General features: G+C 37.3%; 1 long non-coding RNA gene across 1 annotated transcript; it reads left to right on the top strand.

Moving 5' to 3' along the window:
* Nucleotides 1–56,755: 56,755 nt before the first annotated feature.
* LOC125405430 (uncharacterized) lies at nucleotides 56,756–104,128 on the top strand. Its single transcript, XR_014999623.2, has 6 exons — nucleotides 56,756–57,425; nucleotides 81,226–81,339; nucleotides 98,951–99,051; nucleotides 101,443–101,502; nucleotides 102,281–102,363; nucleotides 103,459–104,128. It is a non-coding gene; the product is annotated as an uncharacterized LOC125405430 (long non-coding RNA).
* The last annotated feature ends 40,051 nt before the right edge of the window (nucleotides 104,129–144,179 follow it).

A 144,179-nucleotide genomic window follows, 5' to 3' on the forward strand; every position in this document is an offset into this window, starting at 1 on the left:
TTTAACATGATTATGTCATCCAGAGCTGATGAGTCATCTGTGTCTCCCTCCTTCCTGTGTGTTGTCAAAAGAAACAGAGCAATTGACAGGGGAAAACAGAATAAAATTTAATTTACCCTGGTTTTGTTTCTAGTTAACAACCTACATAACTGTCAAAATGTGACAAGTTGAGCAAGCAAGCAGCTGATTTTGCCTCAAATCTACCTAGATACATGGAGAACTTCCTTCCTGTCTGGAGATTTTTGATTCTGAATCTGGGCTGCCCATGTATCTGTCTTCTGATTTTTTGATCGTTTTTTTTCCCTGTTAATATGTGTGGATTTTATGCAAAGTATAATTAAATGTTACACATAATACGATATAATGAATTATATGCAAATACAATATACAACTAAAACCAAATTCTGAAGTCAAGATATCTTTAAAACATATACGCTGGTTTAGATTAGCACCACATACTATGAAATGTCCCTCTGTACTTAACTCATTTACAATCTGGTGTGGGAGTTCCTTCTGTTTGTGTGCTGCTTTCATTGGCAATGAAGAAACTCTCAAGATCCAGGTTTGGGTCTCATCAGGTTTGTGTTGCCATTAAGTAAGGTGTAACACTCTGCTCATAAGCCCCAGTTAAATGCTCTGTAGCCATACCACCAAAAAGAATCATAGTTAATCCTGCAACTAGCATGAACCATGGAGCATTGTTAACAGGGTTCCAAAGTTTTTGATGCTACCACTGAGTCAAAAAGCCTTCTCTGAAAAAAAAATCATGCTTGTGCTTGCTACTAGCAAACAGACTACCCGAGAAAATGCTACTATCAAAACGTCACACGTAAATCATTCCTTTGTTCTAGCATTCCCTTTTAAGTGTTCTCAGGTTTTATGTGGATATAGCTGACCATGCTGCTAGTTAATTTTATGGCTGCCCTGACTTGATATAATAACTAAGAAACTAAATTATTTGCAGTACTGTTTGGACAATTGCTTACCTTACATGTGTTGTATCCTAAACCTAAATCACAAATCTGTTCGTCACTACACAAATAACTGGCAAAGTTTCGTCAGATGGCAGTGGAGCCATCTGCCTCTACAGTAGCTACATAGCTTCTCTTCAGAATCTGTCTACTCTCTCTATCATTCTTTCAGCCTGGCTTTACTCTGTAAAGGCTTTGGTTGAAGCCATTTTCTTAACTAGCCAATGGCAATAAAACCACCTCACAGAATACATCACCTCTTACATCACGGGAGCATATTAAAAAGAAAAAAAAAGTTTAGAAAGTAACTCGAACAAAAACTAAACTAATGCAATTACAAACCAACAATAGTGTAAGCACAATGACATCAGAAATTATAATGCTGACACAGATGGGAAACCCTCTCAAATTGCCACACATGGCATAAAAGACTTGAACAAAAATTTTATGCTAAAACAGAAATAATCTTCTTTTACTGTACAATATTTTTGATAGACTTCAATTTCAAAATGACAAGCTAAAATGGTTACATATAATCAACCCATATTTATACAGTTTGTGATAGATTTGCATTCATTTGCACTTGCACAAAAATATAAAACAGCTTTACTAATTATTGCATTTATTTGACATTTTCTAAGCAGATATTTTATTGAAAGTAGCAGGAAGAATTGTGAAGTAATATAAATACTGCACTTACACATGAAATTAAAAACTATATAAAGAAATTGTACCCATTAATAAATAAATTATATAAATACATAAATATATATATCAGCAACCCCATATTTATGTATATATATAATTTTCATACATATACTCATATAAATATATGAACGGAACTGAAAAAATAGCAGTAACATTGGTGAGATATTATGAAAAGTTATCCCTTGTACTATGAAAGTATAGGAGAATATATTAACAAAGGTAGCAATACGTTGTTTTAAGATTTGCTTCTTGGACAAGGACATTCCAATAACTCCAAACTCTATTGAAAAGAGCATTTAAAAATATATTTGCTCCTCCCAATATGAGGCAGAGCATCCATTTTTGATGTTCTTACTGCTTATGTCCTCATAGAACAGAAATCTCTCCATTGCTATTAGAAGCCTCACAAGGATTGAATACACGAGATATGACTGAAGTTGAACCTTCATGATAGTGGCTTAAATTAGCAGGAATAAAATTTCTCACTCTAATGTTCAACATGGCAGAAAAGTGAGGACCATGAAAAATCTTCAGATTTTTTTTAATATTTTGATGTTTTATTAATTTCTTTTTCTTTCTCAAAATTTATTAAAATAAAAAAATCTCCATTTCCTCCCCTCCTCCCAACCCCCTGCCACTCCCCCCACTCCCTCCCCTCCTCCCTCTCCATCCCCAAGAGCAGTCAGGGTCTCCTGCCCTGTGGGTAGTTCAAGCTCCTCCCCCCGCCCTCCAGGTCCAGGAAGGTGAGCATCCAAACAGACTGGATCCCAAAAATCCAATATATGCAGAGGAAACAAGTCCCAGTGTCATTGTCAATGGCTTTTCAGAAAGATTCCGGCCAGCCACATTCAGAGAATCCGGCCTCATTCAGAGAATCTGGGTGGATCACTTGCTCGCTCAGTCCCAGTCAACTGGCCTTGGTGAACTCTCATTAGATCAGTCCCCTTGTATCAGTGGGTGATCGCACCCCACGTGATCCTGATTTCCTTTTTCATGTTCTTCCTCCTTCTGCTCCTTATTTGGACCTTGGGGGACTCAGACCTGTGCTCCAATGTGGGTCTCCATCTGTATCGCCATCCCTCATTGGATGAGGGTTCCCTATTATCTTCCCTTCCTTGCTCACATTCTCTTTCCTTCTGCTTCTTGTTTGGACCTAGGGAGTTAAGTCCAGTGTTCCAATGTTGGTCTCTGTTTCCATCTCCATCCATCGCCAAATGAAGGATCTATGGTGATAAGCAAAATATTCATCAGTATGGTTATGGGCCAAGGCCGGTTCAGGCACCCTCTCCTCTGTCCAGAGAACAATCTGGGGATCTCTCCTTGGACCTGGGATCCCATATATAATCAAGTCTCCTGTAAACCCTATAATGACTCCCTTAGTTGAAATATATTCTTCCCTGATCCCATATTCATCCTTCCTCCCTCCCCCCATCCCAGGCCACCTAGCTTTACCCATTCCTCCCCTACTCCCTTCTCTCTAACCCTCTCCCCATCCAACAACCCTCCCCTTCCAATGCACCTGAGGTTACCTGGGACTCTTGACTATTTCCTACCTCCTGGCGGATAGCTAAATAATCTTCCACAGGTTCATCTTCTTATTTAGCTTCTCTAGGATCACGAATAATAGGCTCAGAGACCTTTAATTATGATTAGAATTCACTTATGAGTGAATACATACCATGTTCCTCTTTTTGGGTCTGGCTTACCTGACTCAGTAAAGCGTTTACTTTTCTTTTCTTTTTTTTATTATTTTTTAATTTTCTTTAATTTTTTTTATTTAATTTTTACTGGGAACCCCTCCAGAATTAAGTCTCTTGCAAACACTAAAATGACTTCCTTAGCTGAGATATAAACCTACCTGCTCCCCCAACCATCCTTCTTCCCTACCCTCTCCCATTCCCCTAAGCATTCCCCAATCCTCCCCCTCTCCCCTCTCCCTGACCATCTTCCCTTACTTCCACCCCCCACCCCTCATGCACCCGAGTTTGCCTGGCAGTCTTGCCTAGTTCCACTATCCAGAAGGATAACTATATGATTTTCTTCAGGTTCACCTTCTTATTTAGCTTCTCTAGGATTACAAATTATAGATTCAAAGACCTTTAACTATGGCTAGAATCCACTTATGAGTGAGGACATACCATATTCCTCTTTTTGGATCTGGGTTACCTCACTCAGTAAAGCGTTTTCTATTTCCATCCATTTGCATGCAAAATTAAAGATGTCATTGTTTTTTACTGCTGAGTAAAACTCTAATGTGTATATGTTCCACACCTTTTTTAACCATTCTTCTATTGAGGGGCACCTAGGTTGTTTCCATGTTCTGGCTATTACAAATAGTGCAGCTATGAACATAGTTGAACAAATGCTTTTGTAGTATGATAGGGCATCTCTTGGGTATATTCCCAAGAGTGGAATTGCTGGGTCCTGAGGGAGGTTGACTCCAAGTTTCCTGAGAAACCGCCACACTGATTTCCACAGTGGCTGCACAAGTTTGCATTCCCACCAACAATGGATGAGTGTTCCCCTCACTCCACATCCTCTCCAGCATAGGCTATCATTGGTGTTTTTGTCTTTAACTATTCTGACAGGTGTAAGATGGTATCTCAAAGTGGTTTTGATTTGCATTTCCCTGATCGCTAAGGAGGTTGAGCATGACCTTAAGTGTCTTCTGACCATTCGAAGTTCATCTGTTGTGAATTCTCTGTTCAGTTCAGTACCCATTTTTTAATTGGGTTAATTAGAGTTTTATTGTCTAGTTTCTTGAGTTCTTTGTATATTTTGGAGATCAGACCTTTCTCTGATGAGAGGTGAAGATCTTCTCCCAGTCAAAAGGCAGCCTTTTTGTCTTACTGACAGGGTCCTTTGCTTTAAAGAAACTTCTCAATTTCAGTAGGTTGCTGTGGGAGTTCCTTCAGCTCCTTCAGCCAATCGCCGCTGAGTTACCAGCCCATTGGGGCGTGGTCTCTCCCTTTAAAAAAAAGCAGCGGCTGTCCTCCACTCTCTCTTTGTCTTCCGGCTCCGTTTCCGGCCCCTGGACTCCTTTCCTGTTCGCGCGGAGGGGCTGTTGTCTGGGACGGTAATCTGTAAGTTTTTTCCCCTTTGAATAAATAACCATTCTATTAATCATAATTCCAAACTGGTGTGGGATTGTCTGTGACTTACGCCTTCATCTGGCGCCCCACGTTTGGTTGTAGAACCCCCCCTTCCCCCCCACTCAACTGCTTGCTACCAGCTCGGCTAGTCACGAGACCTCCCTCAGCTGCGGCCTGTGCCCTGTGTGTGGAGCCAGCAGTTCAGTTAAACCCCACGCCTCCCAAGCTCCACAGGCTCGGGACAGTCTCTGCCTGCCTGGTTTGCTCTTTTCTGAGTTGTTTTTAAATTTCCCTTGTAAGTGCGGTGCTTTAGTGGCGTGAATCAGAACGACTCGGTCACGTGGAGGCATACGCGGCTTCCGGGTTGCTCTTTTCTACCCCTGGATTCTGGGTTTCTGGTTCCGTGTATGGAATTGATTTAATTAAACTTTCTTTCTTGAGCAACTTATATTTCCTAATTTTTAACAAATACTAAGGCAGACACTGAAACAGGACCTGTTTAAGTCACCTTTGCAGTGGTTCTAGTCGCAACTTGGCAACAGCGCCGCCAACTAGACAAGAGGTAATATGGCAGTTTTTGTTTCCAACGCCAATTTTACTGTTTTCTTTATTAATACAATGGATTATGTCATGCAAGGTTTATATGACTATGGGAATATATTAATTTACTTGTTGCTAGGTTTCAGTTTTCTTTTCAATATTTTATCATTAAGAAAGATACGATTTTTACGGACTAATATTGAACAACTAGTTGAAAGGATTAAAATTATTGAAAATCAGGGGTTATCTGAACAAGTGGATACTATGATAGACAAAATTGACTCCATGTCCAAGGGTACTAGGAAGTTACCTGAAAGGGTACAGGCTGTTGAATTTGACGTTCAGATGTTACCACAAAGTTTTGATAAGGTAACAGATAGAATGAACCTCCAGAATGGGAACCAAAAAACTGATACCTTAGTGAAATTACTAGAAACACGGGTAGGTCAGGAGATTCAGGATTTAAGGGATACAATGATAAAAAGATTAGAAATGATTGAAGAAACTATTGGAGCTGGTGAACAGAGTAAGAAGGCACAAGGACAGGATACAATGCCACCGCCAGCTGTTAGAACTGGCTTACCCAGGGTCCTAACAACATACCCTGTAATTTATTCTGACAAAGGGTTAACTTCCAAAGGCTCAAAGGGAGTTAAAGAAGCTAGATGGACACCAATAGCAATGAATGATTTAAAAAATCATTGCTTAAAAAATTAAGCAAGCTGTCGTTAACTTTGGCTTGCACTCTGCATTTGTTAAGGAAATGATAAGGACTTGGGCTTCTAATGTCAGAGCTACCCCCCATGATTTCTCTCAGCTAGTGTCTGCAGTTTTAGATGATGGGCCTTCCTTGATGTTTGGAATTTATTTCAGAGAAGAATCCAAACATATGGAACAGCAAGGAAGAGCAAAAGGTGTGGAGGTTTCCCAAGATCAAATTCTTGGTGTAGGAGCATATGCTGATCCACAGGTCCAAGCTCTTTATGATGAAGAAGTGCTGTCCTTATGTCACAAAGCAGCCTTGAATGCTTTGAATAGAATACAAGATCCAGCAAAAAGGGTCGAATCATATACCAGGGTTAGGCAGGGACAGAGAGAACCCTTTACTGACTTTGTGCAGAGATTAATTAAGGCTCTGGACATAGGGGTAACAGACCCAGAAGCTAGACGAATACTTCTTGAATCTCTAGCTTTTGAAAATGCAAATACTGAATGTAAAAAGATAATTGGGCCTTTAAGATCTAGATCAGCACCAATGGAAGAATGGATACAGCATACAATGAATGTTGAGATGTTTAGCTATAACGATGAATCCTGGGTAGGAGAAGCGATTTCCAAAGCTATGAGGAGACATCAAACTACCAGGTGTTTTAATTGTGGTAAATTAGGACATCTGAAAAGGGATTGCAGGCAAAGAAATCCTAGGAATAATATCTCCTCTGGGAATGACAAAAGTAGGAGATCTCAGCCTTCAGGTATATGCAGAAGATGCGGTAAAGGCCGACATTGGTCCAACGAATGCAGGTCAACAACAGACAGACAAGGCAACCCGATACCATCGGGAAACTCCTTGAGGGGCCTCTCGCAGGCCCCCAAGCCAAAAGTGGCCCAGTCATTCCCAGTTACAGTCGAAAATGTGTCTCACCAAGAAAATTAAAAACTCCAATGTCTGCCGTAAAAAGTAATACTGGTCTAAATGATGAATTACATGTGGAGAATGAGTCAAAAAATTCAGGAGGACAGAGTAAACGTATATTTTGGCAAACGTATATTAACGATCAAAGACCAAAGCTAAGAGTCTGTATAAATGGCATTTTTATTGAAGGCTTATTAGACACAGGTGCGGATGTAAGTATAATTACTCCAGAATCCTGGCATCCGAATTGGCCTCTTCATGAGGTAGATGTTCAGTTCCTGGGAATTGGAACCCTATCTCGTGTAAAACAAAGCACAAGATGGGTGGAATGCATAGGGCCTGAAGGGCAAATAGGAAGATTAAGGCCATATATAGCAAATATTGCAATAAATTTATGGGGCCGTGACCTGCTACAGCAATGGAATACCCAGATTAACATTCCTGTAGTTCCAGGAACTCACAATTCTGGGAAGGATATAATGAGGTATTATGGAAAAAGGTCACCAGCCATTCAGGCTGTACAAGAACACACAGCCAATAGCAAACCTTTAGAGGTACCAACAGCCCTACCTTTAAAATGGCTAACTGAGAAGCCAATATGGATCAAGCAGTGGCCTCTAGCTGAAGATAAGTTACAGGCTTTGGAACAGCTGGTACAAGAGCAACTAGATGCTAACCATATTGAAGAATCAACCAGCCCTTGGAATTCTCCTGTGTTTGTTGTAAAAAAGAAATCTGGTAAATGGAGAATGGTGACAGATCTAAGAGCTGTCAACAAGGTAATTCAGCCTATGGGTCCGCTACAATCTGGAATTCCTTTGCCTTCTCTATTACCAAGAGGATGGCCTCTTATAGTTATTGATTTGAAAGATTGTTTTTTCACTATACCTTTGCAAAAAAAGGATAGAGAAAAATTTGCCTTCACAGTGCCTACTTATAATAATTCTCAGCCTACTAGGAGATATCAATGGACTGTCCTCCCACAGGGGATGCTCAATAGTCCCACATTGTGTCAATATTTTGTTAATAAGCCACTGGAAATAATTCGTAAGCAATTTCCCAAGTCCATAATTTATCATTACATGGATGACATTTTATTATCTGATTCAAATAAAGATATTTTGGAAAGTATGTTTGAAGAAGTAAAGAAAGTTTTGCCTAGGTGGGGATTACAAATTGCCCCTGAAAAGATTCAAAGAGGAGATTCTATTAATTACCTAGGCTACAGAATAGGGTTAGAGAAAATTCGAACACAAAAGGCACAAATTAGGAGAGACCGGTTACGGACTCTTAATGACTTCCAAAGATTGTTAGGAGATATTTCCAGTCTACGACCAGCTGTTGGGATAACACCTGATCTAATAGTTCATTTAAACAAAACCTTAGATGGTGATAAGGATTTGAATAGTCCCAGAAAATTGACAGTTGAAGCAGAAAAGGAACTGACAATGATTGAGGAAAAATTACAGGAGGCACATGTGGATAGGGTCAACCCGAATCTTAGTTCCATCCTAGTCATACTGCCTTCCAGAATTTCTCCTACAGGGATTTTAATGCAGAGGGAAGATATTATTTTAGAGTGGATATTTATACCTCATAAACCAAGTAAAAAATTAAAAACTTATGTAGAAAAGGTTTCAGAATTAATTATAAAAGGTAAACTGAGACTTCGTCAACTAGCAGGTATAGACCCAGCAGAAATTATAGTGCCTTTTACTACAGAGGAAATAAGAAAGTTATGGGAAGATAATGAACCATGGCAAAGAGCTTGTGCTAATTTTTTGGGAGAAATTAGCAGCAACTATCCCAAAAGTGATAGACTTAACCTCATAAAGAGAACTTCTTGGATTCTTCCTAGAATTGTACGTGATGCTCCAATAACTGGAGCTCGGACATTTTATACCGATGCAAATAAATCAGGGAAAGCAGGTTATAAATCAGAAGAATTGAGTAAGGTGGAACAAAGCCCTTATAGTTCTGTCCAGAAGGCAGAATTATATGCCATTCTTATGGTGCTAAGGGATTTTAAAGAACCTCTTAATATAGTTACAGATTCACAATATGCACAAAGAGTTATCTTGCATATTGAAACCGCTGAATTCATACCAGATGACACAGAGTTGACTTCATTGTTTATCGAGGTACAGGACATAATTAGGAATAGGCTTTGTCCAATGTACATAACACACATCCGGTCCCATACCGGTCTGCCTGGGCCTCTAGCACAAGGTAACGCTGAAATTGACCAATTATTGATTGGAAGCGTTCTGCAGGCCTCAGAATTTCATAAAAAACATCATGTCAATAGTAAAGGCTTAAAGAAAGAGTTTTCCATTACATGGCAACAAGCTAAGGACATTATAAAGAGATGTCCTACTTGTTCTTTCTATAATCAAACACCATTGCCTGCAGGGAGTAACCCAAAGGGTACTCAAAGGAATGAAATCTGGCAGATGGATGTGTTCCACTTTATGGAATTTGGTAAATTAAAATATGTACACCACACCATAGACACGTATTCAGGTTTTCAATGGGCAACTGCCCTGAGCTCAGAAAAGGCTGATTCGGTAATCACACATTTATTGGAAGTTATGGCCATCATGGGTATACCTGCACAAATAAAGACAGACAATGGTCCAGCATATGTATCTAAGAAAATGAAACGCTTCTTTGCTTATTATAATATAAAACACGTTACAGGTATACCAAATAATCCTACAGGTCAGGCAGTTATAGAAAGATCAAATCGTACTATAAAGGATATGCTAAACAAACAGAAAGGGATGAAAGATACCCCCAGAAATAGATTGCATAATGCTTTATTAACCTTGAATTTTCTTAATGCTAATGAGAAAGGAACAACAGCAGCAGAGAGGCATTGGATAATGGAAAAAACTTCTGAACTAAACCAACCTGTTTATTTCAAAGACGTGCTGACCTCTCAATGGAAGCCAGGAAATGTGCTACGTTGGGGAAGGGGTTTTGCTCTTGTTTCCACAGGAGAAGAAAAATTGTGGATACCATCAAAATTAATAAAGGTTCGATTTGAAGAGGAGAAACCTCTTGGAAAGGAGAAATGACAGCATCTACAATGATGATAACCATACAGGTGGTAAGAAAAGCATATAGAATGGGGGCAGGGTTCTGTTCTTATCTCCACAGGAAAACACTGATCTTTGAAAAGTTCAAGGGACCCTGGATATTTGAATACTGACAGATGGAAAATAACGGCCCAATAGGGACTATCAAGAAAACTGAATAGGTTCTGTAAGTACCATATACTAAATCATATTTCTAAATTTATAGAGCTGGTTTTAGAGTTGAACTCTGGCTCAGTCCCTCTCTAATTCCAAGCCTGTTGTTTAAAGAAAAACCCAGAGTTTCTGGAGTTTCTGTCTCATGTCAAGAGCCATGATATGGGACAGAAAGAAATATGAGTTTAGAAAACATCTTTACTTTTCTTCATATCTATCATACCTTCATTAAATATATCTATCATGTCTCTCATTGAATATAGGTATTCATGTATATGTCTATATAATTAATGTTTAAGTTTTCCACAATGAACAATGAGTTTTTCCTACAGTGACATTTGAAGTTTCCAGGAAGAAGATGGGGCCCCATAACAACAACTCCACCTGGTTGATATGACGTCATGATACTGATAGCGCTACTACAAGACCTGTTTTGGGTACCAGCTGCACAAGACGGTTCCAACGTGCTGAAATGGTGCACATCTTGTACAACATTCTGGCCAGACCTCCACAAAATACTCAGAGACTATTTGCAATTTTAAAAGACATTGATCTTGAAATTTAACCATCATTTTACTTTCACAGGATCCCCCAGAAAGAACGTCGCCCCCATGACAGCTGGAAGTAATTCTAGAGAACGACGTCCCCTCTCCCAATAAAGTTTGTCCTTGGGTTTAGGGACATCATTTAGGGGTTGGTTATAATTAGTATACGGTTGAGGGTTGGGGGAGGAATTTTATAAGCACAGGAATCTTAAAAAAAAAAAAAAAAAAAGGAGGGATAATTGGATTATGGGATAAATAGATTTGTACTTGTGAGTTATTGCTTTTAGACAAACATATTGGTATCGATTCCTATATATTGATACAAAGTTAAATTATGTTGACTATTTTATGCATGCATGCTTCATGCTTCTACCTCTGTTTAAAACATTTTTATGTATTTGTATATATATATTGTATTGATATATGTATATTTACCATATTGCATTGTACACTTCTACCTCTGATTAAGATACTTATATATTGTTTATGTATTGATATATATTTACCATATTGCAATGTATACTTGCACATTGTTTATATTTGGAGGTCTCATTGTCCTCATTTATTGCACACTTGTTTATTATCTCAGTCTTTAAGTTAGATAGATATTGAGAATTATATAGATCAACAGTCATCTAAGTTTGTCATTTATAATTAGACTAATCAGGTTCTTTAGATATATAGAGATTATATTCAGTATAGATAGATAATCTTCAACCTCTTCAAAGAGCTGTAGAAAATGGCCTTTAATCTAATTCAGAGTTCTATGGTAGGGAGACACAATCACTCCTGGCAACACTGATCTATGCCCGAGAGAATGTTGAGCACCAAAGACACTCCACCTGGAGCCTTTCTTCTTGGCAGAACTGGCCTTTGGGTAAAAAAATGCTCATACCTCAACTACTGACAGAGTTACAGAATATCCGTAAATGGATAAAACAAGACTGTCATATCCTGCCAAGACAGGGTAAGATAGTTTTGAAGTTTCTTGCCTTTGAAAATGGTATGTCAGTTACATCAGGCCTTAGCCAAAGTTGGTTGCTTCAACGCTGCAAATGTGACTTTGGGTGTTTGTCCAGGTAGCCAGTTGTCTCTGCGATTTGGTACATGTTCTGGAAGTTGTTTGATTGCACTTCCTAATTACTCAGATAACATTATTTCCCTTCTCAGATCTTCGATGGGATTGAAGATTATATAAATGTAGTTACTTTCCTTTCATGACTTGGCCAAGTTATTTGTTATACAAGACTTAAGCTAGTTAGAATAGGATATTTGTATTTATTGTATATAATTTCGTAGGTTTGTACTTATTGTATATAATTGCGTAGTAGGCTTAGAACTCTCTTACTTAAACAAAAGGGGGAGATGCTGTGGGAGTTCCTTCAGCTCCTTCAGCCAATCGCCGCTGAGTTACCAGCCCATTGGGGCGTGGTCTCTCCCTTTAAAAAAAAGCAGCGGCTGTCCTCCACTCTCTCTTTGTCTTCCGGCTCCGTTTCCGGCCCCTGGACTCCTTTCCTGTTCGCGCGGAGGGGCTGTTGTCTGGGACGGTAATCTGTAAGTTTTTTCCCCTTTGAATAAATAACCATTCTATTAATCATAATTCCAAACTGGTGTGGGATTGTCTGTGACTTACGCCTTCAGTAGGTCCCATTTATTCATTGTTTCTCTTATTGTCTGTGCTACTGGGGTCCTACTTAGGAAGTGGCCTCCTGTGCCTATATCTTGTAGACTACTTCCCACTTTCTCTTCTATCAGGTTCAAAGTGGGCAGATTAATGTTGATGTCTTTAATCCATTTGGACTTGAGTTTTGTGCATGGTGATAGATATGGATCTACTTTCATTCTTCTACAGATTGACATCCAGTTATGCCAGCACCATTTGTTAAAGATGCTTTCCTTCTTCCATTGTATACCTTTAGCTCCCTTGTTGAAAATTAGGTGTTCATAGGTTTGTGGGTTAGTATCCGGGTCTTCTATTCGATTCCATAGGTCGACTTCTCTATTCTTATGCCAATATCAAGCTGTTTGCAATACTGTAGCTCTGTTATAGAGTTTGAAGTCAGGGATGGTAATGCCTCCAGAAGTTCCTTTATTGTATAAGATTGTTTTGCCTGTCCTGATTCTTTTTGTTTTGCTATATAAACTTGATTATTGTTCTCTCAAGGTCTGTGAAGAAGTTTGATGGGATTTTGATGAGGATTGCATTGAATCTATAGATTGCTTTTGGTAGAATTGCCATTTTTACTATGTTGATACTCCCAATCCAAGAGCAGGGAAGGTCTTTCCATTTTCTGTTATCCTCCTCAATTTCTTTCTTCAAAGACTTAAAGTTCTTGTCAAATAGGTCTTTCACTACCTTGGTTAAAGTTACCCCAAGATATTTTATGCTATTTTGGCTCTCGTGAAATGTGATGTTTCTCTGATTTCCCTCTCTGCTTCTTTATCCTTTGTGTATTGCAGGGCAACCGATTTTTTGGAGTTGATCTTGTATCCTGCCACATTCCTAAAGGTGTTTATCAGCTGTAGGAGTTCTTTGGTAGAGTTTTAGGGATCGCTTATGTACACTATCATATCGTCTGCAAATAACGAAAGTTTAACTTCATCTTTTCCAGTTTGAATCCCCTTGATATCCTTATGTTGTATTATTACTATTGCTAGAACTTCAAGCACTAAATTGTAGAGGCATGGAGAGAGTGGACAGCCCTGTTGTGTTCCTGATTTTAGTGGAATGGCTTTGAGTTTCTCTATACTCAATTTGATGTTAGCTGTCAGCTTGCTAAATATTGCTTTTATGATATTTAGGTATGATCCACGTATCCCCAATCTCTTCAACACCTTTATCATAAAGGGGTGATGAATTCTGTCAAATGCTTTTTCAGCATCCACTGAAATTATCATATGTTTTTTTCTTTCAGTTTATTTATATGATGGATTACATTGATAGATTTGCATGTGTTGAACCAGCCCTGCATCTCTGGGATGAAGCCCACTTGATCATAATGGATAATTTTTCTGATGTGTTCTTGGATTTGGTTTGCAAGTATTTTATTGGGAATATTTTGCATCAATGTTCATGAGTGAGCTAGGTCTGTTATTCTCTTTCTTGGTTGTGTCTTTGTGTGGTTTTGGTATCAGGGTAACTGTAGCTTCATAAAAAGAGTTTGGCAGTGACTCTTGTGTTTCTATATTGTGAAATACATGAAGGAGTGTAGGTATTAGCTCTTCCTGGAAGTTCTGTTCTGGTAGAATTCTGCATTGAAACTATCTGGCTCTGGGCTTTTTTTGGTAGGGAGATTTTTGATAACAGCTTCTAATTCTTCATGACTGACAGGTCTATTTAGATTGTTCACCTGGTCTTGGTTCCATTTTGGTTTATGGTACTTATCTAAAAAAATGTCTACTTCTTTTACATTTTCCAATTTTGTGACATACAGGCTTTTGTAGTAAGATCTAATGATTCGCTGAATTTCCTCGGTGTCTGTGGTTATGTCCCCCTTTTCATTTTTGATCTTATTAATATGCGTGTTCTCTCTCTGCTGTTTGATTAGTTTGGAGAGTAGTTTGTCAATCTTGTTATTATTCTCCAAGAAACAGCTTTTTGCTTCATTGATACTTTGGATTGTTTTCTGTGTTTCTATTTTGTTGATTTCAGCCCTCAGTTTGATTATTTCCAGCCCTCTACTCCTCGTGGGTGAATCAGCTGCCCCAACCACCGAAGCTGCAGGATGTGATATGCCAGCTGGAAAGCCTGCTTGCAGTTGGTGGAAAAGTAGGCCCTGGATCAGCTCAGCAAGAATCCTGGCCACCAAGGGGTGCTGATCCTCCAGCAGAAGATTCATCAGAGGGGGGAACCTGACCCAGTACCAGAAGATCCACTAGAGAACAGTTGAAGGAAGAGATGGGCAGACGCCAAGGCAAGAATTTCTCCAACAATCTGAAAAACAACATGAAAATACCAGATCCCAGCGATCTTTCTACAGAAGGACTTGAAGACCCTGTTCCGGAAGAAGTGGAAAACAGTGTCATTCTGAAAGCAATGGAGTCCCTTAAACAGGGTATGAATAACTCACCTAAAGATCTGGAAGAGAAGTATAACAAAAAGATTAAAGAAATGAGTAAAGGAATGGAAGAGAAATATAACAAAAGGTTTGAAGAAATGAGTAAATCCGTAAACGACACCCTGGGAAACCAAGAAAAAACAATATAAAAGATAGATATTTCTTTCCCTACCATCCCACAGTTTTCTTAAGTACATCAATCTCTGTCTGAAGCCGAGTACCTACTTGGGCTTGCTCTATCCAGAGTTCATGAGAGTCTTTATGCCATTGCTCTACAAAGTGTTTTGTCTGCAAGGACATATGTAAAGCAATACCAGCCACAGAAGCAGAAACAACAAGAGCAGTAAGATTAAGAGTTACAGCTATTACTATACAGAACATGTGCTTAGTTCTTTTCAATATCTTTTTGAAGAATTCTACTATATTATCTAGAGGATTATGCGCCCAAGAATGACCCAAGGTAAAGACAGCCAAATATGTGTATGCTACTGTAATATCATAATTGATTGATTTTGAAGATTAAACTTATCAGAGGTATTAATGCATAAATACAATTGACTATCATAACAATTCCATTTGTAAAATTAATTCTTCCAGCAAAAAATACATGTGGTATTGACACATTAGCAGTAATATTAGTACTTCCAAATAAGGGAAATCTGTAAGTAGAAGCAGATACTACTGTTGCAAAAAATGAGCTATTTAAAAGCTGACCGTGTTTTAAGGCAGCCACAGTCTTCTGAATTGCAGTAGAGGCTGTGAGTAAAACAACGCAATTTTCACCAATTTCTCCATCTCCCAATGCCAGAAGATTGCTTCCAGTTATAGTTTCATTCTCGGCTCAATTCAACCTGGTAGCATTAGGCAAATTATAAGTGGTAATATTCCATTCAGAACAAGTGTTAATAAATTGACCATATGTGCCCCAATGGATCTATTTATTTTGAATTATTATGCTAAATTGGCCCCAACAAGTCTCCCAAATTAATGGCTGATATTTTAAAACACAATACGTAGTATCTGGACATAGAGGATATGATAATTCATAATATTCAATAATATTGGCTCAGGTCTGATTAATGGACCATGTTGAATGTCTTTGAAGACAAATCTGATATCTGCCTATTTTAATACCAGGTTGTAACCAATGATGTAATCCCACTGATAAACAAGGACAATTTTCAAAGCTTATTGGCTTTCTATCATCCTTATAAGGAAAATTATAAGAGGTCCCATCAAAATTATACAGATAAGCCAAGTCATTTCAAGGAGGAGTGACGATACTTATGGTGATATACACTAAAACATCAGTATCTCCCCCAAAGACAGGCTTTATCCTAGGTGTACATGGGACATAAACACAATAACTGACTGCTGATCCCTGAACAGAAGAGACAATTAACAGAGCACATACGGCCAGAGAACAATATTTGGCTGTAACCGGTCTTTCGGACTGCAGGGCAATACTCTGACCATAGGGCATAAGAGATTTCACCTGACCCCAAGTTTGTGATCATGGTGAAGACCAATGTTGTCGAGGTAGCTTCCAAGAACATAATTTTACCATGAACAATACTGGAATGTCTTCTTCAGGACCTATAATTGTTACTCATCCTGCAGAGATACATTACGATACATTCTCCCTTTCTACATTAGCAATGCAGACTTCCATTCATTATCTTTGACATTTTTTCTGCTAGATCAACATTTGAAGTATAAGCAAAATATTTATCTACCCTAGTTAGAATATCCCTTTGGGGAAGATTTGAGAAATTTAATATTAATTAATATAAAGTTGCCCTAATTCTTCCAAATATCTCACATTAATTCCAAACATTTTATTGTTTTAAAACGTATTGGACCTTTAAGTATGATTTGCTTATCAAAATGGTATTTTGTATTGAACATGTAGATGTGTAGCATTAGTATGTAAATATTCACATTCCTCTTGAACAAGGAAAAAGTTACCAGTAATCCCTTAAAGCATTTCCAAATTTTCAAATGTCAGATCTCTAGACATTTTGCATGTGATCAGAGGTTATAACCTATTCAAAATGCATTTTGAATATGGTCTTTAACTACCTTCACTTTTGCCTGAGCTTCTTTGATAAGAAACTGATTTGTCCATTTCCAGACATTTTAAATCTTTTAACATTTTATTTTCTTTTTGTAGTTTATAATAAATGGTCGCCATAGTTTCATCAGCCAATTGCAGCTTTCTACTTTCAGATGGAGTATCTTTTCATACTTTCCTATAATAATTAATATTTCCTGTTTCCTAAACTGTTAGCATAGCTCATTATAACACTCATTGGCACTTTTAAATGCTTGACATTTTAAGAATTTATTTTCTTGCTTCTTCTCCAATTAAAGTTCTTTCAACTGCTTGTTTTAGCAGAGCTAGGAATTCAATATTAGGCTCATTAGATTTCTGGATAACTTTAATCCAAGAACCATAGTTCTCTCCCATGGTGCAAAGATGCTCCAATGCTTCCATGCCTATTTCTCTTTGTTAGTCATATGTTAAAACCGGGGTATAAGCCTGCTGATTAGGGTTGTTACCAGCTCCACTTGCCTGTTAACACAGGAAAAATAATTTTCCTTAGCACAAAATTATTGCTGGATGTATTAATTTGAGCCTTCTCAAATTAAAAACCCATATTTGCCATTGTAAATATTTGGGCTCCTTATTATCCATTTTGTCTATCTTATCTTTTAATATTTTCCTTTCTCTCCCCATATCATTTTCAACTAAATGTCAACTAAAATCATAATGCCTCTAAAATTTATTTATTCTAATTAAAAAAAAGACAGTTATAGGGACATTTCTTGGTCCAAATGCTTAATCCTTTAAGAGCCTCTCTAACTCTCTATCATTTTTCTCTTATATAAACATCTTTTATGTATACAAAAAACCTTAACTTTCAATTTTAATATTTTCCAAGCCCATGCCTTTAATGCATTTCTCATTTCATGTTAAGTAATTGTCCCATGTTCGCTGGTCTGCTTACAGAGTTTTAGAATGCACAGCAGGTTCCTGTGTTTCTCTTCCTCTTAATTATACTTCACTTTATATGTGTGTCTCTGAACAGCTTATTCACTGAATTTACTGTGTTCCAGCCAAACAATGGGCGCCAGTTTACCCTGACCCACCTGTAAGTCAATGCATCCCTAGAGGGGGAAAGAGAATGAGGTGGAAGAAGAGACACAGGAGATGGAGACAAGACAGGATTCTGATGAAGTTTTGTTTATTCAAGGGAAAAATCCAGGTAAATATAGGGTAAGGGAAAGGAGGAAATTCTGCTCGTGTACATGGTTAACTAGGCAACTTACTAGACAATAACTATGGTCTAATGGTCAGGAATAAAATCCCTAACAGCATCATGAAGAAAAGTCAGAATGTTCAGAACATGGGAACAATGGAGCAATAACAACTTGGACAGTTAGTATTTGACAGATCATAGCAGCATGAGAAGCCAAGGACAACAGGATATGCAAAAATGAATCAGGGAACATAAAGTCTCCAACAAAAATTATTGTATTTTATTGTGTAGATAAGATTGTACACATCACTATTCCATACTGAATACACACTGTTGTGATTTTATATGACCAATTTAACACTGACCTTCTTAAAACAAAGGTCTATCAATATTACAATACAGTACAACATGATCCTTTCTTCTTAGCCTCCAATATTTGTCAGTGACTTTTCTGCTAATTGTGTTAATTTTGGAGAGTTTTCCATCTCTTCTGACATTTCAATGAGGGATGTCATTGTGCTAAGCATTTTTCATTGTTTCTTTGCTTTCATTTAATTTTAATAGGCATTTAAGATTTCTAAAATTTTGCTCGTTAATACCTTAACTTTATTTTTTTTCCTGCAAGTTATAGCCAATGTGTCTTGTGGGTCTACGGATAAATATTTAGGATAGAGTTAGAAATTATATTCCTCAGAAAAGTTGCAGAGGAAGTTTATGATTTTGTTATCACTATCTCCCTAACAATATGGAGTAGGCTCGATTGTTGCGTTTGGCAAATTTTTATCTTTGTCAATTATATTTCTACACTTTTAAAAATATAAGAGTAAAAATTTATACATGTCTATGCATATGAAACCAGTAATACCTGCAAAGAGACAAATTTTGACAAATTATATCATTTGAAGTAACTGGAAAATCACACATTTAACCTTGATATGTTGTACTCTTGTTAATTGTGGTTTTAACAGTAATATTTTAGGATGAGTATAAGTAGAATATATAGCTATAATCATGATTTAATTGACTGACTCCCAGATCCTAATAGTGTAAACAGTTTTTTTAAATACTTTATTTTAAGATAAACAGTAAAACTTAATTTTATTTGGTTCTTTGTAGTTTTGTATGGGAGACTTCTGAATGTTGCTCTTATTTGATATATGTGTGGATTATATAAAAACATCAAAGACATTATCATATTGTCCCAGGACATGGAGCATATACAGTGAATGAATGAATCTCTAAGATTTATTTGTGACACATTTCAAGGCTGTGTCCTGCTATTATACTAACACATACAAATAGTAATTGATTTATGTTTATGCATATGTATATTTGTATTACTGAATTATTGTGTAAGTTTGCGTTTGTAATTGTTTCATTCCAAAACTCAGAGACTGTTCTACTGTATTCTGAGGAACATTATGAATTCAAAATATTATCAGAATGCCTTATATATTTTACAGAAATGATGAAAGGGGGAAAATAGATTTTCTCATGTATGCTAGCTTTGAAATGATGCCATGTGCTAGAATAATGCCCCATATCAAAACACACACACACACACACACACACACACACACACACACACACACATATTTCCTTGAAGTCATTTTCAGTGAAAAGCGAGAACAGATATATGGCATGAGGATGAAGTACTGATATTGGTGATTACAGAGAAAATCTAATGAAGGCAATGCAGTGAATTTTATCAAAATTAAAATGTTTAAATAAATATACCTTAAAAGATGTCAAAAGAATTAGAGACTATTACTTTGAAATCAATGTAAAAACATGTATACATATGTGAAAAACTAATACAAGCATGCATACAATTTTGAAATTTGGAAATAATAAATATATTTAGTTCTTTTTAAATTAAAACACTAAATTTTTGCAAAATTATCATGACATTGTTAGATATCATATGCAATTTGTGCATTTCAGAACTGGGTTTTAAAATAACATTCCTATTTAGAAAATATCCTTATTATTTCATAATTTTATGTAAAAATACATACATTTAAGATGTATTACAAATTTTATAATTCATATATTTATTAATTGCATTTGTTGAATCTGACCTGGCCTATTAGAAAATGCCAGCAATAAGCCTTAATGAGCAGGCCAGAATCACAATTAGAACTATAAAGCTAGAAATGAAAGCTTTCCTGTCGATAGCCAATATGTAGGCCTAATAGTAAATAATTGTCACTCATAGTTATCATGGAATGTTGTTTATTTCCCGTCTTACTAAGATGACCCATTTTCTGGAGTAATTAAAATTTATTCTCTTGTCCACCCTCAGTTTGTCTGCTACTGCTATGGAGCAAGAAGCAAATCAGCAGCTATGACTGAGCTCTCCAAGATGACCACAGAAATTGGCTTAAAGCTACAGAAAGTAGGAATACATCCATGGCTCATCTGGATACATAAGTTTATTGCATACCTGTAGGCATTCTCAAAGATAAACTCTGTACTAAGATGACAATTATTTCTGAGATTTACAGAAGTCAAAATTTATAAAGCAAAATACAGGTAAACAGAGGGATCTAGCCTGATTGTGATGTGGGTATCCCCTCTGTATACTGTGATTACCATTATTGAATAAAGAAACTGCTTTTGACCTATAGAAGAGCAGAACTTGTGTAGGAAGGAAAACTAAATTAAATGCTAGGAGAAAGGAGGTAGAGTCAGAGAAAAGTCTTGTCGCCCAGCTGGAGCCACAAGAAAAATTTCCTCATAATCCACAGTCACATGGCAATGCACAGATTAATGGAGGTTGGTTAAATTATATGTAAAAGGTAGTCAATAAGAAGCTAGAGTTAATGGGATGAGCAGTGAATTAAATAATAAAGTTTCTGTGTGATTATTTCAGGTCTGAGAAGCTGATAACCAAAAAGTGGCCTTCTTTACAACAAATTGGTGCCCCTGTGGCCAACTAGAATCCACATAAAATCTGAGAGAGCATGGAAAGGGATTCTAGACACAAAAGAACAGAGTTAATCATGGCTTCTTTTTAGCGTGTCTTTTGTAGGTGGCTTGCAGCAGCTCCTTTAAGAGCAGTTTTCCTGATACAGCAACAGCAGTAAGAAAATCACACCATTTGGAAATACAGGCATCCTGGGCAGTGTTTCTAGAGTGACCTTTGGCTCTATAAAGAGATCAAGCTTTTTTTGTTGCTTTTTTCTTTTAAATCTTTTAGTTTATTTTTTTAATTTCATTTTACATTTCATCCACAGTTCTCTTTTTCCCCTTCCACCCTCATCTCCCCCGCCCCCAGCTCATCCCTATCCACTCCTCAAAAGGGTAAGGGAGAGATCAAGCTTTTAACTGGGTTTTGTAAGCACTGTGTTACAAACTGCTTAATGGCTTGACATAGACTCACTGCATACTTGAAGTTGGGGTAATGTGCACATCTTGTAGAAGAGTAGGGCACCCAGTGAATACTTTTACCTGTCTCAAGTTTATCATTCATAGTTCTTATGTACCTCAATATAAAATTGAGTATGATCCAAGACTTCCTTTCCATGGTACAAACACCATACAAAGTAATTTCATCTACACATCTCCAAACAGGTAGTAACCACTCACTAGATTAAAATACTCTTTTTTTTAGGCACAATGTTCTGTAAGAACACATTAGGTCCAAGCATCCTCGCTTATATACTTGAAGCAGCGAGAGTAGGTCTGAACTCTCTGACATTTAAACAGAATCAGATAAGCAATGTGAACTCATGAATTCCAAGTAATAGGTCAAAATGCTTAATTCCTGAGGTATAGCAAAAATTCAGATATCCCAGCATGCCTAATGGCAGGACTAATGATACCTGATCCATATCAGAGTAAGATCACTGAGAACGAACATTAGATGTCTTTTTAAGGATGTTGACAAAATTGGCTACTAATGTTCCATAGGTGGATTCATACTGAATGACATACAAGTTGCTTAAATGAACTGAGTTGTCATTAAAGAGATAAAAGTGTACAATCTTCTAATGTAATAGTGATTTTGGAAATTGGGCAGTAGTTTTACAAGTGGGATGTGATGGATTTTTTCCAAAATTATTGTATATTAATATAGAAGAAGAAATTTTCAATGGTCCAAAGAGATACCAAAATGAAAATTGAGCAGGGATTATATGAGCAAGGGAGGTTGAAGATCTTGAGAAGCTTTCAGAGACAAAACCAAGGTCTTGGGAAATCGTGAACTCTATATCAACTGCTATGAAGCCTGTATTTCACTGATCTAGACTAAGTGTTTTTAGAAGGTAGATGTGTAGCTTAGTTAATTTAATGGGTTTGGAGGGACAACAGGACTTATTTCTGGTACAAGATCTAATTTTTAGAGATAATTTCATAACTTTGGATGTCTAAATCATCTTGATATGGTAGGGTTTGAACTGCATCAGCTTAATATGCCAAGTTATGTTGCCCCCCCATGGGTGGCCTATCCTTTGGGTGGAATTTGTGAGTATGTATTGTAGGGAGGGAAACATGTGGAATAAGAATCTGTGGGAGAACTTATTATAGAGTGCAAAATGAATGAAAGGTAGATAATAAGAAAGCAATTGCATAAATCCCATCGTATCAGTGATCCATTAATATTATCTCATTTAAATTCATAAGTAACATTTTAAAAAAGACCAGCAGAGACACTGACACATGCATATTTATAAACACACAGCAGTCTAGTCTTTTTTTGTCTGAACTTTCTTTACTAAACAACTGCATTGTTCTTTTATTAGATGAGACAAATGTTAAAATACAATATTTGTTGCATTTGTAGCTGGCTCCTCACCTTTGGGTCCCTCAGAGACTAGCTTCATGGTTGAGGTCTCAAGGAGCCATCATTATCACTGCATCTCTGGGACACTATTGGATCCAACCTTACACTGAGTAGCATGAAGCCTATTGTTAATAAACCTTGTGAAGTATTTGGAATGAGGACAACTTAATGGAGTTTTGCTCTTGGTAGTCACCAGCACCAAGCAGATAAAACAACTCTTAAAGAGCCATTTCACTGTTTCATACTAGCATTGATCTTAGCTGAACAAAGACACTATTCAGAATCCACATTTGATTCAATTTTTTGATTGCTTAGAATCTTTTAGTTATATATTTTACTTTGTCTTATACTAATTAGTTCCCTACATCAAAATATCATTAGTAGGCCGAGTTTTATTTTCCACTAGACAGTTCCTGAGTAACCACAGAGAAAATTATTATTTATTCTCAACATTCAGGAAATAGCTCAGTTTATTACTAACTTACATGTAAATATTAAAATTTATTATATTTCTTATATGTGCTCCGCCATGTGGATTACATCCGCTTTCCACAGCTTCTCATGATACTGATAATTCTCCATTTTGTCCTAACTACTTTTTGTCTGTTTCTTCAGATAAAACTTATCCTACTTAAAAATTATTCAGTCAGAATATTTCTTAAAGCAATGAAAATGACAAGTATTCACACAATATAAAGGAATATTCTGTACCCTGTTCTTGATTAGAATGTACTCACTCCCTACTTGTTACACTTTATTTATATGATGATGTAGAAATAATTTGCCATTTTGCTATGCTTGAGAAATTTTATGATTACATTTATTCATAATCGTGTTGGTATGTATTATTTTATATGTATTTTAGTATAAAATATCTATGTTTATTCCTTACACATTTTACTTACTCAGTAGTGATTTCTTCCTCAATGCTCATGTTTACAAACTGAAAAACAACCACATGAATATGGAATTTAAACCTGCCCAGCTGATGCTTAATATCTTACCACAAACCGGGCTGTGATCTACACCTGCCTTAAAAGATGGAATTAATGAACATGCCCATTTTTTAGTCAAGCTGCCCCTCCCACTCTGTAACATGAAGTAAGCATATAACATATATAATACAATTTCAAAGAGTAAAACCACTGTGACTTTGTTTCCAAGGAGATAAAGAAAACCTAGTAAAAAGAAATATTCCAGTACTCTTAATTTCTGTCTATGACTTGCAATTATTCAAAAGCCAAATCACTATTAAATAACACTAAGTTTAATGTAAACGTAATTTTTTGCTTGTTTATATATGATTTACCTGATACCTTAAAAAAACACATAACTAACACAGGCAATGTCATTATTAATTTATTTTATTTCATTCGAACATATAGCTGCATTTGTATTTTATATTTTTTTTGTTCACACTATATCTAGACTTTGCTAGATAGTCTTCCAGGGAATGGGTTCCCTAAAATCATAACAAACAGGTTGAATCAATCCTGGTCACACTGCCCCTATATCCAAAGTCTGCCCCAATCATACAAATCTCCCTCACATTCAGAGTACCTAATTTGTTAGGTTGCTAGTTCCCTCATTGTCAGGTCAGAGTTTCTAGGCTACCATTATCTCAGGTAAGCTGTTTCAGTGGGTTTTCCCATCATGACCTTGATCTCTTGCATGTATTATTACTACTCCCATTCTTCAACTGGAATTTAGGAAATCAGCCATGTGATCAACTGTGGATCTCTGCATCTGCTTCCATACTTTACTGGATTTAGGTTTTATGGTGATACTTAAGATAGTCATCAATCTGACAACAAGACAAGGGCTGTTCAAATACCCTTTCCACTATTACATAGGGTCTTAGTTGTGGTCATCTTTGTGAATTCCTCCAATTCTAAAATTTAACTATTCCCATAAATGTCTGTCAATGAAAATAACTTTTTCTTTGTTCTCTGTCTCTTTCCATCCCCTACCTTGACAATCCTGTTACTTCCAGTTCTTTCCACTCCATTTCTCTCTTTACCTTTACTATCTGCATTCCCTTTTCACCATACACATATTTTCCAATTTTTTCATTATATTTGTCTTTTTGCTCTTCCCAGGGTTATCATTTTTTTAATTTATGTTTACCTTATTACTTAGATTCTCTGTGGTCTGGGTCTATATTTCCCTTCTCCTATGCTTTATAGTAATTGTTCACCTATGATTTGGTTCAAACCATCCTCATGATTCTGATCTGAGTTACCTCATTTCAGATGGATTTTAATAGATTCATCCACTTGCCTGGAAATTTGTTTTTACCGCTGAGTAGTTCTCCATAGTGTAAATGTACCGACATTTTTTAAAGCTATTTGTGGTCAATGGGCATGGAATTTCTTCCATGTTGTTCTTATTACATTAAACACTTAAGGATTGTAGAGGAAGAACACAGAAATTTGTTCATTTCTGGACAATATTATATACAATTAAGAAAATATAATTTGACATTGGTGTTTACAGAGAAACATATCATATTTGGTGAGTAAGAATAATACAATGATCTTTAGAGTGGTCAACTCTGTGGTCTGTGATTTATACTCATTTTAATTTTTATGCCTTCGTGATTACATTGAAAGCTGAGACAGTCAGGTAGCAGTCTCAGTCAGGAATATGCTCATTTGGAAATTTGTAACCCTGCAATTCATTTTTAGAACACTGATTTTCTAAGGCAGGCATGCTGGTATTACACAATTTCAGGATATTAGAGAAGTGTGGTATCAGAAAGTTTTCTGAGTATTCATAGCCTGTTAGGGTAGAATGGCACATTTCAGTCTCAGGAGGAAACCTATCTCAATTACACAAGTTTAAATAAATATCTGCATCAAAACTCTATTTGATTAATATGTTAGCACTTTTGCCCCAATCAATTTCAAACAACTGGAACTAAATGCATAATTCTTGTAGTATATCCAGTACTCTAAAGCACAATATGCATAGAGGAAAAATGATGAAGCCAAACCCTTATTAGTGCAGCTATTTGTAGTATTGAGCTAATTGACTAAGAAATTTATAAATATTATCAGCATAGCTTGCCATGCGAGGAAATCACATACCAATAGATAGTTTCTAATCAATTGTCTTACAACTTACATATACATATTTTGAATTCATTAAAGAAAGAAAATTTTGTTTAGATTTAATAGTGATGATGACATTTTGAGAGAAATTCTAGTATTTGGAATCTATTGGATGTTTAAAACAAATACTTATAAAATTATACTAAGAGAATATTTTATATATATATTAAATACATATGATAAGAAACACTATGAAAGTTCTTCTTGCAAAGTGGGGGTGAAAATATATATAGGACTTTAAACAGTCAAACATAAATGTTAAGAATATAAATATATTTAAATGTCTTCCCATAAAGGAATTAATTATTACAGTCGGGTCTACTTACAACGGGACATGAAATTAACATTTCTTCCTACAATCCATCCATCTCCTTATACAATATTCTTATGAAATTAGATATATTATGTATTGTAATTTAACTACATGAATCATTGTAATCATGTAATATAATACATATTACATGTATTATATATAACATAATTAATTATAATTCAATCGCATATATAAATACACATAAAAACAGAAAAAAACAGATCACAAAGAATCTGAAGCCAGATGCACTTGACAGCACAAAGTCAGAATAAAAAAACCGAAGATAGAAATGGAGGCTTTCTTGTATACAGCTAGAATCTAGGCAAAAGCAGCTGCATTGTTGCTGTGGCAACCAGTCATAATGAGCCAGGTTTAGCTGTTGTTAACTGGAGACAAATCAAAGGGTAAATTATATTTTATCCTGTGTTCCCTTTTAAATGGCTCTGCTACTTTTTACAATACATAGGGAGGAGGGAGACACAGATGAATCATCAGCTCTGGATGAGATAACCATGGTAAATGTAGTCCTTGGTTTGAGATCTCTTTTCTTATTGGTTCGTAGATGATATAAAAAGGTCTGCACTGAGGAATTTTGCCAGCCAGGCTCCTGGCTAAAATCCAGCTTTTAGCTGGAATTTAGTCAGGAGATTGGCGATAAACAAACTCAGAGATTAAAATCTGTTCCAGAGACCTGCAGGAGACAGAGGCCATAGATACCTAGTAAAAGCAAAAATTTCTGAGATTTTCCCAGACTTCTGGTAAGAGTCACCTGTTCCTGTTCGGGGTGCAGGAATTGTACTTCAGTCTATGAAGACAATGCTTCAGCCTTAATATCAGTGATTTCTTGATTAGTCTTTAATTATGCATTTTCTGTAATCAAATTTTTTTGGGAGTCAATATCTGACAGAAACTGAGAATGTACTGATCTTATGCACCATTTGAGGACTCACTATAATAAATGATACGTTACAGAATAGCTTCAGGCATCTCTGATTATGAAAATTTCAAGTGGCAGATTCCAAAATTAGTGTGTTTAGGGAACATGACACGGTATTTCTGAATGTGACAGCAGTAAGCTGCAATTGGCCGTGAAGAATAATAATCAGCCCTCCACAGGCAGAAATGTTGGATTTCAGGAAGATAGGCAGGATACAGACCTAAGAAGTGGGCTATATGATCGACTCCTGATTACCTCGCAGTGGTTTCCTCTTTGATAATTGGATTCTGTTCTGAGGTAAAATGAATATTTTTCCGGTCATCCACTTTCATATTCATTTTTTTTTCTACCTGACAGTATTGTAAATATTATAGTTTCTGATTTATTATTTCATGTCAGGGCATTAGGATACAAGCCATCAGCTTCTGCCAACAGATCTACTCTTTAGGATATGCTGTCTTTAGATAAGATATCCTTTTCTTCGGGATATAAATTGAATCTACACATGGCATGAAGTATTTTTAATTCCAAGAATAATAGTAAGTATTGTGTATTAATAAAGTATAATTAGAAAAAAACACTAAAAATTTTTAGCTCTTTAAACAAAAATGCACCAGTATTATTGGTATTATTATAAAGCTAATGGTTAACACTCCTGGGCTTATTAACCCACATGCTTACTCTCAACACTACAATGCTGTTGCTTATGAAGACATCGTTTGTCAGAATATTTTATCTTTTCTTATTATGGTCTTACTTCAAATTTTGGAATTTTCCATACCAAGTTATTTTTGCATTCCCCATTTTTTCTTCTTCTAAGTTTTATTGTTCTTTGATTATTTTAAAATCAAGCACTCCAAAACAAAGACACAAATCTCTTCTGAAACTTATGTGGTGATGATGAAAAGCTCTATGCTAAACCCCAGGGTGAAGAAACTCCTATGATGTATGACATTTCTTATGCTGACCTGGTGGACAGTGGCATGTGATGTATAACCAGATGCATGATTCCAGGATGCTTGCTTTTGAAGGGGAGTCAAGTTCTAACAAATAGCAGCTATATCTAAGAAAGAGAGCATTTTGCAAATTGCAATGCAGGCAGTGAAGACTTTGAAATTAGTGAATTATCTGTAGATTGAGGAACATACATCCATATCCAAAGATGTGTGGATAAATTTGGGCAGAAATGCTTTTCACAAACCAAAAATACCTCCAGCCATATTAAGCTAATGAGACCTTAACTAGGTTACAAAGAATAATATTCACACGATATGGGGCAGAACTCTCATGGATGCCAGAACAGTATGACATATCCCTCTACAATAAGGTCAACACCTTCCCCCGTATTTGGTTGTGTTTGGTTATCCACTATGGGGAGCAGGTTACAGAGCAGCAGCCCAACAGCATGGACAGACCGTTCTCCCTTCTACAGGAGTGACACATGCTCCTTCAGTCCCAGTCCACCTGCCCTTGGTGAGTTCTGATTAGATTAGTACCACAGCAAACCTCGCGATCCTGACTTCCTTGCTCATATTCTCCCTCCTCTGCTCTTCATCTGAACCTTGGGAACTCAGTCCAGTGCTCCAATGTGGGTCTCTGTCTCTATCTCCATCCATCACCAGACGAAGGTTCTATGGTGACATGCAAGAAAGATATTCATCAGTGAGTCTGTAGGATAAGGCCAGTTCAGGCAGCCTCTCCTCTACTGCCCACGGACCTAGCTGAGGACATCCCCATGGAGACCTGGAAACTCCTCTTGAACCAAGTCTGTTGCCAACCCTAAAATTGCTCCCTTAAGATATCTGCTTTCCTGTCCCCATATCCTCCCTTCCTCCATCTCAAACATTCCAATCCCCCAAGCTTTACCCAATCCTCCCCTTCTTTCTTCTCATCCCCCATTCTCCCCACGCAATGCCCATCCCCATGCTTCCAACTTAAACAAATGTATAACTATATACAATAAGAACAGACATGAAGTATAAAAATTACAGTTGCCAGAGAAACCGTCTTGAAAAACCAAAAAAATTATATTTATACCCATCATAAACAATATCAAGAAAGAAATGAATTCTAAATATTTCAATAAATATTCTATCCTAAGGAGTCTAAGACTAATATTAGTAATGGCTTGGCCAAGTCAGGAGAGGAATGGAACTATGACTACATAGTATTCAACACCATTGAAAACTTGAGAGGAAAATAATATTATTTTAGGAAACATGAAGGACAAAGAAGCAACTTTCAAATGTGCAATAAATGACAGAAGCAACTGACAATGTAGACAATCACCCAGAGTCTTATTTTCAACACTCGAGCAAATAGCATTTTCTATGACTTAGAGTCACTAACAGATCATTTTAAGAGGCAGGAAAAGTTTTAAATTCACCTTACCCTGTCTTGGCAAATTTTGGCAATCCCTTCTCTTTGATAACAATTGTCCAGTTCAGACATAGTGCATTGTTTCATATTCAAGACATGGGGAGTTCTTTACGCAAAGGCCAGTTTTGCCTAGCTCCAAGTGGATGTCTTCAGTGCCCCACATGCTCTGGGGAATAGACTGGTGCTGTCAAAGAATGAATGTTTGTTTCCCTTATGTTCCCCTTGTTACTTAGCTTGTCTGGGATTGTGGCCTATAGATTTCCTACTCTGCGTTTTATTCGGTATATGCTTGGATACAAACCATCCTCATCATTCTTGTCTGTGTTACCTCACTCAGGATGGAATTTTCTAGTTTCATTGTATGCCTGCAAATTTCAAAGTGTCATTATCTTTACCACTGAGGAGTACCTCATTGGTCAAACATACCCACAATTTTGTATCCAATTATGTTCGATGGGCATGAATTTATCTCCATGCTGTTCTAACTGTACTGTATGCATTGGGATGATAGTGGAACCCAGACATTTGCCAAATTTTTAACAATATCATCTACAATTCAGAAAAGATCATTTAATATTGGTATTTAAAGAACCGTATCAAATTTGGTGAGTACACTGAATACCATGATCTTTAGAGTAGTAAACAATGTAGTCTGTGAGTTACAGTCTTTATCTTATTTTATTGCTTTTATGATTATATTGTAACCTGAGACAATCAGCAACATTCTCATTTGGAAATTGAAAACCTAGAAGACATTTTCACAATACTCATTTTCTTAAGCAAGCATGCTGGTATTATACAATTTCACAATATTAGAGAAGTATAGAAAGAGAAAGTTCTCAGAGTATTCATGCCCAATGTCACATTATAGTCAAAATAGAAATCCAATCTCATATATTCTAGTTCCAATAAACATCTGCATGAAACCAATATTTGATTTATATAAAAGACCATTTGACTCAATGAAATTTCAAAAACTTGAACTAAACACATTGTTTTTTGTAGTTTTTCCAGTGCTCAAATATCCTAGTATGCCTAATGGCAGGAAAAATGTAGCTTAACCTTATTAAAGGGGCTATTTAATGTATTTAAATAATTGAAAAGGAAAGTTACAATTATTTTCAGAGTATCTTGCATGAAATGTGCTATGTAACAATAGAAGGCTTGAAATTGGTGGGCATACAACTTCTTTAAATAAAGTCTCTTTTATTAAAGATTGTATATATATATATATATATATATATTAGTTTTAATAGTGATTATGATGTTTAAAAAGAACCCCAAATGTTTTGAATCTACTTGTTTTTTTTAAACACATAATTATAAATTATTATTTAGAGGATATTTATGTATACTGATTGCATGTAAGAAACAAAGTATGAAGCCTGCATCATGCAAAGGTAATTATGCAAAGAACTGTAAGCCTGAAAACAAGGAAATGCAAATGTTAACAATTTAAATATATTTATTTTTTTCCTGAAATCAATTAAACTGAATTCATTTTTTTATCATTAAGACACTGTGGCTACTATATTACAGATGGGTCTATATGGGAGAAGGTTTCAAAAATACATTTCTTTATATATCCACCCACTTTCTTTTATCGCACTCTAAACAACTTAAATATATTAAGAAAAATAATAATTGCATTTTATTTGTATATAATTTTTAATATCACATTATATGTAACACATTTAATTATAATTTGACTGCATAAAAAAACACAGGTAAAAGCAGAGAAAAAAATTACAAAGAATCAGAAACCAGATACACTTGGCAGCGCAGATTCACAATCAAAAATCTCCAGACAGAAATGGAGGCTTCCTTGTATAAAGGTAGAATCGAGGCAAAAACTACTGCCAGCTTTTTCAACCTGTCACATTTTGAAAATTTCTTTGGCTGTAACTGGAGGCAAAATGAAGGGTAAATTACTTTTTATCCCATGTTCCCAGTCAATTGCTCTGCTTCTTTTCACTATACAAGATAAGGAGGGAGACACAGATGACTCATCAGCTCTGGATGAGATCATCAAGTTAAAGGCAGTCCTGTGCTTTCCGATACTTGGTTTGAGATCTCTCTCCTTATTGGTTCCTACATGTCATAAAAAGGTCTGCACTGAGGGATTTTGCCAGTGGGGCTTTGACTAAAGTCCTGCTAAAAGCTGGACTTTAGTCAAAGCCCTGCTGTAAAGATCACCAGAGATGAAAATGTGCCCCAGAGACCTGCAGGAGACAGAAGCAATAAGAAAAGCAAGCAATTTGTGAGAACAGATATCACTTTCTGTTTGCAGTGCAGGAAATGTGCTGTTGTCTGAAGCCTCTGATTCAGCCGTAAAATCTCCAATTCCTCTGTTAGCTTTAGATTATGTATTTTCTGAAATGATGATTTTCTTAGAAAGTCTATACATGACAACACTGGAATGTACTGATCTTATGCGCCATTAGAGGCCTTTCTAAGATAATTGCTATGTTGGCAAATAGCCTCAGGTACTTGGGAATCTCAAAATTTCAAGTGTATGTTTCCCTAATAAGTGTTTAGGAACTATGACATGGCATTTTTGAATGTGATACCAGTAAGCTGCAATCGGCAGCACAATATCGCAATCAGCCCCCGGCAGGGAGGAATGGAAAATTTCAGGTACACAGGCAGGATACAGACCCAAGAAGTCGAATATGTGATCACGTTTTTCTTACATCATAATGATTTCCCTTTTGATACTGGGATTCTTGTCCTAGGTAACTACATTATGTCCTGCCATCTACTTTCACTTTAATATTTTTCTGTCGGAGCAAACACAGAGATGGGAGGGAGAAATGAGTTAACAGCTCTGATGCGGATCTCCATGGCTACCACAGGCTTTGTTCCTATTGGTGGAATTGAGATCATACTTCTCTTTGTTCGAGGGAAATTTTGAATGCGCACAATCCTTCAGAGGAGTCAGAGGCAAGGAGAGCTAATAATATCGTCAGCCTAGCGGGTCCTTTCTAGTCAGGCTCTGTCTATATGCCAGCTCTCAGCTACAAATATTTAAAACTGAAATCCAAAGTACATTGGCCCAGACACAGCTGACTGCTCTTGACAACTATATGAGAAAAATCCCAGCGTAATTAGCAGTCAGGTACTGGTATATTCTCAGTATTACAGTTCGGAGTCACGTGTTATGGTCTCTGCATCATGTCCTTCCCAGCTTCTAAAATCTCTTCTTCTTTTTAAACTTGTGGCATTATTATCTCTGTCTTGAACACTGTACTATCTGCAAAGAAATAATTCCCTCAAGGTTTTAGTATATGACAGCATCAAGAGGAGTCATGCCCTTCCCTCTTTTCTCCGAGTTTCATTGTGAAAATTGGCATGACATTGCACGGATTTTTCACGAAATCAGAATTATAGAAAATATTATACAGTAACGTATGAAAGCACTACACTACCTGTCACCAAAGACTCTGAATTAGAATAAGGTATACAAGAGGAAACCTACTTCTTATCATCGTATTGATTTTAAGGTTCTGAAAATCTCAAATTGGCTGTTATGATTGACATAGTCTTTGTTTATTTGATTATAAATACTCTTGTACCTGATACTTTCTCACACTTTGCCCATTCTTAATTAGAAAATCAGAAAGCATGAGCATTTTGGAAATCTTGTGTTTATTGATGATGGCAGCGAAGTATTACATACTTTCCTTAAAAATAATTGAAACAATAGATATCTTTGTTATTGTGTGTCATGTTTTAAATTCTTTGAAAAAGTTCAGATCTTATTTTTTACATTCATCTCAGACTCTAAATGTGTATGTCTGCTAATAATGTTGAGAATGGAAAACACTAGTAGTTTGGAATCAAGAGCCTCCCTTTCAATCTGTTACAATATTTCTGCCATCTTTAAAATATACATGTATGAGACTTCCAAATAGGTTTAAAGACATGAAATACCATACAGGCTCTTATTTTCTATAGAAAGAACTTCCCAGCACTTCATTATGTTATTTTCCATCTATTGCAAAGGGAAATCTCTGATGAGGGTCAAATGATGCTCAGATATAAGAACATATCAATATTTCAATAGACTCTGACAGAATAAAATGTGTTATTTTATGTAAATCTGTCATCATTTTAGACTTAGATTCCTAGCCATTAACACTGTTTGAGTTATACCTTTCATCATCTAGTCTGATAACAATATTTACTTAATTTCTTGATTTTTTTTGGCCACTATGAGAAATATTTATCTGAAGATGTTTTACCAATTTCTCTTTTCAGGAAAGTAGCCCATGAGAGTGAAGAATTTTGGTCATGCTAATTTCAGAATTAAACTTCAATTATAGACCAAGTAGGTAATCCCATTTAATTTACTCATAGTAGCAGAATTATTGACATTCTATGATGATGAAAGTATGTAGGAACATTCAACACAGGTGCTTTCCACCATATTGTTAGTTGTAAGCATATTTTTGAAATGGTCTGTGAATATCTAGTTTAGACTTATATTCATGACCTTGGCCACTAATCAAATGAAATAACACACTACTTGAATCTGATTGAGAAAAGCTGATATTCCCTCATAATATAAGTTCAGTTTTACAATCTCTCTCCTAATATACCATTAAGCCTCACAATTACTTTCTTATATTTATATATTTTTATGCATATCGACATGTATGAGATTGACTATGCATAATTATATTTATACATACATATGCATGCATGTGTATACTCTCTTATCATAGTTTAGAATTTCATACATAAATACTCTATATTTTTTCATGCTCAATCTTCTTCTTCCTTTATAAAAAATCTATAGTAAAAGTATCAAATCAATCCTACTACACAATAAAATTATTGTAGTTTATCGTGTAATACAATTGTATACATGAGAATTCCTACTGAGTAGATTCATTTGTGATTTTGTGTAACCAATTTAGCACTAACATTTCCTAATTTAAAGTCCTATTAACATAAATATATAGAAAAAAATGACCCTTTCTCTCTTAGCCTACATTATTTGTTAGGGGTTTCTGCTAAGTGTGTTACTTTTAGAGAGATTTCCACCCTTTCTGACATTTTAATATGGACATTATCACCCTAGGCATTTGTTATTGTTTCTTTGATTTTATTTAATTTTAAATGGCATTTAAGTTTTCTAAAATTTTGCTCTATAATACCTTAACTTTATCTGCTTTAATTTTTTTATTTTTCTATTCAAAAATTTATGCTTCCTCCTCTCCTCCCATTCCCCTCCCATTCTCCCACTCACCATCCTCCCTCCACATTCTTGAATTTCTAAAAAATATAAGAGTAAAAATTTAGACATGTCTATGCATATGAAACCAGTAATACCATCTGAAGAGCTAAATTTTTACAAATTATGACATTTGAATTGGATGAAGAAAACATGCACTTACATTGATATGTTGTAGTCCTGTTAGTTGTTGGTTTGACCTTAACATATTAGGATGATTATAAGTAAATTATACATATATTTATATTTATATTTAATAGATAATCTAAAATAGTCAGGTTTGTAGTCATGTTATTTAGATTTTCTAGATCTATAGAGATACATTTCAGAGGTAGTCTACAAATCTCTTCAAATCTTTCAGAATGAAATGTATAGAGATACATTTCAGAGGTAGTCTACAAATCTCTTCAAATCTTTCAGAAACCTTTCCGAATATGGCATTTAATATGTTTAAATTCAGGACTTTTAATGATAATGGGACAATTATTTTCTTGGCTACTCCAGAAGGAAGATGGACATAGAAGAGATTCCTTATGGACTTGGTTAGCCATTTGGGCAAAAAGCTGCTCTTGCCTGAAGTGCTGAACTAGATATGCAGTACCCATAGAAAAATGACTGCTGAAGTTGACTAAAGGTGAGATGATCCTTCAGGGTTCCTGCTTCATGAAAGAGTCTGCTAGACATTTCCAGTTTACAGAAGAAAGTGACTGAGTTGTCTTTGAAATCTCCTGCTTTGTGAAAAATTCTACTGAATACTATGATCCTTTGGGCTGAAGATGGATAACCCGTTGGTACAAAAGAACTTTAGGTGACTTTTTAGGCAGCAAGATGTCTCTGTCAATTCTAGAGTTTTTGAATTCTAGAAGTTGCTTACAATTAAAGTCCTGTTTACTTAGGTAATATTATATTCTTCTGAAGTCTTTGATGGAGTTGAAGAATTTATAGTTATAGTTTTCCTTACTTATGATAAAAGGTAAAGAAGATATAAATATTGTACTATAATTCTTCCTTCATAACTGTTTTATTATATATAATTTTACTATGTTAAAGTCTTAATTTTTGTTTAAGCAGAAAAGAAGAAAAGGTTTAGGAGGTTATTCTGTTTATGTATTACTTTCATTGCTTAATGAATCCAGAAACTGACTGGCCTTTTGATAGTGTTGAATTTAGGTTGGCAAGGAAAACAGAACTGAATGCTGGGGGGGGGAAAGCAGAGGAGAGACTGTCATGGAACTGCCAGAGTCAGACATACTGAATCTTTCCTGGTAAGCCACTGACATATGGAAATATACAGATTAATAGAAATGGGTTAAACCAAGATGTGAGAAATATGACAATGTTAGGGTAGAGTAACTGGACCAAGCAGTGTTTTAATTAATGCAATTTCTGTGTCCTTATTTTAGGACTAAGCTATCCAGTAGCTGGGATGAACAGGCAGTCTCTCCGGGCAACAACATATTAGAACATATTCATATATTTATTAATTGCTTTTGTGAAATCTTACTTGGCTTATCAAGAATGCCAACAACAATTTTCAATGAGTAGCCTAGAATTGCAATCAGAAAAAAATGAAGCTAGAAATGAAGACTTTCTTGTCAATAACCAAGATGTAATCCAAAGAGTAAATAATAGTCACTCATAGTTATCATGGACTGCTTTTTGTCCTTTCTCTCTAAGAGGACTCATTTTCAGGAGTAAATTAAAATTTATTCTTTTGTTCACTCTCAGTTTTTCTGATACTACTATGGAGGAAAAAATGAATCAGCAGCTATTACTGAGCTCTCCAAGATTACCACAGGAATTGGCTGCACTGTTGGAATTGAGATCACTCTTATAGTTGATTCTTAGTTCATGCTCAATTTGAATGCCCACAATCCTTCAACCCAAGACCAAGAATGCTTATAAAAGAATTAGTAGTACTGGTTCTTATGAGTCAGATTCTATCTTTATTCCAGTTGGTTTTAGGTATAATGAAAACCTCACTGTATACTAATCTAGACAAGGCAGGCAGCTCCTGACATTTACAGGAACATGAAAATTATATGGAAATTAGCAAAATCAGTACTTACATTCACAAAAACTATTCCATCTGTGTTTGACAACATTGGAGTATGTATTCTATTATGCACCCGGTCTTCGTGGCTACAAAGTTTTGTTCCAAAATCAAATTCTACAATAACTTGTATTAGCAAATAAAAAATATCTTTTCAGTTCTTACATCATTTTCTAAGTTAAATATGGTAGCATTTCATATCTCTCAAGGTTTTTAAATGTTACATCTCTTTTATCACATCTTTTTTTAGTTTGAAAGCAAGGAAATATGTAAAACTATAACTATGTAGTCATCAATCATTTCGAAAACCTGAGCAGAAGAATACTTATCTGAGTAAACAGCAAGCACAAAAGAAACAATTTTTAAAACTATGGAATTGAAGGAGAACAAGGACTGCCGGTACAGGCACCGAAGGTTCCTCTGCAACACTGATGCATCTGTCTTTAGCTTACAGGCCCCAAATATCTCACAGACATTTCTGTAAGGCAAAATATTGAGGAACACATCTACTTCATCTTTTCAAATTGGAACAGTCCACTTCTTTTGTTTCCTTCTTTCCAATGTGGAACATATTGTCTGCAGTTGTGGTAGAAACAGTTTTCTTGCCTGGTGACTAACATTGCCACATTGAATACAAACTCCATATTGAGATTCCTTGATGCCCATCGGCTTCGATGTAGTAGATTGATGCTTCCAAGTACAGATTTATATCATTGTCATAAAATGTCTTGAGCTATTAAAATAACTTAAATTCCATATTATTTAGATCTATGATGTGTTTGAAAATTACCTATCTGACAAAATTCATCCCTGAGTTGCATAGAAAACATACCTAACATGAATACATTTGTGATTGCTAGACGTAATTAACTACTACCTATGTTTGTTAGTTTCCTAAAAGCTTGTAATAGCATTTTTGAAGACATAGCACTTTACATTACATTTTCAAAGTGTATATTGAAAAAAATAACCCAAACAAGAATAAAAACCTCTATATAGTATGTTTTAAAAATAACACCGAATTTTTATCCATAAACAAATAGTCATAGCAATGTAGACTACTTTTGAATGTACGTCCTTTTTCATTTAAGCATAGTCTAAACAGCCTAACGTTTTGTCCATTTATTGCTATATCATCTAGCCCAGTATAAATGTTCTTGAAGCAGAGAAGCTAGGCAATGTACCCATACTAATCACTGTGATAGAAATGATGAAATACCTTAGGAATAGCAATAAGAATCAGGAACTGTTGGACAATTCTGTGTGATAAGATACATACATACATACATGTGTACACAGACACACACACACAAACATATATGAAATATATACAACACCTATGTCACTTGGGATTATAGTATTCTGTAACCAGAGATTTAAGAAAGACCTGAATACTTACTGAATATTTATATTTTCATGGAGAATTCATGGTTTTGCTAAGATTTCTTGGAGCAGTGTATTTACACAGTTGGGAGTCTTTTGGAAGATCTAATTGATTTAATATTATTGTACAAAGTTGCTCTTGCATTTTTTGGCTGCCCAGACTTCCAAGATAACCACACAGAAACTGTATTAAATAAATAAGTACTTGGCCTACTAGGTCCAGTTTCAGATTAGCTAGCTCTTACAATTAATTTAACCCTTTCTTTAAATTAATCTGTTTAATACAACGTGGCTGCATCTTACTAGCAAAATTCCATCCAGCAACTTTTTCAGGCAGAGATACATGACTTCTCCACACTTCGCCTTCTTTCTCCCAGCATTCTGTTAAGTTTTCCTGCTCCAGCTATGATTTGCCCTGCTATAGGCCCAAAGCACTTTCTTTATTCATTAACCAAGAAGAGTAACACATACACAGAAGTATTTCACATACCATATTCCCATTTTTGCTTAAATAAAAAGGAAGTCTTTTTCAATAACATAATAAAATTACAGATAACAAAACAGGTATCAAGCAAGAATTACAGTTATAATACTTACTTTTACTTTCCTATTTATTGTAGCTAAGAAAAATTTTAACTATCTATTCTTTAATTCCACCAAATGTTGTAGGAAGCTTTTATTTTATTTCATGGCAGCACGGAAGCTCAGATCCAAAATAATCACAGAAAATCATATTATTTAAATCACTGTTTGGCTCATTAGCTCTAGCTTCTTATTTACTAATACTTACACCTAGATTTAACCCATCTTTATTAATATGTGACTCATGAGGTCGTGGGCTGCCTGAAAAGATTCTGCATGTCTGTCTCCATTTGTGCCTCCATGGCTTCTCTTAAACTACTCTTTCTTTCTCCCAGCATTCAGTTTAGGTTTCCCCTCCTAGATCTGTTCAAATATAACTATAGTATTGGCCCAAAGCAGGTCCTTTCTTAAACTCTTATATTAACAGCATGCAGAAGGGAATACCATATCAATCAAATTCTCCAGAAGGATATAATATTACCTAAGGAAACAGGAGGAAGAGCATTGTAAACAACTTTAAAACTCGAGAATATACAGAGACATCTCATTTCACAGAGAATCACCCTAATATTTTGGAATTATTGGAACATCTATCTTTAGCCTACATGCCCATAGTATCTGGCAGACTTTTCCACAAACAGGAAATTTTAGACAGTTTTTCCTATATTGGCAGCTTAACAGTCACTTTTTTGCAGATCCTGAAGAATGTCCTGGAGACTCTTTCATAAAGCAGAAACCCCAAAGGACGGTCTCACCATTTTAACGCAGTTTTAGCAGTCATTTTTCAATGGGTCCATCAAGTTCATTTAAATAGTTCAGGCAAGAGCAGGTTTTGTTATCCAAAGGGATAACCATTTCCATAAGGAGACTCTTTGGTGCCCATTCTTTTCTTGTAGTAGACTGGTGCTGCCAGGAGCAGATGTGTCTCACTGTCATGAAAAATCCTGTCTTTTAAAAATATTTTAATGTGATATTCTTTAGTCTTTACATGGTTTGAAGAACACCTATCCATCTGAAATACAGATCTGTAAATCTAGAAAATCTAACATGACAAGAAGCTTGACTGTTATAGATTATTATCTATTAACCTACATATTTGGCCAAATATGAATGAGAGATACATAAAATGAATTATAATATAAAAAGTGTCTGTAAACACGAACTTGCACTTGTGAAGAGATAAGAGAATGGACAAGATAACGGAGTGATAAAACTGGATTATTAGAAATCAAGGGTGCTGAGATTTGAATGGAGTCTCAGTCATTTGTTCTAATGCTCTTGTGGACAGACTTAAAGATGCCTGAAAGTTCATAAAAGGCATCCATCATAAAGTACTCTAAAGGAAGACAAGTTTATGCCTTGTGTAGTCAAAGCTCCATTGTAATTTTATACTATGCTGCTGATTTTAGCATGATCAGCCTTGAAATAACCGTGTTCCTTATTGCATTGTATGAAACAACCAAAAGATGAAGAAATAAATTTTGTATAACTAGAAACAATGTAGAAAACAGGTAGGTATACAAAGTTAGAAGACAAGACTCACCCATAGTGTGCATGAAATATCTTAAAGGTAGAGAAATTAAAAGTAAATTCATGACTCATCTGGATACACAGGTTTATGGCATAGCTGTTGGTATTCTCAAGGTTATTCTTTGTACTAATATAACAATTATCTAAGATATAAAAAACCAAACTACATAGAAAACCTTGATGTAAGCTGAGGAATCTAAGCAACTCATGCGTATATAATTGAAGGAAGAGGAGAGCAGCCACATCCAAATCTATCAATTCATGCATTGGTGGTAGAAATAAGGCGTTCCATTGATTAGATCCAAGTGATGGATGTTGTTAGACTCAGGGAAAATTAATTTGAATTTTGCACGTCCTATAAAATGGAACATCGTATTTTCATTTGCCTATAACACTTATATGTCAGTGATATAAATGGTAACAATACACCAGAACTACACATCCTCCAGAAGACCATGCCTACATAAAACTTAGTTTGTAGTTAGCTTTGAATATTCTCACACTTTCTCAGAATAGATGACAATGAAATTCATTTTCTTAATTCTAGAGTTTTGGAAGTTGCACACTATTAAATTTCTGTTAACTTGGGTAATATCATCTCCTTTTGGAGACACTGATGGAGTTGAAGAGTTAATAGTTATAATTATAGTATTCCTTGGTAATAATAAAATATAAAATAGATATAAATATCGTAACTGATATTTTATTAGATAACTGTTTTGTTATATGCAATTATAGTATGTTAAGTTTAAATTTTTCTCTATCAAGAAAGTGATTTGGAAGGTGATATTTTCAGTGAATATCTTTTAATGCCATTTGTTAATAAGGAAGCAGAATCAACGAATGTCTTAGCAGAGTAAAGAAAGCCTGAAAGAGCTATATAGGTAAAGTAGGAGGAGTCACTGAGAAGTTATGAAGCTGTTGCCAGAAACAGATGCCTTTCCTAGAGCCTGCTGAAATTTTCCAGTAAGCCATGACCTCATGGCGGTCTACTAATTAGTAGAGATGTGTTAGTTCAGGATATGAGAGTTAGCTAGCAATACTCTTAAGTTATTGGCCAGATAGTATGTAAATAATATAGTTTCTGATTGGTTATTTCACGTCAGGGCATTAGGATACAAGCCATCAGCTTTTGCCAACAGATCTCCTCCTTAAGATATGCTGTCTTCAAATAAGATATCCTTTTCTTTGGGTTATAAATTGAATCTACACATGACATGAAGTATTTTTAAGTCCAATATTAATGGTAAGTAGTATGTATTAATAAGGTGTAATTAGAAGAAACACTGCAAATTTTAATTCTGTGAACAAATGTGCATGAGTACTATTATTGTAAAATGATGTTTTTTTGGCATAAAAAGTTAAATGTTTAACACTCTAGTGTATATTAATCAGCTTGCTTACCCTCAACATTACAATGCTCTTGTTTTCTCATAAAGGCATCTTTGTTAGAATATTTTATCTTTTTTATGTTATGGTCATACTTCAAATTTTGTAATTTTCTTACCAAGTTATTTTTGTATTCCCTCATTTTCTCTTTCTCTCCATTTTATTGCTGTCTGATTATTTTAAAATCAAGCACTCGAAAACAAGGACACAAAACTCTTCTGAAATGTAAGTGGTGATGACGAAAAGCTCTATGCCCTACCTCAGGGTGAAGAAACTCCTACGACCTTCTGCTCCTCATTTGAACCTTGGGGGGCTCAGTCCGGTGCTCCAATGTGGGTCTCCTTCTGTATCGCCATCCATCGCCAGATGAAGGATCTATGGTGATAAGCAAAATATTCATCAGTATGGTTATGGGCCAAGGCCAGTTCAGGCACCCTCTCCTCTGTCCAGAGAACAATCTGGGGATCTCTCCTTGGACCTGGCATCCCATATATAATCAAGTCTCCTGTAAACCCTAAAATGACTCCCTTAGTTGAAATATATTCTTCCCTGATCCCATATTCATCCTTCCTCCCCCCCATTCCGGTCCTTTGGGGATCCAGTCTGTTTGGATACTCACCTTCCTGGACCTGGAGGGAGGGGGGAGGAACTTGAACTTCCCACAGGGCAGGAAACCCTGACTGCCCTAGGGACAAAGAGGGAGGAGGAGAGGGAGTGGGGGGAGTGGGAGGGGGTTGGGAAGAGAAGCAGAAATGGAAACTTTTATAATTTAATAAAATTACTTTCAAAAAAAATAAAAACTTTTAAAGAAAAAAAGAGAAACTCCTACGATTTTTAACATTTCTTATGCTGATCTTGTTAACACTGGGCATGTGATCTCTAAACAGATGCCTGTTTCCATGATACTGGCTTCTTTAAAGGGAAGCCAAGTTCTAACAAAGAGCAGCTATATCTAAGAAAGAGAGTATTTTACAAATTGCAATGCAGAAGGTGAAGACTTTGAAATTAGTGAATTATATGTAGATTGAGGAACATACATCCATATCCAAAAATGTGTGCATAAATTCGGGCAGAAAATGTTTTTCATAATACATAAATACCTCCAGCCATGTTAATCTAATGAAACCTTAACTATTTTACAAAGAATAATATTATAAGACTGAAATGGATATCTATTGAAAGAAACAATTTTAGTTAAATGATTTCACCCTTAGATGAAGACTGATTTTGAGACCAAAAGGAGAAACTTTCACCTAGTTAAGCTAATAAACAGCAATTTAGTTACAATGAAATCATAACCCTGATAAAGCTCACCATTGCTCAGAATGGTGTCAAAGTCCTTTTGAGAATCACAGAATTCCTGAGGTCTAATAATCACAGGCTATGCCTTACTGACAAGAGTAAGAATCATGCCCACTGTCAATGACACAACAAAGCAGAGTAAAGCAAAGGTTGACAAGTAGGAATTTAAAATTTTTATATATGTCTTTCAATATTTCTTCACAGAGCTAATCATCATTATTATTGGTTCATAAAAAAGTAATTTAATTTAAATTTACAAAACAAAATTGCTTTCTATTTTTCCCTCATTTTTGTATTTTCTGTTTTTTAAGCATCTGGTTTTAATTTGTATTCTTTTATATTTACGACCTGCAAATGACCTTTATATCTATTTATTTGGTCATTCATTCATTTATTCGTTTATGTAAATTTTTTGGCAAACCTGACAGCAGATTCCCCCTCCATCTCTTTATCAACTCCCTCCCTTAGCCCCTTTAATCTGCTCCTCCAGTGTTTTCACATGGTGTGGGGCAAGCCTCTCATGGATGCCAGAATAGCATGACATATCCCTCTACAATAAGGCCAACACCTCACCCTGTTTTTAGTTAGTGTAAGGTTATCCAGCATGAGGAGCAGGTTATAGAGCAGCAGCCCAAGAGCATGGACAAACACTTCTCCCATTGTCAGGGGTGATCAAGTAGATCATTTGCACAAAACCAGTATTTGATTAATATGAAAACATCTGCCCCAATGAAAATTCCAAAACTGGAACTAAATGTATTACTTTTGTAGTTTATCCAATGCTCAAAGTCATAGTATGCCTAATGGCAGGACAAATGAAGCTGAACCCTTATTAAAGAGGTTATTTAATGTATTTAACTAATTGAAAAGGAAAGTTACAATTATATTCAGGGTGGCTTGCCATGAAATGTGCTATGTACTAATAGATGGGTTGAAATTCATGGAGATACAACTTTCTCAAATAAATTTGCTTTTTATTAAATATATATGTATGTGTGTATATATATGTATGTAGATATATATATGTATACACATACACACATATATAGACATATATGTATATACATACATAGATAGCCATATATATGTATATACATACATATATATGTATCAGTTAAAATGGTGAATATGAGAATTCGAGAGAACTGCTAATATTTTGAATCTACTTGTTCTTCAAAATAAATAATTATAAATTATTATTTAGAGAATGTTTGTATATATTGAAACAAAAATATGAAGGCTTCTTCCTGCAAAGATAAATGTTCAAACAACAATAAGACTGAAAACAAGCAAACACAAATGTTAAAATTTCAAATATATATAATTTTTTTCTGAAATCATTTAAACTGAAACCATTTTTTTATCATTAAGACACTGTGGGATACTAAATCACAGGTGGGTCTATATGGGAGAGGGGCTCAAATCTCCATTTCTTTCTACAATCCACCCACTTCTTTGAACAGCACTCCAATCAACTTAAATATATTATGTAATACAATTCAACTACATGAAAAAATATAATTGTAATTTTATTTGTATATAATTTATAATATCATATTATATTTAACACATTTAATTATAATTAGACTGCATAAAAATCCACATGTAAAAACAGAGAACAAAATCATAAAGAATCACAAGCCAGATACACTTGGCAGCATAGATTCACAATCAAAAATCTCCAGACAGGAATGGAGGCTTCTATGTATATAGGTAGATTCATGTATATTGGTAGATTCCATGTATATAGGCAAAGCAGTTGCCAGTTCACTAAACCTATCATACTTTGCCAGTTTTGTCTGTTGTTAACTGGAGGCAAAAAGCAGGGTAAAATACATTTTATCCTGTGTTCCCCTGTCAAATGTCTGGCTTTTTTTCACAATACAAGGTGAGGAGGGAGAACAGATGACTCATCAGCTCAGAATGAGATCATCAATTAGGAGCAGTCCTGTGATTTCCGGTTTTGATTAGAGATCTCTCTTCTTATTGGTTCCTACTGGGCATAAAAAGGTCCACACTGAGGGATGTTGCCAGTGGGGCTTTGACTAAAGTCCTGCTAAAAGCTGGACTTTAGTCAAAGCCTCACTGTAAAAAACACCAGAGAAGAAAATGTGTCCCAGAGACCTGCAGGATACAGAAGCAATAGGAAAAGCAAGGAATTTGTGAGAAGAGTCACCCGTTTCTTTTTTTGCAATGCAGAAAATGTGCTCTAGTCTGAAGCCACTGATTCAGCCCTAATATCTGTGCTTTCTAGGTTAGCTTTAGATTGTATATTTTCTGAAATGATGATTTTCTTAGAAATCTATACATGACGATACTGGAATGTTCTGATCTTTCGTGGCGTAGGAGGTCTCACTAAGATAATTGCTATGTTGGCAAATAGCCTCAGGGACCGGGAAATCTGAAAATTTAAAGAGTAAGATTCCCCAATAAGTGTTTAGGACTCTGGCATGGCATTTCTGAATGTGATACCAGTAAGCTGAAATCGGCAGCACAGTATCACAATCAGCCACCGGCAGGGAGGAATGGAAAATTTCAGGTAGACAGGCAGGATACAGACCCAAGTAGTCGATATTTGATTACCTCCTCATAACGATTTCTCTTTTGAGAGTTGGATTTTGGTCCTAGGTAAACTACATTATTTCCTGCCATCTACTTTCACGTTCATATTTTTCTGTCGCAGCGAACATTGAGATGGCGGGAGAAATGCGTCAGCAGCTCTGACGCAGATCTCCATGGTTACCACAGACTTTGTTCCTATTGGTGGAATTGAGATCATTCTCCTCATTGTTCAGGAAAAATATGACTGCACACTCTCCTTCAGTCAGAGGCAAGGAGAATTAATAATATTGTCAGCATAGCTGGTCCTTCCTAGTCAGGCTCTGGCTCTATGCCAGTTCTCAGCTGCAAATATTTTTAACTGAAATCCGAATGTACTTTGGCCCAGACATGGAAGACTGCTCGTGACAATTACATGAGAAAAATCTCTGAGTAATTAGCAGTCGGGTACTGGTCCATTCCAAGTTTTTTAGTTTGGAGTCACCTATTATGGTTTTTGTGTCATGTCGGTCCCTGCTTCTAAAACCTCTCTTTCTGTTTAAACTTGTGGCACTAATATCTCTTACTTGAACACTGCAGTACCTGCATAGAAATAATTCCCTTAGGTTTTAGTCTATGACAGCCTCAAGGGGAGTCATGCCTTTACCCTTTCTCTGAGTTTCACTTTGAAAATTGGCAAGACATTGCAAGCCATTTTTTTTGGGGGGGGAAACAGAATCATTGAAAATATTATACAGTAACAAATGAAAGCACTCCCTACCTGTCACAAAGACTCTGAATTAGAATAAGGTATACAAGAGGAAACCTACTTTTTATCATCCTATTGCTTTTAAGACTGTGAGAACCACAGTCTCAAATTTGCTGCTTTGATACACATAGTCTTTTTGTATTTACATAACTTTCTCTTGTTCATTGTACTTTCTGACTCTTTGCACATTACTAATTAGTAAATAATGCAGCATGTGCTTTTTGGAAACCCAGTGTTTATTTATGATGGTTGTGATGTATTACATACTTCCCTTGAACATAATTAACACAATAGATATTTTTGTTATTGTGTGTCTTGTTTTATATTTTTGAAAAAGTACTGAAATTATCTTGTCCATTCATCTCAGACTCTAAATGCATATATCTGCTAGTAATGTTGAGATTGGAAAAATGGGTACTTTGGAATCAAGAGCCTCCATTTCAATCTGTTCCCATATTTTGGCATCTTTAAAATATACATGTATGGCTTCCAATTAGGTTTTAAAGATATGAAACACCATAACATAGGACCACACAGGCTCTTATTTTCTATAGAAAGACCTTCCCAGAACATCATTATGTTATTTTCCAATTATGGCAAAGGAAAATCTCTGATGAGGGTCAAGTGATGCTCAGATATATGAGCATATCAATATTTCATTATACTCTGGGAGAACAAAATGTACTATTTTATGTAAGTCTGTCATTATTGTAGACTTAGATTCCTAGCCATTAAAGCTGTTAGACTTATACTTTCCATCATGTAGTCTTATAACAATATTTACTTGATTTCTTGATATTTTGGCCATTATGACAAATATATATCTGAAGAGTTCTTACTATTTTCTCTTTTCAGGCATGTAGCCAATGAGAGTGAAGAATTTTGGTCATACTAATTTCAGGATTAATTGTCAATTATAGCCCAAGTAGGTAATCCCATTTGATTTACTAATAATAGCAGAAGTGTTGATATTCTATGATGATGAAAGTATGTAGGAACAACCAAAACCGGTTCTTTCCACCTTATTGGTTGTTGTAAGCATATTTTTGAAATGGTCTGTGAATCTCTAGTTTTGACTTATAGACATGACTTTGGCCAATAAACAAATGAAATAACACACTATTTGAATCTGAGTGAGAAAAGCTGATACACCCTCATAGTATAAGGAGTTCAGTTTTACAATCTCTCTCCTAATATACTTTAAAGCAACTCAGTTACCTTCCAATATTTATATAAGGTTATGTATATCTACATGTATGGAAATGACTATGCATAATTATATTATAAATACATATGCATGCAAGTGTAAATATTCTTCACATAATTTAGAATTTCATACATGAGTACTCTATGTTATTTCATGTTCATCCTTCCTCTTATAAAACAATGTTTATACTAAAAGTATATAAATAAATCCTACTACATAATAAAATAATTATATTTTATTGTGTAATACAATTGTATACATGATTATTCATACTGAGTAAATACTGTTGTGATTTTGTGTAAACAATTTAGCATTGACCTTTTCTAATTTCAAGACCTTTGAATATGACTATACAGAAAAAAAATAATCCTTTCTTTCTCAGGCTCCAATATTTTTCAGTGGCTTTTCTGCTAAGAGTGTTACTTTTAGAGAGTTCTCTGCCTTTTTTTGACTTTTCAGTAGGGGATATTGTTATGCTAAGCATTTTTCATTATTTCTTTGATTTTATTTAATTTTAATTGGCATATAAGATTTCCAAAATTTTGCTCTTTAATACCTTAACTTTATGTGTTTTTTTTTATTTTTCGATTCAAATTTTTACACTGCCTCACCTCTTCTCAATCCCCTCACTCTTCCCTACTCACACTCCTTCCTCCCCGTCTCTGCTTGAGAGAGGGCAGGAAAGCCTGCCCAGAGGGAAGTCCAAGGCCCTCCCACCTACATCCAGGACTAGGAAGCTGTGCATCCATATAGACTAGGGTCCCAAAAGCCAGAACATACTTGTTTTGAAACAAGTCCCAGTGCCTTTATCAATGGCTTCGTGTTCAACCCTCATTGTTAGCCACAGGGAGTCCGGTTTGATCCCAGGCTCATTCAGTCACAGTCCAGGTGGATTTGGTTAACCTCCATTAGAACAGGCAGCTGCATTTGATCGTGGACCAACCCCTCACGGTCCTGACTTCATTGCTCATCTCTTTACTTCTGCCCTTCAACTGAACCTTGGGAGCTCAGTCCATTGTTCTGATGAGCATCTCTGTTTCTATCTCCAACCCTCCCCAGAGGAAGATTCTACCTTGATATTTGAGATAAACATCAGTGTGATAGTGGGGCAAAGACAGTTCAGGCACCCTCCTCTCTGCTGACCAAGGACCTAGCTGGGGACTTCCCCATGGACACCTGGGATCCCCAATAGAGTCAAGTCTCTTACCAATCCTAAAATGGCTTCCTTAATGTTGTTATCTTCTTCCCTGCTGCTATATCCACCCTTCCTCCATCTTCACCCTCCCACTTCCGCAAGCTCTTTCCAGTCTTTCCCTTCTCCCTTTTCTCTCCACCTCTCCTCTTTCAGACCCCCACCCCCACCCTTACCACCACCCCCAAGCTCCCAACTTTTATCTGTTTTATTTTTTTTTCAAGAATTTATAGCCAATGCTTTTTGTGGGTCTATGGATAATATATTTATGGTAGAGTTAGAAATTATATTCCTTCAGAAAAGTTGCAGATGAAGTTTCTGGTTGTTTTATCACTACCTCGCTAACATTACAAAGTAGGCTCGATCATGGCTTCTTTTTAGCCAGTCTTTTGTAGGTGGCTTTCTGCATATCCTTTAAGAGCAGTTTTCCTGTTACAGCAATAGCAGTAAGAAAAGCACATCATTTTGAAATGCTGGCATCCTGGGCAGTGTTTCTAGAGTGACCTTTGGCTCTATCACATCATGCTGCCCCTCCCACTCTATGATGTGAAGTAAACACAGCAACACAATTTCAAAGAGTAAAATTCCCCTGACTATAAATACTTAAGTGAGATAAAGAAAGTCTGGTAACTGGAAAAATTACATTAGACCCACATCTTACTCTGGACTCTGTTCCTACACAGTATTTTCACAGTATGAAGGAGGTTCTCATGGACACCAGAAAACTTGGCATTAGAGTTTGGCATAACACCAGGCACCTCTCTCTATATTTAGGCAGAGAAGTGCAATCCTGCATGAGGCACAGGTTTCTATGAAACATCCAAAGTCACAGGTAGAAATCATTCTCTCACTGCCAACTGTCCCAAAATTAGACCAAGCCTCACAAATGTCACATATAAGCAGAGGAATTGGTGGATTCCCTGAAGCCACTGTGGTTTTATATGTCACAGAAATTTCTGAAAGTCATCACAAGTTAGTGTCTTTTTCTCTTGATTTCTGATTTCTTAGGCTTAATTTCTTCTGGATAAAACATATATCCCAAATATGCAAAAGACAGATTTTTCCCCTTCACTATGGCAATTACTAACCCTGCAGAGACAGGATTCAGCTGAAGCTGACAATATATTTCAAACAAACTTACTTCACTTATAAGGACAAGCAAGTCATCATCCTTTAATGGATAATATAAACTTGTTGAAATTGATCTCTAATAATTTGTGTAGCCTGAGAAACATATTTCTGGCATAATGTAAATTTTTTGTCATACCCTGAGTCAAGATATTTTAATGATTTCTTCTAATTGGATTTTTGAAATTAACTGATGAAACACTATATGCAAATCTTTCACAATTTTGGGGAACTCAGAGAAAGGTATAAAAAAATTTTTATTTCTAAAACAATATTATAGGTATCTTTTGTTATGGATGACTGAGAAGGCAATGCAAGCATTAATTGTTCTTATAAACTCTTCTTGAATCTTATATCAATCTCCAATTTTCAGATTTTATTGTTAGGGATAACATCTATAAAATATTTTTTTTTGTGAAAAAAATGTCACTGACTGCATGAAAGTTTAATATCTGAAGATACTCAAGAGTAATCAGAAAATATTTACCTTTCTTTCTAAATGGTCTCAAAGCAAACTTATGCTGCCATAGTATTGTCATTGGCTAGCTAATCATCTCCCAAACATCCAGCTTCAGTATCTCCAGTTAATCTGTTTGATTAGTATGTCATCTTGAAACAGTTCATCATGACCGTGATTAAATTTATGTATGTCTTCAGTCTGCTTTCCAGGAGACAGAAGTTTATTCCAGGCATTCTTTCCAGATGAGTTTACAGGGCACATGCTGCTATTTCCAAATTTAATTGAAGATTTCTTTTTCTATGAAGTTTTTCACCAGTAAGCACATAAAAAGAGAAGGGAATTTATTGGGTCAGATTTCTCTCATCTGACAACCAACATTTTTTATGCATGTTTAGTTTTTCCACAACAGATAGTCTCCATTTGAAGGCCAGCTATGTCCATGTTGCATTAAATTCTTTGAGTTGTTCAAATGGGCTCAGGGCACCTAATTTATTATTTGTCCTGCACATATCTTTGCTCTATTGGTAAAAACATTTGTTCTTTATCTCCTCAGCTGGTACCTTCTTTGAAACTAGCTTGCTTGTGAGATACACAACAAATTCTGAGTGTCTGCACTACTCCAGGAGGTCTGTGCCTCATTGCTTGATCTAAACCAGCCCTTGTGTAGGAAGAGGATTGCTTTCCTGATGAGATTTACAGACTTTCCTAATTCTGTGAAAGTGATATTGCTAAATCTCTTAAGGTTTTTAGGTCCTGCTTAATTTTCCACCATTTCATAATTCTCAGTAGAAAATGAAATGCTCCTTCTTCCTCACCTATAGCTCTCTAGGCACAGGCTGATCATAATCAATCTGTACTGTAAATGTTTCCTCATCTAACAGCTCCTGTAGTGCATAGGAGTGTTCTGTACAACTTCTGATCATTGCAAGGGAAACTACTTTTTACTATCATGGTGCGAATCCAAACTCACCCTTATAAGCTGCCACTAATTTTAGAATACTTTGTGCTGACTCCAGGTTATAAAGGTCTTGGATTATCACCTCAATATTTCTGTTTCCAAGATCCTTGGGAAATCAAAGACAGAGCTGCTCTACAAATTCTAAAAATTTCTCTTCTTAAAACTGTTACACATGAGCTGCTCTAGCTTTTAAAATATCTCCAAGTGGATTTGGGGAGCTCAGTCCAGTGTTCCAATGTGGGTCTCTGTCTCTATCTCCATCTGTAGCTGGACGGAGGTTCTCTGGTGATATTCAAGATAAACATCAGTATGACTATTTACATTGCCAGTTTAGGCACCCTCTCCTTCATTGCCGAGAGTTCTAGCTGGGGACATCACCATGGACACCTGGGAACCCATCTGGAGTCAAGTGTCTTGCCAACCCCAAAATGGCTCACTTAGTTAAGATATCTTCTTGCCTGCACCAATATCTGTCGTTCCTACATCTTAAACATCCCACTTTTCCAAGCATTCTCCAACCCTCCATTCTCCCTTCTCTCCCCTTTCTCCATCACCCACTACCATGATCCCAACTTTTGCCTGGCAATCTTGTCTGCTACCTATTTCCAGGAGGATCTATATATGTTTTTCTTTGGGTTTACCTTATTATTTAGCTTCTGTAGGATCATGAACTATTGGCTCAATGTCCTTTGTTTATGGCTAGAATCCACTTATGAGTGAGGATATACAATGTTCATATTTTTGGGTGTGTGTTGTCTCACTCAGGATAGTGCTTTCTTTTTCCAACCATTTGCATGTAAATTTCAATCTGTCCTTGTTTTTACTGCTGAATAATCCTCTATTGTGTAGACGTGCCACATTTTCTTTTTAAATTCTTCCATTGAGTGTATCTAGGTTGTTTCCAGGTTTTGACTATTACAAATAATACTGCTATAAACGTAGTTGAACAAACACTTTTGTTGTATGATTGGGCATCTCGGGTATATTCTCAATAGTGGTATTGCTGGATCCTGAGGTAAGTTGATTACCAAATTTCTGAGAAACTGCCACACTGATTTCCAAAATGTTGTACAAGTTTGCATTCCCATCAGCAATGGTTGAGTGTTCCAGCAAAATCCACATAGGCTATCATTGGAGGTTTTGGTTTCATCCATTCTGACAGGTGTAAAATGGTATCTCAAAGTTGTTTTGATTTGCATTTCTGTTATTGCTAAGGAAGTTGAATATGACCTTAAGTATCTTTTGGCCATTTGAAATTCTGTTGAAAATTCTCTGTTCAGTTCAGTACCACGTTTTTTAATTGGGCTTTTTAGAATGTTTATGTTTAGTTTTCTGAGTTCATTATATATTTTGGAAAACAGACCTTTGTCTGATGTAGGGTTGGTGAAAATTTTCTCCATTCAGTGGGTTGCCTTTTTGTCTTAATTACTCTGTCCTTGCTTTACAGAAGCTTCTCAGTTTGTATTATTTTGTAATATTTTAGATTCTTTGTCAAAAACCAGGTGTTCATAAGTTTGTGGATTAATATCCAGGTTTTTAATTCCAATCCATTGGTAAATGTCTCTGTTTTTACGTCAATACCAAGCTGTATTCATTACTGTAGCTCTATAATAGCATTTGATGTTAGGGATGGTAATGCCACCTGAAGTTCCTTTATTGTATAGGATTATTTTTCCTGTCCTTGGCTTTTCTTTTTCCATATTTATATATTGATGTAGATATAAATTGCCATTTTTGCTATCCATTTTAGAAATTTTATTATTAATTTATTCTTAATTAGTGTTGGTATGTATTATTTTATAAGTATTTTTATTCTAAAATATCTATGTTTATTCATTACATATTTCACTTACTCAGTAGTGATTTTGTCCTCAATGCTCATGTCTAAAATCTGAAGAACAACCACATGAACATGGAATTTAAATCTGTCCACCTGATGCTTAGTATCTTACCAGGGATATGGCTGTGATCTACAAATACATTAAAACATGGAATTAATGATCAGGCACATTTTTTTAGTCAGGCTGTCCCTCCCTTTCTGTGACATTAAATAAGCAAATAATACAATTGCAAAGAGTAAAAACACTATGACTATGTTTCCAAGAAGATAAAGAAAACCTAGTAATGGCAGATATTCCAGTACTCATATTTTTTCTGTCTATGACTTGCAATTATTCAAAACAAGAATCACATGTAAATAACAATAAGATATATGTAAAGACTCTCTTTTGCTTTTTAATGTTTTTTATTGCTTGTTTATATATTATTTACCTGATACCTTAAAAAGACACATCACTAACACAGGTAATTTCCTTAGGGGTTTATTTTATTTCATATGAATATATCATAGTTCCACTTTTTATTTTATCTTGTTTCCGCTAAATCTAGACTTTTCTATGTAGCCTCCCAGAGAATGGGATCCCTAAAGTCAGAACATGCAGGATGAATCAATCCTGGTCCCACTGCCCCTGCACTTCAGTCTTCCCCAGTCATACAACTCTCCCTCTTATTCAGAGTGCTTAGTTTTGTCATATGCTAGTTCCTTCACTGTCAGAACAGAATTAATAGGCTACCATTAGCTCAGATAATCTGTTTCAGTGGGTATTCCCATCAAGACCTTGATTTCTTTGCTTGTATTCTTACTACTTCAGTTATTCTACTGGACTGTAGGTATGCAGCCATGTGATCAACTGTGGATCTCTGCTTCTACTTCCATATTTTACTGGATTTAGGTTTTATGGTGACATTTAAGATAGTCCTCAATCTGACACAAGGCAAGGGATGTTCAAGTACCCTCTCCACTATTGCATCGGGACTTAGTTGTGGTCATCTGAAACATGGTGGCCTGCTTGATGGGGATTGTGTCCTGCCAGGTTCCTGCAATCAAGTTCCAAAGAAAATCAAAGAGTTTTATATTAATCATAAACTGACTGGCCCAATAGCTCAGGCATCATATTAACTCTTATAACTTATATTAACCCATTTTTTTCTTATCTATGTTAGTCACATGGCTCAGTACCTTTTTCAGTAGGGCAGGTCACATCCTGCTTCTTTGGTGTCTGAACAGGACTGGGGAGATATGGGCTCCCTCATTCCCAGAATTTTGTCCTTCTCGACCCACCTCTTCTTCCTGTTTGATTGTCCTGTCTATACTTCCTGCCTGGATACTGTCCAATCAGTGTTTATTTAAAACATAATTGACAGAATTCAGAATTGTCCCACACAAGTCTTCCTTGTGAATTCCTCCTATTCCAGGGTTTAGCTATTCCCATAAATTTCTTTCAATGAATAGAACTTTTTCTTTGCTCTCTTTTGCATTCCATCCCCAAACTTGGCAATCCTGATACTTCCAGTTCTTTCCTCTCCATTTCTTTCTTTGTCCTTACTTTCTGCATTCCATTTCACCGTACCCATATTTTCCCATTTTTTCATCATATTTGTCTTTTCCTCTTCCCAGGGTTATCAATTTTTTTATTAAAGTTCCCCTTAACTTACATTCTCTGTGTTCCTGAGCTATAGTTCCCTATTCTATGCTTTATAGTTGTTGTTCACCAATGATTTGGTACAAACCATCCTCATGATTCTGGTCTGAGTTTTTCACTTCAGATGAATTTTTATAGATTCATTCATTTGCCTGAAAATTTCAAAATGTCTTTGTTTTCACTGCTGAGTAGTTCTTTTTTTAACTAGACACTGAGTAGTTCTTCATAGTGAAAATGTGCTCACATTTTTTTTTATCTATTTTTGGTCAATGGGCATGGATTTTCTTTCATGTTGTTCTTATTACATCAAACACTTAAGGATTATAGAGGAAGAACACAGACATTTGCGCATTTCTGGACATTATTATCTACAATTAAGAAAAGATAATTTAACATTGCTTTTTATACAGGACCATATCAAATTTGGTGAGTAAGAATAATACAATGATCTTTAAAGTGGTCAACTCTGTAGTCGGTGATTTATACTTATTTTAATTTTTAAGCCTTCATGGTTACATTGAATACTGAGAGAGTCAGGTAGCAGTCTCAGACAGGAATATTCTAATTTGGAAATTTGTAAACCTGCAATTCATTTTTATAATACTGATTTTCCAAGCAGGCATGCTGGTATTATTCAATTTCAGGACATTAGAGAAGTGTGGTAACAGGAAGTTATCTGAGTATTCATGGTCAGTTAAGGTAGAATGGCACATTTCAGTCCCAGGAGGAAACCAATCTCAGTTATGCAAGTTTAAATAAATATCTGCATCAAACCACTCTTTTATTAATATGTAAGCACTTTTGCCCTAATCAATATCAAACAACTGGAAATAAATGTATAATTCTTGTAGTATATTCAGTACTCAAAAGCACAATATGCATAGAGGAAGGACAATGAAGCCAAACCCTTATTAGAGAAACTATTTGTAGTATTGAGCTACTGAGAAAGAAATTTAGAATTATTATCAATATAGCTTCCCAGATAGGGAAATCATATACCAATAGATGGTTTCTAATTAATGGTCCTACAACTTTCCTAAATATATTTAATATACATTAAAGATAGAAAAATTTTGTTTAGATTTAATAGTGATTATGAAATCTTGGGAAAAATTCTAGTATTTGGAATCTATTGAATTTTTAAAACAAATACACATAAATTTAATAAGAGAATATTTCATGCAAAATTATATATATTAATTACATATGATAAGAAACACTATGAAAGTTGCCTCTTGCAAAGGTGGGGGTGAATATATATATATATGATGACTGTAATGAGTCAAACATAAATGTTAAGAATATCAATATATTTAAATTTTTTCCACAAATGAATTAACTTGAATTCATTTTTTTATCATTAAGACACAGTGGAATATGTTATTACAGTCAGGTGTATTTTCAATGGGACTTGAAATCAACATTTCTTCCTACAATCCATCCATCTCCTTATACAACACTCTAATGGACATAAATATATTAGGTATTGTAATTTAACTACATGAATCATTGTATTCATACCTTATATTAAAATATAAAACATATTACATGTATTATATAACACATAATTAATGATAATTCTATGGCATAAACAAACACACATAAAAAAATGATCAAAAAGAATCAGAAACAAAGTCACAATAAAAAACCAAAGATACAAATAAAGGCTTTCATGTGTACAGCTAGCATCTAGGCAAAAGCAGCTGCATTGTTGCTGTGGCAACCAGTCATAATGAGCCAGGTTTGTCTGTTGTTAACTGGAGGCAAATCAAAGGAAAAATTCATTTTATCCTGGGTTCCCCTTTAAATGGCTCTGCTTCATTTAACTATGCATAGGAAGGAGGGAGACACAGATGACACATCAGCTCTGAATGAGATCACCATGTAAAATGCAGTTCTGTGCTTTCCATTCCTTCCTTTGAGAGCTCTCTTCTTATTGGTTCCTAGAAGACATAAAAAGGTCTGTACTGAGGGATTTTGCCAGCCAGGCTCCTGACTAAAGTCCAGTTAAGCTGGACTTTAGTCAGGAGATTGGCTATAAACAAATTCAGAGAACAAAATCTGTTCTAGAGACCTACAGGAGACAGAAGCAATAGATACCTCGTAAAAACAAAGAATTTCTGAGATTCTCCCTGCTTCTGATAAGAGCCACCTGTTCCTGTTGCAGTGCAGGGATTGTGCTTCAATGTACGAAGCCACTGCTTCAGCCTTAATATCTGTGATTTCTTGATTAGCCTTTGACTATGCATTTTCTGGAATCAAACTTTATTTTGGGATTCAATACCTGACAGAAACTGGGAATGTACCGATCATATGCACCATTGGAGGACCCACTATGATAATTGCTATGTTACAGAATAGCTTCAAGCATCTCAGATTCTGAAAATCTCAAGAGACAGAGTCCACAATCAGTGTGTTTAGGGAAGATGCCACGGCATTTCTTAATGTGATACCTGTAAGGGGCAATTGGCAGCGAAGAATAATAATCAGCGATTCGCAGGAAGAAATGTTGGATTTCAGGAAGATAGGCAGGATACAGACCCAAGAAGTTGGCTATCTAACCATCTCCTGATTACCGTGCAGTGGTTTCCCGTCTGATGATTGGATTCTGGTCTGAGGTAAACTGCATTTTTTCCCTCTTATCCACTTTCTCTTTCACTTTTTCTACCTGAGAGTATTGTAATAGTTCTGCTTATTCATTGCCAGCTAGGCTAGAATGGCACATTACAATTAAAGGAGAAATCTAATCTCAGATATTCTAGCTCCAATAAACATCTGCATGAAACCAGTGTTTGATTAATATAAAAAAAAACACTTCCCCAATGAAATTTCAAAAACTGGAAATAAATGCCTTATTCTTGTCGTTTATCCAGTGCTCAGAAATCCTAGTAAGCCTAATGGCAGGACAAATGACACTGAATTCTTATTAAATTGGCTATTTAACGTATTTAACTACTTGAAAAGTTACAGTTATTTTCAGAGTGGCTTGCCATGAAATATGCTATGTTAAAATAGATGACTTGAAATTGGTGGACATCAAACTTCCTTAAATAAATTCTCTTGTTAAAGATTTATATATATATATATGTATGTATATGTGTGTGTATTTCAGTTTTAATAGTGTCTATGAGATTTAGAGAGAACTTTTAGTATTTTAATCTACTTGTTTTTTTAAATAAATAATTATGAATTATTATTTAGACAATATTTATGTATATCGATTGCATGAAAGGAACCAAAATATGAAGGCAGCCTCATGCAAAGGCAAATGTGGAAATAACTATAAGCATTAAAACAAGCACATACAAAGGTTAACAATTTAAAAATATTTAATTTTTTCCTGAAATCAATTAAACTAAATACATTTCTTTCTCATTAAGACATTATGGGCTACCATACGACAGTTGGGTCTATATGGGAGAGGGTTTCAAATATACATTTCATTCTACAATCCACTCACTTCCTTGTACAGCACCCTAATCCACTTAAATATATTATGTATTATAATTAAACTACATGAAAAATTATACTTGCAGTTCTTATTTGTATAAAATTTAAAATATCTTATTATATGTAACAAATTTAATTATAATTTGACTGCATAAAAAAACACACGTAAAAACAGACAAAAATCATAAAGAATCAGAAGTCAGATAAACTTGGCAGCACAGATTCACAACCAAAAATCTCCAGACAGGAATGGAGGCTTTCGTGTATGTAGGTAGATTCGACGCAAAAGCAGCTGCCAGCTCGCTCAACCTGTCACATTTTGCCAAGTTTTGTCTGCTGTTCACTGTAAGCAAACTGTAGGGTAAATTACATTTCATCCTGGGTTCCCCTGTCAATTGCTCGGCTTCTTTTCACAATACACGCTAAGGACGGAGGCACACAGGACTCATCAGTTCTGGATGAGATCATCAAGTTAAATGTAGTCCTGTGCTTTCTGGTCCTTGATTAGAGATCTCTCTTCTTATTGGTTCTTACAATGCATAAAAAGGTCTTCACTGAGAGATTTTCCCAGTGGGGCTTTGACTAAAGTCCTGCTAAAAACTGGACTTTAGTCAAGGCCTCGCTGTAAAGAACACCAGAGATGAAAATGTGCCCCAGAGACCTGCAGGATACAGAAGTAATAGGAAAAGCAAGGACTTTGTGAGAAGAGTCACCCGTTTCTGTTTGCAGTGCAGGAAATGTACTCTAATCTGAAGCCACTGATTCAGCCGTAAAATCTGCGATTCCTAGGTTATCTTTGGATTATGAATTTTCTGAAATGATGATTTTCTTAGTAAGTCTATACATGACAATACTGGAATGTACTGATCTTATGCGCCATTGGAGGCCTCAGTAAGATAATTGCTATGTTGGCAAATAGCCTGCGGCACCTGGGAACCTGAAAATTTAAAGTATAAGCTTCCCCAATAAGTGTTTAGGAACTACGACATGGCATTTCTGAATGTGATCCCAGTAAGCTGCAATTGCAGCACAGTATAACAATCAGCCACCCGCAGGGAGGAATGTAAAACTTCAGGTAGACAGGCAGGATACAGACCCAAGAAGTCCGATATGTTCACCTCCTATTTTTCTTCACAATATTTCCCTTTTGATATTTGGATTCTGGTCCTTGGTAAACTACATTATTTCCTGCCATCTACTTTCACTTTCATATTTTTCTGTCACAGCAAACAATGAGAAGGGAGGTAGAAATGAGTCAGCAGCTCTGATGCGGATCTCCATGGTTACCACAGGCTTTGTTCCTATTGGTGGAATTCAGATCATTCTTCTCATTGTTTGGGGAAAATTTGAATTCACACAGTACTTCAGTCAGAGGCAAGGAAAGCTAATAATATCGTCAGCATAGAGGATCATTCCTAGTTAGGCTCTGGCTATATGCCTGCTCTCAGCTGCAAATATTTATAACTGAAATCTGAATGTACATTGGCCCAGACATAGCAGACTGCTCTTGACAACTATTTGAGGATTACATCAGAGTAATTAGCAGTCAGGTAGTAGTCCATTCTCAGTATCACAGCTCAGTGTCACCTGGTATGGTCTGTGCATCCTGCCCATCTCTGCTTCTGAAACTTCTCCTTCTCTTTAAACCTTTGGCACTATTATCTCTGTCTTGGACACTGGTATCTGCAAAGAAATAATACCCTTAATGTTTTAGTATATGGCAGTGTCAAGGGGAGTCATACTCTTTCCTCTTTTTTCTGAGTTTCATTGTGAAAACTGATATGACATTGCATTTTTTCATGAAAAGAGAATCATTGAACATATTATACAGTAACATATGAAAGCACTATGCTACCTGTCACCAAAGACTCTGAATAGAATAAGATATACAAGAGGAATCCTACTTCTTTTCATCCTATTGCTTTTAAGGTTCCCACAGTCACAAATTTGCTGTTTTGATTGACATAGTCTTTCTGTATTTGCTTATAAATACTCTTGTGCATGATTCCAATGTTTATTGATGATGGCAACGAGGTATTACATACTTCCCTTGAAAATAATTAACACAATAGATATTCTTGTTATTGTGTGTCTTGTTTTATATGCTTTAAAAAAGTGCTGAACTTATCTTTTATGTTCATCACAGACTCTAAGTGTGTATGTCTGCTAGTAATTTTGAGACTGGGAAACATTGGTACTTTGGAATCTAAAGCCTCCATTTCAATCTGTTACAATATTTCCGCCATCTTTAAAATATATGTGTAACAGACTTCCAGGTAAATTTTAAAGACTTGAAACACCATAACACAGGACCATGCAGGCTCTTAATTTTTATAGAAAAAACTTCCCTGCACATCATCATGTTGTTGTCCAACTAGGGACAAAGTAAAATCTCTGATGAGGCTCAAATGATGCTAAGATATATGAGCATATCATTATTTCAGTAGAGTCTGGTAGAAAAACATTTCTTATTTTAATGTAAGTCTGTCATCATCGTAGACGTAGATTCCTAGCCATTAAGGCTGTTCGAGTTGTACCTTTCATCATATAGTCTTAATCACAATATTTACTTGATTTCTTAATATTTTCACCATTATGACAAATATATATATATATATATGAAGACTTCTTACTCTTTTTGTTTTCAAGCATATAGCTAATGAGAATGCAGAATTTTGATCATGCTTATTTCAGTATTAATCTTCAATTATAGCCCAGTAGGTAATCCCATTTAATTTACTAATAATATTGGAAGTATTGACATTCTATGATGATAAAAGTATCATCATTCAAAACATTCAAAACAGGTTCTTTCCACCATTCTGGCAGTTGAAATTGTCTGTGAATCTCTAGTTTTGATTTATAGTCATGACTTTGGCCAATAAACAAATGTAATAACACATCTACTTGAATCTGAGTGAGAAAATCTGATAACCCGCATACTATAAGAAGTTCAGTTTTACAATCTCTCTCCTAATATACTATGAAGCACCTTAATTACTTTCTAATATTTATGTAATTTTATGTATATCTACATGTATGAAATTGATTATACATAATTATAGTTATACACACATATGCATGCAAGTGTATACTTTCTTCACACAATTTAGAATTTCCTACACGGGTACTCTATGTTATTTCATGCTCATTCTTCCTCCTTTAAAATGATGTTTATATTAAAATTATAAAAATAAATCCTACCACTAAACAAAATAATTATATTTTATTCTTTGATACAATTACATACATGGTTATTCCTACTGAGTAAATACTGTTGTGATTTTGTGTAACCAATTTAGCATTGATCTTTTCTAATTTAAAGGCCTATCAATATAACTACACAGAAAAAAATGATCCTTTTATTCTTAGGCTCCAATATTTTTCAGTGGCTTTTTTTCTAAGAGTGTTACTTTTAGAGACTTTTCTACATGTTTTGACTTTTCAGTAGGGGATTTAATTTTTATATATTTATTTTTATTAATTTATAAAAAATTTCCACTTCCTCCCCTCCTCCCAATACCCTCCCACTCCCCCCACTCCCTCTCCAGTCCTAAGAGCAGTCAGGGTTTCCTGCCCTGTGGGAAGTTCAAGTTCCTCCCCTCTCCTTCTGGGCCTAGGAAGGTGATCATCCAAACAGACTAGGATCCCAAAAAGCCAGTACATGGAGACGAAACAAGACCCAGTGCCAATACCAATGGCTTCTCAGACAGCCCCCATGTCAGTCACATTCAGGGAATCTAGTTTGAGTATCAGTCTAGCTGGCCTTGGTGAACTCTCATTAGATCACTCCCCTTGTGTCAATGCGAGGACGTACCCCTCAAGGTCCTGACTTCCTTGTTCATGTTCTCCCTCCTTCTGCTCCTCATTTGGACCTTGGGGGCTCAGTCCAGTGCTCCAATGTGGGTCTCTGTCTTAATCTCCATCCATCAACGGGTGAAGGTTCCCTCAGATCCTGACTTCCTTGCTCACATTCTCCCTCCTTCTGCTTCTCATTTGGAACTAGAGAGTTAAGTCCAGTGTTCCAATGTGGGTCTCTGTCTCTATCTCCATCCATCGCCAGATGAAGGTTCTATGGTGATGTGCAAATTATTCATCAGTATGGTTATAGGCCAAGGCCAGTTCAGACACCCTCTCCTCTGCTGCCCAGGAAAAAATCTGGGGACCTCTCCTTGGACCTGTGGACCCCTTCAGAATCAAGTCTCTTGCAAACACTAAAATGGCTCCCTTAGTTGAGATGTATACTTCCCTACTCCCATATCCATCCTTCCTCCCTCCCTCCATCCTATTCCACCAAGCTATCCCCAATCCCCCCATTCTCTCTTCTCTCTAACCATCTACCCTTACTTCCAGCCCCCAAACTCCATGCAACAAAGTCTTGCCTGGCAATCTTGTACACTTCCAATATCCAGGAGGATAACTATATGATTTTCTTCAGGTTCACCTTCTTATTTAGCTTCCCTAGGATCACGAATGATAGGCTCAAAGACCTTTAATTATGGCTAGAATCCACTTATGGGTGAGTACATACCATATTCCTCTTTTTGGGTCTGGGTATCCTCACTCACTAAAGCGTTTTCTATTTCCATCCATTTGCATGCATAAGTCAAGATGTCATTGTTTTTTTACCATTGAGTAAAACTCTAATGTGTATAAGTACAACACCTTTAAACATGTTTCTATTGAGGGGCACCTAGGTTGTTTCCATGTTCTGGCTATTACAAATAGTGCTGCTATGATCATAGTTGAAAAAATGCTTTTGTAGTATGATAGGGCATCTCTTGGGTATATTCCCAAGAGTGGAATTGCTGGGTCCTGAGAGAGGTTGACTCCCAGTTTACTGAGAAACTGCCACACTGATTTCCACAGTGGCTGCACAAGTTTGCATTCCCACCAACAATGGATGAGTGTTCCCCTCGCTCCACATCCTCTCCAGCATAGGCTATCATTGGTGTTTTTGAGTTTAGCTATTCTGACAGGTGTTAGATTGTATCTCAAAGTTGTTTTGATTTGCATTTTCCTGATCTCTAAGGAGGTTTAGAATGACCTTAAGTGTCTTTTGGCCATTCAAAGTTCTTCTGATGAGAATTCACTCTTCGGTTCAGTACCCCATTTTTTATAGGGTTAATTAGAGTTTTAGTATCTAGTTTCTTTTTTTTAAGGTTATACATTTATTTTATTTTTTTCCAAAGTTTATTAAATTATGAAAGTTTCCATTTTCGCCTCTCCTCCCAACACCCTCCCACTCCCCTCCTCCTCCCCCCTCTCCATCCCTAAGAGCAGTCAGGGCTTCCAGTCCTGTGGGAAGTTCAAGATCCTCCCCCCTCCCTCCAGGTCCAGGAAGGTGATTATCCAAACAGACTGGATCCCATAAATCCAGTATATGTAGAGGAAACAAGTCCCAGTGTCGTTGTCAATGGCCTTTCAGAAAGACTCCGGGCCAGTCACATTCAGAGAATACGGCCACATTCAGAAAATCTGGTTGGATCACAAGCTCGTTCAGTCCCAGTCCAACTGGCCTTGGTGAACTCTCATTAGATCAGTCCCCTTGTATCAGTGGGTGATCGCACCCCTCGCGGTCCTGAGTTTTTTTTTTTACATGTTCTTCCTTCTTCTGCTCCTCATTTGGACCATGGGGGGCTCAGTCCGGTGCTCCTATGTGGGTTTCCGTCTGTATTGCCATCCATCGTCAGATGAGGGATCTATGGTGATAAGCAAAATCTTCATCAGTATGATTATAGGCCAAGGCCGGTTCTGGCACCCTCTCCTCTGTCCAGAGAACAATCTGGGGATCTATCCTTGGATCTGGGATCACATTTATAATCAAGTCTCTTGTAAACCCTAAAATGACTCTCTTAGTTGAGATATATTCCTCCCTGATCCCATATCCATTCTTCCTCCCTCCCCCCATCTCAGTCCCCTGAGTTTTCCCCGTTCCTCCCCTTTTCCCTTCTCTCTAACCCTCTCCCATTCCAACAACCCTCCCACCCACCCCCCATGCACCCGAGGTTACCTCGGACTCTTGTCTATTTCCAATCTCCACGAAGATAAGTACATGATTTTCTTCAGGTTCAGCTTCTTATTTAGCTTCTCGAGGATCTCGAATAATAGGCTCAAAGACCTTTAATTATGGCTAGAATCCACTTATGAGTGAATACATACCATATTCCTCTTTTTGGGTCTGGCTTACCTCACTCAGTAAAGCGTTTTCTATGTCCATCCATTTGCATGCAAAATTCAAGATGTCATTGTTTTTTACCGCTGAGTAAAACTCTAGTGTATATATGTTCCACACCTTTTTTAACCATTCTTCTATTGAGAGGCACCTAGGTTGTTTCCAGGTTCTGTCTATTACAAATAGTGCTGCTATGAACATAGTTGAAAAAATGTGTTTGTGGTATGATAGGGCATCTCTTGGGTATATTCCCAAGAGTGGAATTGCTGGATCTAGAGGGAGATTAACTCCCAGTTTCCTGAGAAACCGCCACACTGTTTTCCACAGTGGCTGCACAATTTTGCATTCCCACCAACAATGGATGAGAGTTCCCCTCTCTCCACATCCTCTCCAGCATAGGCTATCCTTGGTGTTTTTGATTTTAGCTAATCTGACTGGTGTAAAATGGTATCTCATAGTTGTCTTGATTTGCATTTCCATGATCCCTAAGGATGTTGAGCATGACCTTAAGTGTCTTTTGGCCATTCGAAGTTCTTCTGTTGAGAATTCTCTGTTCAGATCAGCACCCCATTTTTTAATTGGGTTAATTAGAGTTTTATTGTCTAGTTTCTTGAGTTCTTTGTATATTTTGGACATCAGGCCTTTATCTGATGAGGGGTTGGTGAAGATCTTCTCCCAGTCAGAAGGTAGCCTTTTTGTCTTACTGATGGTATCCTTTGCTTTACAGAAGCTTCTCAGTTTCAGGAGGTCCCATTTATTCATTGATTCTCTTATTGTCTATGCTACTGGGGTTCTACTTAGGAAGTGGCCTCCTGTGCCTATATCTTGTAGACTATTTCCCACTTTCTCTTCTTTCTGGTTCAAAGTGGTCCAATTAATGTTGAGGTCTTTAACCCATTTGGACTTGATTATTGTGCATGGTGATATATATGGATCTACATTCATTATTCTACAGGTTGACATTCAGTTATGCCAGCACCATTTGTTAAAGATGCTTTCCTTCTTCCATTGCATACCTTTAGCCCCCTTGTCAAAAATCAATTGTTCATAGGTTTGCGGGTTAATACCTGAGTCTTCTGTTCGATTCCATAGGTCGACTTCTCTGTTCTTATGCCAGTACCAAGCTGTTTTCAATCCTGTAGCTGTGTAATAGAGTTGGAAGTCAAGGATGGTTATACCTCCAAAAGTTCCTTTATTATATAAGATTGTTTTGACTATCCTGGGTTTTTTGTTTTTCCATATAAATTTGAATATTGTTCTCTCAAGGTCTGCGAAGAAGTTTGATGGGATTTTGATGGGGATTGCATTGAATCTATAGATTGCTTTTGGTAGAATTGCCATTTTTACTATGTTGATCCTCACAATCCAAGATCTAGGGAGATCTTTCCATTTTCTGGTATCCTCCTCTATTTCTTTCTTCAAACAGCTAAAGTTCTTGTCAAATAGGTCTTTCACTTCCTTGGTTAGAGTTATCCCAATATATCTTATTCTATTTGTGGATATCATGAAAGGTGAAGTTTCTCTGATTTCCCTCCCTGCTTCTTTATCCTTTGTGTAAAGGAGGGCAACTGATTTTTTGGAGTTGATCTTGTATCCTGCCACATTACTAAAGGTGTTTATCAGCTGTAGGAGTTCTTTGGTAGAGTTTTTGGGGTCGCTTATGTATACTATCATATCGTCTGCAAATAACGAGCGTTTAATTTCTTCTTTTCCAATATGAATTTCCTTGATCGCATTATGTTTCATATTGCTATTACTAGAACTTCTAGCACTATATTGACGAGGTATGGAGAGAGTGGACAGCCTTGTCTTGTTCCTGATTTCAATGGAATGGCTAGGAGTTTCTCTCCGTTCAGTTTGATGTTAGCTGTTGGCCTTCTGTATATTGCTTTTATTATATTTAGGTATGATCCTTGTATCCCCAGTCTCTCCAACACCTTTATCATAAACGGGTGTTGAATTTTGTCAAATGCTTTTTCAGCATCTAGTGAGATGATCATATGGTTTTTTTCTTTCAGTTTATTTATATGATGGATTACATTGATAGATTTGCGTATGTTGAACCAGCCCTGCATCTCTGGAATGAAGCCGACTTGATCATAATGGATAATTTTTCTAATGTGTTCTTGGATTCGGTTTGCCAGTATTTTATTTAGAATTTTTGCGTCGACGTTCATGAGTGAGATTGGCCTGTAATTCTCTTTCTTGGTTGTGTCTTTGTGTGGTTTTGGTATTAGGGTAACTGTAGCTTCATAAAAGGAGTTAGGCAATGACTCTTCTGTTTCTATATTGTGGAATACGTTAAGGAGTATAGGTATTAGCTCTTCCTGGAAGTTCTGGTAGAATTCTGCATTGAAACCATCTGGTCCTGGGCTTTTTTTGGTAGGGAGATTTTTGATAACAGCTTCTAATTCTTCGTGACTAACAGGTCTATTTAGATTGTTCACCTGGTCTTGGTTCAACTTCGGTATATGGTACTTATCTAAAAAAATGTCCATTTCTTTTACATTTTCCAACTTTTTGGCATATAAACTTTCATAGTAAGATCTAATGATTCTCTGAATTTCCTCTGTGTCTGTGGTTATGTCCCCCTTTTCATTTCTGATCTTATTAATTTGCATGTTCTCTCTCTGCCATTTGATTAATTTAAATAAGGGTTTGTCAATCTTGTTGATTTTCTCCAAGAACCAGCTTTTCGATTCATTGATTCTTTGGATTGTTTTCTGTGTTTCTATTTTGTTGATTTCAGCCCTCAGTTTGATTATTTTCAGTCTTCTAGACCTCCTGGGTGAATCAGTTTCTTTTTATTCTAGAGTTTTCGAATGTGCTGTTAAGTCTCCAATGTGTGCTTTCTCCACTTTCTTTAATTGGGCACTTAGTGCTATGAACTTTCCTCTTACACTGCTTTCATAGTGTCCCATAGGTTTGAGTATGTTGTGTCTTTGTTTTCATTAAATTCAAGGAAGAGTTTAGTTTCTTTCTTTATTTCTTTCTTGACCCAGGGGTGATTTACTAGTTGACTGTTCAGCTTCCATGAGTTTGTTGGCTTCCTGGGGGAAGCATTGTTGTTGAATTCTAATTTTAATCCATGGTGATCTGACAAGACACAGGTAGTTACTAATATTTTTTTTGTATCTGTGGAAGTTTGCTTTGTTACCCAGTATGTGGTCAATTTCCGAGAAGGTTCCATGAGCTGCAGAGAAAAAGGTATATTCTTTCCTATTTGGGTGGAGTGTTCTATAGATGTCTGTTAAGTCCATTTGATTCAATACCTCCAATAAATCTCTCAATTCTCTGTTTGGTTTCTGTCTGATTGACCTGTCCATTGGTGAGAGAGGAGTGTTGAAGTCTACTACTATTAGTGTGTGTGGTTTGATGACTGCCTTGAGTTCTAGAAGAGTTTCTTTTACATATGTAGGTGCCTTTATATTAGGAGCATGGATATTCAGGATTGAGACTTCCTCCTCATGAATTGCTCCAGTTATGTGTATGAAATGTCCATCTCCATTTCTTCTGATTGATTTTAGTTTGAAGTCGATTTTGTTAGATATTAGAATGGCCACACCCGCTTGTTTCTTAGGTCCATTTGCTTGGAAAACCTTTTCTCAACCCTTTACTCTGAGTAGTTGTCTGTCTTTGTGGTTGAGATGTTTTTCTTGTAAGCAGCAGAATGTTGGATTCTGTTTTCGTATCCAATCTCTAAGTCTGTGCCTCTTTATAGGTGAATTGAGTCCATTGATATTAAGTGATATTAATGACCAGTGGTTGTTGACTCCGGTCATTTTTTTTTTGGTAGTAGAGTGTATGTGTTTTTATTCTTTGATTTGTGCTTGTGAATGGTCGCTAGATGTTCGAGTTATTGTAGGCCGTGTTGGGAATGTTGGATTCGTTATACAGTAATTTCTTCCCTACAACAGAATATCATTAGGCAGAATTTTGTGTCCTAACAAACAGTTTCTGAATAACTGCAAGGAAAAGTATTATTTTTTCTAAGTACTCAGCATATATGGCAGGTTTGTTACCAACTAACTTGAATATTTTATATTAATTATATTTCTTATATGTGCTCTGACATGTGGATTGGTGCCTTTTCTAAGTATAAAAAGTTCATCTTCTTCCCACACCTTCTCATGATACTGAGACTCTTCCATTTTCCCCAACTACTTCTTTGTCTGGTTCTTTAGACTACATTTGTCTTGGTGAGACACAATCTAGTCAGGATCTTTCTTAAATCAATCAAAATGACGTATAATCCCAAAATATAAAGGAATATTACATAACCTGTTTTTGAATAGTTAATACACACTCCCTTTTAATGCATTTTATTCATATGCTGATGGAGACATAAATTGCCATCCTTGCTATCTACTTGAGAAATTTTATGATTAAATTTACTCAAAATAATGTTGGCATACAGTATTTTATTTATGTGTTAAGTCTGAAATATAAATTTTTCCTTTCATATTTCACTTAGTCCATAATGATTACATTCTGGATGCTCATGTCTAGAAACTGAAGAACAAACACATAATCATGGATGTTTAACCTGCTCAGCTGATGCTGAATATTTTACCCCAAGTTGGGCTGTGGTGTACAAGTGCCTTAAACTATGGGATTAATGACCAGGCCCATTTTCATAGTCAGGCTTCCCATCCCATTGTGTGACATGAAGTAAGCATATAAAACAATCTTAAGGAATAAAAACACTGTGACTTTAATTGTTTCCAAAAAGATAAAGAAAACCCAGTAAGGGAAAATATTCCAGTAGTACACACTGTTTTCTATCTATGACTTGCAATTATTCAAAAGAAAATCACACATAAATAACACCAATTTTCATGTAATTGCTCTCTTTTGCTTTTTTAATGTATTTTTATTGCTTGATACATATGGTTTACCAGGTACATTAAAAAGACACATCAGTAAAACAGGCAATTTTACTAGGTATTAGTTTTATTTCATATTAGTATTTCATAGTCCTATTTTTAATTTTATTTTTATTTTGTTCCCAACATATCCAGACTTTGCCAGGTAGTTTTCCAGAGAATGTGTTCCCTAAAATCATAACACAAGATGGATAAGTCCAGGTCTCAGTGCCCCAGACCCTTCAGTCTGCTCCATCCATAGAGTCTCTCCAACATTCAGAGCACTTAGTTTGGTACTATGCTGGTTCCCTCACTGTCAGGCCAGAGGTGTTAGGCTTCCATTAGCCCATGTAAACTGATTCAGTGGGTATTCCAATTATGACCTTAATCCCTTTGCATGGATTCTCATGCACCCCATTCTTCAACTGGTCTTTGGAAGCACAGTGCGATGATAGCCTGTGAATCTCTGCATCTGCTTCCATCAGTTGCTGGATGCAGGTTCTATGATGACTTTTAAGATAGTCATCAATCCGACAACAAGGCAACAACTGTTCAAGCACTCCCTCCACTAATGCATAGGGTCTTAGTTGGGGTCATTCTTGGGAATTCCTGGGAATTCCTTCTATTCCATCTTTGGCTATTCCCATAATGTTTCTGTCAATGACTAAATCTTTTCCCTAGCTCTCTCTTTCCATCCCCCATCTCAACAATCCTGTTCCTTCATGCTTTTTCCTCTCCTCTTCTTTGTCCTTGGTTTCTGTATTCCCTTTCACTGCACCCACATTTTCTCATTTTTCTCATTATATTTGTAATTTTCCCCTTCCCATGGTTATCAATTTTTCCCCTTAATGTTCTCCTTATTACTTAACTTCTCTCTGGTTCTGAGCTGGAGGCTCCCTATTCTATGCTTTACTATTGTTCTTCACCTATGATTAGATACAAACCATTTTCATCATTCTGGTCTGAGTTACGTCACTTAGAATAAAATTTTATAGATTCTCATTTGCTTGCAAATTGTAAGATGTCTTTTTTTTTAACCACTGAGTAGGTCTCCATTGTTTAAATATGCCCGCATTTTTTTATCCTTTTTTTTTTCCGTCAGTGGGCATGGATTTTCTTCCATGCTGCTCTTATTACATGCTTAAGGATTATAGAAGAAGAACCCAGACATTTGCCCACTTGTTGACATTATTATATACCCTTTGGTAAAGATAATTTAACATTGGTGTTTAAAGAAAACCTTATCATATCATATTTGGTGAGTAAGTAGAATACAGTGATCTTTAGAGTAGTTAACTGTATGGTCTGCTATTTATACTCATTATCCTAATTTTTTGCCTTTATGGTTACATTGAAATCTGAGACAGTCAGGTAGCAGTCTCAGTCAGGAATATGTTCATTTGAAAATTTACAAACCTGGAAGTCATTTTTAGAATACTTATTTGTAAAGCAGGCATGTTGGTATTGTACAATTCCAGTACATTAGAGAAGTGTGGTAACAGGAATTGAGATTTTTCTCCTCATTGTCTCAAACTCCAGGAACAATTTAAAAACACATCCTTCTGCTGACTGAGGCAAGGAGAGCTAATAACACTTTCAGCATAGCAGGTCCTTATGAGTCATGCTCTGGATACATTCCATTTCTAAGCTGCCCATCCCTTTAACCAAAATTCGATAGAATAGCACTAATTAACAGTCAATGTAGATATATCACATATTAGTCATTAAGCATGTGTCAGTGTCACCAGAGATGGTTACATTGAATGTCACAAATATGGGTGCTGGATGTGTGAGGGAATGTGGTGTGAGAAGAAATATAGACATTACCTGGGTCACGTGAAACCATAGTATAAAATAACCAGATGTTTAAGAAAGACTCAAATACTTTCTTGGTCTTGATACTGGCATAGAAAATTCATAGCTTTCCGACAATTTCTTAGAACAGTGTATTTATACAGTTGGGAATTTTGGGGATGAGCTAATTGAGTAATTGTAATGCAAAAATGGTCTATAATGTGGATATGCTATGTTGAAGAGATAAGAGAAAGACTAGAAAAGGAAGCAGTGAAACTGAGTTACTAGAAAACAATGGTGACAAGATTTGAATGGAACCTTAGTGATTGCAGATAAATTTTTGAAAGAAAGACAGCATTTGTGTGGATGCATTTGTGGCAGGATTTAAAGACTACTAGAAAGTTCATGGAAGGTATCCATCATAAAACAATCTTGGGTGTTATACCATGGGTGACCTTTGTGTCACATCACTGAGTAATTTCCCATCTAGTTTCAGAAGTAACATTTCTGGTGAGTTTCCACTGATGCACAAATACATAGGTATGAGAATATATGATTAGAAATAATTTTATTTCTATATGATTTTAACAGGAAGAAAATTATTTTCTGTATAGTTTTATAATCATTTTAGTCTCAGTTTCTAGTCCATTAAAGACATGTGGGGTATTCTTCAAAAACATGCTCTTATCATAATCCTCATAGTTATTTCATTTCACCCATGATTATTGGGCCAATTTTATACTAAATAAATCTGCAGATTATTCATGATTCTCACTTTTGTGCCATGTTGCACATGAGAGTGAGAAATTTTATTCCTGCTAATTTAAGCCACTATCATGCAGATTCAACTTCAGTTATATCTCATGTATTCAATTCTTGTGAGGCTTCTAAGAGCAATAGAGAGATTTCTGTTCTATTGGAACAAATGGTAGGAATATCCAAAATGTATGCTTTGCCTCATATTGGGAGGAGCAAATATATTTTTAAATGCTCTTTTCTCTAGAATTTGGAGTTATGGGAATGTCCTTGTCCAAGAAGCAAATCTGATAACAATGTATTACTACCTTTGTTAAAATATTCTCCTATTATTTCATAGTACAAGGGTTTACTTTTCATAATATCTCACCAACTTTACTGTGATTCTTTTCAGTTCCTTTCATATATTTATATAAGTTTATGTATGAAAAATTATATATATATATATATGGGTTTCCTCATATATATATATATGTGTGTGTGTGTGTGTGTGTATGTATATAATTTATTTATCAATTGGTACAATTACTTTATATAGTTTATGATTTCATGTGTAAGTGCAGTATTTATATTACTTCATAATTTTTTCTGCTATTTTCAATAAATTGTCTGCGTTAGAAAATGTCAAAGTAAATACAATAATTAGTAAAGCTATTTGACATTTTTGTGCAAGTGTAAATGTATACGTATCTATCACGAACTGCATAAAAATGGGGTGATTATATGTAACCATTTTAGCTTATAATTCTGAAATTTAAAATTGTCAAAAATATTGTACAGTAAAAGCAGATTTTTTTTTTGCTTTCGCATGAAATTTTTGTTCAAGTCTTTTATCCCATGTGTGGCAATTTGTGAGGGTTTCCCATCTGTGTCAGCATTACAATATCTGATGTCATTGTGCTTACACTATTATTGATGTTTAATTGCATTTGTTTAGTTCTTTTCTTAGGGTTCTTATTTTCTAAACTTATTTTTTTTCTTTTTAATATTCTCTCCTGATGTAAGAGGTGATGTATGCTGTGACTTGGTTTTATTGCCATTGGATAATTAAGAAGATGGCTTCAACCAAAGCCTTTAGAGAGTAAAGCCAGGCTGAAAAAATGATAGAGAGAGTAGACAGATTTTGGAGAAGCTATGTAGCTACTGCTACAGTCAGATGCCTCCACTGTCACCTGACGGAACTTTAACAGTAATTTATGTAGTAGCGAACAGATTTGTGAAGATTGGTAGGTTGAGGATACAACACATGTAAGGTATGCAATTGTCCGAACAGTACTACAAATAATTTAGCTTCTTAGTTATAATTTCAAGTCAGGGCTGCCATGAAATTAACTAGCAGCATGGTCAGCTATATTCACATATAACCTAAGAACGCTTAAAATGGAATGCTAGACATAAAGGAAAGATTTTTGCATGGCTTTTTGATAGTTGCATTTTCTTGGGTAGTCTGTTTTCTAGTAGCAAGCAGAGGCATGTTTTTTTTTTTTTTCAGAGAAGGCTTTCTGACACAGTGGTAGCAGTAAAAACTTTAAGACGCTGTTAAGAAAGCTCCCTGACTCATGCTAGTTGCAGGATTAATTATGATTCTTTCTGGAGGTCTGGCTACAGAGCATTTAACTGGGGCTTAAAAGCAGAGTGTTACACCTTACTTAATGGCAACGCAAACCTGATGAAACCCAAGCCTGGATCTGGGTCTGAGAGAAAGGCTCTCAGAGGCAGTAAACATGCCTTCACCATGATGGACTGAGTGGGACTGACAGGCAATATGACAGAGATAGTCCTATCCATGCCTACATAGCATATAAAAAAGCTTCTGGTCAGAAAACAGTTAAGCTATAAAAAGAAACACCTGCTTGAAAATAAATAAAACAAAGTCTTTAAATAGACAGAGTATAGATAGTAATAGATTAAATGAGTAAAGAAAAATAAGTCATATAAAGATGGAAAATACACAAGGAGTCTGAATTATGTATATTATTGTGTCTTCTTTCAATTTTGACTGTTGTTGCATTGAGTATGGGCCATTTTTTACATCCCGGCCAGCCATCTAGCTTTCACGTGAAATAATCATACAAAACCTGTTTTCATTTAAACACTGCCTGGCCCATTAGCTATAACTTCTTATTGGTAGTGCTTGCATATTAATTTAATCCATTTCTATTATATCTGTGTATCGCCACGTGTCTGTGGCTTACCAGCAAGATTCAAACCAGCATTGTCTCAGGCAAGTGATCCATGGCATCTCTCACTCTTTCTCTTTTCCCAGCATTCAGTTCTGTCTGCTCCCTGCCTACCTAAGTTCTGTCCTACCAACTAGGTCAAGGGAGTTTCTTCATTACCAATGAAGCAGCACAGAAACTGAAGGCACTCCCACACCAGATTGTAAATGACTTAAGTACAGAGGCACATTATATAGTATGTGGTGCTAATATAAACCAGCATATATGTTTTTTTAATTTATAAAACTTTATTAATTTATAAAAGTTTCCGTTTCCGCCCTTCCTCCAAAAACCCTCCCACTCCCCCCACTTCCTCTCCTCCTCCCTCTTCATCCCTAAGAGCAGTCCCTCTTCATCCCTAAGAGCAGTCAGGGTTTCCTACCCTGTGGGAAGTTCAAGTTCCTCCCCTGTCCCTCCAGGTCCAGGAAGGTGAGCATTCAAATAGACTGGATCCCAAAAATCCAGTATATGCAGAGGAAACAAGTCCCAGTGTCATTGACAATAGCTTTTCAGAAAGACCCCGTGCCAGCCACATTCAGAGAATCTGTCCACATTCAGAGAATCTGGTTGGATCACGTGCTCGTTCAGTCCCAGTCCAACTGGCCTTGGTGAACTCTCATTAGATCAGTCCCCTTGTATCAGTGAGTGAATTCACTCCTCATGGTCCTACCTTTCTTGTTCATGTTCTCCCTCCTTGTGCTTCTCCTTTAGACCTTAGAGGCTCAGTCCAGTGCTCCACTGTGGGTCTGTTTCTCAATCTCCATCCATCAACGGGTGAAGATTCCCTCTGATCTTGCCTTCTTTGCTCATGTTCTCTTTCCTTCTGCTTCAATACATACCATATTCCTCTCTTTGGGTCTGGGTTACCTCACTCAGTAAAGCGTTTTCTATGTCCATCCATTTGCATGCAAAATTCAAGATGTAATTGCTTTTTACCGCTGAGTAAAACTGTAATGGATATATGTTCCACACCTTTTTTAACCATTCTTCTATTGAGGGGCACCTAGGTTGTTTCCAGGTTCTAGCTATTACAAATAGTGCTGCTATGAACATAGTTGAACAAATGCTTTTGTGGTATGATAGGGCATGTCTTGGGTATATTTCCAAGAGTGGAATTGCTGGGTCCTGAGGGAGGTTGACTCCCAGTTTACTGAGAAACCACCACACTGATTTCCACAGTGGCAGCACAATTTTGCATTCCCACCAACAATGGATGAGAGTTCCCCTCTCTCCACATCCTCTCCAGCATAGGCTATCATTGGTGTTTTTGACTTTAGCTAATCTGACTGGTGCAAAATGGTATCTCATAGTTGTTTTGATTTGCATTTCCATGATCGTTAAGAATGTTGAGCATGACCTTAAGTGTCTTTTGGCCATTCAGTGTTCTTCTGTTGAGAATTCTCTGTTCAGATCAGCACCCCATTTCTTAATTGTGTTAACTAGAGTTTTATTGTCTAGTTTCTTGAGTTATTTGTATATTTTGGAGATCAGACCTTTGTCTGATGAGGGGTTGGTGTAGATATTCTTCCAGTCAGAAGGTAGCCTTTATGTCTTACTGATGGTGTCCTTTGCTTTACAGAGGCTTCTCAGTTTCAGGAGGTCCCATTTATTCATTGATTCTCTTATTGTCTGTGCTACTGGGGTTCTACCTAGAAAGTGGTCTCCTGTGCCTATATCTTGTAGACTACTTCCCACTTTCTCTTCTATCTGGTTCAAAGTGGTCAGATTAATGTTGAGGTCTTTAATCCATTTGGACTTGAATTTTGTGCATGGTGATAGATATGGATGTACTTTCATTCTTCTAGAGGTTGACATTCAGTTTTGCCAGCACCATTTGTTAAAGATGCTATCCTTCTTTCTTTGCATACCTTTAGCTCCCTTGCCGAAAATCAAGTATTCATAGGTTTGTGGGTTAATATCTGGGTCTTCTATTCGTTTCCAATGGTCTATTTCTCTGTTTTTATGCCAATACCAAGCAGTTTTGAATACTGTAGCTGTGTAATAGAGTTTGAAGTCAGGGATGGTTATACCTCCAGAAGTTCCTTTATTATACAAGATTGTTTTGGCTATCCTGGGTTTTTGGTTTTCCATATAAACTTGATTATTGTTCTCTCAAGGTCTGTGAACAAGTTTGATGGGATTTTGATGGGGATTACATTGAATCTATAGAATGCTTTTGGTAGAATTGCAATTTTTACTACGTTGATCCTCTCAATCCAAGATCATGGGAGATCTTTCCATTTTCTGGTATCCTCCTCAATTTCTTTCTTCAAACACTTAAAATTCTTGTCAAATAGGTCTTTGACTTCCTTGGTTAAAGTTACCCCAAGATATTTTATGCTATTTGTGGCTATCGTGAAAGATGAAGTTTCTCTAATTTCTCACCTTGCTTCTTTACCCTTTGTGTATTAGTGGGCAACTGATTTTTTGGAGTTGATCTTATACCCTGCCACATTGCTAAAGGTGTTTATCAGCTGTAGGAGTTCTTTGGTAGAGTTTTTTGGGGTCGCAAATAACAAGAGTTTAACTTCTTCCTTTCCAATTTGAATCTCCTTGATCCCCTTATGTTGTCGTATTGCTATTGCTAGAACTTCAAGCACTATATTGAAGCGGTATGGGGAGAGTGGATGGCCTTGTCGTGTTCCTGATTTCAATGAAATGGATTTGAATTTCTCTCCATTCAGTTTGATGTTAGCTGTCGGCTTGCTATAAATAGCTTTTATTATATTTAGGTATGATCCTTGTATCCCCAATCACTTCAACACCTTTATCATAAAGGGATGTTTAATTTTGTCAAATGCTTTTTCAGCATCTAATGAAATGATCATATGGTTTTTTCTTTCAGTTTATTTTTATGATTGATTAAATTGATAGATTTGAGTATGTTGAACCAGCGCTGCATCTCTGGGATGAAGCCTACTTGATCATAATGGATAATTTTTCTAATATGTTCTTGGTTTCGGTTTGCCAGGATTTTGTTGAGAATTTTTGCGTCAATGTTCATGAGTGAGATTGGCATGTAATTCTCTTTCTTGTTTGTGTCTTTATGTTTGTTTTGGCATCAGGGTAACCGTAGCTTCATAAAAAGAATTTGGCAATGACTCTTCTGTTTCTATATTGTGAAATACCTTAAGGAGTATAGGTATCAGCTCTTCTTGGAAGTTCTGGTAGAATTCTGCATTGAAACCATCTGGCGCTGGGCTTTTTTTGGTCACGAGGTTTTTGATAACAGTTTCTCATTCCTTGCAACTAACAGGGTTATTTAGATTGTCCATCTGGTCTTGATTTAACTATGGTAAATGGTATTTATCTAAAAACCAATCCATTTCTTGTACATTTTCCAAGTTTGTGGCATACAAACTTTCGTAGTAAGATCTAATGATTCTCTGAATTTCCTCTGTGTCTGTGGTTATGTCCCCCTTTTCATTTCTGATTTTATTAATTTGAGTGTTCTCTCTCTGCTGTTTGATTAGTTTGGCTAGGGGTTTGTCAATCTTGTTGATTTTCTCCAAGAACCAACTTTTTGTTTCGTTGATTCTTTGGATTGTTTATTGTGTTTCGATTTTCTTGATTTCAGCCCTCTGTTTAATTATTTCCAGTCTTCTACTCCTCCTGGGTGAGTCTGCTTCTGTTTTTTCTAGAGTTTTCAGATGTGCTGTTAAGTCTCTAATGTGTGCTTTTTCCATTTTTTTTATGTGTGCATTTAGTGCTATGAACTTTCCTTTTAGCACTGCTTTCATAGTGTCCCATAGGTTTGGGTATGTTGTGTCTTTATTTTCATTGAATTCAAGGAAGACTTTAATTTCTCTCTTTATTTCTTCCTTTACCGAGTGGTGCGGGAGAACTGTCTGTATTCTGTCAATCATATTTTAATAAAACACTGATTGGCCAGGCAGGCAGTGTAGGCGGGAAAGCCAGACAGGAAATAGAGGTGGAGCAGAGACTGGGAGTATTCTGGCAAGCTGAAAGCTCCCTCCGCAGTTCTGCCCAGACCACCGGAGAGGAAAGATGTAAGCTGCCCCGCTGGAAAAGGTACTGAGCCATGTGCTAAAGTAGATAAGGATAATGGGGTAACATAAGTTATAAGAGCTGATAAATCGCCTGACCTAATGGACCAATCAGTTTATAATCTTATGGAGTCCCGTCTGTGATTTTCTTTGGGGTTTGCTGGCTGTGGGGTACCAGGCGAGACAGAAACCCCAACAAGCCGGCCCCTCATGTTACAGAATGGCACCCACGAGGATAACTGCATCCACAGAAAGCCTGAGGAAGCTTGGGAAAGACTAGAGTAAAGCATTTCGGTTTTCATCCGTAGCAGGAAAAAAGCTGTGCTGTTTTAAAATGCCAGCTTTCTGGGCCGTCCTGCCAGGGAAAACTCTGACTCTTTCAAGCAGGCAGTCCAGACTATGGAAACACTGTTGCAGCTTGCTTCCTTGCAAGGACCTTGAAAAGCCTTAAGAGCTTTTGACTGTTGTTTTCTCCATATTCCTTAGCAAATTAAAGACCCATGTGGTCAGAAAAACAGAGATATACAGTAAAGAGAGATTCAAAGAGTAAGAAAACCTCTAAATGGTTTACATTGTGTTAAAAATATATACAGGATAAAGGTTAAAGTTCTCAGAGTAAAAAAAGAAAAAAGAAAATAAAGAAAACAACGAGTAGCCTGGGAGGCAGAGACAGATGGATCACTGGGAGTTCAAAAATAGCCAGGTCTACAGAGTTATTCCAGGACAAAGATATGCAGAGAACCTGTCTCCAAAAGCTGAAAGTAAAAGTAAAAATAAAGAAATAAAGGTTAAAATAAAGCCACGTAAAGATGGAAAATACACAGAGAATCTTGATACTGTATGCTATTATGCTCTCTTTGATTTGTTTGAATGCTGAGGAAGGAGAAACAGCTGCTAAAAGATACTTGCTCATAAATGCTGCAGAATTAACCCAAAATAGGTATTTTGAAAATATCTTGGCTTCAGAATTGAAGTCAAAATGTATGATACTTTGGAGAAGAGATTTTACTTTTGTTTTCACAGAAAATGAGAGGCTCCGAATTTATTCAGAGTTAAGAAAATTCATCTTTGACCAAGGGAGACCACCTGAGCAATCTCCAGTAGGAACAGATGGCCCAGATGTCTGAGTTCTTCATCCAGAACAGGTTCAAGACCGCTGCCTGAGATGATCAAGACTCACAGGATACTTCAGTCAGGACTTGATCATAACTCTAAATTTTCTTTAGGTCCCCATAAGATTATCAGTGCCCCCAACCAGCAGGAAGTAGCCTTGAATACTATGCCCACACTCCCAAAAACTGGACTATGGATATTTTCCTTTGTTTGTTTGTTTGTTTGTTTTCAAATAAAAGAGCGGGAAATGGTACGGGAGAATTGTCTGTATTCTGTCAATCATGTTTTAAATAAAACGCTGATTGGCCAGGCAGGAGGTGTAGGCAGGAAAACCAAACAGGAAGTAGAAATGATGCAAGGAGAGCAGGAGAATTCTGGGGAGGAGGAATTTGATTCCTCCCACTCCTGCCAAGATCACCAAAGCCGCAGGATATGAACTGCCCCACTGAAAAAGGTATTGAGCCACATGGCTAAAACAGATCAGAAAAATGGGTTAATCAAGATGTAAGCATTAGCTAAAAAGAGGCTAGACCTAACGGGCCAATCAGCTTTATAACTTATAGAGACCTGTGTGGTACTTTTCTCTGGGGCCTCCCAGCTGTGGAGTATCAAGTGGGGACAGAAAACCCAAATAAGAAACAGGCCCCTTCATGTTATGGAAAAGGTACTGAGCCATGTGCTAACGTAGATAAGGATAATGGGGTAACATAAGTTATAAGAGCAAATAAGCAGCCAGACCTAATGGGCCAAATACTTTATAACCTTATGGAGTCCTGTATGTGATTTTCCTTGGGAGTTCCAGCTGTGGGGTACCGGGTTTTCTTTAATAATTTTGGTGAATATATTTTCTGGGCCTTTGAGCTGTAAATCTTCTCCTTCTTCTACACCTATTATTCTTAGGTTTGGCTTTTTCATGGTGTCCCAGATTTCCTGGATGTTTTGTTTTAAAACTTTGTTGGATTTGCTTTGTCCTTAAATCATTGAGTTTATTTCCTCTACAGTATCTTCAGTGTCTGAGATTCTTTCTTCTATATCTTGTATTCTGTTGGGAATATTTGTCTCTGCAGTTCCTATTTGTTTACCCAGATTTTCCATACCCAGCCTTCCCTCAGTTTGTGTTTTCTTCATTACATCCATTTCATTTTTCAAGTCTTGAACTGTTTCCCTTACCTGTTTGATTGCTTTCTCTTGGATTTCTTGTTTTTCTTGGGTATCTTTACGAGATTTATTCATTTCATCTACCTTTTTGTTTGTTATCTCCATTTCTTTTTGGCAGATTTTCACCTCCTGTTTAAGTTCCTCTATTATTTTCATATAGTTCTGCATAGAGTCGATTTCTTCTATTTCTTCTGGAGTAGGGTGTTTAATTCTTCTAGTTTCGTGATCCCTGGATTCTGGTGATGTCATGTTGCCTTTCAGGTTGTTTGAGGAATTCTTGCATTGACGCCTGACCATCTCTTCCTTCAAATGGAGCCAGGACAGTCTTGGTGTCTTGGTTCAGTTTTTGCTGTGACTGACTTTCTGGGTGGATCTCTTCAGTGCAGGAGCAGGAAATGTTCCTGTCCCTCTAGGTGGTACTCCTCAGTACCCTCTGGATGGAACTCCTCAGCACAGAGAGAGGGTTATCTGGTATTCCAAGGACACCACAGACAAAAGGGCAAACGTGGGGACAGGGCAGGGTCAAGTGGAACACAGAAGACCCTGCAGCAGAAGCTGAGAGGAGGGTGCTGTGATTTCTTCTGGGACAGTCCATCCCGGATAGCACACACTCACCTCTCTGGATGGAACTCCTCAGCACTGAAATAGGGATAGTTGGTATTCCAAGAACACAGGAAACAAAAAGGAGACCTTGGGAGCAGGGTAGGATCCAGTAGAACACAGAAGACCCTGCACAGAAGCTGGGGTAGGGGGCTGTGCTCCCATGAGTACTATATTTATGTTATTTTACACTCAATTCTGTTTCTTTCTTTAAAAATATATGTATACTAAAATTGTCAGAATAAAACCTACTATATAATAAATTTTGCACTGCCCCTCAGGTAAATCAAATGAGACCCTAGAGGAGAGTGAGAATGTGATGCGACAAGAAACACAGGATTTGGAGACAAGACAGGATTCTGATCAAGTCTTGTTTATCCAAGGAAATAATCCAGGTAAATATAGGGTAAGGGAAAGAAGGAAATTTTCCTTGTGTACATGGGTCACTAAGCAACATATTGGCAACCTAACTATGATCTAATCATCAGGCTTAAAGTCCCTAACTCAACATAAAGAACACTTACAATGTTCAGAACATGGGAACAATGGATCAATAACTCTTTGCAGAGATAGTATTTGACAGATCAGGACAGAATGAGAAGTCAAGCATAACAGAGTGGGAGAAATTGATTCAAGGAGCAGTAAGTCTCCCACAGGTTCCCCTTATTATTTTTATTAATTTTAGACAGCTGAAAGTCACTTGAGGGAACTGTCACTGTCTTAGGTTGGTGAAACATCCTGTAGCCCCATCCTTAGTCATCATAGGAAGACAGAACTGCTTTTGCTTTGTTCCTGTCTTAGTTAACATGCTTAACTTAGGTATACATCCTCCCATTACCTGTCTCTCGCTAACCAGTCCATCACACCAAGATTAAAGGCAATTTTCTGTGAACCTCATGTGTGCATGATCTTACCAGTTAAACTTTGTCATTCTTTTTTCTGTTGGCCACGTCCAATTATGATAATGGACTTGTACAGTTTTCATTTTCTTTTATACTTTAAATGTTAGTTGACTCATACACCTGTTGTTCTATAAATGCCATCAACTAAAATGCAAAGATCCTAGTGAAACAAAATTAATAAGCCAAGCAAGGATGCTTACAAGGGAAGAAGGTAGGGGACACATTGCTAATGCCTCCATACCATTCATAAGGAGGGCAAAATAAAGCTTTTAGTAGGATTTTGGTTATTGGCCAAATTAAAAAAAATACACTGAATGAAAGAAAAAGTATACAGAAGCAAAGCTCTTCCATCATTATGCCTGGCAATGGGTGATGAACTGAACTCAAAGGCCACTTCCTTATAGTGTTCAGATTCTGACAGAACGTTTGAGAAATGTGCAGAGAAAGTATGATTACATCTATGCTTGGTCTGTCAAGCAACTGTTTCCCAGCATCGTCTCATCTGTCTCAGGAAGACCCTGCAATCTAGGCCAATTGTGTCCCAAGAACTTTCTCCTTTCCCATTTTTATTTGAAGCCAAAAGATGTTTTAACCATTAAATATGTAAATTTTTGCATATTTACTGGTTGAATCAAATATTTATACATAATCAAGAATAAAAGAAACAAAAATGATTACAATAAGCATACTTCTGGAGATATGAGAATACTTTCTGAAAATCTTTAAGAATATTTAAATTTGTCAGCAAAAATTTGTGCAATGGTGTAAGCATCCAAATCAGGAAATGATTCAGCAAAAGTAAATCCTATATTATCATCTAAGTGATCAACAGGAGATTGAGTAGAGATATTATCCAAAACATAAGCTTGAATAACATTTCAATTATGTAAAGAATCATTATAAGCCAAATCAGTAAAGCAAAAAATGTTTGATTTCCAATCATGATGCATGGTAATTTGTTCTTGTAAAGGTAGATATATTTTCCCAACTATTCCATAGTTTTCTTAAGTACATCAATCTCTTTCTGAAGCTGAGTACCTATTTGTGCCTGCTCTATCCATAGTTCATGAGAGTCTTTATGCCATTGCTCTACAAAGTGTTTTGTCTGCAAGGACATATGTAAAGCAATACCAGCCACAGAAGCAGAAGCAACAACAACAATAAGATTAAGAATTACAGGTATTATGATACCGAACATGTGCTTTGTTCTTTTCAATATCTTTTTGAAGAATTCTTCAATATTATCTAAAGGATTTTGAGCCTAAGAATGACCCAAGTAAAAGGCAGTCAAATATGTGTATGCTGTTGTAATATCATAATTGATTGATTATGAAGATTAAACTTATAAGAGGTATTAATGCGTAAATACAATTGACAATCATAACAATTAATTCCATTCGTAAAATTAATTCTTCCAACAAAAAGTATATGTGGTATTGGCACACAAGCAGTAATATTAGTACTTCCAAATAATGGAAATTTGTTAGTAGAAGCAGATACTACTGTTGTGAAAAATGAGCCATTTAAAAGCTGAACATGTTTTAAGGCAGCCAAAGTCTTCTGAATTGCAGTAGGTGCTGTGAGTAAGGCAATGCGATTTTCACTGATTCCTCCATCTCCCCATGCCAGAAAATATCTTCCAGTCATCCTTTCATTCTCAGCTCAATTCAACCTGGTATCATTAAACAAATTCCAAGTGATAATATTCCATTCAGATCAAGTGTTAATAAATTGACCATATGCGCTGCAATGGATCTATTTATTTTGAATTATTTTGACAAATTTGTCCAAACAAGTCTCCCAAATTAATGGCTAATATTTTAAACCATAATATGTAATATCTGGACATACAAGATATGAAAATTTATAATATTCAATAATATTGTCCCAGGTCTGAATAATGGATCATGCTGAAAGCCTTTGAAGACAAGCATAAGATCTGCCTATTTAAATACCAGGTTGTAACCAATGATGTAATCCCACTGATAAACAAGGACAATTTCCAAAGCTTATTGGCTTTCTATCAGCCTTATAAGCAAAATTATAAGAGGTCCCATCTAAATTATTCAGATAAGTCAAGTCATTTCAAGGAGGAGAGAGGATACTCAGAGTGCTATACACTGACACATCAGTATCTCAGCCAAAGAAAGGCTTTAACCCAGGTGTACAAGGGATATAAACACTGTAACTTACAGCTGATCCCTGAACAGAAGAGACAATTAAGAGAGCACATACGGCCAGAGAACAATATTTGGCTGTAACCTGTCTTTTGGACTGCTGGACAATACTCTGACCATAGTGCACAAGAGATTTCACTTGACCCCACGTTTATGATTGTGGTGAAGACCAATGTTGTCAAGGTAGCTTCCATGAATATAATTGTACTATGGCCAGTATTGGAATGTCTTCTTCAGGAGCTATAATTGTCACTCATCCTGCAGAGAGACATTACGATACCCTCTCCCTTTCTCCATTAGCAATGCAGGCTGCCATTCAGTATCCTTGGCAATTTTTCTGCTACTTCAACATTTGAAGTATAAGCAATATATTTCTCTACCCTAGTTAGAATATCCTTCTGGGGCAGATTTGAGAAATTTAACCTGAATTAATGTAAAGTTGCCCTAATTCTCCAAAATATCTCACATTAATTCCAAACAAATATGTTCCTTTTCAAAATTTCAATTTGCTGTTTTAAAATGTAATGGACTTTAAAGTATGATTTGCTTCTCAAAATGGAATTTGATATTGAACATATGGATGATTAGCATTAGTATGTAAATATCCACGTTCCTCTAGAACAAAGGAAAAAGTTATCAATGATCCCTTAGAGCATTTCCAAATTTTCAAATGTCAGATCTCTTGACATTTTGCATGTGATCAGAGGTTATAACCTATTCAGCTGATAAACACCTTTAGTAACGTGGCAGGATACAAGATCAACTCCAAAAAATCAGTGGCCCTCCTATACACAAAGGATAAAGAAGCAGAGAGGGAAATCAGAGAAACATCACCTTTCATGATAGCCACAAATAGCATTAAATATCTTGGGGTTACTCTGACCAAGGAACAATGAAGCCTAACCACTTGGAGAGTTAGTATTTGACAGATCAGAGCAGCATGAGAAGCCAAGCACAACAGGATGCGTGAAGCTGAATCAAGGAACAGAAAGTCTCCCACAAAAATTATTATGTTGTATTGTGTAGATATGATTGTACACATCGGAATTTCATACTGAATACTCACTGTTGTGATTTTATATAACCAATTTAACACTGACCTTTCTAATAAAAAAAGCTTATCAATATTACTATACAGTAGAAAATAATCCTTTCTTCTTAGCCTCCAATATTTGTCAGTGGCTTTTATGCTAATTGTGTTAATTTTAGAGAGTTTTCCATCTCTTTTGACATTTCAATAAGGGATGTCATTGTCCTAAGCATTTTTCATTGTTTCTTTGCTTTCATTTAATTTTAATAGGCATTTAAGATTTCTACAATTTTGCTCTTTAATACCTTAACTTTATCTATTTTTTTCCTGCAAATTATAGACAATGTTTCTTGTGGGTCTATGGATAAATATTTAGAACAGAGTTAGAAATTATATTCCTCAGGAAGTTCGAGAGGAAGTTTATGATTTTGTTACCACTATCTCCCTAACAATATGGAGTATGCTTGATTGTTGCATTTGGCAAATTTTTCTTTTTATCAACTATGTATCTGCATTTTTTTAAAATATAAGAGTAAAATTTAGACTTGTCTATGCATATGAAATCAGTAATACCCTCAAAGAGCTAAATTTTGACAAATTATGACATTTGAAGTAGCTGGAAAATCACACATTTTACCTTGATATGTTGTACTCTTGTTAGTTGTGGTTTTAACATTAACATTTTAGGATGAGTATAAGTAGAAATCATAGCTATAATCATGGTTTAAGAGACTGATTCCCAGATCCTAATAGTGTAAACAGTTGTTTAAATACTTTATTTTTAAGATAAACAGTAAAACTTAATTTTATTCCGTTCTTTGTAGTTTCTATGGGAGACTTCTGAATTTACTCTTATTTGATGTATGTGTGGATTATATAAAAACATCAAAGACACTGTAGTGATCTTACTGTTTTAGTTCTGGAGGCAGACAACAGTTGTAGAATCTGTAAAAATTCAAAAAATAGACACAGAAAAGAAAGTGGTAGAGAATTGAGTTTCTTATGAAAACATCTTTGTCTACTCTAAATAATAACCCTTATGTTATTTTCTGCTTTTAGATTCAAAAAATTAACAGACTTATAGAGGGCTCTGTCCATGAACTGGTAATTTGGAATATTAACAACTGGATCTATTTATAATATATATTTGTGAAAAAAAAATCTGGTATACTAACGTTATCATATTGTCCCAGGACATGGACCATATACAGTGAATGAAGGAATCTCTTAGATTTACTTACCTATTTTCTTACCACATGTGGCACATTTGAAGGCTGTGGCCTGCTATTTTACAAACACATATAAATAGTAATTGATTTATATTTATGTATATATATACTTCTATTTTTGAATTTAAATTGTGTAAGTTTGCATATGTAATTGTTTCATTACAAAATCCAGAGAATGTTCTACTGTATTCTGAGGGACATTATGAATTCAAAATATTATCAGAATGGCTTATAATTTTACAGAAATGATGAAAGGGAGAAAAGAGATATTCTCATGTATGCTAACTTTGAAATATTGTCCATGTGCTAGAATAATGTCCCATATCAAAACACATATGTACACACACAAATACACACACAAACACACACATACACACACACACTTTTCCAGAAATCAGATGTCAGTGAAAAGAGAGAACAGATATATGACCTGAGGATGAAGTACTGATATTGGTGATTACAGAGAAAATCTAGTGATGGCAATGCAGTGAATTTTATCAAAATTTAAATGTTTATATAAAAATACCATAAAACATGTCAAAAGAATTAGAGATTATTATTCTGAAATCAATGTCAAAACATGTACACATATGGGAAACACTCATAAAAACATGCATACAATTTTGAAATTTGGAAATAATAAATATATTTTGTTCTGTCTAAATTAAAACATCAAATTTTTGCTAAATTATCGTGACAATGTTAGATATCATATATAATTGCTGCATTTCTGAACTGGGTTTTAAAATAACATTCCTATTTAGAAAATATCCTTATTATTTCATAATTTTTATGTAAAATACATACATCTATAATGTATTACAATATCCATAATTCATATATTTATTAATTGCATTTGTGGAATCGGATTTGGTCTACTAGAAAATGCCAGCAATAAGCTTCAACAAGCAGGCCAGAATCACAATCAGAAATATAAAGCTTGAAATGAAGACTTTCCTATCGATAGCCACTATGTAGACTCTAATAGTAAATAATTGTCACTCATAGTTATCATGGACTGCTGTTTATTTTCTCCTCTCACTATGATGACCCTTTTTATGGAGTAAATTCAAATTTATTCTCTTGTTCACCCTCAGTTTGTCTGGTACTGCTTTGGAGAAAGAAGCAAATCAGCAGCTATGACTGAGCTCTCCAAGATGACCACAGAAATTGGCTCCACTGTTGAAATTGAGATCACTCTTCTAGTTGGTTCTTATTTCATGCTCAATTTTAATGCACACACTCCTTCAATCTAAGACCAAGAATGTGTATAAAAAGTTATCAGTACTGGTTCTTACCAGTCAGGTACTGTCTTTATTCCAGGTCTCATTTGGAACTGGGTAAAACCAAAGCCTCACTGTACATTGGTCTAGACAGGGCAGCCTGCTCCTGACATGTACAGAAGTCCATAGAATTAGCAAAATTAGGACTTAAATTCACAAAAACTATTCCATCTGTGTTTGACATCATTGGAGAATGTATTCTATTAGCCACCCTGTCTTGGTGTTTACAAAGATTTGTTCCAAAATCACCATCTACAATAACTTATATTACCAAACTAAAAATATTGTTTCTCTGTTTACATCATTTTCTCAGTTAAACATGGTAGCATCTCATATCTCTCAATGTTTTTAAATGTTACATCTCTTTTTTCAGTTTTTTTTATTTGGGTAATAAGAAAAACTATAAAACTATAACTATGTAGTCATCAATTGTTTCAAAGACCTGAGCAGAAGAATACATATCTGAGTAAACAGCAAGTTCAAAAAGAACAATCTTTAAAATTATGGAATAGAAGGAGACTGAGGACTGCCAGTACACTCATCCAAGGTTCCTCTGCAACACTGAGGCATCTGTCTTTAGCTTACAGGCCCAAAATATCTCACTGACATTTCTGTAAGTCTAAATATTGAAGGACAGGCCAACATCACCTTGACAAATTCTAACAGTCCACTTCTTTTGTTTCCTTCTTGCCAAATGTGGGCAGCATATTCTCTGCAGTTGTGGCAGAAGCAGTTTCTTGCTTGGTGTCTAAAATTACCACAGTGAATTCAAACTCCATATCGAGATTCCTTGATGTCCATCAGCTTCTCTGTAGTTGATTGATGCTTCCAGGTGCATTTGAATATCATTGTCATAAAATGTCTTGATCTATTAAAATAACTTGAATTCTATTTTCTTTAGATATCTGATGTGTTTGAAGATCTCCTATCTGGCAAAATTCATCCCTGAGTTACATAGAAAACATATTTAACATGAATATGTCTCTGAATGCTAGAGGTAGTTAACTATTACCTATGTTTGTTAGTTTTCCTAAACAGCTTGTAATAGTATCATTCAAGGTACAGCACATTACATTACATTTTTAATGATTACATTGAAAAGAATAACCCAAAGAAGAATAAAAACCTCTCCATAAAATGTTGCAAAAATAACACCGAATTTATATCAATAAACAAAAATTCATAGTGATGTAGAACATTTTACGTATGTCCTTTTAAGTTTAAACATAGAATAAGCAATCTAACTTTTTGTCCTTTTATTCCTACCTCATCTACATCAGTATGAACGCTATTGAAGCAAAGAAACTGAGCAATCTATCCACACTAATGAAGAACTGATGAAATAGCTTAGGTACAACAATAAGAATCAGTTACTTTTAGACAATTTGGTATGTATATGTATATGAAATATATACAATGTCTGTGTCACTTGAGATTATAGTATTCAAGGAGTAGAGGTTTATAAAATCCTGAATACTTCCTGTATCTTTAGATTGGCATGGAGAGTTCATGGTTTTGCTATGATTTCTTGGAACAGTGTATATACACAGTTGGGAGTCTATTGGAAGATCTAATTGACTAATTATTAATGTCGGAGGCCACTCATTCATTTTTCGATTGCCCCGACTTACAAGATAACCACACAGAAACTGGATTAATTAAATCAGTGCTTGGCCGATTAGCTCTAGTATCTTATTGGCAAGCTCTTACATCTTAATTTAACAGTTTTTAAAATTATTCTGTGTATCACAATGGGGCTGACTCTTACTGGCAATGTTTCATCCAGAATCTGCTTCTTGCAGAGCTACATGTCTTCTCCTCACTATGCTTTCTTTCTCCCAGCATTCAATTCAGTATTTCTGGTCTAGATCTTTTTTGCCCTATTATAGGCACAAAGCAGTGTCTTTATTCATTAACCGATAAGATTAACACATATGCAGAAGGACTGCTTACATCACATTGCCCTTTCTGTTTAAATAAAATGGAAGGCTTTATCTTTAACATAGTAAAATTACAATTAACAAAACAGGTATCAAGCAAGAATTACAGTAGTATATTTATTTCTACTTAACCATTTTTCAAGGCTAAAAAAAAACTATAACTATCTATTCTTTAACTCCATCAAATGTTGTAGGGAGGCTTTTAGCTTGTTTCCTGGAAGCCCAGGAGCTCACACCCAAAATAATCACACAAAACCATATTATTTAAAGCGTTGCTTGGACCATTATCTTTAGCTTCTTATTTGCATACTCTTATATCTTGATTTAACCCATTTCTACTAATATGTGCATTATGAGGTCATGGCCTACCAGCAAAGTTTCAGCATGTCTGTCTAAAGTGATGACTCCATGGCTTCTTTAAGATCCTCCTTTCTACAAGAATTCAATTTAGTTTTCTCCTCCTAGTACTGTTCACCTATAGCTCTGCTCTAGGCCCAAGACTGTTCCTTTATTAAACATTGATATTAACAGCATACAGAGATTAATCCCATATCAATCCAATTCTCTGGAAGGATATAATATTACTTAAGTAAACAGGAAGTGCACTGTAAGCAAATTTTAAAACTCTAGAATTGGCAAACACATCTCATTTCCCAGAAAATCACCCAAAGTTTTTTGGTATAGTGGAGCATCCATCTTTAGACTACATGCCCGTATTATTTGGCAGACATTTCCTCAAACAGGAGACAAAAAAATAGATACTTTTACCTATATTGGCAGCTTGTCAGTAATTTTTTGTATGTATTGTAGACTCTTTTATGAAGCAGTAACCCCAAAGGACTTTCTCACCATTTGTAGGCAGCTTTAGCCATCATTTTTTCAATGGGTACTTCAAGTTCAAGTTCAGTCAAACAGTTCAGGCAAGAGCAATTTTTTTCCCAAAGGGCTAACCAACTCCATAAGGAGCCTCTCTGGTGACTATTATTTTCTTGTAGTAAACTGTTGCTGCCAGGAGCAGATGTGTCTCATTGTAATGAAAAATCCTGTATTTTTAAAACAATTTTAAATGCCATATTCTGTAGTATTTAAGGTTTGAAGAACACCTATCCATCTGAAATAAATCTCTGTCCATCTAGAAAATCTAACTAACATGACTACATGCTTGACTATTTTAGATTATTATCTATTAACCAATATTTTTTGGCCACAAAATGAATTAGTGACCCTACAACAAATTATAACGTAAAAACTGTCTATAAAGCAAACATGCAATGTTGAAGAGATAAAAGAATGGACAGGTAAAGGGAGTGGTAAAACTGAATTAGTAGAAAGCAAGGGTGGTAAGATTTGAATGGAGCCTCAGTCATCGCAGGAAAATTATTGAAAGAAAAGCAACCTTTGTTTTAATGCCTTTGTGATCAGATTTAAAAATGGCTAGGAAATTCATAAAAGGCATCCACCATAAAATACTCTAAAGGAAGACAAGTTTGTTCCTTGTGTAGTCAAAGATCCAATACTAGGCTGTTAATTTTTAACACGATCGTCTAGGAAGAACTTTGTTCCTATTGTATTGTATGAAAAAACAAAGAGATGAAGAACTAAATTGTATAATTAGGACCTATGTAGACAACAGGTAGGTATTCAAGAATTAGAGGCCTAGAGTCACCCAGAGTGAGCATGAAGTAGCTTAAAAATAGAGAAAGTAGAAGTGCATTCATGGCTCATCTGGGTACATAGGTTTACTGCATAGCTGTAGGCATTCTCAAAAATAAACTCTGTACTAAGATAACAATTATTTCTAAGATTTACAAAACTCAAAATTTATGAAACAAAATACAGGTAAGCAGAGGGATCTAGCCTGATGAGTGATGTGCGTGTCCCCTCTGTCTGCTGTGATTACCATTATTGAATGAAGAATCTGCTTCTGACCTATAGAAGGGCAGAATTTGGGTAGGCAGGGAAAACTAAATTGAATGCTAGGAGAAAGGAGGTAGAGACACAGAAAAGTCTTGTTGCCCAGTTCAAGCCACACAAAAAACTTTATGGTAAGCCACTGTCACATGGCAATGCACAGATTAATGATGATTGGGTAAATTATATTTAAGAGCTAGTCAATTAGAAGCTAGAGTTAATAGGATGAGCAATGATTTAAATAATACAGTTTCTGTGTGATTAATTCAGGTCTAAGAAGCTGGTAACCAAAAAGTGGCCTTCTTTACAACAAATTGGTTCACCTATGGTCAAATAAAATCCACTTAAAATCTGAGAGAGCTTGGAAAGGGATTCTAGACACAAAAGAACAGAAATAATCATGACTTCTTTTTAGCCAGGCTTTTGTTGGTGATTTGCAGCAGCTCCTTTAAGAGCAGTTTTCCTGATACAGCAATAGCAATAAGAAAAGCAAGCACACCATTTTGAAATGCAGGCATCCTGGGTAGTGTTTCTAGAGTGACCTTTGGCTCTATCAAGAGACCAAGCATTTAAGTGGGTTTTTTAAGCACTGTGTTACAAACTGCTTAATGACTTGACATAGACTCACTGCATACTTGATGTTGGGGTAATGTGCACACCTTGTAGATGAGTAGGGCACCCAGTGAATACTTTTATCTGTCTCAAGTTTATCATTCATAGTTCTTATGTACCTCAATACAAAATTGGGTATGAGCCAAAACTTCCTTTCCATGGTACAAAGACTGTACAAAGTAATTTCATCTACACATCTCCAAACAGGTAGTAATCACTCACTAGATTAAAATACTCTTTTGTCTAGGCACAATGTTCTGTAATAACACATTAGGTCCAAGCATCCTAGCTTATACACTTGAAGCAGTAAGAGTAGGTCTGAACTCTCTGACTTTTAGACACATTTAAAAGGATTCATATAAGTATATGTGAACTCATGAATTCCAAGTAATTGAACAAAATGTTTAATTCTTGTGGTATTTCAAAAATTCAGAAATCCCAGCATGCCTAATGGCAGGGCTAATGATGCCTGATCCATATCAGAGTGAGATCAGTGAGAACGAACATTAGATGTTTTTCTTTTTTTTTTTTTTGTGGTCAATGGGCATGGATTTTCTTCCATGTTGTTCTTATTACATTAAACGCTTAAGGATTGTAGAGGAAGAACACAGACATTTGCACTTTTCAAGACATTATTATATACAATATAGAAAAGAAAAATTGACATTGGTGTTTACAGAGAACATATCATATTTGATGAGTAAGAATAATACTATGATCTTTAGAGTGGTCTACTCTGTGGTCTGTGATTTATACTCATCTTAAGTTTAAGGTCTTCATGGTTACATTGAAAGCTGAGATGGTCAGGTAGCAGTCTCCATCAGGAATATGCTCATTTGGAAATTTGTAAACCTGCAATTCATTTTAAGAATACTGCTTTGCTAAGGCAGGCATACTGGTATTATACAATTTCAGGACATTAGAGAAGTGTGGTATCAGCATGTTTTTTGAGTATTCATGGCCAGTTAGGGTAGAATGGCACATTTCAGTCCCAAAAGAAAACCTATCTCAATTACGCAAGTTTAAATAAATACCTTTCTCAAACCACTCTTTGATTAATATGTAAGCACTTTTGCCCTAATCAATTTCAAACAACTCGAACTAAATGCATAATTTTTGTAGTATATCCAGTACTCAAAAGCGCAATATGCATAGAGGAAAGACAATGAAGCCAAACCCTTATTAGAGCAGCTATTTGTAATATTGAGCTATTTGAGTAAGAAATTTAGAATTATTATCAGCATAGCTTGCCCTGTAGGGAAATCAGTTACCATTAGATGGTTTATAATCAATGGTCCTACAACTTCCTTTAATATATTTTGTATACATTAAAGAAAGAAAAAAATTGTTTAGATTTAATAGTGATGATGAAATTTTGAGAGAAATTCCTGTATTTGGAATCTTAATACTTTTAAAATTATATTAAGGAAATATTTTATATATATTAATTACATATGATAAGAAACACTATGAAAGTGGTTTCTTGCAAAAGTGTGTGTGAAAATATATATAAGGACTTTAAACAGTCAAACATAAATGATAAGAATATAAATAGATTTAAATTTATTCTCATAAATGAATTAACTTTAATACATTTTTTTTATCATTAAGATTCAGTGGAAGACGTTTTATAGTCGGGTCTTTTTAAAACGGGACATGAAATCAAAATTTCTTCCTACAATCCATCTATCTTCTTATCCAACATTCTAATGAAATTAGATATATTATGTATTGTAATTTAACAGCATGAATCATTGTAGTCATATATTATATTTAGGCATAATACATATTACATGTACTATATATAACATAATTAATTATAATTCAACCACATAAAGAAACACACATAACAACAAACAAAAACAGATCACAAAGAATCAGAAGCCAGATGCACTTGACAGAGCAAATCACAATAAAAAAACAAAAATATAAATGGAAGCTTTTGTGTATATAGCTAGAATCTAGGCAAAAGCAGCTGTATTGTTGCTATGGCAACCAGTCATAATGAGCGAGGTTTGTCTGTTGTTAAGTGGAGGCAAATCAAAGGGTAAATTACATTTATCCCGTGTTCCCCTTTAAATGGCTCTGCTACCTTGTACAACACATACGAAGGAGGGAGACACAGATGAATCATCAGCTCTGAATGAGATCCTCAAGTTAAATGCAGTCCTGTGCTTTCCAGTCCTTGGTTTGAGATCTCTCCGTTTATTGGTTCCTACATGGCATAAAAAGTTCTACACTGAGGGATTTTGCCAGTGGGGCTTTGACTAAAAGACCCAGAGACATGCAGGATACAAAGCCTCGCCATAAACAACACCAGAGATGAAAATGTGCCCCAGAGACCTGAAGGATACAAAAGCTTTAGGAAAAGCAAGGAATTTGTGAGAGAAGTCACCTGTTTCTGTTTGTAGTGCAGGAAATGTGCTCTAGTCTGAGGCCACTGATTCAGCCGTAAAATCTACAAATTCCTAGGTTAGCTTTAGATTATGTATTTTCTGAAATGATGATTTTCTCAGAAAGTCTATACGTGACAACACTGAAATGTACTGATCTTATGCGCCATTGGAGGCCTCACTAAGATAATTGCTATGTTGGCAAATAACCTCAGGTACCTGGGAATCTGAATATTTCAAGTGTATGTTTCCCCAATAAGTGTTTAGGAACTATGACATGGCAGCACAGTATCACAATCAGTCACCGGCAGGGAGGAATGGAAAATTTCAGGTAGATAGGCAGGATACAGACCCAAGAAGTCAGATGTGTGATCACCTCTTTATTACATCATAATGATTTCCCTTTTGATAACTGGATTCTTGTCCTAGCTAACCTACATTATTTCGTGCCATCTACTTTCACTTTCATATTTTTCTGTCGCAGCAAACATTGAGATGGGAGGGAGAAATGAGTCAGCAGCTCTGATGCGGATCTCCATGGTTTCCACAGGCTTTGTTCCTATTGGTGGAATTGAGATCATTCTCCTCATTGTTACGGGGAAAATTTGAATGCACATGCTCCTTCAGAGGAGTCAGAAGAGCGAATATTGTCAGCATAGCTGTTCCTTTTTAGTCGGCCTCTTTCTTATGTCAGCTCTCAGCTGCAAATATTTATAACTGAAACCCGAATGCACATTGGCCCAGAAATGACAGACTGCTCTTGACATCTGTATGAGAAAAATCCCAGGGTAACTAGCAGTCAGGTACTGGTATATTCCCAGTATTACAGTTCAGAGTCACCTGTTATGGTCTGCGCATCATGTCCGTCCCTGCTTCTGAAACCTCTCCTTCTCTTTCAACTTGTGGCACCACTATCTTTGTCTTGAACCCTGCAGTATTTGCAAAGAAATAATTCCCTTTAAGTTTTAGTATTTGACAGCGTCAAGACGAGTCATGCCCTTTCCTCTTTTCTCTGAGTTTCAATGTGAAAATTGGTATAACATTGCAGTTTTATTTTACTGAAGATAGAATCATTGAAAATATTATGCAGTAACATCAGAAAGCAGTACCCAATCTGTCACCAAGACTGAATTAGAATAAGGTATACAAGAGGAAGCCTACTTCTTATCATTCTGTTGCTTTTAAGGTTCTCACAGTCTCAAATTTGTTGTTTTGATTGACATAGTCTTTATGTATTCATATATAAATATTCTTCTAGATGAAACATTCTCAAGTTTTGCCCATTCCTAATTAGGAAATCAGACAGCACGAGCGTTTTGGAAATCGAGTGTTTATTGATGATGGCAGTAAAGATTTTTAGTCTTTCTTCTCTTGAAAATAATTAACACAATAGATATCTTTGCTATTGTGTGTCTTGTTTTATATGCTTTGAAAAAGCACTGAACTTACCTAGACTTAGATTCCTGCCATTAAGGCTTTTTGAGTTATGTCTTCCATTATATAGTCATAATAACAATATTTACTTGATTTCTTGATTTTTTGACACTATGACAAATATATATCTGAAGAATTCTTACCATTTTATATTTTCAGGCATGTAGGTAATGAGAGTGAAGAATTTTGGTCAAGCTAATTTCAGGATTAATCTTCAGTTATAGCCCACGTGGGTAACCTTGTTTAATTTACTGATAATAGAAGAATTATTGACATTCTATGATGATAAAAGTATATAGAAACTTCATAATCAGGTACTTTCCACCGTATTGACAGTTATAGGAATATATTTGAAATGGTCTGTAAATGTCTAGTTTTGACTAATAGTCATGACTTTGGCCAGTAAACAAATTAAATAACACACTACTTGAATCTGAGTGAGAAAATGTGATACCCCACATAGTATAAGCATCTCAATTACTTTCTAATATTTATATAAGTTCATGTATGTGTACATTATGAGATTAACTATGCATAATTATATTTATACATAAATATGCATTCATGTGTATACTATCTTCACATAGTTTAGAATTTCATACATAATTTCACTATTTATGTTATTTCATGCTCATTCTTCTTCCTCCTTTAAAACAATATCTGTTTTAAAAGTATCAAAATAAATCCTGCTACATAATATAAGTATTATATTTTAATGTGTAATATAATTGTATACATTAGTATACATCAGTATTCCTACTGAGTAAACATTGTTGTGATTTTGTATAGCCAATTTAGCCTTGACCTTTTCTAATTCAATGGCCTACCAATATAACTATAAAGTAAAGAACGATCCTTTCTTTCTTAGTCTCCAATATTTGTCAGTGACTTTTCTGCTAATTGTGTTACTTTTAGAAAGTTTTCCTCCTTTTTTGACATTTCAATAGTGGATGATATTATGCTAAACATTTTTCCTTGTTTCTTTGCTTTTATTTAATTTTAATTTGCATTCAAGCTTTCTAAAATTTTGCTCTTTAATACCTTAAATTTTTCTGTTTTATTTTTTTTTCTGGAAGTTATAACCAAAGCTTTTTTGGGCTCTATGGATAATATGTTTAGGGCAGAGTTAGAAATTATATTTCCTTCAGAAAATGTGCAGAAGAATCTTCTGGTTGTGTTATCACTATCTCACAAAAAATATAGAGTAGGCTCAACTGTTGTAATTCACATATTTTTCTCTCTGTCAGTTGTATATCTGTATTTCTAAAAAGTCTAAGAGTAAAAAGTTAGACATGTCTATGAATATGAAATCAGTAATAACCTCTGAAAAACTAAATTTTTACAAATGATGACATCTGAATTAGGTGGAGAAATCATGCATTTTACCTTGATATGTTGTAGTCCTGTTAGTTGTGGGTTTGACTTTACCATATTAGGATGATTATAATTATAGCTATAATAACGGTTTAGGAGAATGACTCTCAGATACGTATAGAGAAAGATATTGCTTAAATACCTTATTCTTAAGATAAAATCCAACACTTAATTTGATTAATTCTTTGTAGATATGTATGGGAGTCTCCTGAATGTTGCTCTTCTTTGATATATGTGTGGATTTTACGAAAACAGCAAAGACACTTTTGTGATCCTACAGTTTTAGTTCAATCTGTAAAAATGCAAAATATACAATCAGAGAAACGAAAGTAGTAGAGTATGTAGTTACATATAAAAACATCAGTATCAACCCTAAATAATAACCCTTATGGTATTTTCTGCCTTTATGTTCAAAAAATTCACATACTCATAGCGGGTTCTGTCCATGGACAGGTAATTTGAAATATTAACACCTAGATCTATTTCTAATATAAGCATGTGAAAAAAACTGGTAAACAAACATTGTCATGTTTTCCCAGGACATTAAGCATATACAGGAAATGCAGGAACTCTGAAATTTACTTGCCTGTTTTCAGACCACATGTGGCAAATTTCAAGGCTGTAGCATATTATTATACTAACACACACAAATAGTAATTGATTTGTATTTATGTATATGTACAGTTGCATTATTGAATTTAAATTGTGTAAGTTTGCATTTGTAATTGTTTCATTACAAAATCCAGAGAATTTTCTACAGTATTATGAGGAACATCATGAATTCAAATTATTATCAGAATGGCTTATATTATTTACAGAAATGATGAAAGGGGAAAGATAGAGTTTCTTAGGTGTGGTAGCTTTGAAATGATGCCAGTGTTCTAGAAGAATGCCCCATATTCAAACACAAACACACACACAAACACACACACACACACACACACACACACTCTCTCACACATTTTCGATGAAGTCCTATGTCACTGAAAAGAGAGACAGATAAATGACCTGAGTATGGAGAACTGATATTGGTGATTACAGCAAAAATCTAGAAAAGGCAATGCAGTGAATTTTATCAAAATTTGAATGTTCATATAAAAATACCATTTTGACATGTTTTATGTCAAAAGTATTAATTGAGATTATTACTCTGAATTTGATTTCAAAACATGTACACATATGTAAAGCAATAATACAAGCATGCAGACAATTGTGATACTGGAAATAATATGTATATTGTGTTTTTTTCTAAATGAAAAAATCAAACTTTTACTAAATTATGATGACATTGTTAGATACCTTATGCAATTTTTGCATGTTCAGAACTGGGTTTTAAAATAACATTCCTATATAGATAATATCCATATTAACATAATTTTTATGTAAAAATACATACATATTGGTATAGTTGGTCCTTCTGTTTATGAGTTGCTATCATAGATTTATGAATACAGATACTGCCTTGGCCTTTGATAGGACAGAACTTAGGTAGGGAGCAAAAAGAACGGAATGCAGGGAGAAAAAAAGCAGAGGAGAGAGCTGCCATGGAGCCACCAGAGTCAGCCATGCTGAATCTTTCCCATTAAGCCACTGCCATGAGGCAATATGCAGATTGATAGAAATGGGTTAAATCAAGATGTGATAGTTAGCCAAGAAGAGGCTAGAGCAAATGGGTCAAGCAGTGTTTTCATTAATATAATTTCTGTTTGGTTTTTTCCCAGTTAATCAAGCCTGGTGTCTGGGACAAAGAAACAGCCTTTGCCTGAAACAATTGGTGCTCAATGTGATCAACAAAATCAATAAAATATATGAACTACAAAAGGTCTGAATAAATGCAACTACTTATATTATACACAACAAACTCACACTCTATACACATTGTGGCAATTATGTGTATCCATTATTTTTTTTCAAAGTTTATTAAATTATGAAAGTTTCCATTTCCGCCCCTCCTCCCAACATCCTCCCGCTCCTCCCCTCCCCCTCCTCCTCCCTCTCCATCCCTAAGAGCAGTCAGGGCTTCCAGCCCTGTGGGAAGTTCAAGTTCCTCCCCCCTCCCTCCAGGTCCAGGAAGGTGAGTATCCAAACAGACTGGGTCCCAAAAATCCAGTATATGCAGAGGAAACAAGTCCCAGTGTCATTGTCAGTGGCTTTTCAGAAAGGCTCCGGGCCAGCCACATTCAGAGAATCCGGCCTCATTCAGAGAATCTGGGTGGATCACTTGCTCGTTCAGTCCCAGTCCAACTGGCCTTGGTGAACTCTCATTAGATCAGTCCCCTTGTATCAGTGGGTGATCACACCCCTCGCGGTCCTGAGTTTTTTTTCATGTTCTTCCTCCTTCTGCCCCTCATTTGGACCATTATTATCATTATTCTTGTGAAATTGAAAGACTATCTATGTTATTGTAATTTAGAATCAGATTATTTCTATTCTGAATCAGGTATTTGTCCTTGGCTGTTCTCCTAAGTGTGGGAAATTGAGAAAGTCTCCATCTGTGTTGAAATTACAAATTGTGATGTCATTGTGCAAACCTGTTGACTTTTTTTCTTTTTCTTTTCTTTTTTATTACTTTTTGGTGGAATTTAAGACTTCTAAACTTTGCTTTTGAATACTCTGTCCTTGTTAGAAGACACTGTCATCACACAGATATCCTATTTCTTATGACATGAAATTGTATCTGACCTTTACTTGCATAATTTTTTGAGTGTTTAGAAAAGTGGTGATTTGTGTGGTGTAAGAAGTTAGGAATAGAGGAAACATTGTAAACTTTTGCTATTTGAACAGATGGATAATTTTGCAATATTGCTGTAATATGAAACATCAGAATTTCAGGACCACATTTCAGCAATCTCATTCCATTCCCTCTTGGTGAGCACAAGCAGCTACATTATCATCCATTCTGATATTCCTGTGGTCAGTCCACTACACGAAAATTTAAATAAACCATTGAGGTTCATTTTCTTCCTGTAAACACACATACACACACACACACACACACACACACACACACACAAGCTTGCACTTGACAAGGTATTATAACAGGGTTTTGTCCTTTCCATAATTCATCGCAATGGTCTTTCCACTTTCCTTTATACAAACATCACTTCTACATCATCATGCCAAAATCTATGCATGGTATAATGCTTGTGGGAATCCACATTTTGAAAATTTAGAATAAAAAGGGCATGATGCCATGCTTTATGTGGTGACTGAAGTATAACTCTCCTTTATTTATTTATTGCAATTGTATATTCAAGAAGCCAGGGACATGGTCCACTTGAGTCAGCCCTTGACTTGCAGCATCAATATAGTACCTTGGGAAAACAGGGTCACTTCTCCATTTACAAATCTCACTGCATTGCTCAAGATTTTCTGTCAACAATTTTAAAATAGGCACAGTCACTGACTATTTACCAATCATTTCTGAAATTCCTTCAAAGTTTGCAAGCTATCTTTTCTAATTTCCAATTACTGAGTCTTAATTTCTGTAGAATAAGACATGTGTCCTGAAAATGGGAAAGGTGGCTGCATTTGTATTTTCTGTGGGGAATTAACTACCCACAAGGGCAAGGCTCTGCTGAAGCTGTCCAAGTGTTGCGATCAATTCCTTTATTTTTCATGGACAAACAATATCCGTAATGGGTAATGTAAACTTGTTAAAAAATATTTTGAATATTTTCTATTACATGATGCACACATATCTGTCATAATACACTGTTTTCCATTACCTGAGGCAACACTTATCAGTGATATCTCCCAATTTGCTCCTTTAATTGGCTGATAGAGCACTACTTGAAAAACTTTGAAAATATTTTGGAGCCAAAGGGATTGTAAAATCAGTCTATTAAATCTAAAATATTTTATAGGTATCATTTGGACCATACCTTAATGAGAAAATAATCCAGTCTAGTCTCTAAAGCTCAACCTAGATGCATGGTCTCATTAACTATTTATAATTCTTGTATCACTTTCCATTTTCCAGATTTCTATGTTGTGAGGGAACATATTTACCTGTTTTCCCCTGCAAAGCAGCAGCCATAACTAGTCCTTGAATGTATGAGGTTAAAATTCCTCAATTTGAATGTGATCAGAGTTGGCTCCTTTGTTTGTAACAAATGTCAAAACAGCCTGTTATATTACTTTAGTATTCTCATAGGCTAGCTATTTAATAGTCAAAATTTACCTTCTGAGTCCCTAATTATTCTTATTGAAGGCTACATCAGGGTGGAGACAAAATCCTGGAACAACTCAACAGGTCCCTGAATTATTTAAGGTAAGTCCTCTTTCTGCTCTCCTGAAGAAAGAAATTTACTCCAAGAAATAGTTGGGCCAGATTACTCACATCTGTGGCCTGACTTTGTTCTGAAAACTCAGTTTTCCTCATCAAGTAGGCTTTTTCTTTCAGGCAAGCTTTGGCCACCTATTTTCAATCCCTGGAGTATGGCTTCAAATCCATATACTCTAGCAGCATGTGTAAAAGGAGAAATCTTACCACACTGAGCTCAGGTAGCTTTTAATACTTTGCCTTGTTTGAATGGTTTCAGGCCTTGTTGTCAGAGTAGATTTTCCTGAGCATGTCATTGCTCTAATCTAGAATCATTTGAAATCCCTGAACATCTTTTTATTGGCTTGTTCCTTCTCTGGAAACTAGCTTGTACGAGAAATACCCAACAAAAGTTGGGTGTTTGCCTTGCTCCAGGAGATCTCCGCATCATAGATGGATCTAACACAGCCACTATGATAGAAGAGAAGTGCTTTTATTACAGATTTTCAGAGCCTCCTACTTCTGTGAAATTGAAATTACTATGTCTCTTAGGCCTTTTAGCTCTTGTTCTAGCTTTCCTATATCTTTGACTCTCCGAATTCCTAGTCAGAAGTGCATGACTTTAAAGATCCTCAGTATGGTACTTGTTGGCTTCTTCTTCAGCTTAGTAGACTCAGCCTGATTATATCACAGTACCATAAATGCTTCTTAATCTATCAGCTCCTCTGTCTGCAGAGAGTCTTGTCTCACTTCTAACCATTTCAGGGGAACTATCTCTTCTTTTCAGGGTGAAATCTAACTCTTCCTTATAAGCACAAATGAAGTAATTTGTGCTGCCAGAAGTAGACAAGTTTTACTGTGGAGAAAATTGTAAGTTCTTAAAGCCTTTTCAATGCCATATTCTATCGGCCTTTGAAGTGTTGAAGATTATCTATTTAACTAAACTATACCTCTTGCATATCTAGAAAACCTAAATAATGTTACTAAGAAATTGGTTATTATATATGATTATCTATTAATCTATATTTCTTAACTATATGTTATATTTAAATGATCTGCAAAGAAAATACCTTAACCAAGAGCAGAAATACATATACCAAAATCAACCTTAAATTTATATCAGTAAACTAAGATCCATAGCAATGCAAAGTGTTCATCTCTTTATATAATATCCCACTTTAAATAAAGGTCAACATAAATAATTATTTGGAAACTTGCATGTATTTTTCTTCAATTTGCTTCCTGCTGCTTGTTGGAAGACTTTTTATAGGGTTTCTGGATACGTTTTGGAAGGTGTCGCTCAATCAAATAACAGTAGCCTGGAAACAATTCACAGGTTCTCAACTTCTGTGTGAATAAAAGCAGGATATCTTTCCAAAAGTAACATATCCACCATGTAGTGATGGTACACAACTTTAACCCCAGCACTTGGGACTCGGGAGTCAGAGGAAGGTGGATCTCAGTGAGTTTGTGTCCAGCCTGGTCTACAAAGCTAGTACCAGGACAGGCTGCAAAGCGAGAGAGAAACCATGTCTTGAAAAATCGAAAAACTAAAAGAATATCTTAGATTTAAATTTTGATGCTTTTAAAATATATGTTTTCATATTCCATAGGAGCATAAAGAAATCAGAGCAATAAACATAATTCATACACTTTGTGTACATTCTTTCTTTATGTGGCTTACTTTTTATGATATTACTTATCATTTAATTTATTATCTTTACTCCTTTAATCTATGACAGTCTCTACTGTTTTGTTATATTTATTATCTCTAAAAAATTTGTTTAATTTTTTAAAAGCTGTTTTATTATATACCTGCCTATATCAATTTTATTCTTAAGTCTATGAACATTTTTCAAACAACTTTGTCCTCTTCAGAGGTTTATTTTTAATGAACCTATCTTTATTGCATATGTGTAATCATTTTTTTCACAGGAGAGTTTTTTTATTTTTCATGTTTATCAGGTGTGAAAAGGTCATCCTGACTCCTTTGCCTGTTGAATCCACCCAGTGCAAGATGACGGCACATGTTTGTTCACCACCTCCGCAATCAATGATAATGAATGCCTTAGTTCTAGGGACACTTGGAGTCTATGTCAACATAAAACATTTTGTAGCATACTGCTCACAAACCCAATTTAAGAACTCTGAACCTGGGCATTCTACAAGGTCCAGAGTCCTTTGTGCTTCCAGTATGAACCAGGAAGCTGTCCCATTAGTGAGTCACATTTAGGGTCTAGCTCAAGGAGGGGGATATTTGAGGTAATTTCTATGGTTATTTTTTTCAGTTATCCAATATATCATAAAAAATCAATGAACTTTCCTCTCATAACAACTGTTCATTTCATCCTGGAATGCAATCAAAAATATCACAGCACACTTTATCAATTTAGAAGTTTGTAAGTCCTATGTCACCAACAATTACTTGCAACACAAGTCATCTTATAAATAGCCTTCATTATTCACAGAGTTGGAGCCTCAAAATATATGTTTTTATATTTGATGTACAATATAATATTTACAACTAGAATCTCTTTATAACCTTAATTACCTGGTGATTATGATTTATGTAATACTCTACTTTAAAATCCTCAGTGATTCTTTGTACACTTTGTGAATAAATTTTCCACAATTAAAACAGACTTGAATGCCTCTTAGTTAATAGCAGTTGTGAGACTTGATCTACTTGTGTCACCCCTGACAGTGGGAGTAGGCTCTGTCCATGCTATTGGGCTGGTGCTCTGTAACCTACTCATCATAATGGATAACCTTATTCTGCCTAAACACAGGGGTAGGTGTTGGCCTTATTCTTATTGTAGAGTGATATGTCATGCTGTTCTGGCATCCATAAGAGGCCTGCCCCCATATTATGGGAATACTGTAGAGGAGTAGAGTAAGAAGTGCTAAGGGGGGAAATCGGGAGAAGAGATGGAGGAGCAATCTGCCGTCAGGTTTTTTAAACAAAATTTGCACAAATGAATTAATGAAGGAACAAATACATAGTTTTAAAGGCCATTTGCAAGTAATAAAAATAAAAAACACAGATAATGTAAGGCCCCGCCTTTTCTGTGAATACCCACACCCGATCCAAGCGTGCGCTTTCCCGAATTCGGGCCCACGAGAATGGACGACTGTCCTGAGGGTTTGAACAGACACACACAAAAGAGACCTTGCTCACTTACCAAAGAGTAATTGGCCACTTTATTAAACTCAAGTCGGGTATTTATACCAGTGGGCAAGAGGGTTCAAAAGGGCAAGGCCTCCTCCCATCAGGAGCAGGAGAAGGAGATTACAGGCCCCGGTGCCTCAGGCAGAATCAGCTGGGAGGGGCAGGCTATGGGCCCACTGCTAGAACCTAGATTACAGGTGGAATCACCATAACAAAGTGATCCAGGTTCTTTGTAAACTATACCCTCAAGCCAGTGCTAGTGCAGAATCTCCAGGGAGCCGGAGGTCACATGGCCCTGCGAATCGCCAAGGAAGAAAAGGGGAAAGATCTTGGTACCTACAAGATAATAAACCAGATGCTGAAAAATAGAAAACTGCGGGGCGCCATCCTGTCCAGCAGGAATGAACCCCACCAAAAACGAGAATTCCTTCTCTGGTCACATCTTTATTTGGAGCATTCCCTTGAGGAAAATTGGGGGAAGGGACGATAGAGCAGGGACGAGAGAAAGCTTAGAGAGAGGAAGTAGGGTCCCGAGGCATCTGCTTTTAAACGGTGGAGCAGCTTGAACGCTGTCCTGATTGGTTAATGCCATTCTGCTGGTCTGAGCATGTGCAGGCAAGGGTGCAGGCAGGGGTGCTCAGCCCCACATGGCTACCTCCAAACTGCAGGACCACCTGTGCCTCCAGGTGGCTCCCAACATCTCCCCCTAATTATTGTCTTTAAGAGCAATAAGGCAAAACTATTTTCCAATCTGGTCCCCACCTAGACGCAGCATGCCAAGGATATCTCTGCTCCCACCCATTCCTAAGGAAGGAAAAGGCAAAGTAGAGTAAGAGATAAGAGGTTGCACAGGGTGTTGCTCAAGTCGATGGTGTGAAACAGCTGCTCTTGGCACCGCCCAGAAGGTCATCTCTGCTGCCTCCGCACGAATCTTCCACAGCAGGACACTCAGCATCCACTGGGTCGTCTTCTTTATCTCTCTGGTCGGTCTCGCTGGCATCCAGATGTATGTCAGCATTCCTAGAAAAACATAAACAAAACTCTCCTCCCAAATTAACATTTAAGAGTATTAAAAACTCTCAGTGTAAAAATTCAGCACAATCAGTACTGGAAGTAGGCTGGTTGAGACTTGCATGTCTCCGTTTCAAAGAGCAAATCTTGTTTGCCTGTACCAGCAAAATTTTGAATTAAAAATTAAGTGTATAGAATGCAAGAGAAATCCTTTCTCTGGGGGAAGCTTTCACTGGTAGTCCCCCTCTATTGTTTAACACCAAAACAGTTGTCACTGGGAATTGAACTCATGACCTTTAGAAGAGCAGGCAGTGCTCTTAACCTCTGAGCCATCTCTCCAGCTCCTCTATTCAGATGGAAAAACCTCTAGGTAGCATTTTATCTCACCAGGTGCCTCAGGCAAAAGGTAATGGTAACCAGGTTGACGCGCCTTTATTATGATAATTAGGACCAGTTCTTTGAGGGAGAATGGGCGTAGATCATCTGATCATCTTACTACTTCCTGCTGACAAAGGGGCGATGTTTGGGGGATAAATGTTTTCATCTGACTAATCTTTTGGCGACAAATGTTTTTATCTGACTGAACTTTTGGCGACCTTGGCTGAGGGCGGCGGCAGCAGCGGAAGGCGGCTCCGTCTCTGAGGCGCGGCCCACCGTGGCGCGCTCCGCATGGCCCAAAGGCATGGCTCCGCCCCGCATGGCCCAAAGGCATGGCTCCGCCCCGGGCCGTGCGCGGGCTCGCCGGTTATCCCGTAACTGCGAACTGTACCTCAGCCTCACCTCAGGCATTGAATTCGCACCGCCAAGCTCCGGCGAGGGGGGCATCCGCCCACCCGTAGAGGGGCTTCTCCTGCCCGGTCCGCCCGCGCGCAGAGCCCCGTTCTCTGGGAACTCACCTCCCCGCTCGCCCATGTTGCTATGGAAACACAGTTTTTCCGCAGAGCCGATTCAGCTCCTCTCTGCCTTCTATGGCGCCGCTGCTCACCACGCAGCTTCCGCCTCAGTCAGGCGAGTCCGCTCAGGTGCTGAAAAAGTCCTCCAAAAACCATAGCCCCGCCAGAAGGCCGGGACATATAGCCTCTGATGTCACACGGACTTTAGCCTGCCCGCGACCTGGCTATTCGCAGGCCTCTGCGGACTCCAGCAAATTTCCCGCCAGCAACTGGTTAGCATGGCCATGCCTCCCGAACGAGCTAGCACTGGAGAGTGCAATTTTGCGTCTCCCTCCTGAGTAGCTGGGATTACAGGTGTGCACCACCGTGCCTGGCCCACTTCCGTGTTTTTAATCAGGCATTACCGCTCAAAGGCGGGCCGGCTGCCGCCAGCACTCTCAGCACGATCAAGCAGCTTGTCTTTCTCAGTCAAAAATTAAAGTTTTTTGTACGTGAGAGCCAGAGACTGAGCTCTCTTATCAAAATTAGGCGAAAATCACCTCCAAAAGCTCTGTGGCTCTTTAAGAATAGGGAAGGCAGTCTTAGAACACGATCAAGCCCGCCTCCCTACGAGACTGTTGCCCCGAGTCTCTTATCAGCGAGTACGCACGGAGGAAGCCGCGGATCTCCCAACCGTAAACCTCGCCCTTTTTGCTGCTGTTTACATTCCTCCTGCACTGAACTTAAGGGATTTTTCTTCCCCGTTGCTTTCTGTACCTTCTTTCAGATACCTTAACTTTGATTTTTTTTTGTATTTTCTTTTCTATTTAGGCCTATCCTTTGAAATTCCTTTTTACATTTCTTTTCCTCCCCTTTCTGGGGATTTCAACCGACGTCACTCACCGCTCCATGTTCTCAGAGTTCTGAAATTCAAGGCTCTCTGTGCTGGTGTCTGATCTTGGGCTTTCAGCGCGTTGTTGGGCGCTTCCTTCTCAGGGTCCCCCGGCGTAGTTGTCAGGGTCCCTCAGCGTCCCGGAGTTTCGAGCACCAGTTGCGGGGCGCCATCCTGTCCAGCAGGAATGAACCCCACCAAAAACGAGAATTCCTTCTCTGGTCACATCTTTATTTGGAGCATTCCCTTGAGGAAAATTGGGGGAAGGGACGATAGAGCAGGGACGAGAGAAAGCTTAGAGAGAGGAAGTAGGGTCCCGAGGCATCTGCTTTTAAACGGTGGAGCAGCTTGAACGCTGTCCTGATTGGTTAATGCCATTCTGCTGGTCTGAGCATGTGCAGGCAAGGGTGCAGGCAGGGGTGCTCAGCCCCACATGGCTACCTCCAAACTGCAGGACCACCTGTGCCTCCAGGTGGCTCCCAACAGAAAACTACAAAAGTGAGATGACAATAGAAAGCAATATTGATCTGTAAATTAAAGGTAAATTGCTTCTTTATGGATCAATAAAATAATGATTAGCTCTGAGAAGAAATATTGAAGAAAACTTATAAAAACTTTCAAATTACTACCTGTCAAACTTTCCATTTCTTTGCTTTGTTGTGTCAGTAACAGTTGCCATGTTTCTTGCTCCTGTGAGTCAAGCATAGCCTTACTATTGAAAGAATGAAAAACCACCCAGAGGGTGTCTTAACCACGTGGAGAAACCCTCGCCCAAGAACAGAGTCCAAGCCACTGGATGCAAAAGCAAGAGGCAATTTTTTTATTGTTCACACAGGGCCTGTGGGTGCTGCAGTCACATGGAGAGCTGAGCACCCCGGGCTGGGTTTTGGGGCAGATTATATAGGGTAGGTGTAGGCAGAAGCGAGCGTACAGAAGCAGATGCATGGTTACAGGGGTCTCATTGGTCAATTTTAATGAGGCCATGAGGTCATGTCTAAGACAGGTGTTGGCTTTCTGCTGGGTGCCTGACAGTTTGGGGGCTTTTTAACAGTTTGGGGACTTTCCATTCCTCCCCCTTAATCTTGTTCATGTGGGTAGCATAACTCCTGGTGTCTAACCGCAGGCATCCTGTTATGCAGACTCGACAATAACATCTGTGCCTTTGTTAGGAGCCCCAAGACCTTGTTATGAGCCCCCAGTTCTTGGTTCAAGCCTTGCATATAATGGCGTTACAGCAGCTAAACAGCCAGGCTGGGGTCTTTCATTTCCCCCATTTCTATTTAAGCTGAAGTAAAATCCTTTACTTATGGGTTCAAGAGAACTCTGTTTCCTGTTGTCTTAAGACCTGGTATTGGTGAGTTAGAACCAGAGTCTGGATAACTGATAAATGATTTTTCATAAATTGCACCAAGCAATTTAGGATGCAGGGTCCAAAGGTCAGGATTAGGAGAATTATCAGTGGATCCATCAGGGTAGATAATAATGTGGCATACTAGTGGGATTTATCAAACCAGCCTTCAAACCAGCCTTGTTGGGATTTATATTCTTTCTCTCTCTGGGCTAGTCTTTCTCTGAGTTTGTCCATGGTCTCGCATACTATGTCAGGCTGGTATGCATAAAAACAACATTATTCTTTTAGGGCTGCATATAATCCACCTTCCTTTAAAAATAGTAAGTCTAGACCTCTCCTATTCTGTAATACTACCTCAGAGAGGGAGGTTAGGGATCTCTCCAAGGCCCTAATGGAGGTTTCTATAGCTTTTAAGTCCAAGTGCATGACCTCTTGTAAGGCCTGTAGGTTCCCTGTTTGTAACAATGCTTGTGTGCCAATTCCTATCCCAGCTATTATTCCTCCAGTTCCCAATAGGACAGCATGTGTCATAGTTATTGGTTCTCTCTGATATCTATTGGTACCTTCAAAGAATTTATATATAGTTTCTGAATCATGATAATCCTAGGCCATAATTGAGCTAAAATGCAATATTCTTCAGTTTGATTCCAAATTTGTGCTGAAATACAAGGGGTGAGACCAGTGTTGCACGCCCAGAAGGTGCCATTTGGGGCCATAAGATAATAGTCCCCATGGGTGAGGTTCTGGACCGTGTGAATGCATAATGCTTGATGGGATTAAGGCACCTTGCCTAAACAGGTCCCTTGACCCGATATCTCAGGCAAGGTCAGTTTGTGGTGGGGTAAAAGGGAACATATGGCAGAAGAGAAAGTATGATTAGTAAAGTTTCTCATTGTGGCTATTCCTTCATAGTAAGGAGGTCCTGAATTCAAGCAAAGCCAACAGTCCTTAGCTCTATTGGGGTCTGAATAGTTAAAAGCCTGATATGTCCCCCCTGATTAAATTGATGAGTCTGTCCCCCGTCCCCGGGAAGTGCTCCCGGTGGCTGGTAATAATAGTAGTACCTAAACTATTCAGCATTAGGGTGCTCATGGTTGGGGTTCTGGTGGAATTTTCTTTGGCTATTAATATTGGTCTAGGTGCCGAGGCCTGGGAGGTAGGCGGCCTTTGGTTTGACAGGACCTGATTTGGACCAACTGGGTGGGAGGCTGAGATTGAACTTATAGATCGAGAAAGGGAGAATAAGGTGAATGGATACCTACCTGGGTGGTATAAATGTAGCCCCCAGGTTTTAGTACCATCCCAGAGATTATCTTTCCCTTTTAGGGTGAATGAGAGGAGGAGGAGATTGTATCTTCCCATGGACCCATTCAGGCATGTCCTATAGTCTTTGCTCGCACCTGCCGTCAGCTACCTGGGGCTTCCTTGACTGTTATCAAATCCCAGTTCGAGGAGGGTCCCCAACTCGTGGTGCCAGTCGTCTCGCAACCCCAATTAGCACAGTATCCTATTTCTGGCCCACCGCAGTGGTAAACCTTACCTTGATCTCTCCCTGACCCTGGACAGACATAAATCCCTCTCGTACTTATGCAAATATCTGCCTCCATCATTAGTTGGCATATATCAAACCAAATATCTGGAAAGTAAAGTTTAAGGGTGGATAATTGCGAGGTGCGATTGATAGGATTTCCCATCAACAAATTAGATAGCGTCCAGGTGATGTTATAAACAACATGGGGACTGGTGCTATCAATGCCCCTCGGAAAGAGCATCAGGGTGAGGATTATGAACGAGTAAGTCTTATCTTTAGGGGGTTTTGAGAGCTTTGGAGTTTCCGTGATGGTTCTGGATCTGATTGGTCAGGAAGGTGTTCCAGTTGAGCAGCCTTGACATGTGGATCCAGGCAGCAATCCCGTCGACCTTCAATGCCGTGGGTGTAGTCAAAAACACAGTATAGGGTCCTTTCCAACGGGGTTCGAGATTCCTAGTTTGGTGTCGTCGAACACAGACGGAATCGCCAATCTGGAATCGGTGAGGCACAGTTACTGAGTCAGCAGCTTCTTTATAAGCAGCTGCAAGGGGTCTCCAGACCTCCCTCTGCACCAGTTGTAGGGCCTGCAGATGAGCTTGAAGAGAGGGGGAGTCAGCGTAATCAGAAACATCAGTATCAAAAAAAGTCATTGCAGGTGGCAGTGCACCATATAGGATTTCAAAGGGAGTCAGCCCATACGGCCCAGGGGGGTTCCTGGCCCTGTAGAGAGCCAGTGGCAGGAGGGTCACCCAATCCTTCAGGTCAGTTGCAAGCGATGATTTGGATAAGGCCTCCTTGATTGTTCTGTTCATTCTTTCTACCTGTCCTGAGCTCTGGGGTCTATAGGCACAATGCAATTTCCAATCAATCCCCAGTAACTTGGCCATCAACTGACTTACCTGGGAGACAAAGGCAGGACCATTATCAGACCCGAGTACCTTAGGCATCCCATATCGAGGAAAAATTTCTTCCAGTAGCTTCTTGTTTACAACTTTTGTAGTTTCATGCTTGGTGGGGTAGGCTTCCTCCCATCCTGAAAATGTATCTATGAAAACTGGAAGGTATTTATAACCATACATGCCAGGCTTAATCTCAGTGAAATCTATTTCCCAATGTGTCCCTGGTCTGTGCCCCCTGAGGCGAACTCCGGGAGCAATCTTAGTCCGGCCTGGATTTACCTGTGCACAGGCCTTGCAATTATTCATTGCCTTTTGTAGGGCCCCATCTCTCTTCAGGAGATATTGTCCAGTCTCCACACGTTCAAGCAGGACCTGCATCTTCTGGGCGCTCAGGTGGGTTAACTTATGGAGGTGATCAATCAATTCAGCAGTGATTTTCATGGGAATTACAGTCCTTCCTTGGTAGACCCAGCGGTTGCGGGACGGGTCATAATCAGCCCCTAACTTCTGTATCATGTCCAGGTCCTCATCAGTATAATCCCAGTCTAGGGATTTGGGGCTATTCTGTTCAGCAAGAATGGTGGCTGTCAGGAGCTGGGGGCCCAGGGCAGCTTGTCTGGCTGCCTCATCAGCAAATTGATTTCCTTTTGCCTCAGAGCTATTGCCCTTTTGGTGCCCTGGACAGTGCATAATGCTCAGTCTCTTGGGAAGAAAAAGGGCCTTTAGTAACGCCAAGATATCAGTCTTATTTTTAATCTCTCTTCCCTCTGAGGTTAATAGTCCCCTTCTCCTAAAGATTTCTTCATGTATGTGAGCAGTGGCAAAGGCATAGCAGCTGTCTGTATACACACTGAGTTTCTTACCTGTTGCCAGCTGGAGGGCTTGTGTCAGAGCGATAAGTTCTGCGAGTTGAGCAGAGGTGCCTCCCGGAAGGGTGCTGGCCTATATTACCTGTGTCTCAGTAGTCACTGCTGCTCCCGCCCGTCATTCCCCGTTTAACAGATAGCTACTGCCATCTGTGTACCAGGTTAAGTTCGCATCCTTGAGGGGCTGGTCAGTCAGATCAGTGCGGGTTCCATGCATTTCCGCAAGGATTTGTTGGCAGTCGTGGGATGCAGGCCCCTCTGGCAGGGGCAGCAATGTTGCTGGATTGAGGGCAACTATCAGATCAAACTGGATTCAGTCCACATCCAGGAGCAGGGACTGTTAATGAGTCATGTGGGCATTTGACAGCCAGCGATCAGGGGGTTGGCAGACAAGGGACTCAATGGCATGCGGTGCCAGTATGGTCAATGGCTGTCCCAGAGTCAATTTGGCGGCATCTTTAATGAGGACTGTGATAGCCACAATCATTCTTAGACAGGGGGGCCATCCGGAGGCCAGTGGGTCTAGTTTCTTGGACAAATAGGCAATGGGACGTCTCCATGGCCCAAGTCTCTGAGTTAACACCCCTTTTGCAAAGCCTTGAACAAAAAGTTCAAATGGCTTAGTTATGTCTGGCAAGCCCAAGGCTGGAGAGGAGAGGAGTGCCCTCTTGATATTGTCAAAAGCCTGCTGTTGAGGCTCAGTCCAGTTAAAGGGGGCTCCTTGCTTTGTTAGTGGGTATAAGGGAGCTGCCATCTCTGCGAACCCTGGGATCCATAGTCAACAGAACCCAGCCGTCCCTAGGAATTCCCGCAGCTGGCGATGGTTCTGGGGCATGGGGATATGGGATATAGTCTCTTTCTGAGCGGCAGTCAGCCATCACTGACCATCCTGTAGCTTGTATCCCAAATAGGTCAACTCTGTCTGGCAAATTTGAGCCTTTTTAGCAGAGGCTCTGTATACTAGCTGTCCCAAGGTTTGCAATATGACCACAGTACCTTTTTGACAGTCCTGTTCAGTTGGGGCTGCTAGTAGCAGATCGTCCACATATTGGAGCAGGATTGATGAGGGGTGTTGGATCCGGAAATCTGCCATGTCTCGATGCAGGACCTCATCAAAAAGGGTGGGACTGTTCTTGAATCCTTGAGGGAGCCGTGTCCAAGTCAGTTGTCCTGAACTTCCTAGCTCAGGGTCTTTCCATTCAAAGGCAAACAGAGGCTGGCTCTGGGGGCTCAGTCTTAGGCAGAAAAATGCATCCTTTAAGTCTAAAACAGTAAACCAATGGTGGGTTGGTGGCAGTGTGCTCAACAAATTGTAGGGGTTTGGCACTGTGAGGTGAATATCTTCCACCCATTTGTTTACTTCTCTAAGGTCCTGCACAGGACGATAGTTCCCGGTGCCTGGCTTCTTTACTGGTAAGAGGGGGGTATTCCAAGGGGACCTGCAAAGTGTCAGGATCCCCTGGTCTAAAAGTCTTTTTATATGGGGCCTTATGCCTTGATAAGCTTCATTGGACATAGGGTACTGTTTGATGAAAATTGGAGTAGCCGTGGCTTTGAGGTCTATAACCAGGGGAGACTGCTGTAGGGCTAGCCCCATGCCTCCAGTTTCAGCCCAGGCCAGTGGATAACGCTCCAGCCATGAGTCCAAATTATTTTGATTTTCTTTTGGCTGCTCATATAGCCGGTATTCATCTTCCATTTTAAGAGTCAGTATGTGGAGAGGGGTTCCATTTGGTCCCGATACGTTGGCCCCTGTCCCCTCAAAGTGAATTTGAGCTTTTAGTTTGGTCAATAAGTCCCATCCTAATAATGGGTAGGGACAGGCCGGGACATGCAAGAAGGAATGAGATATCTTACTGGTCGCCAGGTGTACCTTCCATTCAGTGGTTCAATGGTATTGCTTTCCTCCTGTGGCCCCTTGCACCCAGGCGGTTCAGTTGCTGAGAGGGCCTGGGGACCTAGTAAGGACTGAATGCTGTGCTCCAGTGTCTACTAGGAAGGTGACCGGTTGCCCCCCTATTTGAAGAGTTATCCTGGACTCGGGGGGGGGGGCTCCTGGCCTTGACTTCCCTAGTCTTCATCCAGGGCCAAGAGTGAGGTCTTTGGCCCCAGATTCTTCTGTTTTCTGGGTCTCTTTGGGCAGTCCTTGACCCAGTGTCCTTTTTCTTTGCAATAGGCACATTGGTCTCGGTCCACCCTGGGTCTCCTTTGCTCTCCCAGCCTGTCTGACCTGTGACTACTCTGTACGGTGATGGCCAAGAGATGGCTAAGTTCCTTATTTCTCTTGTGGTCCCTAGAGTTCTCCCTTTCTTCAGCCTCCTTCCTAAGTCTGTCTTCCCTCTGTTCTGACTCTCTAGGTAGGCGTTCTTCCTTTTCATCTGGTGTTTCCCTTTTGTTAAATATGCGATCTGCCTCCTTCAGTAAAACCTGAAGTTTGCACTCCCGGAGATTATCTAATCTTTGTAGTTTATTTCTACTGTCATGCTCTGACTGACAAATAAAGGGCATGGAAGCATTCGTAGCCTGCCCTGGATCCTCAGGATCATAAGGAGTATACATGTGATAGACCTCTTTCAGTCTTTCTAGAAAGGCAGTGAGAGATTCATCAGAGCCCTGTGTTACCTGCTTTACCTGAGCCAAATTGGTGGGGCAGCTCCCTGCCCCTCGGAGGCCCGTTATGAGCAACTGACGATAAAGGCATAGGTGTCCCCTACCTACTTCCGTAGAGAAGTCCCAGTCAGGTCTGGTAAGGGGAAAAGCTGCATCCAGCTCATTTGGCAACAGAGTTGGCCTCCCATCCTCTCCCAGGATATTTTTCCAAGCCTCTAGAAAAACATTTTGTCTTTCCTCGGATGTGAGGAGCATCTGCAACAATTGTTGGCAGTTGTCCAAGGTGGGCTGATGAATGATGAGGATAGATTCAATCAAGCTAGTTAAGGCTACAGGATCCTTTGAGAAAGGAGGGTTATGTTGTTTCCAGTTATAAGGATCAGAGGCTGAAAAAGGCCAATATTGTAAGCGGCCATCCCCTCCTTGACATAAGGGGAAAGCTTGAAAGAGAGAGATGTTTTCTGAAGAGACTGGTTCCCTATGCCTCCGCAGATGTGCTGCGACAGGAGAATTGGGAGGCAAGGGAGCCTCTGTCATGGTGGTGTCCGGTTTCTCCTGAGGCTGCGGAGACTGACTTGGGCCAGTCCTCCATCCTGCCGGCTGCGCGGCAGGTTGTGGTGCCTGAGGGGGTGGATGGTAAGGAGGGGGGTTCTCGGATAGGAGATCTGTAAGGGGGGTATCTGAGTCAGGTGGCAAGACAGGTTTGGGGGGATCTTTCTTAATTAGGGTAGGGTAGAGAGCGGAGGAAGGGGGTTCGGGAGAGATGGGGAGCAGGGAGTGGGGGAGCAGTGGAAGAAGTCAAAGATGGTCATTTGGGTGGGACAAAGGGGGCCACCCAGGGAGGAGGATTGCAGGCTAGGCTCTCCCAGGTGATGATGTAGGTAACCTGGTCTGGGCGCCCATGTGGTCCTTTGTCACAGACTCTTTCCTTGATCTGTAAAATACTAGTAATGTTAAAAGTCCCATCCCTTGGCCATCCCACATTAAAGGTGGGCCATTCAGAGGTGCATAATATCTGCCATTTCTTTTTCTTTATTTCAATCGACTGGTTGTAGGCACGGTTGTGGACTTCAGCCCAATGATCTAAAGTCAAACTCAGGGGGGTAGTCATGGACTGACCCATAGTTAATTCAAGGTAGGAAATAATACAGACAAATAACACAGACAAAAGTACCAGACAGCCGGCTAAACAGACGCGCTGCACGTTTTCGGCATAAAACCAAAAGCAAAAATTCAAATGGTGAGTCAGAGACATGAGGTCCCTGTTCCCTCTGCAGAACAATGTATCCTTCAGACACGTATTGAGCCCCGAACAGGCGGGTGCCCGGAATCCCTAGAATGTCTCCCAGGGTGGCAGGTGAGAAGTCCGAGCTCATCACTTCCTTCTCAAGCCGCCCAGAGTATCAAATGACCATGGATCCGAGTCTCCTATACAGACGCAGTGCAATACATCCGAGACAGAACATGACTGCCGACAGACAGGAACGAGGAGTGGCTGGCCAGCTTACCTCCTGGTGGGTTGTTGGGTGGGTTGGGCAGGGGTCTCCCAATCTCGCTGGGGCCTTCAATGAAAGAATGAAAAACCTCCCAGAGGGTGTCTTAACCACGTGGAGAGACCCTCGCCCAAGAACAGAGTCCAAGCCACTGGATGCAAAAGCAAGAGGCAATTTTTTTATTGTTCACACAGGGCCTGTGGGTGCTGCAGTCACATGGAGAACTGAGCACCCTGGGCTGGGTTTTGGGGCAGATTATATAGGGTAGGGGTAGGCAGAAAAAAAAGGAGCGTACAAAAGCAGATGCATGGTTACAGGGGTCTCATTGGTCAATTTTAATGAGGTCATGTCTAAGACAGGTGTCAGCTTTCCGCTGGGTGCCTGACAGTTTGGGGGCTTTTCGACAGTTTTGGGACTTTCCATCCTCCCCCTTAATTTTGTTCACGTGGGTAGCATAACTCCTGGTGTCTAACCGCAGGCATCCTGTTATGCAGACTCGACAATAACATCTGTGCCATTGTTATGAGCCCCAAGACCTTGTTATGAGCCCCCAGTTCTTGGTTCAAGCCTTGCATATAATGGCGTTACAGCAGCTAAACAGCCAGGCAGGGGTCTTTCACTATTACCCCTTAGGAATTCTAACTGTCACTCTCAACAGGATTGTGACACCATTCTGAGTATTATTGAGCTTCATTAGGGTTCTGATTTCGTTGCAACAAAACTGATGTTCATTAGCTTAACTAGGTGAAAGTTTCTCCTTTTTTTCTCAAAATAATCCTTCAAATAAGGTGAATCCATTTAACTAAAATTGCTCCTTTCTATAGAGATGCATTTAAAACTCCTAATTTTATTTCTTTGTTACCAATGTAAGGTTTAGTTAGTTAACATGGCTGGAGGTATTTTTGTTGGTTAAAAAGCATTTTCTGCCCGAATTTATCCACACATCTTTGGACATGGATGCATGTTCCTCAACCTACAGATTATTCATTTATTTCAAAGTCTTCAGCTCCTGCATTACAATTTGCAAAAATTCTGTATTTCTTAAAGATATCTGCTGTTTGTTAGAACTTGACTCCCATATAAATGTGCCAGCATCCTGAAATTAGGCATCTGATTTGAGAGCACATGCCCACTTTCAAATGAAATGTCATATGAAATGTCATATGAACTGTCATATGAAATGTCATACATCATATGAGCTTTTTCACCCTGGGGTTTAGCATAAAGCTTTTCATCATCACTACTTAGGTTTCAGAAGTGATCTGTGTCTTTGTTTTGTAGTGTTTGATATTATGATAATCGAACAGCCACAAAGTTTAAAAAAATAATGGGGGAATACAAAACTAATGTAGTATAGAAAAATATAAGATTTGAAGTATGACCAAAACAAGAAAAGATAAAATAGTCTGATAAATGATGGTTTCATGAGAAAGCAACAGCATTGGAATGCTGATGGTAAACATGTTGATAAATATTCACTAGAGTATTCAACTTTAGCTATAACTGTCATAAAACATCATTTTATACCAAAATTACTCACTCACATTTGCTTAAAGAGCTAAATATTTGTATTGTTTTTTCTCTAATTTTGCCTGATTAATACATACTACTAACCATTATGCTTGGACTCAGAAAAAATTGTATGCAATGGTTAGATTAAATTTAATATCCCAAAGGAAATGATATCTTCTTTGAAGACAGTGTTTTATAAGAAGAAAATTTGTTGGCTGAAACTGTTAGTTTGTATCCAAATGTCCTGACTTAAAATAAACACTCAGATACTATATTATTTGAAATACTGTTTGGCCAATAGCTTAAGAGTAGTGCTAGCTAGCTCTTATATCCTAGACTAACCGATCTACACTAATCTGTTCACCACCATGACGTCGTGGCCTTTGGGAAATTTTGTCAGGCTCCAGCAAAGCTGCTCTGGCAGCAGCTTCATGGCTTCTCCCTGACTCCACCTGATTTATTTATATATCAAAGGCCTTGCTTTACTCTGTTGAGATATTGGTTGAAATCTGCTTCTTTATTAACAAATGGCAATAAAAGATATTCATAGCATATATCACCTCCCAAATCACCTTCTTTTTTCTCTCTAAATAAAAAAGAATGATTTAAATTTACCATAGTAAAATTCCATGTAACAAAACAGTTATTTAGCAAGAATTACAGTTACAATAATAATAATAATAATATCTATTTTGTCTTTTATCATAATTAAGAAAAACTATAATTATAACTATTCATTCTTCAATTCCATCAATGTCTCCAGAAGATATGATAAGTTAACAGGAAGTACACTGTAAGCAAATTCCAAAACTCTAGAGTTAAGAGAGTCATCTCACTGCCTGGACAGTCACCCAAAGTTCTTCTGTAACTTTGCAGGTACCTATCTTCAGCTAAATGACCCATAGTTTTTGGCAAACTTTATATAAAAATTTCTAAGACAGTTTTACCTATGAGGGCAGTTTGTCAGTCACTTTCTTCTATCTCCTGAAGAATGTCTTGTGGACTCTTTAATGAAGCAAGATTCCTGAAGGACTTTCTCACCTTCTTAGGCAGCTTCAGCAGTCATTTTTCTGTTGGTGCTGCATTTCCAATTCATACAGTATATCATCAGTCTATCCATGTAGGAGCATTTTCTTGCCCAAATGGCTAGCAAACTCCATAAGGAGACTGCTAGATGCCCATCTTCATCTTGAAGTATTAGGTGCTGTCAGGGCCAGTAGTATATAAATCCCATTGTCATAAAAAGTCCCAAGTTGTGAAAATATTTTAAATGTTGTATTCTGTTAGTCTTTGATAGGCTTGAATAATAGCTATCCATTTGAAATATATCTCTGTACCTCTAGAAAAGCTAAATAACATGACTATAATCTTGACAATTATAGATGACATATTAACATATGTTTCTAAATTATACACTATATTTTGAACTAACTCCACTTAAAATGCCTTAATCAAGAGCAGAAACATATATATTATTTATAACAAAATTGATCTTAAATTTGTATAAATAGTCAAAATCTATACTAATGCAAATTTCTATAGTATATCACCCTTTAAATGCAAACAAAATTTATGAAAAATATTTTTGGATTTGACCATAGTTCTTTCTTAATTGCTTCCTTCTGTTTATTGGTCAAAGTAATTTGGCAGGGCTATTGAGACCTTTAAGGCCTTCTTGTTCCATTGAATCACATTAGTCTTGAGAAATCCACTGGTTCCTCTCCTCTCTGGAAAGGAAGTAGAACCTTTTTTGCAAATCAACATATCCTTAACTAGAACCAAATTTTGAAGTCAAGATACCTTTAAAGCTCAAATGTTGGTTGAAATTAGCACCACATGAAATGTCTCTCTGTCCTTAACTCATTCAAAATGAAAAATAAAAAAAATACATTATTATACATAATCCAGTCTCTGTGTATTTTCCATCATTACGTGACATATTCTTCTTTACTCATTTAATCTACTACTATCTATACTCTGTCAATTTAAAGACTTTGTTTTTCTTATTTTCAACCAGATGTTTCTGTTTATAGCTTAACTGTTTTCTGAGCAGAAGTATTTTTATATGCTATGTAGTTATGGCTAGGACTAACTCTGCCATCTTGCCTGTCAGCTCCACTCAGTCATTCCATCATGGTGAAGACATGTTTACTGCCTCTGAGAGCATTTCTCTCAGATCCAGATCCAGGCTTGTGTCTCATCAGGTCTGTGTTGCCATTAAGTAAGTTATAGCACTCTGCTCACAAAACCCAGTTAAATGCTCTGTATCCAGACCACCAAAAAGAATCATAGATAATCCTGCAACTAGCATGAACCAGGGAGCGTTCTTAACAAAGTCTTGAAGTTTTTTGATGCTACCACTGAGTCAGAAAGCATACTGCAAAAGAAAATCATGCCTCTCCTTGCTACTAGCAGACAGAGACTACGCAAGAAAATGCTACTATCAAAAACCATGCTTAAATCTTTCCTTTTTCCTAGCATTCCCCTTTAAGCATTCTCAGGTTTTATGTGGATATAGTTGACCATGCTACTAGTTAATTCCATGACCACCCTGACTAGAAATAATAACTAAAAAAACTAAACTATTTGTACTACTCTTTGGCCTGTTGCTTACCATATGTGTGGTGTAGCTAGCTCTTTTATCCTAAACTAACCAATATTTACAAATCTGTTCCTTACTCTAAATTACTACCAAAGATTTGGGAGGTGCCAGTTGAGGCATCTGCCACTAGCAGTAGCTACATAGCTTCTCCCAGAATCTGTCTACTCTCTCTATTTATTTCTTTCAGCCTGGCTTTACTCTGTAAAGGCTTTGGTTGAAGTCATTTTCTTAATTAGCCAATGGCAATAAAACCAACTCACAGCAAACATCACCTCTTACATCAGGAGATCATATTAAAAAGAAAACAATAATTTTAGAAAATAAGAACTCTAACAAAAAATTAAACGAATGCAATTAAAAATCAATAATAGTGTAAGCACAATGATATAAGAAATTGCACTGCTGACACAGATGACAATCCCTCTCTAATTCCAACACATGGCATAAAAGACTTGAACAAAAATTTCATGTGAAAACAGAAAAGATATGCTTTTACTGTACAATAATTTTGATAGTTTTAAGCTTAAAAATGACAAATTAAAATAATTAAATATAATCACCCCATTCTTTATCCAGTTTGTCATAGTGTGTATACATTTGCACTTGCACAAAATGTAAAATAAGTTTACTAATTATTGTATTTATTTTGATATTTTCTAATGCAGATATTTTATTGAAAGTAGCAGGAAGAATTGTGAAGTAATATATATCACTGTTTTTACACATGAAATTCTAAACTATATAAAGAAATTATACCCATTAATAAATAAAATAGATACATATGAGGACAGCCATATACATATATATATACATATATATATATATACACATATATATCATACACAAAATTATATAAATATATCAATGGAACTGAAAAAATAATAGTACAGTTGGTGAGATATTATGAAAAGTGAACCCATGCGCTATGAAATAATAAAAGAATATTTTGACAAAGGTAGCAATACATTGTTATCAGATGTGTTTCACTGGTAAAGGCATTCCTATAATTCCACACTTAAGCTAAAATAATATTTCCAAATCATATTTGCATCTCCTAATATGAGGCAAAGCATCAATTTTTGATGTTCCTGCTATTTATGTCCTCATAATATTGTCCTCTATTGCTATTAGAAGCCTCACAGGTACTGAATACATGAGATATGACTGAAGTTGAACCTGAATAATATGGCTTAAATTATCAGAGAAAAATTCTCACTCTAATGTGCAATATGGCACAAATGTGTGGATCATAAAAAATCTTCAGATATTTTTTATCAAAGTGTATAACATGATGGGCTGTCTTGTTGAGGATTTCTGTCCTGCCATGGCTTGTTGGGGTTTTCAGTCCTGCCCTGTTCCCACAGCTGTTTAACCCCAAAGAAAATCACACAGAGGTCTCTATAAGTTATTAGCTGATTGGACCATTAGCTCATGCTTCTTATTAGCTCTTATGATTTATATTAACCCATTATTCTGATCTATTTAAGGGCTCAGAACATTTTTCAGCTGGCAGGTCACATCCTGCTTCCTTGGTGATCTTTGGAGGACTGGGAGGAATAAGCTTCCTCCTTCCCAGAATTCTCCTGTTCCCATTGCATCATTTTTACTTCCTGTCTGTTTTTCCTGGTTGTACTTCCTGTCTGGCCAATCAGCGTTTATTTACAATATGATCGACAGAATACAGACAATTCTCCCACACAAAAAGTGGCTCAAAACTCATGGGGAAATAAAGAAACTATGAGAATTATGATAAGAACATGGTTTGGAAAGAATAACCCACATGTCTTTATTGGATCAGAAACTGAGAATACAATGATTAGAAAACTATACAGAAAAATTTTTCTGTCTGTTAAAATCATATAGAAATAATCTGATTTCTATTCATGTATTTTCACACTTACATATCTGTGCATCAGTGGAAACTGTCCAGAAATGTTACTTCTGAAACAGATAAGAAATAGCTCAGTGATGTGAAGAGAAGGTCACCCATGGTAAAACATCCTAGATTACTTTATGATGGATACTTTCCATGAACTTCCTAGCTGTCTTTACCTCCTGGCACAATAGCAACCACACAAATAATGTTTTTCTTTCAAGATTTTTTTCTGCAATGAATAAGAATCCATTCAAATCTTGTCACCATTGTTTTCTAGTAACGCAATTTCCCCACTTCCTTTTCTTGTCTTTCTCATATCTCTTCAACATAACATGTCCACATTATAGACAGTTTTTGCATTACAATTAGTCAAATAGTTCTTCCCCAAAATTCTCAAGAAATTGTAGGAAAACTATGAATTTTCAATGCCAGTATCAAGATATAAAAAGTGTCTGAGCCTTTCTTAAACATCTGCTTATTGTATTCTATGATTCCAAGTGACCTAGGTAATGTATATATTTCTTCTAATACCACGTTCCCTCACACATCCAGAGTCCATATTTGTGACATCCAAAAGAACCATCTCTGGTGACACTGACACATGCCTTATGTCTGCTATGTAATATGTCAACATTGACTGCTACTTAGTGCTATTCAATCGAGTTGTGGTTATAGGGATTTGCAGTTGAGAAATGGAATAAAACCAGAGCATGACTAGTAAGGCCCTGCTATGTTGCAAGTGTTATTAGCTCTCCTTGCCTCAGACAGCAGGAGTGTGCTTTCAAATTGTTCCCGGAATATGAACCAATGAGGAGAAAAATCTCAATTTCACCAATAGGTACTAATCCTGTGGTAACCTTGGAGTGTTTCAATTCTGAGACAGTGGTGCCTCAAGAATAAAGAGGAGAGGTTTGAGAAGCAGGGATGTACGTGATGCACAGATCATATCAGGTGACTCAGAAGTGCAATACTGGGAATATACCAGTAACTCACTTTCCTAATTCTATGGGCTTTGTCTCATTTAGTTGTCAAGAGTAGTGTGCTGTGTCTGGAGCAATGTACATTCAGTTTTTGGTTACAAACATTTGTAGCTGAGAGCTGGCATATAGCTAGAGCATGACTTGGAATACCTGTTATGCTGACAATATGATTAGCTCTCCTTGCCTCTGACTGAAGGAGTGTGTGCTGTCATAATTTCCCCAGAACAATGAGGAGAGTGATCTCAATTGCACCAACAGGAACAAAGCCTGTGGTTACCTTGGAGATCTGTGTCAGAGTTGCTGACTCATTTCTCCCTTCCATCTCAATGTTTGCTCCAAGAGAATAAATGAAAGAGAAAGTGGATGACAAAAAAATGAAGTTTACCTCAGATCACAATGCAATTATCAAAAGAGGAAAGCATTGCAAGGTAACTAGGATGTGATCATATATCCCACTTCTTGAGTCTGTATCCTTCCTATCTACTTGAAATACTTCATTTCTGCCAGGGGCTGACTGATTATTATTCTTCGCTGCCTAATTGCAGCTACTGGTATCACATTCAGAAATGCCATGTTGTATTCCTTAAGCACAGTGATTATGGAATCTGCCATTTGAAATTTTTAGAATCCGAGATTCCAGAAGCTATTCCCCAATATAGCAATTATCTTAGTGGGTCCTCCAAAGGTGCATATGATCAGTATATTCCTGGTTTCTGTCAGGTATTGACTCCTTAAGTAAAATTTGAATACAGAAAATGTGAATCAAAAACAAAACAAGAAATCACAGATATTAAGGTTGAAGCAGTGACTTCAGAGACTTGTGCACACTTCCGACACGGCAAGCAGGAACAGGTGACTCTTAGCAGAAGCAGGGAGAATCTGAGAAATTGCTTAATTTTTCAAGGTTTCTTATGCTTCTGTCTCATGCAGGCCTCTGGAGCTGATAATCTTCTATGGGTTTGTTTATAGCCAGTATCCTGTTCCACACAATTCTGCAAGCCCCTACTCCCCGACACGGATGTGCGCCTCCCGTATTGAACCGCGACCTTGGGACAATGTCCTAGGAGTTAAAAACAGACACACACACACACACACACACACACACACACACACACACACACAGAGACCTGGATCAATTGCCCAAAAGGTAAATGTCAAGTTTATTCAGTGAAATACTTGGGGTCAAAGGATGAGAAGCCCCTTCCAGTTGGGAGTGAGATCAAGGTGTTGGGCACCTGGCGCCGAGTAACAGGAGGAACTGGGCAGGGGGGCTCGAGCTAGCTGCAGTGACAGATGTGGCAGGCAGCACTGCTAAAACTCTTCTTTGCAGGTTGAATTACCACGCCAATAGAGGATAAAGCTCTCTAAGCTAATTCCCCTAGCCGGTGAGACTGGTTAGGTAAGCAGTCCTGCATAGCGCCTTGAGGAGCCATGAAAGACCTGGGGTTCAACAGGTCTCCCTTATTAAATATAAAATATGATGACCAGGCCTGTCTTAGGCATGATGGAAGCCCTTGGTAAATCTAACTAGATTAACAATAATGCCAATTAGCGAATCTTGCATACCAGCGTCTAGGAAGACAGCAAAAAGCCTATTCTGTGACCAACAGAGGTCAAAAACCCCTACCCAGTCCGTAAAAATAAAGTGCAGTACTCAATTGTAAATTTAGCTCAATTTGAATGGCCATGGCATTTCAGCCTGCCTCGGTAAGGTTCCCGCAGTGCACAGCAGGAGTTGCTGACAGGATAAGGGAGCAAAGTCGCATCTAGCAGGCATGGCAAAGACTGACAGATCAAGGCAGAAAAGGGCAGAAAGCTGGGGAAAAGGTAAAATCAGGCGCTGGATCGTTTCTCAGGAATTCGCCATCTCCGCTGTGTCTGTGGGGCCTCCTGATCTTGTCTTGTCCTCAGGTTTCTGGATGAAGGAATCCATGGTTCCCTCAGGTCTCTGGAACCCAAATGGGGTGATCTGCGTCCTGTAGAAACACACTTACTGCTCCCTACCCCAATTAATACATGAACTGGACCATACTATATTAGTACATGACTTGGACCATGCCAGAAGTCACCAGCTAGATGAGGCAAATCCTGCAGGCCTGCGCCACCATAACAGGCTCCCCTTAACGGTCTCTGGGAGTGTTGTATTTTAGCTGTTTTACAAACTTAACTATAACCAGGCTGGCCTTGGACACACAGAGATCTGTAGGTCTCTGTCTCCAAAGAGCTGGGATGGAAAGCATGTGCCACCATCAACCCCCGTGGGGCTGCTGTTACAGCGGCCGCCGGGACCATGTGCGCACTCTGCTCTCTCCCTGCGGGCCTGGCTCCGCTGCTCTGTGTGGCTCTGTGGCTTGGCCTGGCCTGCCACAATGAAAAAAATTCCCAGAGCTAGCTCTGCCTGGAACCTCCCTAGGGGCAGAAGCGGTTGCCTGTCCCACCACAGGGGGAGTATCCACGTCTCTGCATAGGGAGATAAAATCATCTAGGCTCCTGTTTCTATGTGAGCGCAGAATCCCTCGGCAGAATCTGTTAGCGTTTTCAAAAGCTAACAGTTTTATTACTGGCATTGATGAATTTATATCCCCAAGAGCACGATTGCCCACCTCTAAAAGGTGGTCAATGAACTCAGAATAAGGCTCTGTAGGTCCTTTTACAATTTTTGAAAGCTACTTTCCTGTTCTAGCATAGGGCAGAGTTTTCCAGGCCTTGATCGCTGTGACAGCAATTTGAGCATAAGCCGCAGGATCATAGTTTTTTTTGTGCTTCAGGGTCAGAATATTGACCCTCACCAAGTAGTATGTCAAGGTTATGCTGGGGGAAAACCTGTGGTGGCATCATGCCACTCGGTCTCCTTGCAATTTTTTTGCATGTCACCCCTCCACAGCAAATATTCCCCCTGGAAAGACAGGCCTTGCAAACTTGTGTCCAATGGCTGTGTGTAAGGTTAAGTTTAGCGAAGGACTCCAACAATGCCACAGTAAAAGACACGTGAGCTCCACAGGCAACAACTGCCTCTTTCAGTTGCTTGACATCCTGTAAGGCCAAAGAGTCAAGCTGTCTTGCTTGTACTTGCTGACCGGTAGTTTCCTCAGCAGGATATATCAGCCTTTCTCTACCCAGATTATTAGGTCCGTCTAACATCTCTCGAGTTTCCGCCTCTAGGTCCAGAGGGGCGAGAGCCATAGCACAATGGTTTGGGGTGACAATTTTTTTTTTTTTTGTGGTGGAGGTCTTATAGGGAGATCTCTGTTAGCAGCCCTGCCTTCCTCTTTTTCTAGCTGTTTGGTTAGAAGTGCGATTTCGTCTTCTAATATTTTTTCTTCCTCTTCTAAATTCTCAATGCTTTTGATTTCTTGCTCCTCAAAATTCCTGATAGAGCTCACAGATTCTACTTTCTGAATCTCTTCAAGGGTTTGTTCAAAACCTGTAACTTTTCCTTCACTATTACATCCTCACTGAGGAGGGTATCTCTGATAAGATGCCATAGTGAATAGATCGCTAGGGGGAAGGCCTTAGCTCCCCGTTCTCTCTGAGAAGTATGAAGGTCAGCCCTGATTTGTTCCCAGTCTGTGATATTAAAACCTCCTGTTAGTGAGAACCAAGGACTGAGCTCTGAAATTGTCTTTATGATCTCCTGCACTGTGTCTATTCTCATCTTGGCGCCTAGCTTCCCTATGAGGTCCAACATCTGGTCTGCTAACCGGTCTTCTAACGCCGGAACAGACAAATCAGCACCCATTTTTCCGAATCTAAGCCAATTGACCCTCCTTGCACACTTACACAATTATGATGCTGGCCAGCATCCCTGAGGGTGACTCCCATGGGGTTTTACCTCCCCAAAGTTCTCACGGGTGGGTCGCAGATGAGCAGAATGCAGGTGTTTTTTCTCCCATCCCAGTGGTGGCCCCCAGATGTTCCATCCAATTCTGCAAGCCACTACTTCCCGACACGGGTGTGCGCCTCCCCTATGGAACTGCAACCTTGGAACAATGTCCTAGGAGTTCTAAACAGACACACACACACACACACACACACAGAGAGAGAGAGACGTGGATCATTTGTCCAAAAGGTTAATGTCAACTTTATTCAGAGAAATTCCAGGTTTAAATATTTGGGGGCCAAAGTAAGTGAATCCCCTTCCAGCCAGAAGTGAGATCAAGGTGTTGGGCGCCTGGTGCTGAGTAACAGGAGGAACCGGGCAGGGGGGCCCGAGCTAGCTGCAGTGACAGACGTGGCAGGCACTGCTGTGAGAACCTTTCTTTGCGGGTTGAATTACCATGCCAATAGAGGATAAAGCTCTCTATGTTAATTCCCCTAGCAGGTTGGGCAAGCAGAGGAGATGACAGGAAGCTTAGACTGGTTAGTCATGCATAGCGCTTCGAGGAGCCAGGAAAGGCCTGGGATCCAACAATATCCTGACTAAATTCCAGCTAAAAGCTGGTCTTTAGCTAGAAGTCTGGCTGGTAAAATCTTTCAGGGATGACCTATTTATTCCATCTTGGAACCAATAAGGAGAGAGATCTCAAAACAAGAAACAGAAAGCACAGGACTGCATTTAACAAGGTGATCTCATCCAGAGATGATGATTCATCTGTGTCTCCCTCCTCCCTATGTGTTGTAAAAAGAAGCAAAGCCATTTAAAGGGGAATACCAGATAAAATGTAATTTGCCTTGTGTTTTGCCTTCAAATTATTACTGGCTAATTATTACTGGTTGTCACAGCAACCTTATAAATGCTTTTGCCTAGATGCTAGCTGTATACATGAAAACCACCATTCCTTTCTGTATTGTTTTTGATTGTGACTTTGCATTGTCAAGTGCATCTGATTTCGAATTGTTTGTAATCTGTTTTCGTCTGTTTCTATGTGCATTTTTTAGGTAGTCGAATTTTAATTAATTATGTTATACATAATACATATATATTATACGTAAATATAATATAAGATTACAAATTTTCTTATTATATGTAATTAATACACATAAAATATTCTTTTAATATAAATGTGTATTTATTTTAAAAATCTACTAGAATCCAATTACTAAAATTCCTCTTGAATATTATAATCAATATTAAATCTGAAGTATACTTTTCTATCTTTGGTATATATAGAATGTATTTAAGAAAGGTTCATGTCCATCAATAAGAAACAATTTATTGGTACATGAGTGCCCTATATGGCAAGATATGCTGATAATAATTCTAAATTTTTTTCTCAATTAGCTCAATATAAATAGCTGCTCTAATAAAGTTTGGCTTCATTGTCCTTCTTTTATGCATACTGCGTTTTTGAGCACTGGAAATACTACAAGAATTATGTGGTCGGTTCCAGTTGTTGGAAATTCATTATGGCAAAAGTGCTTACATATTATTCAATTAGTGGTTTGATGCAAATATTTATTAAAACTTGTAGATTTGAGATAGGTTTTCTCCTGTAAATGAAAGGTGCCATTCTAGCCTAGCTGGCCATGAATACTCAGAAAACTTCCTGTTACCACACTTCTCTAATGTCCTGGAATTGTACAATATCAGCATGCTTTACAAACAAGTATTCTAAAAATGACTTCCAGGTTTGCAAATTTTCAAATGAGCATATTCCTGACTGAAACTGCAACCTGACTGTCTGAGTTTTCAATGTAACCAGAAAGGAAAAAAAAAATTAAGATAATGAGTATAGATCACAGACCACACAGTTAACCACTCTAAAGACCACTGTATTCTACTTACTCACCAAATATGATATGGTCCTCTGTAAACACCAATGTTAAATTTTCTTTTCCTAATAGTAGATAATAATGTCAAGAAGCTGGGAAAAGTCTGAGTTTTTCTTCTGTAATCCTTAAGCATATGATGTAATAAGAGCAGCATGGAAGAAAATCTATGCCCATTGACCAAAAAAATGAGGAAAATATTTGGACACATTTTCACAATGGAGACATACTCAGAGGTTAAAAAAAAGACATCTTGAAATTTGCAGGGAAATGAGAATCTAGAAAAATTTATCCTACATGAGGTAACTCAGACCAGAATGATGAGGATGGTTTGAACCTAATCATAGGTGAAGAACAACAATAAGGCAAAGAATAGGGAACATATAAATCAGGACCAGAGAGAAGCTAAGTATTAAGGGGAATATTAAGTGAAAACATTGATAAAGATGGGAAGGGGAAAAATACAAATATAATGACTAAAATGGGAAAATAGAGGTGTGGTGTAAGGGAATGCAGAAACTAAGGGCAAAGAGAGAAAAGGAGAAGTAAAAGCTTGAAGGAACAGGATTGTCGAGATAGGGAACGGAAAGAGACAGAGAGCGAGGAAAAAGTTTTAGTCATGACAGAAATATTACAGGAATAGCTAGAAGATGGAATTGGAGGAATTTTCCAGGAATTCACAAGGATGACACCAACTAAGACCCTATGCATTAGTCGAGGGAGTACTTGAACAGTTTTGCCTTGTTGTCATCATAGCACCTACATCCAGCAAATGATGGAAGCAGATACAGAGATCCACAGACAATCACAGGACTGTGCTTCCAAAGTCCAGTTGAAGAGTGGGTGCATGAGATTCCATGAAAGGAGATTAAGGTCGTGATTGTAATACCCACTAATTCGTTTACAAGGTGTAATGTAAACGTATCAACTCTGACCTGACAGTAAGGGAACCTGCATAGTACCAAACTAAGTGCTCTGAATGTTGGGGAGACATGTATGGCTGGAGCAGACTGTAGGGCCTGGGCAGGGGAACCTGGATTTACATATTTTGTGTTATGATTTTAGGGAACACATTCTTTGGAAATTTTTCTAGCAAAGTCTAGATATAGTGGGAACAAAATAAAAATAAAATTAAAATGGAACTATGAAATGCTCATATGAAATAAAATAAACATCTAATGAAATTGCCTGTGTTACTGATGTGTCTTTTTAAGGTACTGGGTAAACAATATATTTCAAGCAATAAAAATACATAGAAAAGCAAAATAGAGTCATTACATATAACTCATTGTTATTTAAGTGTGATTTTCTTTTGAATAGTTAAAAGTCATAAACAGAAAACAATATATACTGGAAAATTTCCCTTTACTGGATTTTCTTAATATTTTTGGAAACAATTAAAATCACAGTGTTTTTACTCTTTAAAATTGTGTTATATGCTTACTTCATGTTACAGAATGGGAGGGGCAGCCTGACTAAGAAAATGGGACTGTTAATCAATCCCACACTTTAAGGCTCTTGTATGTCACAGACCAGCTTGTGGTAAGATATTCAGCATCTGCTCAGCAGGTTCCACTTCCATGATCATGTGGTTGTTCTTCAGTTTCTAGACATGAACATTCAGGATGGAATCACTGCTGAGTAAGTGAAATATGTAAGGAATAATATATATTTCAGATTAAATACACAAATAAAATACTATATGCCAACATTGTTATGAGTAAATTTAATCACAAAATTTCTCAAGCAGATAGCAAGGATGGCAGTTTATGTCTCCATCAGCATATAAATAAAATTTATTAAAAAGGGAGTGTGTATTAACTATTCAAGAACAGGTTATGTAATATTATTTTACTTTTTTAGGATTATATGCCATTTTGACTGATTGAAGAAAGATCCGGACTGGATTATGTCTAGGCAAGACAAATTTAGCCTCAAGAACCAGACAAAGAAGTACTTGGGGAAATCGGAGGAGCCTTAGTATCATGAAAAGGCCTGTGAATGTGATGAACTTTTTATACTTAGAAAAGGCACCAATCCACATGGCAGAGCACATATAAGAAATATAATTAATATAAAATATACAAGTTAGATGGCGACAAGCCTGCCCTATTTGCTGAGTTTTTAGAAGAAATAATAATTTTCTCTGCAGTTATTCAGAAACTCTTTATTGGGACACAAAATTCTGCCTAATGATATTCTGTGGTAGGGACAAAATTACTGTATCACAAATAAAAATATCTTTAAAATTCTAAGCAATCAAAAAACTGAATCAAACATGGCTTCTAAATAAGTAACTTTTCTCAGCTAAGATCAATGGTAGTGGCAAACAGTGGAATGGTTCTTTAAGAGATGGCTTCTGGGCTAGGAAATGGGGACTACTAAGAGCATAACTCTATTTAGTGATCCTCCATCTCAATACTTAATAAGGTATATTAACTGAGGGCTGTATGTAACTCAGTGTACGAATAGACCCAATCATGCCCCAGAGGTACAATGTTAATCATGGCTCCCTAATACCTAAGCCATGAAGCTAGTCTCTGATAAAACTGAGGGCAAGGACCCAGTCCCAAAAGCCATGCAACAACATATGAGGTACTCTGGGCATTGTAAATTGCAACCAATCTTAGCTTAAGCTTTGTTTCATCTGATCAAGGAACAATACAATGTTCAAGAATGGAAGATAAGGACAAGAGAGACTCTAGACGGGCTGTTGTGTTTGTTAGTGTGCATGTGTAGGTACACAGGTTCCCCATTTTTCCCGAGGTGCTATGCAGGGCTGTTCTGCTTCCTGGTTCCACTGCAGCAGCTTGAGGGTGTAGCATAGAACTGCCCTCTCCTGTTATGTTAATATCACCTACGTCCCAAGGGTGTAGCTCAGAGAGAACTCTTCTGTCATGGTAATTCCACCTGCAAGCAAGGTTCTCGCTGCAGGCAAGGTTCCTGGGTCAGCTTTTCTCTGAGCCTGAGCACGCCCACCTGGCTTCCTCTTTTCTCGGTTCAGCTGCTCTCTGACCTTGGGTGCGGCCCCCTGACTTTTCTCTTTCCTTGATCCTGATGGGGGGCTGGTGTCTTTTTGCCCCACAGTATATATACCCGACTTATGCTTAATAAAGCTGCCATTTGCCACTTGCTCTTTGGCAGATGAGCCGGTCTCTTTGTGTGTGTGTCGTCTGTTCAAACCCCTAGGACATGCGTCCGTTCTCGTGGGCTCGAGTCAGGAAAGCGCGCGCCTGTTTCGAGGTTCGGGTGTCCACAGAAAGGTGCGGAAGCTTACATGCATGTACCAGTTTTTCTGCACATCTTTATTAGTTTTTCATATGTAATTATGAATTTAAATGAGATACTATTGATGAATCACTGATGAGGTGGAATTTATATAATTGCTTTCTTTTTATTCATTTTTATTCATTTTAAATTTTACACTTCTCACACTGACTCCTCTACCCTATGCTTGCCCCCCCAAGCATATTCTCATCAATTGCGGCCAAAGGTAAGTCCATCTATTAGGAGGAAACATAGCTTGGCACATTAAGCTGAGGCAGTTCCTAAACACTCCCATATGAAGACGAGTTAGACATCCCAACTTATGGAATTGTCTACAAAAATTTGATCTTGAACCAGAAACAAATTCTGCTCCCCCTCCAAGGCCCCTTAAATATACCAAGCTGCACATCTGTCTCCCACATACAGATCACCTAAATCAGTGGAATGCAGGTTTCACAACTATTGGTGGAGAGTTCATAATTTCCCTTGAACATGGTTTAGTTCTCTGTAAGTTACCCTCTCAGCATATTAAACCTCCCTTGCTTCTAGAATTCTTGCTCATTTGGCATTTTGTCATTTCCTCATACCATTGAAATTGCTTCCCCTACCCAAGCCTCAGTACTATATTCTAATGTCTCAAAATTTATTGTATGTAAGATCAGTTCACCTATTGGTGCTGATCTGATCTTCAAAGGCCCAAGAATCTTTGTGCATTGTAAATTGGAATTTTCAAAGGCCAGAGATTCTAAAAGTATATGTCTTTCTTCAGGGTCTGTTACTTCTACTTGTACAACCTTAGTTTTTGTAAAAGGTCAATATAGGATTCTTTCTTGACCTGCTTAACCCTGGTATAATATTCAATTCTCTTACTTGATTCCTGAATCCTCTACCAAACAAATGCTAAGTAAGTGTGAGCCATAAGCTTAATGGAAACTTGCTTAATTTCCTTTAGATGACTCATACCTACAAGTTGTCATTTATATTATTTGACTCCCGTAGGATATTTTGCACCAGATGATTTCTCAAAGGAGATAACTAGATAATCTTTTAAAAATCTGGTTTAGTCATCCCTGACTTTGACCCATACTGGTGATGGTAGACCCTTTTCTTGTACTTCATCTCCCTGACCATCAGTTCCAATAATTTCCTCAATTGTTTCATATATTTTTACCACAGACGTTTTTATAAAGTCCAAATCTCTGTTCTTTGTGATGTTCTAGTCCCCTCATTGATCAGTTTACCTACTGTTCTTTATTCAGTGCACATCATCCAGAGGTATGAAATGAGTCCAGTGAGGATAATTTCTCATTCTTGGGTATTATTTGGAAAGAGTGCATATTAATTACCTCCCTAGAGACATGGTTTATCTGATATTCTAATATAATTTTCAACAGATTAACTTGTTAAATTCAACAGTATAAATTATCTCAGATAATTTCTCAGGACCTTAAACATACATTGGATTTTGTCTCTTCAATTAATGTTATCCCTATTAATAGTATTGATATATTTGGCTAGCTGTTCTTTAGTAGTCTGTAAAGACTGTATTATTTCTAAAAGTGACTCATCCTTGGCTCTGTTATCAAAACGTTTTCTTAGAGATATAATTTTAAAAATATAGCTAGTTCCCACAACCAAATAAAAGGATGTATATGAAAAATGACATAAGCCATGAAGAATACCATCCATAGTATAAGCAAATAACTTATTACATTCCTAAATAGTAATATTATCAGTAGTGGAATAACTTTCAGATTTTACAATTTATTTCCCTGACCTAGGCAATTACAGTGAAAATGAGTAGGAGTAATAATATTTGTGGTCAGCAATTGTATGTGGTTTCAGACACCTGGTAGAAAGACTGAGCAGCCAAGGCTCTGGAACCTCCTTCAGAACTCATTCCAAGCTGTTGATTGATTTCCCCATTTAAATGTGTACTGTGGCAGAAACAACGAAATTGTGAGTGAATGACAGGAAAATGTTATTTAATTTAGGCACTTATTTTAGTAATCAAAAGAGAGAACCATCCAGTGGTAACTAGGGGGAAATTCCATATCCAGATACTTAACCATCTGTCCTGGCTATTTACATGAAAGTTTCTCTGTTTTCTGATGGCTTATTATCATTCTTTCTTTTTAGTTGTGCTTTGCTGGTATGACATTCAGAAATTCTATGACAGATTCCATAAATGAACTGACTAGCAAATATGACACTTTAAATTTTAAAGGAGACCTGGGTGGCTATGTGAGACTTACTTCCTATAGTAGCCATTATCTCAGGAGGACCTCTGATTGTGGAGTTTATCAGAACAAATCTGGATTCTGTCAGGTGATGATAACGAAAGTTAATCTTTCTTGCAGTTATTACAGAGCAAAGATTGAGTCAGAAATCTCAAATATAAAATCTGAAGCAGTTGCTTTTGAGACATAAATAGATTTTTCTGTCTTGTAAACAGGAGCAGGAGACTCTTAGCAGAAGAATGGAAATTTTTAGAAATTTCTTGCATTTCCTACGTTTCTAATGCCTCTATATCCTGCTGGTCTCTGAGATACGATACCTTGTCTAGAGATGTTTATAGTCAAGCTTTGACTAAATCCAGCTAAATACTGGATTTTTGGATGTAGCCTGAATGGCAAAATGCTCAGTACAGACAATTTGTTTGATCTGTGGTCTCCTACTGGAGGAGCATGTGCATTCAAGCACAGACACATTAGGAACCAATAAGGAGAGAGATCTCAAACTGAGGATTACAAAAGACAGGTCTGAAGTTTACATAGAGATTTCCACCAGAGCTGCTGAATGATCTGTGTCTCTCTTCTTCCTGTGTGCTGTCTGAGTGAGTTTAAGGTTGTTTTTGCTAGATTAGAGCTGTGTAAATGAAAGCTTTCATTCCTGTCTCAACATTTCTGATGATAAGACTGGGCAGTCACATAGATCTGACTGATGGCTGTTTTTGATCTGTTTTTGCCTTTTTTTTACTTTTTATGTAGCTGAATTATAATTTAAAAACACTCTATGTATAATATATAACATATCTTATGTATATTAGTATATTTTTCATGAAGTTGAACATAATATATAATATATTTATATTAACAATATTATAACTCAAAAAATGAGATGGAAGAAGGAATTATTGATTTTGAGTCCTTTTCTAAATAGACCCAACTGGAATACACTATTTCACAGTGTGCTAAAGATAAATAAAATAAGATCAAATGCTTTCATTAAAAATTTTTATTATATTTATGCTATCATCAATTATGTTTGTTTGTTTATAAGGTCTTAAATACAATTTCACAGGTACACTAATTTTATCTTTTTGTTTCTCTTTCTCTGATGCAATTTCTACTCATTCAATATATTCTTTATATAAGTATACAAATAGCTTGGTTAAAAAACATCCATCACATCCCTGATTTTAAAACTACAGCCCAGTTTCCAAAATCACTATTAAATCTGAAGATTGTATTATTTTCTTTGTTTAACAACAACTGAGTTCATTTAAACCGCATGTATGTCATTCAGTATGAATCTACCTTTTGGAACGTTAGTAACCAATTTTGGCAAATATCCTTGAGAAAATATCTAAAGTTTCATCTCACTAATCTCAATCTAATAAGGATCAGGCATCATTAGTCTTGCCTTTAGGCATACTGGGATCTGAGTTTTGAATATACCACAAGAATAAGTATTTTGTTTTATTACTTAGAATTCATGAATTCACATGTGCTTATATGAATCTTTTACAGCTTGTCTAATGGTCATAGAGTTCAGAACTACAATGGCTTTTTTAAGGGTATAAGCTAGGATGATTTGACCTAAGGTGTTGTTACAGGACATTGTGAGAATAAAAAAAGGGTATTTTGACCTAGGGTGTGGTTGCTCCCTATTTGGTGATTTTGAGAAAAAATTACTTAGTTTGTTCATTGTAGTATGACAAGGAAGTCTTGCCTCCCAATCCATTTTTCGACTGAGTTGTATAAGAACATTGAATAATAAACTTGAGATATATAATAGTATTCACTGGACATCCTTCTAAATCTATATGTTTTCTCTTGTAAATTATGAACTTAATCCTTATCCCTTCCACAAATATGAATATGAGTCGATCAGGACAATAAATGATGGATCCTCAGAAGTGAAGCTGAAGGATGGAGGTATTGCATGATCAATGCCAAAAAGTCGAGGATACCACAGGTGTTAAGTAAATAGTAAGTGCTTGGGGAAAAAAATAAAAGTGAATATGGGTTGAATAACAAGGGATTATAATTTAAATAAATTTATAATGGGACAGAAAATGAGTAGTTAACTGACTATGCAATTTCTTTGGACATAATTTACAAGGTAGAGGAGCATAGGTGAATCAGTTTCAAAAACAGAAATTTTTAAACTTGTAGAGAAGCACGTCCTTTGATTTCCCAAGCATGGTATCTTGGACAGAGAAAATTTGAGGTGAAAATCCGAGTACATTTTAATACGGAATTAGCACAAAGTATTCTTTTTCATTTGTGGGGGATTATAAAGGAGAGTTTGTATTTGCACATAATAGGTAAAATGTAGTTACCCCTGCAATGGTTAGAAATGAGACAGGACACCCCTATCTACTACAGGAGCTGTTAGATGAGGAAAAAATTATAGTACCGTTTGATTATGATCAGTCTGTGCATAGAGAGCTATAGAGAAAATCTGCTAAGTACAAGAATAAGGAGTTTTCAAGTCCTTTGCTTCTGGTGAGCAATGCTGAGAAGTAGAAACTGGTGGAGAATTAAGCAAGAGCTGAAAGCTTGAGGAATTTAGCAATATTACATTCACAGAAGTTGGAAACTGTAAATCTCTTCTTACAAAAAAAGCACTCCTCTTCCTACACAAGGGGTGGATTAGATTAGGTAGTGATGCAGAGACCTCCTAGAGTACTACAAACACTTGGAATTTGTTGTGTATCTCTCATCAAGCTAGTTTCAGAGAAGGTGCCTGCTGAGGAGAGAAAGTACAAATGTTATTAGCAATAGAGCAAAGATATGTGCAGAAAAATAATAACATAGGTGCCGTGAGCTCATTAAAAAACCTCAAAGAATTAAAAGAAACCAGAACTCAGTATGGCTCAAATGCTACTTTGATGCAAATGCTGCTGGAGTATAGGATTTTAGAAGCATTACACTATGGGAAATGAAGAGAATTGGACAAAGTTTGTCTGTCAAATGAAGAGTGTTGTGGAAGACCAAACATGAAGAAATATGTTGGGTCACAGATGAGAGAAATCTGACCCAACAAATTCCCTTTGCTTTTCATATGCTTACTGGTGATGGCATTCATAGAAAAATAAATCAGCGATTACATTGTGCCTAAGTTATTTCAATGACAAGAAGGCATGGAGTAAACTTCTGTCTTCTGGAGAGCAGACTGACGACTTATGTCAATTAATTCAGGGACCTGAAGAATTGTTACAGGATGGTGCAGTTACCAAACAGATTAATTGGAGACACAGAAACGGGATGTATGAGAAGTAAAGCTAGCTTATAATAACACTATTGTAATTTTTACGTCTGCTTTGAGACCATTAGGAAAAAGAATAACATTTCTGATCATATTCGAATATTCTTATATTGGACACTCATATAGCCATTGGCTAGCTTTGATGTCTGCTTTACAGGAAAAAAAAGTTGTTCACACAACAAAGAAATCTGGGAATTGTAGATTTATATAATATTTAAGGAGAGTTACTGAGACTTAATTGGAGCTTTACATCTTAGATTGCCTTCGTTTCTTCCATAACAAAAGAAACCTACACTATTGTTTTAGATTTAAAAAATTCTTTTTTACCATCTCCTGAGCTCACTGAATTTGTCAAAGATATGCTGTAAGTGTTTCATCAGTTAATTTCAAAAATGCAATTGATGATGTTATTAGAAAATCTTTAATCAGGGTATGACAAAATGTTTTATATTATAGCAAAAATCTGTGGTTCAGGCTACACAGAATCTTACCTTTCAGCTAAAATCAAATTGAATGGAGAGAAACTCAATGCCGTTCCACTAAAAACAGGAACACGACAAGGCTGTCCACTCTTTCCATATCTCTTCAATATAGTGCTTGAAGTTCTAGCAATAGCAATAAGACAACAAAAGGGGATCAAGGGGATTCGAATTGGAAAGGAAGAAGTTAAACTCTCGTTATTTACAGATGATATGAGAGTGTACATAAGCAACCTCAAAAACTCTACCAAAGAACACCTACAGCTGATAAACACCTTTAGTAATGTAACAGGGTACAAGATAAACTCCAAAAAATCAGTTGTCATCCTATATACAAAGGATAAAGAAACAGGGAGGAAAATCAGAGAAACATCACCTTTCATAAGAGCCACAAATAGCATAAAATATCTTCGGGTAACTCTAACCAAGAAAGTGAAAGACCTATTTGACAAGAACTTTAAGTCTTTGAAGGAAGAAATTGAAGAGGATACCAGAAAATGGAAAGCTCCCCTGATTTTGGATTGGGAGGATCAACATAGTTAAAATGGCAATTCTACCAAAATCAATCTATAGATTCAATGCAATCCTCAACAAAATCCCATCAAAATTCTTCACAGACCTTGAGAGAACAATAATCAACTTTATATGGGAAAACAAAAAAACCCAGGATAGCCAATACAATCTTATATACTAAAGGAACTTCTGGAGGTATAACCATCCCTGACTTCAAACACTATTACAGAGCTACAGTATTGAAAAAAGATTGGTATTGGCATAACAACAGAGAAGTCGACTTATGGAATCGAATAGAAGACCTAGATATTAACCCACAAACCTATGAACACCTGATTTTCGAAAAAGGAGCTAAAGGTATGCAATGGAAGACGGAAAGCATCTTTAACAAATAGTGCTGGCATAATTGGATGTCAACCTGTAGAAGAATGAAAGTAGATCCATATCTATCATCATGCACAAAAATCAAGTCCAAATGGATTAAAGACCTCAACATTAATGTTACCACTTTGAACCAGATAGAAGAGAAAGTGGGAAGTAGTCTACATGACATAGGCACAGGAGACCACATCCTAGGTAGAACCCCAGTAGCACAGACAATAAGAGAATCAATGAATAAATGGGACCTCCTGAAACTGAGAAGCTTCTGTAAAGCAAAGGACACTGTCAGTAAGACAAAAGTGACCTTCGGACTTGGAAAAGATCTTCACAAACCCCTCAGCAGACAAAGGTCTGATCTCCAAAATATACAAAGAACTCAAGAAACAAGACACTGAAACTCTAATTAACCCAATGAAAAAAAAATGGGCTATTGATCTGAACAGAGAATTCTCAACAGAGAACATCGAATGGCCAAAACACACTTAAGGTCATGCTCAACATCCTTAGCGATCAGGGAAATGCAAATCAAAACAACTATGAGATACCATTTTGCACCGGTCAGATTAGCTAAAGTCAAAAACACCAATGATAGCCTATGTTGGAGAGGATGTGGAGTGAGGGGAACACTCATCCATTGTTGGTGGGAATGCAAACTTGTGCAGCCACTGTGGAAATCAGTGTGGCAGTTTCTTAGGAAACTGGGAGTCAACCTCCTTCAGGACCCAGCAATTCCACTCTTGGGAATATACCCAAGAGATGCCCTATCATACAGCAAAAGCATTTGTTCAGCTATGTTCATAGCAGCACTATTTGTAATAGCCAGAACCTGGAAACAACCTAGGTGTCCCTCAGTAGACTAATGGTTAAAGAAGGTGTGGAACGTGTATGCTTTAGAGTTTTACTCTGCGGTTAAAGAAATGTCATCTTGAATATTGCATGCAAATGGATGAAAATAGAAAATGCTTTACTGAGTAAGGTAACCCAGACACAAAAATGGACTATGGTATGTACTCACTCATAAGTGGATTCTAGCCATAATTAAAGGTCTTTGAGCCTACTCTTCATGATCCTAGTGAAGATAAATAAGAAGGTGAACCTGAAGAAAATCATATAGTTATCCTCTTGGATACTGGAAGTAGACAAGAGTGCCTGACAACCTTGGGTGCAGGGGTGGGGATGGAAGGGGAGAGGGTTAGAGATAAGGTAGTAGGGGAGGATTGGGGAAAGCTTGCGGGATTTGGATGTGGGGAGGGAAGAAGGCTGGATATGGGAACAGGGAAGTACATATCTCAACTAAGGGAGCCACTTTAGTGTTTACAAGAGACTTGATTCTAGAGGGGTTCCCAGTCCCAAGGAGAGGTCCCCCGATTGTTCCCTGGGCAGCAGACGAGAGGGTGCCTGAACTGGCCTTGGCCCATAACCTTACTGATGAATATTTTGCATATCACCATAGAACCGTCATCTGGTGATGGATGGAGATAGAGACAGAGAGCCACATTGGTACACTGGACTTAACATCCTAGGTCCAAATGAGAAGCAGAAGGAGGGAGAACGTGAGCAAGGAAGGCAGAATCAGAGGGAACCTTCATCCAACGATGGATAGAGATTGAGACAGAGACCCACATGAGAGAACTGGACTGAGCCACCAAGGTCCAAATGAGGAACAGAAGGTGGGAGAACATGAACAAGGAAGGCAGAATTGTGAGGAATGCATTCACCCATTGATACAAGGGGACTGATCTATTGAGAGCTCACCCTGGCCAGCTGGACTGGGACTGAAGAGGATGTGATCAAACCGGATTTTCTGAATGTCGCTGGCATGGGGACTGTCTGAGAAGCCATTGATAATGGCACTGGGTCTTCTTTCCTCTGCATGTACTGGCTTTTTGGGACCCTAGTCTGTTTGGATGCTCACCTTGTTAGACCTGGAGGGAGTGGGGAGAAACTTGAACTTCCCACAGGGCAGAAATCCCTGGCTTCCCTTAGGCTGGAGAAGGAAGAGGAGAGGGAGTGTGGGGAGTGGGAGGGTATTGGGAGGAGGGGCAGGAGTGGAAACTTTTGTAAATTAATAAAAAATAGTTTTACCAAAAAAACCCCGAAATAGTAAAAAAAAAAAACTGAGTAGTGTAGTCTGTAGGAGAAAGCAATAATGTATGTAATACTGGTGCTAAACACGGCATATGTTTACCTTATTCAAACCCTCTCATGTATATTGTTTTAAATACCTGCCTTCTATAATTTCCATGGAATCTGTCTCATACAGATGTCAGTAACAGTCTGCCTTGCCGGGGAAAATGTACACTCAAGTTTTGCTTAGAGCAAGGAGAAGGTATTAAATGGGACATAGCCAGAGACTGACTGATAGGACCTTAATCTACTGATGATATATTAGCGCAGTTTGTATGTGATTGACAAGTGCATGCATTCAAGTGATGCTTGGAATATGAAAAAAGAAAGAGAATGCTCTCTATTATTTCAATGGGAATTAATCCTACAGTAAATTTCGTGATATCTTTCAGAGTTGTTGACTCATCTCTTTTTGTGTGATTCTACTCTATATGTAGTGACTATGTTTTCTTACTATTGGTTAATAGAGAACCTGCTTTGACCTATGACAGGGACAAATATAATCAGGCAGGAAATCTCAACCGAGATACAGAGAAAGAATAGCCAGTATCAAGGAAATACCTTGTAGCTACTAAAGAAGAAATATGTCATTAAGCCACAATCATATGTCAATAATAGAAATCAGTTAATTTAAGAATAAGAGCTAGCTAGAAATACACGTGAGTCATTAGCCGTACACTGTTCTTATGGTTATAGATTCTGTGTGATTACTTGTGTCTGGGTGCATGGGAAACATAAAGCAGAGTCTCTGCTTTCATCATGGTGCCCAATGTTTGACAACGAGCATCAACATAATGCCTAAGAATGCTTTAGAAAGGATTTTAGTCTCAGAAAGGGGAATCAATTTCGGCTTCTTGCTCGTCACAATTTTCAGAAAGGCCTTTTATTGTTGTTGTTGACAGTGAATACAAACACGACTCACTAAGGAGACAGCTTCCTGGTTCACACTGGAAGCACAAATGACTGTGGACCTTGTAGAATGGCCAGCTTCAGAGCTCTTAAATAGGGTTTGTGAGCAGTATGCTACAAATTGCTTTATGTTGATATAGACCCCAAGAGTCCCTAGAGCTAGGGCATTATCATTCATCATGGAGGTGTTGAACATACCTCTGCCATCATGCACTGGGTAGATTCTACAGGCAAAGGAGCCAGGATGATCTTTTCACACCTGATAAACATGGAAAATAAAAAACTTTCCTGTGAGAAAAATGATTACACATATATAATAAAGACAAATTCATTAAAAATAATCCTCTGTACAGGTCATAGTTGTTTAAAATGTTCATAGACTTAAAAATAAAATTGATATAGGCAGGTATATAATAAAACAGCGTTAAAAAATTAAATTCTTTTTAGAGACAGTAAATATAATATAATACAATAGAGACTGTCATAGATTAAAGGAGTCAAGATAATAAAATAAATGATAAAGTATTATCATAACAAGTAAGCCACATAAACAAGAATGTACACAAAGTGTATGAATTATGTGTATTACTGTGATTTCTTTGAGTTTTTAGATGGCAAAAGGACATTTGGTTCAGGGGTTCCTATGATATATAAAAATACATATTTTAAAAGCATCAAAATTTGAGACAAAAGATATTCTTTTAGTTTTTCAGTTTTTCAAGACATTGTTTCTCTCTAGCATTGGAGCCTCTTCTGGAACGAGCTCTTGTAGACCAGGCTGGACTCAAACTCATGGAGATCCACCTGCCTCTGACTGCCGAGTCCCAAGAGCTAGGATTAAAGTTGTGCACCATCATGACATGGTGGATATGTTACTTTTGGAAAGATGCCCTGCTTTTTTTTCTACAGAAGATGAGATCCTGTGGATTGTTTCCAGGGTAATGTGATTTGATGGAAGAAGAACTGCCAAAAGCTCTCTAGAAACCAAATAAAAAAGTTTCCCAACAAGCAGCAGGAAGCATATTGGAGAAAGCAAAGTGCAAACTTCCAAATAATTATTTATGTTGATATTTATTTAAAGTGGGGGATTATATAGAGGTCAACACTTTCCCTTGGTATGGATCTTAGTTTACTGATAAAAAATTGAAGGTTGATTTTGGTACATGTATTTCTGCTCTCGGTAAATGCACTGTCTTTGCAGATAATTTAAATGTAATGTATAGTTAAGAAATAAAGATTAATAGATAGTCATCCATAATAATAAAATCCTCAGTTGGGGTGGGAGAATTGTCTGTATCCTGTCAATAATGTTTTAAATAAACGCTGGATAACCAGGCAGGAAGTACAGGTGGCAAAACCAGACTGTAAATAGACGTGATGCAATGGGAACAGGAGAATTCTGGGAAGGAAGAAGTTGATTTTCCCAGTCCTGTGCAGATCACTGAGAAAGCAGGGTGTGTCCTGCCAGCTGAAAAAGGTACCAAGGCATGTGGCAAAAATAGATCAGAATAATGCATTAACATAAGTCATAAGAGCTGACATGAAGCTTGAAAAAATGGGCCAATCAGCTTTATAACTTATAGAGATGTCTGTATGATTTTCTTTGGGGCTTGCCAGCTGTGGGGTACCAGGCAGGGCAGAAAACCCCAACAAGCCAGTCTGCCATATTACAGAATGGAGTAGGTGGGCCTTCTGTCTATGTGTTATTTTCTTTGTTTAATAAAGAAACTGCCTTGACTTTTTGATAGGGTAGAATTCAGATAGGTGGAGTAGGTCGAACAGAATGCTGGGAGAAAGAAAGCAGAGTCCGGCAGATGCCATGATTCCCTTTCCCGAGATGGACAGTGGTTAGACTTGTGCCGGAAAGCACGACCTCGTGTTAACATACAGATAATGAGAAATAGGTTAGTCATGATGTGAGAGTTAACAAATAAGAGGTTACAGGTAACGGGGCAGGCAGTGTTTAAGTGAATGCAATTTGTGTGATGTTATTTTGATGTATAAGCAAGCTGGACAGCGGTACACAGATGGAATAAAGGGCCTGTATTCCTCTCAGATTTTGGGACACAATCTACTGCTTTTTTTTACAAGTGGTGCCCAATGTGGTAACCAATTCCACTTAAAAGCCTGAGAGGGCTTTA

The sequence above is a fragment of the Myodes glareolus genome, chromosome 24, assembly GCF_982192425.1.
Source record: "Myodes glareolus chromosome 24, mMyoGla1.1, whole genome shotgun sequence".
Taxonomy (NCBI): Eukaryota; Metazoa; Chordata; class Mammalia; order Rodentia; family Cricetidae; genus Myodes; species Myodes glareolus.